Below are 144,179 nucleotides of genomic sequence, written 5' to 3' on the forward strand. Positions count from 1 at the left end.
AATCAGTTCAGCACTTCTGAATTGAGACCCCACTGATAAAGGCTAAAAGTACAATAGTTTTTTTGATTACTTTTTGTACTTTAATTCGAAAGTTTTTCATGATTGTATATCTGGACTCATAATTTCCTTTGCTACTCTATAGTTCCCATTCTCTATTCTTTAGCTGATCTTCCTCTCGCTATGACTGTAACACTACATTCTGCACCCTCTCCTTTCTTTCTCTGTGTACCATATGATTTGTCTGTATAGTTCAAAAAAGTAATACTTTTCACTGTATATCAACAGTGATAATAATAAATCAAATCAATTAAGAAGGTACCCTGACTTGTCTTTCACAGATTTAAAGTGAATGACCTCACATGTCCTCATGTAGAACAATTTATGCCATTGTTCACCCGTGCACTAAGTCTATCTTCTTTTGTAACTTCCTGCCCATTCTACCTCCCAATTAATGTCAGCTGCAAACTTGACGATACAACTCTCTACTCCTTCACCCATATCATTAACATGCATGGTGAAAGGCTGAGGCCCAGTACAAAATCCTGGGAAACACAACTCTCATATCCCATTAGCCAGAAAATTAATGCTTTATCTCTAGTCTCTGTCTCTTCCCTCCCAACCAATAAGCAATGATGTCACAATATCATCAATTCCATATGACTTAATTTGGTTAATAGTCTCTTGAGGATCTTGGGGACGACTCTCTCATCCTGCGTGGCTAATTTTTTAGCGCAGTGGGCCAGCTGAGTCGGCCAATCCGTGGGATTCCCATGAGTGTTTGTGCCGCATTTGCGTCTCCCAGGTTCGAATATCTGGTGGCATCTGCACAACGCCAGAAATAGGTTGGGAGCCAGGGCTAGCATTAAATATATTTAACATGCTATTTAAATGCTATTAGCGGGCCCGGGACTGAATTCTCTGGGCCTGCTAGCATCTCCCATCACACCAAGAGTATTTCAGTCCAGCGGGGTTCAGACTACCTCTCCAAGTGAAGGGGGAGGCAATCAGGTCCCACCATGGGGTGCTCCCTGGGCATGGGCATCCTGGCAGTGCCAGTCTGTGCCCTCAGCATTGCTCAATGGCCAAGTGCCCATACCCATGTGGCATATTGACATTGCTCATCAGGCATGGGTCAGTGCCAAGCAGGTGGGGCCTATTGGCCTAGGGGGCAGGGCCTGGGGGCATGACCTAAGGGGCAATCAGTGTGGGGGGGGGGGGGGGGGGTGTTCCTGATGCCACTCTGCTTTGGGACCAGCCAGGGCTGGAGGGGGCCGGCGATCAGGACAGGTTGGGGAGGGTTGTGGTCAGCTGAGGGTGGGGAGGAGGAGGCAGTAGGTCTGCCGAGGTGCGGGGAGGTTTATTTTCTGGGGGTGTGGGAAAGGGTCTGCCTGTGCGGTTCTGCTGGGGGGAGGTGGGGGATCATCACGGGGCTGGGGTGGGGGGGGGCACTGGGAGGAGATGGCTGGAGATTGGGTGGTCAGGGCTGACTCGAGAATGCTCGCGAGGGCCGCAATTGGGCTGCAGTGAGGTGGAGGGGCAGCATTGTAGGGGTCCCGGGCTTGCCAGCCAGTCGTGTTGGCCAGCAAACTACAGGCTGACAGTTTGAGGCCTCTGTGCATGCTAATTTCAGCTTCTCCAGTGTGAATAGGCCCTGCCCTTGAAATCTAATGATATTGACGTTGGCGGCCTCTGCAGCATAGAGTATGGGAGATTCTAGTATGAATTCCCACTGAAAAAAATCAGCGTGATTTACTCCAGTTTTCCCATGAATTCCACACTTAGAACTTTTTTGGGAGAATTACACCCCTTATGTTTACAAAAGGAGTTCTGATGGCCTATAAAGAGAATGAGCGGAATTCTCCCATCCCGCCTGTGGTATGTTTGGAGGCGGGCAGTAACAGAGAACCTTGTCGGAGCCAAAAAGTCAGAAAGTTGTCGGTGTAAAATCCTGTTGCAATTCTTTTTTGTTTCTGTCTTCACGGAGGAGGACGTGAATAATTTGCCGGGTGTTATTGATGGAAAGGCGGTAGGACTGGAGGGTCTTAATGACATTACTGTTACTAGAGAGGCGGTGCTCGACAGACTGGAGGGGCTGATTGTGGACAAGTCGCCAGGACCGGATGGAATGCATCCAAGGGTTCTGAAAGAAATGGCGGAGGTGATAGTGGATGCCTTGGTGGTTATTTTCCAGACGTCGCTGGATTCCGGGGAAGTGCTGGATGATTGGAAAACGGCTAATGTTACGCCGTTGTTTAAGAAGGGTGCCAGGCAAAAGGCGGGGAAATATAGGCCGGTTAGTTTAACGTCTGTGGTAGGTAAAATGTTAGAATCTGTCATTAAGGAGGAAATTGCGAGGCATCTTGAAGGGAATTGCTTGATAGAGCAGACGCAGCACGGTTTCATTAAAGGGAAGTCGTGTCTGACAAATTTACTGGAGTTCTATGAGGATGTGTCTAGGGCGGTGGATAGAGGAGAGCCGGTGGATGTGGTCTTTCTAGATTTTCAGAAGGCGTTTGACAAAGTACCTCACAAGAGGTTATTGCAGAAGGTCGAGGGACATGGAGTTGGGGGTAGGGTGTTAGCATGGATTGAGGATTGGTTGTCAAATAGGAGGCAGAGAGTGGGGGTCAATGGGTGCTATTCGGATTGGCGGATGGTGACTAGTGGAGTGCCCCAGGGGTCGGTGCTGGGGCCTCAGCTTTTTACCATTTATATAGATGATCTGGAGGAGGGAACCGAGTGTAGGGTGTCGAAATTTGCTGATGACACCAAGATTGGGGGAACGGCAAATTGTGCGGAGGGTGTGGAGAGTCTGCAGAAGGATCTAGATAGGCTGGGCGAATGGGCCAGGAAATGGCAAATGGAATTTAATGTTGGCAAGTGTGAGGTGGTCCACTTTGGTAGGAAGAATGGTAGGAAGGACTATTACTTACGTGGCGAAAAACTGCAGCAGGCGACGGTGCAGAGGGACCTCGGGGTCCTTGTGCATGAGTCGCAAAAACCCAGCTTGCAGGTGCAGCAGGTGGTCAGGAAGGCGAATGGGATGCTGGCCTTCATAGCGAGGGGGATTGAATATAAAAGTAGGGAGGTCTTGCTGCAGCTGTATAGGGCATTGGTGAGGCCGCAGCTGGAGTACTGTGTGCAGTTTTGGGCGCCGCACCTGCGCAAAGATATTTTGGCCTTGGAGGGAGTGCAGAGGAGGTTTGCTAGGCTGATACCGGAGTTGAGGGGGTTGAGCTATGAGGAGAGGCTGAATAAACTGGGCTTGTACTCGTTAGAGTTTAGAAGAATGAGGGGAGATCTCATTGAGACGTATAAGAGGATGAATGGGATGGATAGGATAGAGGTGGAGAGACTCTTCCCGCTCAAAAAAGACAGTAGGACTAGGGGGCACAGCCTCAAGGTAAAAGGGGGGCGGTTTAGAACGGAGTTGAGGAGGAACTTCTTCACTCAAAGGGTGGTGAATCTCTGGAATTCTCTGCCCGTTGAAGTGGCGGAGGCTGCCTCGCTAAATATTTTTAAGACGTGGGTTGATGGGTTTTTGATAAGAGAGAGGATTAAGGGTTATGGGGAGAGGGCGGGAAAGTGGAACTGAGCAGCGACAGATCAGCCATGATCTTATTGAATGGCGGGGCAGGCTCGAAGGGCTAGATGGCCTACTCCTGCTCCTATTTCTTATGTTCTTATGTTCTTCCAATGGCAGACTAATTACAAGTCCATCTCCGTGCTTACTCGTGATGTGAATTCAATTTGCATTTATTTGCATCTCATGAATGTTCATTAAAATACAGAAACATATAACCAAGAAGCAGGAGCAGTCCATTCAGCCCTTTGAGTCTGCTATGCCATTCATTTTGATCATGGCTGATTATCAAACTCAATATCCTGATCCCATCTTCTCCCCCATATCTTTTGATCCCTTTAGCCCCTATAACTATGTCTAATTTCTTCTTACACCTATCAGCTTCAGCAGTTCACAACTTTCCCAACAGGGTGGCCAGCCATCTGGCGCTGCTGACCCTCTCATTGGACCTCCTGTGTTGCTGTCCCACCTACACTGATAGGATGGATAAGGCTGGGGCAGCTTGCAAATTGTCCTGTTTATATGGAGAATTCCAAATGTCTAGTAATTGTGTGAAGATATCAGGGGCAATTCTCCCAGCCCGCTGTGCTACTTGAGCAGAGAGAAGGACGTCAGCGGAGGCCGGAATAGTTAGGGGCAGAATAGGAAGATTGGGACTGCCCAGTGGGGGGCTGAGGGGGGAGAGAAATGGAATTGGAGCTGGCTAGGGGAGGGGTCAGGGAGATGGCAGCGTGTCACGGCGGGGGGAGGACACTGGGCTGGCCCAGATCCGAGGCTAGTGATCTGGGAATGGGTGGTTCACAAGGCCAGCGATGGGGGGGGGGTTGCTAGCCAGAGCGGCTTTTGTCTATGTGCTGATCTTCACAACACATAAGACAGATAAACACATGCGCAGTAGCTCGCTCAGCACTATGTTACGGTCTCTCGGGTGGGAAAAGGCCCCGCTCCCAAATTTCCAGAATGAATTACACAAAGGCACTCTGATGCAGACAGTGTCAGAGATTCATTCTGGAAATCATGCTAAAAGAACCGGTGGAAATTACCCCCATTTTCCTGCATGTAGGGCACTTCCGAGTTTTATTGGGAGAAATTCGGCTATCCTTCCTGGCATTTAATGATTAATCACCTAATTGTCTATACTGAAGGGAATACAAGCCTAATCAATGCACCTGTCACCGTAATGTAATATTTTAGCACCGATATTTTCTGATGAATCCATGCTGCACCTCTCCACAATCAATATATCTTTCCTGAGGTATGATACTCTGTACTCAAGGTGAAGCCTAACCAGAATTTTATACAACTGTGGTGTAACTTTCGCCACTTTGCATTGCAGCCCAGCCTTTTAGATTATTTTTCGATCTGCCCCTTAGCTTTTATATGAGTTATATATATGGATTCTTCTTCCTCGTGTGGAGGAGTCTCTTGTTCCTCCTCAGTTTCTAAATTGTCAAGATCTGGAAAATCACCTGATCTATGCTTTTTAGCTCCAGTGATGGTCCTACACTAAATTTTACCTTTTCATTTAATCTACCAACATCCCTTTTCAACTTTATGCTCCACTATTTATTATGCCACAAACTTAAGTGTCATTAATAAGCTTAGATGTACAGATATCTATTCCTCCATCTATATCACTGATAAATACACTGAGAAGCGGAGGACCCACTGCAGATGCCTAGTGAATACCATAGGTCATATCCTGCTAAATTAGAGTACATACCTATTATCCCCACCCTATTTCCTAACCAATTGCCTACCCATTGTCAATCCGTTGGCTTGAATTCCTTGCATTCTCATTTTTGTGAATTTTCTTGTGCAACATGAATAACCAACCAGCTATACTTACCCGCAACACAAAATATTTTAGAGTTAAAATAATTAGGCAACAGTAAAATAAGAAATTAGTAACATATAGGCAATGTTCAATTTGCTCTTTAGAGGTTGCCATCTGATGCATATTACTGTTTTGTATGCGAGGGATAATTGTGTAATGCACCATATTAATTACATGACAAACAAGTGTGCTAGACAAAACATATTTGTGAGACATTTTAATTTCCTTAATACACCATAGACATTTACATTACCAACGAATACAAGGATCCTTTGAACATATAGTAAATATGTGACAAAAATGCTTCAAAGCACTGTAAGAATTACATTCTTCAACAATAGTACTAAATTCACTTCATCAGTTGTCAAGATACTAAGTTTGGAGGAGAATCTTAAAAATGCAATTGCTTAAAGACATTTTGGCCATAAAGTTAAAAATGTAGAAAAGATTATTTTGAATGTAAACAGTAAAATGTTTCATGCAACGTACAAGTTGCAACCAATTAATTTGTTGTACTGTTATTCTTTCAATATGCATTTATATATCCATGTACAATTATAACTGATCTTACTGCTAATGTTCTCATTAGTCTGTGACATGTGTGATAACTTTGCCAGTTTTACCATTAAAACTTCCCATCTATTCATTTTAAAAAATTCCCGGAATGATCACTTGTTTCCCCATTTTAAACAAAAATTATTTGCTGAGTTCATAGCACCATGTTAATTGGTTTCATTGTTAGTTGTAGTTGTTCTCACTTGCCCATCCCTACATCAAACACACTGAAGCTGCCATTGTACATGGGTTGTTTGTAATACCTGGTGGACTGGATAGATGACATTTTTGTCAAAATGTCATACTGACAAATTGGCTCAATAGCATTTTGGATTTAATCCAATTTCAATATATTTTTCCACTTTTCTTCTAATTTTATCAGTCTTCTCCTGCAAGCACTGACTCTTTTCTGATGTAAGGGACTAAAGGCTTTAGTTTCTTGACAATACTTTGTTCAAGTGCTTACCATTCAAGAGTTGGATTTTAAAACCCTCTTGGTAGCAGATGTTTAGAGGTACCCCCGAAATACTGTGGGTACCATGCCCACTGCCTACCCCTCCCTGCCACTGCCATAATTTTATCACTGATGGGGGTGGGGGAGGAGTTGGATGGCTCAACCTGCCCGTAGCCCCATTGAGGCCCTTAAGTGACCACTGAATGCCCACTTATGGACCTCATTTTGCTGCCACTGTCACTTAACCAGTAGCAGGGCATCCCATGTCAAACGTCTAGCTTGGCAACTTTTCCTGTGCAGATTGGTAGCAAGCAAGAGGTGCTTTCTTAATCCGTCCCCGGTGCCCATCAGAGGGCCCCACACAGGTCTTCCTCTTCCCAGCTCCCACCCTCATCATGGCCAGTTTAACCTGGCCTCCAACCTCCTCAGCCTGCCAGCTGACCCCAGTGAGAATCATCACCCCTGCCCCAGCCATTCCACACTCATCCTGGCTTCAGCACCTCAGTGTCACCGACTGGGGTGCAGTCCCAACAGTGATACTGATAGGAGAAGTGAGTTACCCTTCATTTGATTGGATGACAGCTCTCAGAAGCAGGGTGTACCATCCAGGTGGGGGCAAAAGGTTTGCTTCATGGCAATCAACATACCTTCTGGTGTTAAATATCAGTGACACAAGTCATCAGAGTCCATGAGCAACTTGGGATTGGGGATGGTGGGGGTCAATCTAGCATCCTGTTAAATCCAGCCCATGTGAGAGCTGGGACAGTAACTACTGACAAGCTACCTGAGCATGTTGCATGTCATAAGCCAGACCATCCACATCCCTGGGAAGAGGTGCATCTTTCCTAAATGAGAAATGGTGAGACCAATTGTAAAAAAGCATCCCAGGTGTAAAATGTTAAGTTTGAATCGTGACAGATTGAATCTGGGGAATTTCTGGTGCATATGATCCAGCTACTCCACTGCCATTAATAAACAGAATTTTCAAAAACTAATGAGTGCCAATTAAGTACACCTTACCTTAAAATACAGACTTGTGAGCACACAGTACGGGCTCATAAACATACTGATATAAAATTGATGCAAAATTCTTCATGTTTAGAAAGTAATTCTCAGTAATTACAAGGTAAAAAGTGATGTCAAATCTCCTTATGGTGCAAAATACATTTACAAATCCCAGCTGAGTATTTATCTCTGTTCCACAACAGGGGAATGTCTCTTTGCATTTCCTAATTTTCATCCAAGTCTAGATCAAGGTCGACTTCTGCGCTGAGTTTCAGATAAAAGAAACCATAAACAGCCACAAGTAAAATCACAATAGCTGCAATGATGAGTGTCACATCCTACAAAAGATAAAGAAAAATATAATAGTTGCAGTTCTCTGTGATTTTCTGAATTAAAGTTGTTTAAAACGAGTAAATACTTTTGAGAAACAAACAGAAATGTATTTTGCTTTCAGGTATTAAGAACTAAACTATATAGATTCTCTGAATTCATCTGTGCCAAACCACTTCCTCAAAGATACAACCATTGAGAAAAATGTATATACATCCAGACGGTCATTTTGAAAACAACTGTTTGAATTATTTTTGAAGATTAGTAAATGGAAAATCTCATCTATGAAACCCACATGTCTGTGTGACAGTGAATGAGTTGTTGTGCATGTTAGAGACAGGGAACTTTAATTATTGGCCTAATAAGATGGGAATTTATGGGTACATTTCCATTAGTATTCTGATATTTTTCCTGACGCAATTTATTTTACTTATTCAATACCTGTGTACTAAGATTTTAGGCAGTGCGCACTTTTATGTTTAAACCCTACACAATCAGTAATAATCTTATTCTGAAACAAATTAGTTTTCATTAACAAGGAAAAGTAATAGGTGTCACTTCTAAGGATAGTATCTGGATTATACTATAAGGAATAATTGCTGTTTATTCACTGCTGACAATAAAATGGTAGCAGCGCTGCACGGTTCTCACCATTTTAGCATCAAACATGTCCCTAACAGCATTAGTGAATTTGAATAGTTTGGTAATTAAGGCAATTATTAGGTGCTAAATAAAAAGTATATGAATAAATAAGAAAAGTAACATGCTTTTTCTTTTGGGTGGATGGCAACTTTAAAAACATGAAAATATGAACATTATTAAATTAATTAATAACAAATCTTGCCGCCAACACTTTTTTTCTAAATATGCATCTGCTGTACATTGTTTCAGCTATAGAGCTTCATTATCTTTCAGGTAAACTCTAGAGCAATTGACTTACTTTGAGCAATTTTATGTTTAACTAATGCAGAATAATAATAACAGAAATAATATTAATGGTTTCACTTTCTAAAATACGCAAATTATCTATTAGTATCAGATAAAGCAACATGTACATGTACATACCCTAGGAAAATTCCATTGTATTACTACAGTGGAATTTTACAGTATATTAGAGTAATGGTTACCAAGACTGTAAGGAACTACAAAGGGTCATGGATGGAGCCCAATCCATCACACAAACCAGCCTCCCATCCACTGACTCTGCCTATACTTCCCACTGCCTCAGCAAAGCAGCTGGCATAATTAAGTTCCCCATGCACCCAACATTCTCTCTTCCACCTTTTTCCATCAGAAAAAAGACACAAAAGTCTGAGGTCACGTACCAACTGACTCAAGAACAGCTGCTGTCAGACTTTTGAATGGACTTACCTTGCATTAAGTTGATCTTTCTCTACCCCCTAGCTATGACTGTAACACTACATTCTGCACTCTCTCATTGCCTTCTCTATGAATGGTATGCTTTGTGTGTGTAGTGTGCAAGAAACAATATTTTTCACTGTATATTAATAGATGTGACAATAATAAATCAAATCAATGCAAAGGCCTGAACTAACTAATATAGAAAATGCAAAATCAACTCCCACCATGCAGTTGGGAACACAAATTCAGTTTCTGAAAACAGTAAGTATCAATAATCAAGCTGTCCAATTATCAATAGCAAAGCAATTAATTCATTGATGTTCTTTACAGAACTAAATTTGCCATCTTGACCAGGCCTGGCCTAAACCAATGTAATTGACATAGCAAACACTGACATACTGACATAGCAAACACTCATTTGCATCAAACTATTAGAAAGCACATTATTTAAGTGGTGAGGCCACCATCACGTGTTCAGAGCAATCAGGGATGGATAATAAAGGTTGGTCATGTCAGCAACACCCACATTCAAACAGTACGTTTTTATGAAATTGTGCTGGAAACTGAACTTAAATATTGGGTCATTAAGAATGTGATATTTTTGTGTAGAGGACTTAGTGGGTCTTGTCCAAGTGTGTGCAAATATTTTTGCTCCTGATTAATCTTACATCTGCAGTACCATTGTATTGGTCAGCATGTTTTATTCTGAGCTGGTGAGAGTGGAAAAGAGGCTGCAAAGTGAAGTACAGCGAGTGAAGGGGAGCCATTGATGCACAAGTTCCACATAATGCACTATACAAATGGACCTGTAAATGAGCTCACAGTCCACCCATCTTTCTGTGGTGACAGGCTATTTAAACATGCAAATAGGGGTCCTACAACAACTACAGAACTCAGCAGCAATTCTTTTTTTAAGGTTCACATGTTAAAAGTACTCTATTCATTTACACCAAATATTGAGTGTCCTTACTAGAAGTCCTTATAGAAACCACTGCTGGTCACGTAAAGGTGGGTAAGGGAGTTTAAGTTTTTTATTTTTGACTGTTCCTCCTGAACCTACAACCTGGTTGCTTGAGAACAACTTTCCAGACTTTATCTATTCTCTCTAAGAACATAAGAAATAGGAGCAGGAGTAGGCCATCTAGCCCTTCGAGCCTGCCCCGCCATTCAATAAGATCATGGCTGATCTGTCGCTGCTCAGTTCCACTTTCCCGCCCTCTCCCCATAACCCTTAATCCCCCTGCCCATCAAAAACCCATCAACCCGCTTCTTAAAAACATTTAGCGAGGCAGCCTCCACCACCTCAACGGGCAGAGAATTCCAAAGATTCACCACCCTTTGAGTGAAGAAGTTCCTCCTCAACTCCGTTCTAAACCGCCCCCCCTTTATCTTGAGGCTGTGCCCCCTAGTCCTACTGTCTTTTTTGAGCGGGAAGAGTCTCTCCACCTCTATCCTATCCATCCCATTCATCATCTTATACGTCTCAATGAGATCTCCCCTCATTCTTCTAAACTCTAATGAGTACAAGCCCAGTTTATTCAGCCTCTCCTCATAGCTCAACCCCCTCAACTCCGGTATCAGCCTAGTAAACCTCCTCTGCACTCCCTCCAAGGCCAAAATATCTTTGCGCAGGTGCGGCGCCCAAAACTGCACACAGTACTCCAGCTGCGGCCTCACCAATGCCCTATACAGCTGCAGCAAGACCTCCCTACTTTTATATTAAATCCCCCTCGCTATGAAGGCCAGCATCCCATTCGCCTTCCTGACCACCTGCTGCACCTGCAAGCTGGGTTTTTGCGACTCATGCACAAGGACCCCGAGGTCCCTCTGCACCGTCGCCTGCTGCAGTTTTTCTCCACGTAAGTAATAGTATGACCTTATCTGCCAGCTGGCCTAGTCTAAGAGGAAATCAATCTCTTCCCCTCCCAGAACCTGCAAGCTGTAGCACAGCATCCATTTGGAAGCTCCAAAAATCAGATGGAACCTGAACTGAAGATGCTGTGGACTCCCCAACACCAACTTAGTGCAAGTGGTGTGGCTGCTCCACACAGTTTGTTACATCATAAAATAAGTTTCCTTATAAACACAAGAAACATTAAAACATATGTATAGTATACAAATATACTAGAATGCTTCATGAAATTAAATTTTCTTTGGAATACAATGACTGTTGTTATGTCAGCAAACACAGCCTGCACATTGCATCAATCATTCCCCCAAAACAACAGAGATATTTGGCTAGTTAAGGATTCTTTTTGCTGTATTAACCATGGGAAGACATTGGCAGGATGAATTACCAGCTCTATATCAAATAATGTCAGGAGATCTTTAAATTTACTTGAACAGGTAAATATAATGCCAATCAGTGGAAACAAGGTCACTGAAACTTTTTAAGGTTGAGTTGGATAGATTCTTAATTGACAAGTGAGCCAAGTGGTATGGGGGTAGACAGGAAAGTAAAGCTGAAGTCACAATCAGGTCAGCTACGATCTTATCAAATGGCAGAGCAGTCGGGAGGCTTAATGGCCTACTGTGCTTCTAAAACATTTGTTAATCTTTCACCAGAGCACCACTGTCAATATAGTACATCTTCAGTGCTTCACTGAATATCTGACCAGAGCACTCTCACAATCTTCTTTTGACGCAGAAATAAACATGTTACTGACTGAACTAAACAGATTAATTATTGAGCAAAGACGCATGGCTCATGTAACACTTGCAACAGAAAGTGCTACTGTAGAGTTGATGTAAAGCAGACTGTATGATAATGTGCATGCACTCAGTGCCTCTAAAACCAAGAACACTGCTGTGTCTATCTCTTAGTGAGAAGAAAGCAGTTTGGGGATGCTCAGTCCTCTGCCCTTCCACAGATGATCTTATAAGTTTCGTCCACTGAAAGCGTCTGCCAATCTCCTCTTCTCCTAGGATGTTCTGGCTATCATTCCAATTCTCTCTCCTCTGTTGAAGTCCTGTTCATTCTCTTTTTCAGGCATCGGCAACTTCAATGTGGAGGGATAATTTGTGAAAATATTAACTTGATTTTTAGCAGTTCATCTATGAAAATCTATCTTCATACAAACTATATTAGATATAAAATTACTTTCTATTCAAACTAATTGACCAACCATGGAAACCATAGAACCATAGAAAATTTACAGCTCAGAAACAGGCCTTTTGGCCCTTCTTGTCTGTGCCAAATCATTTTTTGCCTAGTCCCACTGACCTGCACTTGGACCATATTCCTCCACATCCCTCTCATCCATGTACCTGTTCAAGTTTCTCTTAAATGTTAAAAGTGACCCCGCATTTACCACTTTATCCGGCAGCTCATTCCACACTCCCACCACTCTCTGTGTGAAGAATCCCCCCCTAATATTCCCTTTAAACTTTTCTCCTTTCACCCTTAACCCATGCCCTCTGGTTTTTTTCTCCCCTAGCCTCAGTGGAAAAAGCCTGCTTGCATTCACTCTATCCACACCCATCAAAATCTTATACACTTCCATCAAATCTCCCCTCATTCTTCTACGCTCCAGGGAATAAAGTCCTAACCTATTCAATCTCTCTCTGTAACTCAGCTTCTCAAGTCCCAAAGAAACGAAACTACCTCCAAATGTTGTGGGGCAGCAGAGTTACCAAAGATTGCTTCCGTCCCGGAGAACTGTAGCTGAGTTGTGCAGAGAAGTGAGCTTCGATCATATTTGGAGAGCACATGATGTCAGTAGCTCACAAGGGCACCATGACCCTGAGTTTCCATGCCTTCGGCTCATTCCAGGATCCACTGGAGATGTAGAACATAGCACATAGAACACTACAGCACAAACAGGCCCTTCAGCCCACAAGTTGCGCCAATCATATCCATACTTACCAGGCCTATCTATAACTCTCAATCTCATTAAATCCCATGTATTCATCCAGAAGACGCTTAAAAGAGCCCAACGAGTTTGTCTCTACCACCACCGACAGCAGCCGATTCCACTCACTCACCACCCTCTGAGTGAAAAACTTACCCCTGACATCTCCTCTGTACCTGCTCCCCAGCACCTTAAACCTGTGTCCTCTCATAGCAACCATTTCAGCCTGGGAAACAGCCTCTGAGAACCCACCCTATTTATACCTCTCAACATCTTATAAACCTCTATCAGGTCGCCTCTCAACCTTTGTCTCTCCAGGGAGAAAAGACCTAGCTCCCTCAAACTATCCACATAAGGCATGCCTCCCAATCCAGGCAACATCCTTGTAAATCTCTTCTCTGCACCCTCTCAATACCTTCCACATCCTTCTTGTAGTGAGGCGACCAGAACTGCGCACAGTACTCCAAGTGGGGTCTGACAAGGGTCTTATAAAGTTGCAGCATTATCTCCCGACTCCTAAACGCAATCCCTCGATTAACGAAGGCGAGTACACCATGTGCCTTCTTGACCACATCCTCAACCTGCGAGGCTGATTTAAGAGTCCTATGGACACAGACTCCAAGGTCCTTCTGCTCCTCAACACTGCTAAGAGTCCTATCCTTGATATTGTACTCCTGAATCCCGTTGGACCTGCCAAAATGGACCACTATACATTTATCCGCGTTGAAGTCCATCTGCCACTTCTCAGTCCAGTCTTGCATCCTATCTATGTCACGCTGCAACTTCTGACATCCCTCCAAACTATCCACAACACCACCAACCTTCGTATCGTCATCGAACTTACTAACCCATCCCTCCACTCCCTCACCCAGGTCATTTATGAAAATGACAAACAGCAAGGGTCCTACAACAGATCCCTGGGGCACTCCACTGGTGACCGACCTCCATGCAGAAAAAGACCCATCCACAACCACTCGCTGCCTTCTGCAGGCAAGCCAGTTCTGAATCCACAAGGCAACAGCCCCTTGGATCCCATGACCTCTCAGTTTTTCAAGAAGTCTTGCACAGGGGACCTTATCAAACACCTTGCCGAAGTCCATATAAACCACATCCACCGCTCTTCGTCAATGTGTTCAGTCACATTTTCAAAGAACTCAACTAGGCTTGTAAGGCATGACCTGCCCTTGACAAAGCCATGCTGACTACTTCTGATCATACTATACTTCTCTAAATGTTCATAAATCCTGTCCGTCAGTTTCCTCTCGATCAACTTACCAACCACTGAGATCAGACTCACCAGTCGGTAATTTCCCGGGCTATTCCTGTTCCCTTTCTTGAAAATAGGAACCACATCCGCAATCCTTCAATCCTCCGGAACCTCTCCTGTCTCCATCGACGATGCAAAGGTCATCGCCAGGGACTCTGCAATCTCTCCCCTCACCTCCCAGAGTAACCTGGGGTACATCCCATCTGGTCCCGGCGACTTATCTATCTTGATAGAATTTAAAAGTTCCAACACATCCTCTTTCTTAACGTCCGTATACTCAATCTTTTCAGTCCACCACAAACCTGCAGTACAACCTCCCAGATCATTTTCCACCGTGAATACTGAGGCAAAGTACTCATTAAGCACCTCTGCCATTTCTTCTGGTTCCACACAGACTTTTCCTCCTTCACCTCTTATAGGTCCTATCCCTCCACATCTCATCCTTTTACTTTCACATATTTGTAGAACGCCTTGGGGTTCTCTTTATCTCACCCGCCTTGGGTGCACAGTGTTATGTGCACAGTGAATGAAATAATTTTATTTGGTATCCATATATAATCTTACCAGAATCAACGTGAATGATTCATCTGCAGCTCTATCCCTTTTTCTGTTTGTTTTATGTAACTTTGAACCTAACAATGCTTCTAAAGTCCATGGTCATTTTCTTTAATGGCCTGCATCTTCAGCAATACTGGAAATTCCATTAGTTTCTTTTCCATCAACAGTCCTGGAATTTCAACACACTGATGATGATTGGCAACCCAACAAAGTTCCCCTTTGTTTCAGCAAGTTCCCTTGCCAAAGGTTTGAATTTTCATCCCTGAAGAAGTTTCCTAGAATGCTGAAGAGTCTAACACTGAGAAAAATTCATTAATCGTTAATACATGTAGAAAGCTTCAGTAGCTTACTGCAGTTCTGGGGATTGGGTTTAGGGTGGGGAGGAATGTCAACAAGGGAGTCTAATAGTTTTCTGCAGGCAAAGCCCAAGCAAAATGTTCTATCCTATTCACACCTAAGTAAAAATAGCTTTTCTGAAACCGTAAGCTGTGGTGCCCAGCTCCTAGCCGAAAAAGCAAAGGGCTATAAATTCACGGAGGACCATTTTCAGGCAATCTGCCCCTGCTTGTTCCTGTTGAGGCAGTCTGCATGCAAACTTTATACATTCTCCTTATTTCTATGATTTCTGCATATAATCAAGTACAATCCATGCAGTCCAGTTTTTGAAGACGATCTCTCCCTCCTAAAGGAGAGCTGCACTGAATCGGAGGTTGCAGCTGACTGTCACTGCTGCAACTGGAGAGAATGAAATGACACAACAGAGACAGCCCACCACAGTTCACAAATGAGACACTGGATGTCTTAATCATGGAGGTGAATAGGAGGTGAGATGCCATGATTCTGGAGAGAACCAGGAGGCCCTCAAGGATCACTCTTCGCATGGATGGAAACAGGTGGCCAAGGAGGTCAACTCTCGGAGTCAGGCCCTGAGGACCTGGCAAAAGTAGTACCTCAATCGGGTGGTCAAGGTTAACAAATGCATCTTCGCGCGCAAATTTCATATGCCACCAGCATTTCACACTGTTCAATGTGCCAGACTCCATCAGGACTCAGGATTCAGTCCTAATATTCAGATTCTGTCCCGGCTAGGGCTGACAAATGGCAAGCAGCATTTCGGCTACACAAGTATCAAACAATGACCAACTCTAACAAGAGAGAATCTGACCATCACCCTATGATACTCAATGACATGACCACTGTCAAATCCCCCACTATCTACATCCTGAGGGTTAACATTAACCAGAACTTGCCATATAAATACTGCAGCTACAAGAACAAATTAGAGGCAATGAATCCTGTCGTGGGCAACTCACTTCCTGACTCCCCAAAGCCTATCCACCATCTACAGGCACAAGTCAGGATGGAATACTCCCCACTTGCCTGGATGAGTGCAGCTCCAAGAACACTCAAGAGGTTTGACATCATCATCCAGGACAAAGCAGCTGGCTTGATTGGCACACCATCCATAAACATTCACTCCCTCATCACCAATACAAGTGGCAACAATGTACCATCTACAAGATACTCTTCAGAAACTCAACAAGGCTCCTCAGACAGCAACTTGCAAACCCACGATTGCTACCATCTAGAAGGACAAGGGCATTAGGTACATGGAAACACCACCACCATCCTGACTTTGAAATACATTGCCATTTCTTTGCTAGCACTGACTCAAAATCCTGGCATTCCCTGTAACAGCATCAACAAGAATATCTGAAATGACACTATGTTACTGTTCTACATCCCTTCTCAACTCTCACTTCAGCAGATGGTGACACCACGGACTCCACCCCATTTCCTCAATCCAAACCTCCCCAGTCTGATGTTTTTGTTTCAAATACAGTCAAAATCCCATCATTCACAACCTCCCCCATCGCAAATTTGTTTACGCACACAAAATCACGGTTTGCAGCCCCAAAGCTTTGCTCATCCACAAGGTAGATGGTTACAAACACTTACCTTTCCCATACAGCCCCCGGACCATTGCCACGAATGCACCATTCGCGATTTCAGCCTTTGTGATATTTTGTGGAAATGGAACTTCCACAAACAATAAGAGTTCATGGTACTCAAACCTGCTGCATACCCAGCCACAGCAGATCCAGTAGAACAGGAAGAGAGAGGACTGCATGGACCTCTATGAAGAACACCATACTTTAGCTGATACTCAAAGCTACCATCTCAGTTATTGTCACTGCGGGCACTTTAGAGACCAATAATGGAGTCAGGATTTATATGCAGTGAGCCACCAGACACAAGTGGGCTGAAGTTAGGCAAGACGATAAGATTATCTCATCCACCAGCTCTCTAAATGGCAAGTTGCAGATGAGCTCTGCTACAGGAGACACAGATGAGTACTCAATGAGGTGACATAGAGAAGAATGTCGATTAACATGGATACTGAGATGCTTGAAATATTGGAACTGTTATTGCTGAAGAGCATGGCGGAATCTTCATTATCATCCCGCCCCCGCCCCAGATGCATCCTTGGACAAACTACTGGGAGATGTTGCTTTGGGTGTACAAAAGTTCAATCTCACTGTGACTTTTACAGTCATTGGCAGTGCTGTCCCCACTCTTGTGAGGCTCCAGGTTGTGCTGAAGGAGGTCCCACAATTCTGTGGCCACCACCTTGTTGAACTGAAATCACCTCAGGCACTGCTCCTAGGTTAAGCAGAGGAAAAAGAGAATCTTTAAAAACTCTTGCAGGTGGACGTTCTGTGGATCTTCTCTGGGTGGCATGGTGGGACAGTGGTTAGCACTGCTTCCTCACAGCACCAGGGACCTGGGTTCGAATCCCACTTGAGTCACTGTCTGTGTGGAGTTTGCACGTTCTCCATGTGCCTGCATGGGTTTCCTCCAGGTGCTCCGGTTTCCTCCCACAGTCTGAAAGACATGCTGGTTAGGTGCATTGACCCAAACAGGCATTAGAATGTGGCGACTAGGGAAATTTCATAGTAGCTTCATTGCAGTGTTTAGTATAAGCTTACTTGTGCCTAATAAATAAATTTTAAAAGTTTTCCCTCTCTGCAGTCTCGGCTCCATTCTCCAGTCATGTTGCAGACCAAGAGGCACTTATCCATAGCCTCCATATATGATGCAGTGTTGGGTTACCAAATCTTCTGGGATTTCTGAATGCATATGCAGCAACTCACCACAAAGACGCCAACCATAGCACTTTCACTAATTTGCAACAGTGGAAGCAAGATCAAAATCATGTACAAATCTGATGCCTGGCTCTTTAAATAACATAAGTTTGTGGCAGCTGAACCCCAGTTCAAATGAGAGCAACTGGCACAAGGTTTCAGTACATTATGCACAGACCAAGTTTCTGAAACTGTCATGAGATCAGCTAGATTGGCTAATTGACATCATGACAGGAGCTCTCCTCATGTTTCAGGTGTACAAAGACACACTCTTGATAATGCATTTTCTTGCACAGGGTGGCATGTGGCTTACACCATAAACAGCTTGAAGCATGACCTTTGCCAGTTGCAGGGAGTGCCAGCACCAGGGACACAAGATGACACAATTTTGTGGCCAATGATTCTGAATCACACCTGCGACTAACATTTGAACAAGTGTGCCATCTCTGGGAAGGTTTTGCCTCTTGTCAGTTGTATTACTCGCTGGAATGCTGCAGGGCAGTGGAATACTCAACTTGGAAAGGGACAAGGGCCTGGTTTTAAAAATAAGAAATGGCAGAAGAAATCCTATCCTGGCTGATTTTGAACTGGCACAGATGGCTGTCAGAAAAAAAACTGCAATCGGGAACATTGTATAGTGCCAGCAGAGGAATTGAGATCATAGAGGAGAGTAGGGAGCAGAAAATAATTACAAGATCTGAAGCATTTTTTGTCTTGCAGCATCACCAAAAATGATACTAGTTAAATTAATTCATGTAATCGCCATATAATTTTTAACTATTCGAATGCTTATGCCCATTTGTGGACAGTTTATCTATAACAGAAACATCTGCAGACAGTTTAAGAGGATTTTTTTTTGTTCTAATCGCAACATTCGTACATCTCAAGAGGCTAGGACTGTACAAGAGAGCTTCCATTTATTTTCCTGTATCCACAGCTGTGCTCACAGACCCATCTGGCCACACAGCTACTAATCTTAACAGGATGTAATAAACAAGTGACACACAACTGCAAGCTCCATCTGGTGAGGCCAGTGGACAGCAGGACTATTTGAAATAACCACTGCTGTTCCTAGCTGCATTAGTTTGGTCATATCCAACACTTCAGCCTTTTTTTCTAAGGAGGCTTTCTAAGATCATTATTGCCCAGTGTAAACTTTAATACTAAATGTTGACTATTTTTGATGGCAGGATGATAAAATCTTTAACATGGAAGGTAATGCATTTTTCTGCAACTATTATGCTATAAAAGTGTGTATTACTGCTTGGTTGTTGCTTTTGTCAACTTAACAAATGTTCCTATAACACCAAAATTAAACCACCATTCCTAAGGGAGTCTTAGGATATTGCTAACCTTTTTATCTGTGATCTACAAGCATAAGAATACATTTTGGGCAAATACATGGACTAAGGGTATTTATGATAGCTTCCCGCTGCAGCCAGATGGTCTGTAGAAATCATAGAATCATTGAATCCTACAGTGCAGAAGGAGGTCATTCGGCCCATCGAGTCTGCACTGATCACAATCCCACTCAGGCCCTATCCCCATAACTCCATGCATTTATCCTACCTAGTCCCCCTGACACTAAGGGGCAGCATAGCATGGCTAATCCACCTAACCCATACATCTTTGGAGTGTGGGTTGAAAGCAGAGCACCGAGAGAAGACCCATGTAGACACCGAGAGAATGTGCAAACTCCATACAGACAGTGACCCAAGCCAGGAACTGAACTCACGTTCCTGGCGCTATGAGACAGCAGTGCCAACCATTGCGTCACCGCGCCGCCCAGTTGACTTGTAACATTTTCTGGATCTAGTTGATTGATTTTTTTTGTTGAGGCAACATCGCGAGCCCTCGAATAAAAAAGATGCAATTGGCAATCAGCTGTCAAATCTGCTACTGGAACTAAATTCAGAGAGATATTCAACTTCCCATCCAGTTGTGACACTAGTGTTGTGAAACAGCTGTCCATTAGAAACATTACCTGATTTCACAGGTGATTTCTATAATGGGCAACTGATGCTATGCCAGTTTCACACCTCGTTAACAAGTTGATAGTCTAGCTCCTGGTCTCTAGAAATGTACAGGTTCAATAACGGCAAATTACTTTGATCATGAGCAGGAAGTGTTCACCATTCCTTAACAAATCCTAATAAAGATTGTCTACAGAATAGAAAGCATACAAATTACCTAAGCTCGAAGCACCACTGGAAGATCCAAAGAAGCAGCTTAATATTTCAAACAGAAGCTTCCTGAATGGGAACTTTTATACTCTGAATTACTATAGATTTATTGTCAAATCAGTTACTGGAATGACACCTTTCCATTGCCAGTGGTATGTCTTGGCTAATAATATGAGCTCCTTTACGTTGCATGGAAGCAGTCCAGGTTTCTTTGGCAACATCTCACAAACCCCAAACCTCCAACACCTAGAAACAAAAATTTAAAAAATGTACAAGAGCAAAAGCTGATTCTTGACTGAAAAAGGAAGGCCATTAAGACTGCCTCTTGAGGAACTACTATACTGAAATCTTGGGGCTGCAATGGTCAGCCTCTTACAAGCACGACCCATTACCTTTGTGTTTGTTACAATCCAGACTTTGGAGGGCTGTCCTTTGATTCCCCTTCCCCTACTAATCTCAGTTTTACAAGGGTTCCTTGGTGCTATGCTCATTCAAATGTTGTCCTGATTTTGAGGGCAGCTACACTCAATTTATGAAACTGCAAAATGTTGACTGACAACTGGGGCCAAAAGACTTATATTCCTAGCAATTCCTAGTTTATAAATCGGCCACATCCCCAACTAACAATCATCTGCTGTTTTAAACATGAACAGATTATATGGGAGTTAAAGCAGATTTAATCACGAATAATAGTATCTCTCCCCCAACAAGCCAGGTTTTAATTGAACATTTTTTAGAATGGATTGAGATAGCATTCCTGACACAAAGCAATGTTCATGTTTGAGCATGACAAATTGTAACAAAACAACATCAATGGTTAAATACAGTGGTTGGTACTGCTACCTCACAATGCCAGGGACACAGGTTCGATTCCCATCTTGGGTCACTGTGTGGACTCTACACATTCTCCTTCTGTCTGTGTGGGTTTCTCCTGGTACTCTGGTTCCTCCCACAGTCCAGAAGACGTGCTGGTTACATGCATTGACTATGCTAACTTCTCCCTCAATATAGCCGAACCGGTGCTGGAGAATGGCGGCGAGGGGATTTTCACAGTAATGTCATTGCAGTGTTAATGTAAACCTACTTGTGCCACTCATGAGTAAACTTGAAATAACGTTAGACCAGGCAAGACCAAAAGTGATGAAGTGATTGCACTGAACCAAAGTGGAAGACAGCAACCCAAATATATTGAGGGATTGACATTGTAGATTCTAGAGATTTTTTTTCACAAGATTGGTGCTGCTGGGCAGTAGATCCAGTAAGAAATCTCACAACACCAGGTTAGAGTCCAACCAGTTTATTTGATAGTAATCTTACAAGTTTTCCGAAATGGTGTTCCTTCGTTAGGTTTGTGGAAAGTTCTGATCAGAGAAGGGCATATAAAGTCACACACAGTTTACGGAATACTGATTAGAATGCAAGTCTTTACAGCTAAGACTTAGCTGCAATTAAATCCCTCCACCTATTACTCCCACAGAAAGAACCTGGTCACCCCCTCGCAAACCCCCAGACCTTCCTTATCCATCCCAATCATCCCATGATCCCTACTGCTCACTTTACCTCTGGATCCTGGCACTTACTTGCAGGCTGCTAACTGGCAGTGCTTCTTCGAGCCACTGCAGTGATGTCCCTGGAATGAATGGAGATCTGCGGACCAGATTAGTATTGTCTTCTTCTTCTTCTTAGGTATTCCTTCGGAATCAAATGCTTTCACTCCGGTTCAAAGGATTTTGAGTTGGTTGATAAATCCAATGCAGTATGTGCAGACTCTATCAAGTGCAGGACAGGCAGTGCTTGGAGGGTTGGGCAGATGAATTGTTGAGAAGTTAGTGTGCTCTCTCCGACACCTTGCTTTCACTTCTGCATGTTCCTGACAAAGTCTTTCAATGTGTTAAGAGCTTTCCCGAATGTACCTTTGCCATTTTGTTAGCTCACAAGCTAGGATTTCCCATGAGTCAGAGGAAATGTCTGATCTTTTCAGAGATGCTTTGAAAATGTCCCTGAATTACTTCCCTTGTGCTCCTCGATGTCTCCTACCAGGACCATGTTCCACAGAGGGAAGTCGCTTAGGGAATCTGGTCTCAGGCATTTGAACAATGCCAACAGGAATGGTTTTGAGTGATCAGCATCTCGAGGGTTGCTTTGGACTGCTTTCCTTGCCAACGGCTTTGAAGGATCTTACCAGGGCACCACTGATGATACATCCCAAGTGTTTGAAGCATATAGGAGCACGGAAAATCATTGCTACCTGGTAAAGTGTGACCCTAGGTTTGATTCGAGATCCTGGTCCCCAACTTCTCTTTTCCTCTGTCAGCTGAAGGCTGAGCAGGCACATTAGAGGCGATGATGAATTTCACCATCTTTGTCATTGCAAAAAACAGGCTCCACAAGACAAGGAAAATGGCCCAATTTCTCTGGCATCTCTCCGATGCATGTGCATTGCATTGTATTTTCTACCTGGCTGTGGCTGGACATGATAAGTGGTGGGTCTATTAAAATTCTTAGATGTCTTTCAAATTCATCCTTAGCTATTTCAGCGTCATTCATGAAATACTGTTTCCCATTTTTCTGTCAACATTTTACAGTTGTCTGCATTAAATTACAACTGTCACTGTCCTACATATTTTACATATTTCATCTATCTTTGCACCATCCTTTTTTTCTCTTTGACACACAGAGACTATGGGATGTAGACTTCATCAATGAAATGGATAGCAATCTGTGACCAGCTGTTGAGAGCACAATGTGACTGCAGTGAGCTATTCATGCCGTGTCTCTTCCCCGAAGAAAAAATAACCACCACATAATTGTGAGATAATCCATGGAAACTGACCAGATTTTTCTGTTTACAACATTTTTAAATGTGACTGCTGGTCAACAGAGTCGATGAAACAAAATGAAATTCATTTACTTTGTGTCTTATATATTTTAAACATAAACTGTAGATCTTTGCAATAAACCGAGTGACACGAGACCTCAAGACTGTAAGTCTGAAGGAGTTACAAAGTTCAGTGTCAATAAGCATTTATTTTTCCCTATTTCACCATTAAAATAATTTATTATACTTTATTTGCACCATATGTTGTGTAGAAATGTAATAGTGAACTAACAGCTGGACTTCAAATTATTTAATAGCTAAAAAAATTGTCAGTTGGAGATGGAAACCAAGGGTCGGAACTATTTTTGTGTTGCTGTCTTGCACTTGGGATGAAATCTGCAGAAATGTGTATATTTGACAAGAAAATTCAAGTTCTGAGAGACAGCCAAAAGTTACATGTCAGAAAATGAATACACAGAATCATGGAAAATTTATAGTGCAGAATCCTGTAGGACCATCGAATCTGCGCTGAACACAATCCCACCCAGGCCCTATTCTTGTAACCTTATATAGTTACCCGGCTAATCCCTGACACTATGGTCAATTCAGCATGGCCAATCAACCTAGCCCACAAATCTTTGGGCTTTGGGAGGAAATCGGAGCACCCGGAGGAAACGCATGCAGGCATGGGGAAAATGTGCAAACTCCACACAGACAGTGACCCAAGGGCGGAACTGAACCGGGGTCCCTGTCACTGTGAGGTAGCAGTGCTAACCACCATGCCACCATGCTGCCCATGACATAGGAGAGGTGGTAGCACAGTGGTATTGTCACTGAACTAGAAATCCAAAGATCCAGGGACCTGGGTTCAAATCTCACGATGTGGGAATGCCGGCGTTGGACTGGCGTAAACACAGTAAAAAGTCTGACAACACCAGGTTTTAGTCCAACCGATTTATTTGATAATACTCACAAGCTTTCGAGGGGACTGCCTCTTCGTCAGGTGAATGGAGAGTTCTGGCCTCAGACAGAGCATATAAAGCACAGACAGTTTAGAGATTACTGATTAGAATGCGAATCCTTACACCTAACCTGCTGTTCAAGACCTGAAGTGGCTGACAATGTGAGTGGAAGGAGCACTGATCACAGGTTACAGAGATGTGTACTGTCTCCAGACAGTACAGTAAGTGAGGTTTTGCAAACCCAGGCAAGTCACGGGGGTTACAGATAGTGCGACATGAACCCAAGATCCCTGTTGAGACCGTCCTCATGTGTGCGGAACTTGGCTATCAGTCTCTGTTCAGCGACTCTGCGCTGTCGTGTGTCGTGAAGGCCGCCTTGGAAGGTGGCCTTCACGGCCAACAGGGATCTTGGGTTCATGTCGCACTATCTGTAACCCCCGTGACTTGCCTGGGTTTGCAAAACCTCACTTACTGTACTGTCTGGAGACAATACACGTCTCTGTAACCTGTGATCAGTGCTCCTTCCACTCACATTGTCAGCCACTTCAGGTCTTGAACAGCAGGTTAGGTGTAAGGATTCGCATTTTAATCAATAATCTCTAAACTGTCTGTGCTTTATATGCTCTGTCTGAGGCCAGAACTCTCCATTCACCTGACAAAGAGGCAGTCCCCTCGAAAGCTTGTGAGTATTATCAAATAAATCGGTTGGACTAAAACTTGGTGTTGTCAGACTTTTTACTGTGTTCAAATCTCACCAGAGCAGAGGGTGAAATTTGAATCCAATAAAAGCCTGCCATCCTTACCAGGTATGGGCTACATGTGACTCTACGGGCCCTATTTTATCATTTGATTCTGAGTTCTGGATGACGTGAAACTGGGAGTGCTTCAGATCTGACTTTTAGACCCACTCCCAGGCATCCCCAAACGCACTCTGCCTGCAAAAACATCAGTCATTCCGAATTGCGCTGCACAAGCCTGTGGGCGAGGCTTAACACGCCAGAATTCTGTAGCTCCGATCGGCGCCTCCAATTGCGCATATGCAGAAAAAATAAATAGAATGCTTCTCCTCTGCCGCATCCCTCCCAGGCCGGCTAATACCTCTTCCTGGCCCCCACAGACATTGCCCTGGTCCACTTTGGTAGGAATAATGGTAGGAAGGACTATTACTTACGGGGCGAAAAACTGCAGCAGGCAACGGTGCAGAGGGACCTCGGGGTCCTTGTGCATGAGTCGCAAAAACCCAGCCTGCAGGTGCAGCAGGTGGTCAGGAAGGCGAATGGGATGCTGGCCTTCATAGCGAGGGGGATTGAATATAAAAGTAGGGAGGTCTTGCTGCGGCTGTATAAGGCATTGGTGAGGCCGCAGCTGGAGTACTGTGTGCAGTTTTGGTCGCCGTACTTACGCAAGGATATTTTGGCCTTGGAGGGAGTGCAGAGGAGGTTTACAAGGCTGATACCGGAGTTGAGGGGGTTGAGCTATGAGGAGAGGCTGAATAAACTAGGCTTGTACTCGTTAGAGTTTAGAAGAATGAGGGGAGATCTCATTGAGGCATATAAGATGATGAATGGGATGGACAGGATAGAGGTGGAGAGACTCTTCCCGCTCAGAAAGGACAGTAGGACTAGGGGGCACAGCCTCAAGATAAAGGGGGGGCGGTTTAGAGCGGAGTTGAGGAGGAACTTCTTCACTCAAAGGGTGGTGAATCTCTGGAATTCTCTGCCCGTTGAGGTGGTGGAGGCTGCCTCGCTAAATATTTTTAAGACGCGGGTTGATGGGTTTTTGATAAGCGAGGGGATTAAGGGTTATGGGGAGAGGGCGGGAATGTGGAACTGAGCCACGACAGATCAGCCATGATCTTATTGAATGGCGGGGCAGGCTCGAAGGTCTACTCCTGCTCCCATTTCTTATGTTCATATGTTCTTATGTTACAACATTACTGACCCACTTATCCCCTCCCCACCTCCGCCACCCAGACCGATAGCGGGCCCCTCCCCACTTCCCCCCCACTGATTTCAGGCAGTGGAATCCCCTTCCTCCCCACTGATCACAGGCACAGTGGGAGCCAACCCCCACTTCCCTCTCACTAATCTCAGGCAAAGTGGCAGCTGACTGCCCCTCCCCACTTCCTCCGCTCCCCCCACGGATCTCAAGCAGAGCGCCATCGGATGCTTGGCGCTTACCTCCTCACTAAGTGGAGCGCCCGAATCAGACTTTTGTGCAGCATGTCTGTTTCACGCTGAATCTGGATGGGCAAACGCGGTGGGAAAGGGAGAAGTGCCCCTCAGGTTGGGCAGCCCATTAAATCAATTTAAATGCATTGCCCATCTCCGGAACAGTTCCGATCGCCGCCATTTCTGGGCCTTGGTAAAGGGGGAACCGGCGCAGAGGCGGGCACAGATCACCCTATTTGTCTCATGCCCAACTTCACCAAGTTTTCGAGCCCAAAAATGGGTGCATTGCGATGGTAAAGTCAGGCCCTACGTGTTTAAATGGCCACTCAGTTCAAGGGTAGTGAATGTTGGCCCAGCCAGCAATGCCCAGTTGCCATGAATGAATAAAAAAATGCATGGTAACAGCATAAAGTAAGAAGGACAAGCCACACAGATAAGATGGAGTGAGATTATAGAACTGAAAGGAAATTAGTGTATAGGTTTGGAGAATGTGCTTATCGTGTATATACTGGAGCCAAGAAAATAATTCCGAGAGCAACAACAAAATTGCTGCTTTTCAGGCTATACGCATAGCAAAAAATTTAAATATAATGATACTAATAAAAGAATACCAAGAAGAAGGGTTGTGCAGTGAGAGCCACCCCTTTGCTGCTGATCCCCATGCCCAAGAACCCAATCCCTTCATCACTCACCTGTGTGCATCCACACGTGGGTTTTGTACTGGCAGCACTCACAGCCTCCTCAGTGATGCTGCTTTTGAATGGAGCTGCCGACCTCTGGTTTGCTCTCAGCTGGCGGGACCCCCACCCCCAGTGTCCTTGAGACTGGGAAAAGCCTGCCACTTCCCTGTCAGGTGCGTGAAGGGCACTCAATTTGGTGGGAATTCCCTGAAATAAGTCACGCTTTCTTGACAGTTTTCTACCAATGGGCTAGACCTGTCACCTCCATTAAATGCTGCCCATTAACTCTGACTCTCTCCATAATTGCTACCAGACTTAAGTAATTACCGCATTAATTTCAGGTTCCCAACATGTGCGGCATTTTACTTTTCTATCCTGTCAAGCCCTTTACGAATTGTATAAATTTCCATTTTACATTTCCCCACATTATACTTTGACAGGAATTCTCCAATGTTGTACGCCCTACCACCACTGCCAGTGGGATTGGAGAATTTGGCAATTAGCCAAATCTGTTCACAGCAGCTGGACTGAAGAATCCCAGCTCTAGGTGAGATTAGAGAATTCCAGCCTTCATCCGTCACCTTCTTGCCCAATCACTTAACTTGTCTATAATCCTTTGCAGCCAAAGTGGGATTTGCCCAGTTGTGTCCCTGCCCATAAAATGTTGGCCAAATCTAATCCAGCAAATCAGTATACTCTCAATCTTCAAAATGATGGAAGGCATTATCAACAGTGCTAACAAGCAACTTTCACTCACCAATAAGCTACTTATCAGTGCTCAGTTTGAGTTCCACCAAGGCCACTTGGTTCCAGGCCTTCTTACAGCCTTGATTGAAACATGAACAAAAGAGCTGAGTTTCAGAAGTGAGGTGAGAATGAGTGCCCTTGATATCAAGGCGGCATCTACTGAATATGGGATTAAGAAGATTTAGTAAAACAGAAGTCAGTGGGAATTAGGAAAAAGCTCATCACTGGCTAAAGTTATACGTAACACAAAGGAAAATAGATGTATTTGTTGGAAGCCCATCATCTCAGCCCCAGGACATTACCGAAGGAATTCATTCTGGTAGTCTTCAAGGATCTACCAATTTTCATCTGCTTAATGAATGATCAAAGCCCATCCTAGGATCAGAAATGGGAATGTTTGCTGATGATTGTGTAGTGTTCAGTCCAATTTGCATCATAGATCATGATGTATAAGGTGACCCCATTTTAGATCCCAAAAATCATGTTTTTGCATTTACTCAGTGTATAGTTGACCCTCCCCTTTTCAGCGATGATAAGTTTATATTCACTTAAGCAATCAGCCTCAACTTTTCATCCCACAAATGGTTGTTTTATTTAACTATACTTTATAATTGGGTGCAAGGAATCAAGCAGATGATACAGGATGTGTCCCAAAGATTTGTGACAGTTTAAGGCAAGCCCACACAAAGCTGCATGGTGAATGACAAAGATGATGACCACCCACATCTCTGGTTATTTTTATACTAAGCATTTAAGTCAATTCCCATTTTTGAGAGGATTTTTTGAGTTTCAAGGTTAACTTATATGCAGCTATCTCTGATAACCCCTCATATAATGAAACAGTCCATGACCACTTATAACATCCAGGATTGGGTTACTAAACGGCAAGTAGCAACGATGCCAAATGTCTGGGCAATAGCCATCTCTAACAAATGGAAATCTAACTATCTCCTCTTGACATTCAACAGCACAAGTATCATTGAATTCTCTGTCGTCAACATCCAGGCAGTCACCATTGACCAGAAACTGAACTGAACCAACCACATACATACTATTTTTTACCATATAAAAAAGGTGAGAGGCTAAGCATACCTTGGCAAGAAACTCACCTCCTGACTTCCCAAAGCTTTTCCAATGATAACAAAGCAACAGTCAGAAGTGTGATGGAATACTCTTCATTTTCCTGGATGAGTGCAGCTCCAACAACTCTCAAGAAGCTCAACACCATCTAAGACAAAGCAGCCCATTTGACTGGCAGCCCATTCACCATCTTAAAAATTAACTACTCTACCACCTATGCATTGTGTATAACTAGAAGGTACACTATAACAATTCTCCAAGATTTCTGCCATAGCACTTTCCAAACAGCCCCTATTGACAAGAACAAGGACAGCAACTACTAGTACCTGTAAGTTCTCTTTCAAGTCACCATCTTAATTTGGAATTATATTGCTGTTCCTTCATAATTCCAATATACAAAGGCTTCCAAATATAAAAGCATCATACTTTTATCAGAATTATACTTGGTTCAGGTATTCATTTATCTAGCCAAGACACTTCCAAATTAAACTCGTATCATAAGAGAAAAGCTATGCATTTAAAATGGTTGTTTGTTTTTTGGTATTAATTACACAGGAAGGTAGGAACTGCGGATTAAGAATTCCAACTAATAACACAAAGTACTATGCATTTAACTACAAGATACTACTTGAATAGCTGTATCAGCAGATGCAGAAAGTGAATATCACATTACCTAGAGTTTGTTTTATATTATATTTTGAATTTGAATCCCACAGAATATAATCAGATAGCCTCCTGCTTAGTTTTTGCTTTTACATTACAGAGCATTGAGGACTTATGATAATTTCCAGTTTTAAGTGCAGTACTGCATAAATATTTAGTTCCTAACATTCCACACAGATTCTGAAATGTCACAAACAATATCTCAAAGAAATGATCAATATTCAGTGCATCTCTCTTTAGGGAAAAGATACCTGACAGCCACTGAAATTTAATGAAGGTTATCAAACAACTACACGCACCCTTATTCCTGGTGCTGTTTTCTTAGCTTCTGCTTTCAATCTTGTTGCTTTTAAAACTGATTTGGTTTTCTTATAATCTTGTTTTCCTGGGGGTAATAAAACAATTGTTAGTGAAATGCACTATTTCCATATGAAAAGGACTTCTAAAGTATTTTTAAACACTACTCATAATGCAGAAAATATTGTCAAATTAAAACTAGATCACTGCAGGATATTCTATACTAAAAACTTAAAAATACGACTGTATTAAACTTAGAAATGATGCCGCTATAATATTCACATATGCAGTTCTAAAAAATGTTTGATTTATTTTGTTTCAAATTGACTGCCCAAAGCTGTCCAGTACCCTTCCACAAGTTAGGAGTGTAATGTAATACTCTCCACTTGCCTGGATGAGTGCAGTTCTGACAATATCCAAGAAGCTTGACACCATCTAGCACAAAGCAGTTGTTCCCCACCTCAAATGTTCATTCCCTATAGCACAGGTGCACAGTGGCAGCAGAGGCACTACTCTAGGGGTACATGTTCATAGCTCCTTGAAAGTGGAGTCACAGGTGGACAGGGTGGTGAAGAAGGCATTCGGCATGCTTGGTTTCATCGGTCAGAACAGTGAATACAGGAGTTGGGACGTCTTGTTGAAATTGTACAAAACATAGGTAAGGCCACGCTTGGAATACTACGTGCGATTCTGGTCACCCTATTACAGAAAGAATATTATTAAACTAGAAACAGTGCAGAAAAGATTTACTAGAATGCTACCGGGACTTGATGAATTGAGTTATAAGGAGAGGCTGGATAGACTGGGACTTTTTTTCCCCGGAGCATGGGAGGCTGAAGGATGAAGTCTATAAAACAATGAGGGGCGTCGACAAGATAGATAGTCAATATCTTTTCCCAAAGGTAGGAGAGTCTAAAACTAGAGGGCATAGGTTTAAGGTGAGAGGAGAGAGATACACAAAAAAGTGTCCAGAGGGGCAATTTTTTTCCACTTCTGAGTGCTGAGTGTCTGGAACAGGCTGCCAGGGTACAATTCTATCTTTTAAAAAGCATTTAGACACTTACGTGGATACGATGGGTATGGAGGGATATTGGCCAAATGCAGGCAACTGGGATTAGCTTAGGGGTTTTAATAAAATAGGGTGGCACGGACAAGTTGGGCTGAAGGGCCTGTTTCCATGTTTTAAACCTCAATGACTCTATAACTCACTGAAAGTCCTTTGACAGCACCTTACAAACCTACAATCTCTACCACCCAGAGGAACAAGGGCAGCAGATTCATGGAATACCAGCATCTCCTTTCTTTGTCACACATCATTTGATATGTTACTCATCCTCACTGTTGCTGTGTCAAAATACTGGAACTCTCATCTTGACAGCACTGAGGGTGTACCTATAGAGCTTCAAGCAGTTAGTACACCACCATTTTTACGGGGCAATTAAGAATGTGCAATAAATAAGGCCCTTGCTTGTGATGCTCACATCCATGGAGAAATAAAAACTGTTATGGAATTAGAAGATCACTAAAATACCAAAACTGCTTCTCAAATTAGATATCAGGTGATAAAATGTGAAGATATGTTTCACTGCTCAACCTTAGAATCACTGTAGAAATTGTGAAAATGATGTTCTTTATGCCACATCTAACATGAAGTGGGGCAAGAAATAGCCAAATGTTTCATTCCTGAACCAGATTCCTCTGCCCTGATCCCAACGCCCCAGTGGTGCTTGCAAGGAACCACCGCCTTATTTAAGTTGCCTCCTTTCCAAGAATGCTGGTAATTGTAGCACCCACTTGTCCATATGGTAAGGGTACAGGATTTCCCTTTTGCTCAGCTCTTGCAGCCACCCCAAATCCTGCCTACTGTTCTTATTTCATGGAAGTCTCTGGGTAGTTCAGCATTTATTGCCCATCCCTAATTGCTAGCGAGTGATGTTGGTGAGCCACCTTTTTGAACTGCTGCATTCCATGCAGTGTAAGTACACTGACAGTGCTGTGAGGAAAAGACTGCCAGGATTTTGACACAGGCACAATGAAGAAACGGCGATACAGTTCCATGTCAGGATGGTGAGTGATTTGGAGTGGAACCTGCAGGTGATAGCGTTCCTTACCCATCTGCTGCCTTGGTCCTTCTAGATTGAGGTCAGTGTGCAGTTTCTTTCAATTGGTGGACAAATAGGGGCTTGTAGTTACCTATAGAGTGAAGCACTCACTCATTTTGATGAAATGCCATACCAGAGACAGAAGTAAAAACACAAAATCCATAAGAATTTCTAAAAGTGAAATGAATAAGTATTTCAAATAGAAAGACATGTGAAAGAGTATGAGGACAGACGGGTGAATGGGACTAGCTCTTTAAAAGGACTTTCATTGGCAGGAAAGCTGATTGGCTTCTTGCTTTTCTGTAAGATGCCATTAATTCTGAGGTTTCAGATACATAATTTCATGAAGATACAAATTAAAGTAGGTAAAGCCAGAGATAGATTAAAACTTGAATTAGTATTTTGTAAGAGGGGTAAAGAGCAGGAGATTGCCATGAACTATGTCTGCCATTGTTACGAGTATCGAGTGCAGTTTTAGTGCCATATCTTTGGTGCCACTGGGGCAGCATGATAGCATAGTGGTTAGCATTGCTGCCTCACAGTGTCAGGGACCCGGTTTCAATTCCAGCCTCGGGTCACTGTCTGTGTAGAGTTTGCACATTCTCCCCATGTCTGTGTGGGTTTCCACCGGGTGCTCCCGTTTCCTCCCACAGTCCATAGATGTGTGGGTTAGGTCAAATGGCTCTGCTGAATTGTCCCTTAGTGTCAAGGCGATTAGCAGGGTAAATATGTGGGGTTACAGGGATAGGATTGGATTGTTGTCGGTGCAGGCTCAATGGGCCAAATGGCCTCCTTCCACACTGAGGGATTCCATGATAGCTTATGAAGATCATTAAAGCCACAGAAAGCAGTGCAAGTTCAAAAGGATTAACAGGAGATGAGTAATTGAAATGATAGCTTTGGATAATGTGGCAATTTCCCCTGGAACATTGAAGACTAAGGGATGATTTGATAGAAGCTTTTAAGATTTTGGAAAGTATTAATTGGGAGAATAAAAAATCAAAATTCCTGTGGTTGGGACATAAATCTGGAAGGTGTCAACAATTTAAAGTCACCGAATGTAAGAAAGGTTAGAAGAAATATCACATTGAGGGTTTTTGGAGCATGGAATGCTTTGTCACAGGAAGCAATAGTAGAGATCTTTAAATTTTGCAAGGGAAAAGTGGATAAACATCTAAAATAGCGGAAGACACAAAGCTATGCAGGAAAAGCAGTGATTCATTCAGATTTCTGTGGAGAGAAAGTAAAAGAAAAGCAGAAGATGGTGAGGTCAAGTCCTACACCAGGATATAAAAACAGAAATCAAGGCTAACACGCCAGCACAGTATTGAGAAAACCAATACAGTACCAGGAAAACCAGTATAGTACCGAGGAAGTGCTGCAGAATCTCTACGGCAGTTACAATGTTGTCTTTTAAAATGCGTTTAGACAGTTACATGGGGTAGGATGGAGCTACACGAGGGGCATGGGCCAAATGCAGGCCATTGGGGCTAACTTAGTGGTTAAAAAAAAAAGGGGTGGCATGGACAAGTCTGGCCGAAAGGCCTGTTTCCATGCTGCAAACCTCTGTGACGCTATGATGCTAATTAGATGTTAAACCAAAGCCTGTGAGCTATCTCTGGACAGGACCTTCTGGCCCTTCCTGCCGGCAGAATCTTCCAATCCTGTGGAAATCAACACCTCACAGTACGTCGCCTGGCAGCTGGGTGGGTCAGATGTGCAAACGTCCATGGGCTTTGGTGGGACCAGAAGACTCCACCTGGCCAATGGCTCGCCGCATCCACTGCAGAGCAGGGGGCTGTAAAATGCTGGCACCAATCTAAATATAAGGTCTCATGGCACTATCCCAAAAGACAGCAAAGTGGTCAATCCCAATGTCCTAACCAATATTTATCCCTCAATCAACATCACAAAAACAGATTATCTGGTCATTATTGCATTGGTCTTTGCCAGAATTTGCTGTGTGTAAGTTGGCTGACAGGTTTCCTACGTTGCAATACTGATTACAATGAAAAAAATTTCATTCACTGTAAGGCACATTGAGTCATCATGTGGTCATGAAAGGTGTTATATAAAGGCATATCTTTCTTGCCTCTGATATGAGGATAAAGGTATCAGTCCTTAAACCAAGACATTTTTACTGAAACAGTCCAAGGAACTCTGCAAACTACACAGGCACAGAAATTATCGTTAAATCACTTCAACTGTTCTGTGGTGTGGTTGGGGGATGAGGAGGGATCTGCAGCTGGTACAGTTTAAGGTCAGGCTGCTGAAACAGACTTGGCTCTTGAATTAGAGACTTTAATTAATATATTAAAAGACACAATCTATCAAATATCTGATTTTCATGGCCTGAAGTTTACGTTTGGGGCACACCTAAAGTTGGCACGGGTGGGAGCGGATGTGAAACCTTTGGCGCAATTTCATACACTTCCAAGTCAGGCACATGCCCACCTGTAAAATTCTAGCCCATCTCTTTATTGTGCTTAAGAACCTATTTTGGATACTAAACATCTCAATGTAAAACAGTGAGCAAAAGGATTTGCTAATTTCTGAGTAACTTGATTTGTTAACATTGTGTTCTAACAAATTCCAGTATGCGAGTGAATTCCAATGAATAATGCATATTATTCAATCAACTACAAGAAATTTGCTTGGCGGAATAAATTTGTTACTCTCAACTTCAAAAAAAACTGATTAACTTTGCAAATTACTTAGCATAATTTTACAAATTATTAAATTCTGGGTGGAGAAAAACAATAGACCAGAGATGAGTAGAAAAATGCTAAAAATAGACTAAATGAAAAAGGTGCAACAGTATGTGAATGTTACAGTATGTGAACAGTATGTGAAGCATGCATTCTAAAATTTTAAGAAATTGCAGGAGATCTTGAGTAGGAATATTCACAATGAATCAAAGATTTGAAAACAGACATATAAGGTCAGCGGTACTTATTACCAGAGATATTCATCAGCCCTGAAGGGGCCCTAGGGAAAGCTCTAATGAATCTCATATTAATTGTGTGGAGACTCAAAAATATTACCATTTTATAAAGGGTACTCCAGGATCTAGGAGTATTCCGTGAGATGCTCCAGAGTTCAAGGAGCATAGGGCACGAGATGTTCTAGTTATTTTTCATTCATTCAAGGGATACGGACTTCACTGGCTAGGACAGCATTCATTGCCCATCCCTAATGGGAGAGTATTCCATCACATGCCTGACTTTTGCCTTGTAGATTGTGAAAGGCATCGAGGAGTCAAGAGGTGAGTTACTCACCACGGAATTTTTAGCCTCTAACTTGCTCTTGTAGTCATAGTATTTAATGGCTAGTCCAGCTCAGTTTTTCATCAATGGTAATTCCCAGGGTGTTGATAGTGAGGGATTTGGTAATAGTAATGCCATTGAATGTCAAGGGTGATGGTTAGATTCACCCTTGCTGGAGATGATCATTGCTTGGCACTTGTGTGACACGAATGCCTGGATACTGTATTTGGATGTGGACTGTTTCATTATCTGAGGAGTTGTGAATTGTGAACATTATGCAATCAGGGAACATCCCCACTTCTGACTTCTTAATGGAAGGATGACATTGATGAAGCAGTTGAAGATGGTTAGGCTTAGGAACTCCTGCAGTGATATCCCGCAGCTAAGGTAGGATTACTAAATGAAGAATCCTGGAATCTGAGGACATTGGATGAGGTTTTGAGAGTCTGAAAACTTAGGGTAGTTCTGGGAAAAGGGTAGACCGCAAATGCAATCAAATGCTTTATGAACAAAGAGACTCCAGCGGTTCAGGAGGCTTTCGGAGAAGGGAGCCTTGTGGGAGAAGACAGCTCAAGAGAATGAGCAAAGTACTGAGACATGGAGGAGCAAGAAATTTTACAGCATTTGTTTAGAGAATTTATTTGGTGGATGGTAGTGTCTGGGCTAAAATATGCACATAAATTCTGGCCAAAGGCAATGTAGGTTGTAATAGTTGCAAATGGTGTGACATGGGTAAGCGTGGCTTTGTGGGAGGTATTAAGAGTCTGGTAGCTATTTCAGAGGGCATAGGAACAAGGATCATTGAACAAGGATGTCTTGGGAGGTAGAGAGCCTGCAACGTGTTAACAGTGGGGACAGTTCTGAGGTACAAGAGCAGTGGAGAGGGAAATTCTGAAAGCATTAAAGATAGAGAAGGCATGGAAGTATTGTGGGAATTAAGGTCTGACAGTAACAAGAGCATTTTTAATAGCATTGAGGAAGAAAATGGTCTAATTTGCCTCTGATCTCTGAAGTGTCACTAATTTTATTGTGCAATTTGAGCAGTTTTGTATTTATCCATGGGACATAGACATCGGTGGTTAGGCCAATATTTATTTCCCATCTCTAATTGCCCTCAAGATGGTGGTGCTGAGCTGCCTTCTGGAAACACTGAAATCCATACGTTGTGGGTTGACCCACAGTGCCGTTATGGGGGGAAATCCAGGATTTTGACCCAGCGACTGCAAAGGATCGGTGATATATTTCTAAGTTAGGATGGTGAGTGGCTTGGAGGGGAACTTGCAGGTGGTGGTATTCCCTTGTATCTGCTGCTCTTGTCCTTCTAGATGGAAGTGGTCATGACTTTGGAAGCAGCTGGTGATTTGCTGCAGTGCATCTTGTAGATACTACACACTGCTGCTACTGAGCATCGGAGATGGAAGGAGTTCATGTTTGTGGATGGGGTGCCAACCAAGTGGGATTTTAGACAAATACAGGTGTATGCAATTAGCCAGAATCTGTTGACTTGAAAAGTTTGAAAGTTCAATTAAAAGGAAACAACTTTAAAATGATTTTTCATAAACAATAAATGCAGAAAAGATGACATTTAATAACTAACGGATCTCATGTAGCGACCATGCAGTGAATTACATGTTTTAGAAAAAAAAAGTCCAGAGGTAGGATGGAGCTGTGAAATTGGCACACCAGCTGGCAGGGCTAATTATAAGCCCTACCCAACCAGTCAGCTGTTGAAAATCCAGGTCATGGACTCCAGGCCCATTTTAAGCTGCTTCATATTAGCCCATTGACTGATCTTCCTATTTCTGAATTATTCTTTGGTGCTATTCATGTCTGCCAGCCCTTTGTACACCTTGCTTTTCCTTTCCAACTTTTCACCCTAGTGCTCATCGTCCTGTTAAATTAGTTTTAAGCTCTCCCCCAGCAGCTATGGTTAACCTCCCTGTGAGTGAAAAAGCATCATAATATCTTCCTGAGCAGACTCTAGTCCCAAAACTGGCTCCACAGCTCCCAGGAATCCGAAGCTCTCCTTCCTGCACCATTTCTTTGTTTACTTGTTTTATCCAATACTCCTAAAATTACCAGCTCAAAGGACTGGGAGTAATCCAGAGATTAAGAGCTTTGAGGCCCTGATATTGTAACTTCCTTCCTAGCTCCTGAAACTCTGACTGCAAGATCTTAAACCCGTTGCCTACCTGAGCCTTTGGTTCCTGACTTCTAATTGTTCTGCAAAAACGTTCTGCAGTTGTTGAAGAAAGACCAACTTCAAAGAAAATCCCAAATGACTCTCGATTCCTGGTGAATGCTTAACATAACTACTTAATCTAGTAGAATGATTATTATTTCAGCAGAATAAAGGTCAAGTACCCAGCTCAGAGAAACAGAATTCAAGCTCCCATTCCTTTGCTCTCTGATCTGTAGCAATGTTTTAGTATTCATTCTCCCCAGATACTGTAAACAAATGACGCTCAAGAATTCCACCTTCACCTGAACTTGCTCCAACTCCACTCTTTCTTTTAAATGATATAAACTCGAGGGTACTAAAAATTTAAATGTGACACAGACAGAAATAGCTAAGGTAAACACCAAAACTAGAAATTCAAACATTCATTGATACTGCTGACCAGGTTCATTAACATGTGAATGTCTCTAAATTATTTGATGAACACTTATATCTCAGTGGCTCAGAGCTTTATTCCCTGCAGATTTTAAAATTCTAGTTTCATTATCATCCTGCAGCAGTACTATGCCTCATATGCATTTTATGCTTGAAAAATTAATGCAGCGCTATTTCTGAATACTACATAAGCTGCTTATGACTGCATTATACTATCAGTGGACAGTTGCACAGAAGCTCAGTAAACTGTTCTTTCAACAAACACACAGCTGGTACAGCATCAAAGGAGTATCCATCTTTTCACCTGCAAATGGACTCTCAGCTGTGTCTAGTTCTACTTTTGTTTTAATTTTTAACTGCAAATACTTAATTGCTTTTGATTAGGGAAAAAAAAATCAAAGCTTTAATCTTGCAAATATATTCCACAATAGATCATATAATACTGCACAATATAATCACAGAGCATGAACAATCGTTTGATCTTTGCAAGGATGCTTTAGAAATTTAATCTCCTGTGCCTCAGGTGGCCCAGCGAGTTTGTCCAGTGAGTGGTTGAGCCACATCAGGGAAGTGTCAGTTTTAGTGGCAACAGTGAGGGATACTACAACTAGACTAAGTATAATTGGAAAGAATGTGGGGGGTGGGAAATTGGGTGGAGGAGAGGGGTGGGGGGGAAACATGACTGACAGAGTTCACACGGCTGACTGCCATTCAGTTGAAAGTACGTATGTAATTGGAAGCACACATGTAAGGTGGCAGACAAGAAAAGAATCAGAGCCAGCTTCAATGCTCTCTGTGATTGAACAGCATGCCAACGTTCACCATTTAGGCTCACAAGTGCAAAATCGCAACTTGGTGAGTCAATGCCTACAGCAGAGGGAAAGGAGTAAAGATAAACAGTATTGTAACAGAACACATGGAATGCTGTTAATGGCACAGTGGTTAACACTGCTGCCTCAGGGTTTGATTCCTGGCTTGGGTCACTGTGTGCAGTTTGCACATTCTTCCCAGGTCTGCATGGGTTTCCTCCGGTTGTGCCGGTTTTCTCCCACAGTCTGAAAGACGCGCTGGTTAGATGCATTGACCTGAACAGGTGTGGAGAGTCAATGGAGAATTTCATAGTATCTCCACTGCGGTATTAATGTAAGCCTTACTTGTGACTAATAAATAAACTTTAATTTTAAAGGAAGAAGTCACAGACTAAAACATTGAAAAAGCAAGCCCTGGAGATCAGCGTGCTCAGCTTACTGTGATTCTGGTTTTCTCAAGTGGCAATCACAGGAATATCAAAGTCCAAGAATTGGGTATATTCAGCTCCAAACCAGGTTTTCTAATTACTGTTTAGTTGAGTGAGGCTCTGTGATGAGAGCCTTGACCCCAAAATTGATTTTACAATCTATTGATAGAATGGGTTTGATTTTCAAAGGACCAAAAGATAGGGGTCTGATGCAGGCAAGATCTAAAAACTGAGGTTATCTTAGTATCCCAATGGCTCTGGAACAGTTTACAATCTTCATATGGCCACTGGGTAGGATGGGGAGGTGGACAGAACAGGAAACACAGTTGCTGCCAAGTAATAAACCCTTTTGTAAGTTTCTTTGAAGTTTGTTCAGTTAACTCTCTGGTTAAGGGTGCCCCTACCCAGGAAATTGCTGGCAAGGGATTTGGTGAGGCGAATGACCTCCAATTATAAAGGGAAGATGTTTAGGTGCTTTCTTGTTGGCGAAACTCATTGACTGGCAATGGCATGAATGTTACTTGCCACTTATTCACCAAAGTTGTCGAGGTCTTGATACACAAGGCATGGACTGATTCAATACCTTATGAGTTGCAGTTGGGGGCTGCTGCTACCTTGCTAATTAGAGCAGGCAGCTCAGCAAATAGCCACAAGTTTGAATGTGGCAGAAATGACCATGGAGGACAAGATACGGAGCTACGCTTATGCCAGTGCTAGTTATAGAGTCATATAGAGAAGTTTACAGCACAGAAACGGGTCATTTGGCCCAACTTGTCCATGCCGCCCTTTTTTTTTAACCACAATGCTAGTCCCAATTATCCACATTTGGCCCATAACCCATCATGTCAATGTAGCTGTCTAAATGGTATTTAAAAGATAAAATTGTACCTGCCTCTTGTTCCAGACACTCACCACCCTCTGAGTGAAAAAAATTGCCCCTCTGGACTCTTTTGTATCTCTCCCCTCTCAACTTAAACCTATGCCTTCGAGTTTTAGACTTCCCTACCTTTGGGAAAAGGTGTTGACTATCTAGCTGAGCTATGTCCCTCATTATTTTATAGACCTCTATAAGATCATCCCTAAATCTGCTACGCTCCAGGGAAAAAACTCCCTGTCTATCCAGCCTCTCCTTATAACTCAAGCCATCAAGTCTCAGTAGCATCCTAGTAAACCTTTTCTGCACTCTTTCTAGTTTAATAGTATCCTTTCTATAATAAGGTGACCAGAACTGCACAATATTGCAAGTGTGACCTTACTAATATCTTGTACAACTTCAATAAGCCATCCCAACTCCTGTATTCAATGTCCTAATCAATGAAACCAAGCATGCCGGGCACCTTTTTCACCATCTTGTCCACCTGTGACTGCACTTTCAATGAGCTATGGACCTGTCCTCCTGGATCTCCCCAGTGCCCTACCATTAACTGAGTAAGTCCTGCCCCAATTCAATCTACCAAAATGCATCACCTCACATGGCTCTAAATTAAACTCCATCTGCTATTCATCAGCCTACTAGCCAATTGATCAAGTCCCACTGCAATCCTAGATAACCTTATTCACTGCCCACAATGCCTCCAATCTTGGTGTTATCTGGAAACTTGCTAACCATGTCTCCCAAATTCTCATTTAAACCATTAATATAGATAACAAATAACTGTGGACCCAGCACCGATCCCTGAGACATAGCGCTGGTGACAGGCCTCCAGTTTGAAAAACAACACTCTACAATCATCCTCCGTCTTCTGTGGGCATGCCAATTTTGTATCCAATTGGCTACCTCACCCTGGATCCCGGGAGATTTAATCTTTTGCAACAACCTACTATGCGGTATCTTGTCAAAAGCCTTGTTAATGTCCATGTAGACAACATTGATTATACTATCCTCAACTACCTTCTTCGTTATCCCTTCAAAAAACTCAATCAAATTCATGAGACATGATTTTCCACCATCAAAAGCCATGCTGACTCTTCCTAATCAGTCCTTGCCTCTCTAAATGCCTTTAGGTCCTCTCTCTCAGAATACCTTCTAACAACTTACCATCACAGACACTAGGTTCACCGGTCTGTAGTTCCCAGGCTTTTTCCTGCAGTCCTTCTTAAACAAAGAAAAAACATTTGTTACCCTCTAATCTTCAGGCACTTCACCTGTGGCTGTTGATGATTTATATAACTCTGCTAGGGGACCTGCAATTTTTTCCCTAGCCTCCCACAATGTCCAGGAATACATTTCACCAGATCCCAGGTATCTATCTACATTGATACGCTTTAAGACTTCCAGTTCCTTGCAGCACCCCGTACATTTGAATAAATATCAACTCCAAAGGGGCTCCTAGAGCAAGTCAAGAGATATTCTCTGTCCATGTTTCCCTGTTCTCGTCACCTTGTGACTCCACCATATCAATTAGGCACAATTCAGGAGTGCGATGGAATACTTTCCACTTGCCTGGATGAGTGAAGCGTCTGACAGGCAGCTCCAGCCTCCTGGAGGAATTCAGCACCTTTAATTGGGGACTGAGTTCACGTCTGGCCAATTAGGCTATTTGCATTTTTTGCAGCTGAGGTGCCGCGTTGGTACTCAGAATTCATCTGGGTACTGGATCCTGAAACTGCTTTGAAAATCCAGTACAACATGTGTGAAATTCTTTCTCAATAAAATAAATTTTTTGTATAATTCCTTCTATACAAAATGCAGATTTTTATTTTTTTATTATTTAATCATGGGATGTGGGCCTCACTGGCAAGGTCAGTATTTATTTCCGTGTTCACAGTGCCTTTGCAGCCACCTCTTGAACAGCCACACGGCTGTTACTTTATGAGCTTAAGATGAAACTGAGCACAGTGCAATTGTCAGCGAACTTTCCCCCCTCTCACTTTATGACAGATGGGAGATCGTTGATGAAGCAGCAGTGAGTGGTCGGATCTAGGCCACTACCCTGAGGAACTCCTGTAGTGATATCCTGGGGTTGAGATGATTGGTCTCCAACCACCACAACCATCTTCCTTTCTGTTAGATATGACTGCACCCAGTAGTGAATTTTTCCCCAATTCCCACTGACATTAATTTACTAGAGCTTCTCGATGTGGTCAAAAAACTCTAGCAAATTAATGTTAATGGTCAAATTTGCTTTGATATCAACTACTTTCACCTCACCTCTGGAATTCAACACCTTATTCCATATTTGGACCAATGATGTAATGATGTCTGGGGCCAAGTGTTCCAGATGAAGGCCAGACTGAGCATTAATGAGCAGGCCATTGGTGATCATATGCCACTTGGTCACACTGTAAATTAAAGTTTTCATCATTTTTCTCACGGTTGAGTTTTTTTGGGGGGTCGGACAGACTGATGGTTTGATAATTGGCTGGATAGGATTTGTCCAGTTTTTTGAGGACAGGTCTTACCTGGGCCATTTTTCATTATGATATGTTGATACCATTGCTGGAGATGTACTGCAATAGTTTTGCTAGAGATATAGTTGGTTCTACAGCACAATTTTTCACACTTAATAAACCCAGCAGTGATATCGTAACAGTTCCCACTAATGCCTCAACCTGTACTGCACAGAAACTCCTTTGCTCCAAACTGCTGCCCAACTTGCCCTGAATTTTGCTATTTAACAATGAACAATCAAATTCAAGTAGTACGTAAAAATAAGGATAGAATATGATCTTAAATGGGAAATGAATGATATCTTTGAGCCCTGGTCCACCTGCCCTTGTTCTCTTCACTTGAAAACCGCAGTTATTTTGATTCCCATGTACACACAAGATCAGTTGTTATTTTAATGTAAACAGGATCAACATTGAGAGCTAGAGCTTTGCAAGTTACTCTAGTTCTATATTCTACTAATGGCTTAGCGATGATATAAACAAGCAAGGGCAAATCACTGATATAAACTGTACTCGTGTTACATAATTTCTAAATGAACTCAGTTAATACCTTGCATTGCTAGCCCTATGTTATGGACATTTTGATTATTCTTTTTCTACATCATTGCTTTTAATAATCTGTGCATGTAGGGTAATGGTAAGAGAAACTGCCAACTTTTATTCCCATTCCATCAATATCTACACATTGCAACTGGAGTAATTCAGCCACTCCATTACACCATGGCTGATTTGTGCCTCAACTCCACTTCTCACGTTATTCCACACCATTTGAAAGCCTTATCGAATGCAAGTCCAATCAATTGTCAGCTTAAGAGTGAAAACTGACCTACAATCACAGCACTTGGGGCAATCTGTTCCAGATTTCCATTACTCTTTGCTTCTTGATTTAGAATCATAGAAGCCCTACAATGCAGAAGGAGACCATTCAGCCCATCAAGTCTGCAACAACAACAATCCCTCCCAGCCCCTATCCCCATAACTCCACATATTTACCCCTCTAATCTACATGTCTCAAAACACTAAGGGGCAATTTAGCATGGCCAATGCACCTAACCTGTATATCTTTCATCACCCAAATTTTTAGACTATGCCCTCTTGTTCTGGATGCACCAAAGAAAATGGGTCCTCTGGGTAGAATTTTTCCATTTCAGAGTAAGTACAGTGGTGGGCAGCTCAGACAGGCCTGTCCTGCACCCAGAGTAGCAGGACTCTGCACAAGATTGTGTGCTTGGAACCTCATTAATTACGCACAGGTAACTTCCTGTCTGAATCTCCTGGCCGATTGGCAACTGATTCTTCTGCCTATCGGCAGCTGACGGGTTCGCAAGTCCCAGCGTCATATTTAAATACCAGTCTGACATACTCATATCACACTGTCAATCACAGCCTTGCCCTGCACTGTCTCTGATTCATTGGTAGAAAAGAGATTTGTGAACGATAGACCCTTGGTGTAGCCAGTCATCTCTGCAGTCTTCGTCTCTGCTCCTCAGCCTCCTGTTCATGCTCATGCTGCCCCTGGTCTTGTTCCACATACAGTACCTGCTGCTGGAGTTGCACACTCAATTCACACTTTCTGTCCCTCACCTCCAGCCTCGAATGAGGATTCATGTAACTCTCCCTCCCTTACTGTCCGCATGCCTCCAATTTACCTGAAACCTCATGAAGTGCAGGTAGAGATGAAACCTGTTGTTCTCCAGCCTCCCCCACCAACACAGGATCCTGTTATCGTGGTGGTGGAATTGATGCACAACCACCACCACCCCCACACCGTCCCGTCGAGCAAAGCGCTTATGCCTCACGTGGACCTGTCGCTACCTCATTGGCAGGATCTGTGCTCCGTCACTTACTGGCTCCTCCTACTCTCACTCCACCCAGCCCCACATCCATGATAGCTTTATATTCCCCTCATGTATTATGTGCTCCCTACTTACAGGCTGCAGGCGACCATCACCATGCCCTCTGCAGCACAATATAGCACCCCTCATGTCCAGGGACAGACTGTGGGACTGCCCTGCACAGCAAGCTGTGCATTTTTCCTGTGGAATACACAGCCCTTGCCTCTCCCTGCAGCTGGGGTAGACCGCTCCCAGTGATTGCTCCTGCTGCATGGCTGCTGTGCTACTGTGCTGTGTCCTTTCTCTGACTTCATACCTGACTAGCCGCTGGACTCCTTTTACTTATGACTCCTTTCTATTTCGCAGCAAGAATGTCTGCACTCTTTGATTCAGTCCAACAGTAAGAAGTCTCACAACACCAGGTTAAAGTCCAACAGGTTTATTTGGCAACACAAGCTTTCAGAGCACTGTCCCTTCATCAGGTGAGTGGGAGTTGTGTTCACAAACAGGGCATATTTATGGACACAAACTCAAACTCAACACTGCTCGACAATCATCAGGCAAGAGTGTTCCCTTCCAGTCGGGGAACACTTCAGCAGTCATGGGCATTTGACCCCTGAACTTTGGGTAAGCGTTCTCCAAGGCGGCCTTCATGACACATGACAACACAGAGTCACTGAGCAGAGACTGATAGCCAAGTTCTGCACACATGAGGACGGCCTCAACCGGGATCTTGGGTTCATGTCCCAGTACGTGTTACCCCTACGACTTGCCTGGGCTTGCAAAATCTCATCAACTGTCTTGGCTGAACACAATACGTATCTCTTTACCTTGTGCTTGGCCCTCTCTTCACTCACACTGTCTCTACCTTTAAGACTTGATTACCTGTAAAGATACGCATTCCAACCATTATCACGTAAATTGATTTTGTGTCCATATATGCCCCGTTTGTGAACACAACTCCTCACTCACCTGATAAAGGGGCAGTGCTCTGAAAACTTGTGCTGCCAAATAAACCTGTTAGACTTTAACCTGGTGTTGTGAGACTTCTTACCAAGCTTACCCCAGTCCAATGCGGCATCTCAACATCATCGGTCTAACCGCCCCTGAACTTTGATGGGAGCCCTGAGGAAGTTCCTGTTTCCAAAGAAGACCACAGACGACAGTGACCTTCACAAAGCACTACAGCCCGACTTTTAGTGATGGTACAAACCATCCCCAGTGAGCCACACTATCAGGCACTTACCCCACAATCTGCAGTCTGTGTGCATTCCCTTCCAGTAGTACACGCTGGCCTTTTAACCCCTTTGTCATGAGCTTGTCATGCTTTTTTCCCCTCAGTTTTCCCTCTGCTTTCCATTGTTCATCTTCATATATCTCCTTGCTGTCAGCCTGCTTTTGTGAGACCTCACCCTTCACCCACTCCCTCCTTGCACAGCCCTCCGTCCACATCGCCCTCTTGTTTTTGCCCTACCCCCACTCCCTTTCTTGCACAGCCCTACTTCTACCTTGCCCCGCCTTGGTCTGCGTCTGTACACCCCCACCACCCTCACCTCGCATTACATTCCCAGTTGAACTTCGGAACTTTGTTGCAGGTGTTGCTTAGACACTAGTGCGTGGCACTGGGGTTGGGCGTGGGGAAGGTGGGGCGGTGGTGCTGGGAGGACATCCCCGACTCTAAATGCAGTAATATCAGAGTTGGCGACATAGGAGGGTCCATAAAACATCAGCTTGGAATGCAGATGGAGGGGGGGAGCCAGAATGCCCGGCAGGCAGGTGTACAGCATTTCAGTAGCAGCGCAGCATTACGGTAGGTAGGCTGTGCATGCTGCCGTCACCTCAAAATCTCTGGCGAATGGAGGGCCTTCTTGTGCACGCCAGCCTTTATCAATCGAGGTTGGTGCTGGCATGATTTTCCGCTGGAGTGGTGCAAGTTGGAATGCCTGATGGGATTCCGATGACCAGCTGTTTTTAATGAGCGTTCACAAGATGGAAACAAGTGCAAATGGTGTTTATGCTGCCAGCTGCCAGCAGGAAGAGTGACTCATCATTAACTTGCTATTGGGAGAATTGCAACATGATTTTACACCGACAGGTTTCTGACTTTTTGCTTTTCATCAGATTCTCTGCGCTCACCCACCACCAAACTCGCCATGAGCGAGTTGGGAGAATTTGGCCTGCTGTATCTATCCTATCAAATACTTTCATCATTTTAAATGTCTTAATTAGATCACTCCTTAATGTTCCAAATTCAAGGACATTCAAGCCACTTTTACGCATCTACCTTCATACACTAATTCTTCAAGCACTAGAGGCATTCTGTTGCATCTACAGAATGTTCCTTCTTAAAAGTCACTGGGTGGGACTGTCCACGCCTCACGCGCCCACTCCCAACAACGGGTTTTACGGCAGAGGAGAGGGCCCACCATTTGCCAGCAGTGGGATCAGAACATCCCGCCACAGACAACAGGGTCTCCCATTGTATGCAATCCCCCCCACTGCCACAGGGAAACCCATGACAGGAGTTCACTGTCAGTAGGACTGTAAAGTCCCACTGGCAAGAACAGCCAGAAAATTCTGATCAATATATCTATCCTGAAGTTCAATGTCCAAATTGAACAAAATACTCTTGTTAGGGCTTGGTCTACCGTCAGTTGTCCACTTTTGAATCCCAACCCCCTTGATGTAAAGGCAAAAAATTCCTTGGCCTTTAGATTACTTTTTTGTACAAGTTTTCAGTAATCTCTGTGCATCAATACTTATTTATTTTCTTCACCACAGCTCCTGGTTAATCATCATTAAGAAAATATTCTGATTTATCCTTCTTGAATCCAAAGTAAGTGACATAATATTATTCTATATTGAATTCCATCTACCATAGCTTTTCCCACTAATTTAGTCAGTATATGCTCTTTGAAATTTTTCTCTCCCATTTACACAATTTACTGTTCCGATCCCGCACAATTTTGCGTCTCCTTAATGTCATCTATGAACTTGAATAGACGACTCTCCATTTCTTCACAAGTTATTAATAATTATGCTGAAAAACAGAGGCCAGTGCACAGAACTCTGGGGAACCATAAGATGTAGAAGCAGAAGTAAGCTATTTTCCTACAGAGTCTGAGCTGCCATTCAGTGAAATCAAGACTTGATCTGAAACAATCTTCAACTCCACTTTTCCGCCTTATTCTCATTGCTAATTTTAAGGTTGTGCTTTCTTATTCTGCGCTCCCCCACAGAGGAAATAGTTTCCTTCTATTTAATCTCCTTTACACAACTCAGTTAGATTACAGACGCACCTGACATTGTAAACATAGAAAATAGGAGCAAGGACAGGCCATTCAGCTCTTCAAGTCTGCTCTACTATTCAATATAATATTGGCTGATTCTCTATCTCATAGCCATTACTCCTGCACACTCCCCTACCCCTTGATGCCTTTAGAGTCCAGAAATCATAATGATAAACATAACACACATTCATGATTGTGAGACATTTACAAGAATATTACCTTCAGTGTGTAAAGCTAAGGAAACATTCTTTGACCAAACAGTTTATTAAGATGTTTCCTTGCATATGGAGGAAAATCTAATTCTTAATGAAAAGTCAAGAGGGAAATAGTTAATGGCAGCTTTAATCACTTTTTTTTTAATGAGTTTGCTGCTTTTAGCTTTCCCGAAGATTCAAATAAAATTTCTGTTCAATCAGTGCATAATTTGTGAATATAGCACGTAAACCGTATTCAGCTAAAAACAATGAAACTCACTTAGCATTCTCTTTCTCTAGGGTAAATTTATTTCTGAGATGCCGCACACCTTTCCAAAAGATTAGGGTATTTTTGCATAATGCAATGACTCAAGTGGAAAGATACAAGGTCATAATCTTTCTTTGCTCTGGACAGAAGCATAGAAAATACAAAATCTCAGAAGAAAATTATCACATCTGCATATAAGATGGAATATAAATGCGATAATGCTACACTATTTTTGCAGTTCAAGCTCAAGTCATTGCAACTTTCAATAATAAAATTCTGTATGAGCAACAGCTTGTCAAGTGAAACAAAGAGGAAGGCTCTTTAGATATTTTAATTGATTTCAATTTGAATTAATATGAATTAGCAAACAAATTGTACACACACTATGAATTAATTCATGTTAATGACATAAGTAATAGTGGATTCTGTTAAATAACGACTTTTAAAAATTAAAATCCACAGTAATGTAGCACAAACTTCTTGTTGCAACCATAGAAAAGTTACAGCACAGAAGGAGGCCTTTCAGCCTATACTATCCCTGCCAGTGCGAGGAAACCCAGATGCCCTTTCTAATCCCACCTTCCTGCACCCGACAGGAATATACATTATATATTTGGTTAATCTTGTTCCATTACTCACAAAATATACCTATATAAAATTAATAAAGGCACAACTGTGTTATAAATCATAATGCAAGAGCCAGATGATCAGATTCTAATTCTTAGATTCACTGCACAAATCAACCTTCTCAACATCTAATTCATCAGTTTAATTCATGCAGCCGACATTAAATAACCTAAGAGCAAATTATGTAATCCGATCACGGCAATGATGGTGGTGGCTGTAATTGGTTTCAGTGTCCCATGCCTGAAAGAAAACTAGCCAATGTTCTAGCTCCTGACTGCTACTCAGTGGCGCCTGCTGGATTGTGTGTGCTTGGATGTTGCACTAGGAAAGGACCAGGCTCTGCGGCAATACCTCCTATGGAATAGCCTGTTGGCACTCACTCTCTAAACTCACGTCAGAAGAATACCAACTTGGATGATCACCAGAAAACTGCCGGTGCTAATGGAACCGTATAATGCCATTAGTCACCACCTGCAGGGCTGGAGGAGAGAAAATTAGAGGGGTTGGGAGAGGTGGGGGCAATGGGATTAAATATCCAATCATGCCTTTATGTTTATGTTTCTACATGTGTCCACTTTGTAAACAAAGAACAATTATTAAATTGCAGAGGTAAGCAAATCTAGTTATTGCTGCTTTGCAGGAGCTGAAGTAGAATTTGTTTTCTTTGGAGGAGGAGCTACGGAGCCAAATTTCCTTCCCTCTGGTGTACACACTGGCTGGCTAATATCAGCTGCGTATATCCATTGTTGCATAATATCATTTAGCATTGTATACTTTCACTGAAAGATTCATGTCCTAATGGAAGTGTACAAAACCTAACCAGACAGCAAACACTTCACTTAAAATTACTTCCCCTCTGCACAGAAGGGGTTAGATTAGTTGGAAAACTGCAGTTTGTGGAATAGAATAAAGAAGCATCTTTTAAATGTGTGCAGTTTGGTAGAGTGGATATATCAGGTTTTTCAACAGTGGGAATTTGGAAGGGGAGGTATATATTTTAAAATAAGTATCAGTCACTCAAGCTGAATCAGTGATTGGGACTATCCTAAAACAGAGTAACTATTATTGAGTATTTAGATCGGAGGTAGAAATGTCGCAATGAAACAAGATAAAGCTCTTTTAAAAATGGAGAATGGCTAGAGGAAATAGTAATGAAACAGACTCCTCTAAAATATCAGAATGAAAAATCTATCTTATAGAAAATGAGAAGGAGCTTAACATGGCTGACTGGAAACAAGGAAAGCCAAGAAAATGTTGTATCATTTGTCAGTTGCTAGTTGGTCAGTTAGTTGCAGGGAATTATTTTGAAGTTAGCAAAGGATACATTTGTAGGATCACTTTACTTTGAATTTGATGCACACTTGTTTTGGTGAAGGGTGATCATAATCCTCCAGAATTAGACTCCTTAAAGGAATAACTCACTCTGAAGGAAACATTGCAAGTCGACATTTAAAGTGCAACTGCACATAAATACAGTGTGAGTGAGGATAAGGGGTTCTTTTTCAGGTTGGCAACCTGTAACCAGTGGAGTTGCAGAGGGATCAAAGTTGGGATCACAAGTGTTTAAAATATACATTAATGACTTGGAGGAAGGAAGTAAATGCACTGTAGCCACTGTAATAAGCATGGAAGCCTGACTGAAAAGGAACATCGTTTATTCACAGAATGCAATATAAAACCACCACTGTGGTATACACACACTAGTCCATGCCTGAGACAAGTCATTCTGCAGGCCCAATCCTGGGTCTGTTTTATAAAAGGCTTTGGTAAGGAGTTCCAGCTGGGTAAGCCATTGCCTATTACCAAGGAAACTCATACTCACCGTGTCCCACAGAGAGATCAATCAGTGATTCTCCGTGAATCCCGTGGGGGGGGCGGTATCACACTCACATTTGCAGACGACACAAAAATGGGTGGAAAGGCAAATTTCGAGAGGGATACAAACAGTTTACAAAGTGATATTGATAGGTTAACTAAGTTTGCAAGAAGTTGGCAAATGGAGTATTAATGGGAAAATGTGAAGTTGTTCATTTTGGAAGGGAGAGCAAAAGGATACTATTATTTAAATGGAACAAAATTGCAGAAAGCTGCAACTCAAAGGGAACTGGGAACTTGTGCACCAAACACAGAAAGTTAGCACGCAGGTGAGACTGTTAATCAGGAAGGCAAATGGAATGTTGGCCCTTATTTTGAAGGGTTTGGAGTGTAAGAGCAGGTAAGTCTCGCTGCAACTGTACAAGGTATTGGTGAGACCACACCTAGAGTTCTGCAAGCAATTTTGATCATCTCATTTAAGGAAAGATATTTTATTAGAGGCAGTCGAGAGAAGGTTCAGCTGGGGGACTTGAGGTTGTTTTCGTTAGAGAGAAGAAAGTTAAGAGGTGACCTAATTGAGGCATACAAGATGATCAGAAGATTAGTTAGGGTGGACAGTGGGAGCCTTTTTCCTCGGATGGTGATGGCTAACACGAGGGGACATAGCTTTAAATTGAGGGGTGATAATTATAGGACGGATGTCAGAGGTAGGTTCTTTACTCAGAGGGTAGTAAGGGCATGGAATGCCCTGCCTGCAGCAGTTGTGGACTCTCCAACTTTAAGGGCATTCAAATGGTCATTGGATAGGCATATGGATAATATTGGAATAGTTTAGGTTAGAGGGTCATTAGATTGGTTCCACTGGTCAGCGCAACATCGAGGGCCGAAGGGCCTGAACTGCGCTGTAATGTTCTATGTTCTAATGTTCTATGTTCTAGGATGATCCCTGTATGGAAGGATTGTCTTATGAGGAATGATTAAATAGGTTGGGAGTCTACTCGTGGTAATTTAGAAGAATGAGGGGTGATCTCACTAAAACATATAGGATTCTTAAGGGGCTTGACAGGGTAAATGCTGAGAGAATGTTTCCCCTCATGGAAGAGTTTAGAACCAGAGGGTGTAGTGTCAGAATTTTAAGACTTAGTCGAGGGCAATTTCTTCTCTAAGGATTGAAAATCTTTGGAATTTCTTGCTGCAGAGGACTGTGGGGACAGAGTGCCTGTGTACATTTAAGGTTGAGATAGATATATTCCTGATCAGTAAGGAATCAAAGGTTATGGGGAAAGGGCAGGAAAATGCAAGCGAGGAATGTCAGGTCAGCCATGATCCTACTGAATGGCTGAGCAGGCTCGAGGGGCCGAACAGCCTACGCCATATTTCTTATGGTCTTACGAAAAGAAGGAAAACAATCAAACACAAGAGAAAACTGAAAACTAGATTTTAAAAAACGAAGCAATCTAAATAGCAATGTGATTATACATTTTGCACATTGAAATTTCTTAAGAATTGGTCGTTGCCTATTTGCTTTATCATTGATCTGCAGGAAAGGATACTGCAGATCTTGGCATTTGGAGATACCAAATCGTATGGAAGGACTCAGGGGCCCATAACATTGTAAATTAGATGTATAGATTAGCAAATGGCACTGAAGTAGTCAAATGTAAAGTAATGCACATCAGTATTTCAAAACCATGGAATTATCAGATTTACTTGTGGGTTGAAGGAGTTCCAGAAGGTTACTTTGAATCTTTGTTAGTATTAATTCTGAATGCAATATGGATGCCAGTGCACTTCATATTCCTTAGAACATGGAATTCTGATCGCTCTACGTGCATGTCCATTTCACCAGTCTATGTCCCCCTGAAGTTTGCTGTCTCTCTTTTCACTTTTTACTGTTTCCAAGTTTTGTATTGTGCACTAAATTGCAACATAATTCCAAATTGTACTCCCTGTACCCAAGTCAAATATATATACATATATTATATACACACAAACATTGTTGATGCTGTCCTTCTAATAGCATCTGCATCTATGTTCATATATGGCATGTCGTGCTTTATCATATACCTTTTGAAATTTCATAAATACAACTTGCTCGGCATTGTTCCCACCAACCCTCTCTGTTACTTCATCAAAGAACTCAATCACGTTAGTCAGGCACAATTTGTCCTTAATAAAACCATGCTGGCTGTTTCTTATTAACCCATTCTTCTCCCAGTGAGAATTAATTTTGTCCGTGACAATGGTCTCTGGTAGTTTTCCCAACATTAATGTTAGACTGATTGGACTGTATTTATCAGACTCATTTGTTATTCTAAATGAGTAAACACAATCATTTAGGTGACGGAGATCATTTAAGTTTGTTATGCACGCTCTGCATAGCTCCAGTTACTGTGATAAACTATAGCATTAGAACAGCAAAATGTAATAGGAAGAAAATATGACAGGCGTATTAACAGTATATTCATTATTTTATATGTTTTAGTGAGAATTGCTTCTGGTTAATTTTGTTACAGTAAATTAGTTATCAGTTATGTGACATGCAGTAACAAAAGTAAACAGCTGTCATTCAGCCCAGGTGCAAAAAAGGAAGAAGTTACACAACAGGGTTATCAGGAAAAAAGTTATGATTATAGTTTCATTCACATTTTACACCTGAAGTACATAAGAGCATAAGAAATAGGAGTAGGAGTGGGCCTGTCAGCCCTTCAAACCACTCCACCATTTAACGAGATGATGGCTGACCTACTTCAACATAATTTTCCTGCACTATCTGTGTATCCCCTGATGTTTTTAAAAGGTAGAATTCTGTCAATCTCAGTTTTGAACGTACTCAATCAGAGCCTTCATAGTCCTCTGGGGCTGAGAATTCCAAATGTTCATCTCAGTATTAAATGACCTGCCCCTTATTCTGAGATTGTGCCCCGGTTCTAGAACGCCCCCAGCCGGAGGAAAACTTCCTTCCTGCATCTACCCTGTCTAGACCTGTGAGAATTTTGTACATTTGAATGAGATCACCTCTCATTCTTTAAAACTCCAGAGAATAAAAGCTATTTAGTTGTTCCTCATTGAACAATCCCTCCCTCCCCTGGAATTCATTTAGCAAACCTTTGTTGCACTCCCTGGAGAAAGAAGAGCTTTCCTTAGGTGGCACAGTGGCTAGCACTGCTGCCTCACAGCGCCAGGGACCCGGTTTCAATCCCCGGCTTGGTAACTGTCTGTGCAGAGTCTGCACATTTTCCCTGTGTCTGCATGAGTTTCTCCTGGTTTCCTCCCACAGTCTGAAAGACATGATGATTAAGTGCATTGGCCATCTCCCTCAGTGTACCCGAATAGCATCGGAGTTTGGCGACCAGGGGATTTTCACAGTAATTTCATTGCAGTGTCAACGTAAGCCTACTTGTGACACTAACAGCTAAACTTTAAAACAATACTCTTGAGGTCTTACCAAGACCTTCTTTAACTGTAGTAAGACATTTCTACTCCTGTACTCAAATACTCTTGTAATAAAGGCCAACACACCATGTGCCTTCTCAATCGCTTGCTGTACCTCCATGTCAGCTTTTGGTGACCCATAAGTGAGGACATGTTTGAAGTTCTACACTTTCCAGCCTCTCACCATTTAAAAAAAAACCCTGTCTTTCTTTCCTCCTACAAGGGTGGATAACCTCACATTTCTCCACATTGTAATCCATCTTCCAAATTTTTGGCCAATCGCTTCGCCTCTCCAAATCGCCTTGAAGCATCTATTCAGTCTCCTCACACTCGTACTTAATTTTGTGTCATCTGCAGACTTGGAAATATTACCTGTAATCCCTGTATTCAAATCATTGATACAGACTTTGAATAGCTGAGGCCCAAGCACTGATTCTTGCAGTGCTCCACCAGTCACAGACTGAAAATGATCCATTTATTCCTCTTCTCTGTTTTCTGTCTGTAACCAATTCTCAATCCATGCCAGTAAACTACTCGTAGTATGTCAGCATAGCAGATGATGTGCTGAAACAATATTGTTTGCTGTATGAGCACTCACAAATACTAAAAATATACAAATGGACATAATATCAACAAAAGTAAACAAATGGAGATATGAAACATTGTTCTACAACCATAAATGGTGCAGGTTTAATCCTCCATAAGCATCTATGTTCACAATCTGAGAAGCAGAGAATGAGGACAAGGATTTAAACTCAGTTCTGTCAGGAGATTTGGAGGCAATATAGGTTTGTAGGGGAGAGATGGGTGGAATGGGTAGGAGTTGTATTAGGAACAAGCTGAAATTCAGGCAAGGTATTAGTTGAAATGTCGGAAAGGAAGAAATGCTGGGAAATCAAGCTGTGTTTAAGTATATCCAAGCTAAACTATTGAGAAATTCATATGAGTGAAGTCTCTGTTCGCCAGATGTGAAGTGCACATTCTCTCACTGTAGGGTCACTTCCGACATCCCAAGCTCAGATACTCTTAAATACAGGTAATCAAAAGCCAAGTTTTAGAAATCCCAAGGATAATGCTGGAATTGAACCAGATGAAAGGTCATAGTTTACCAGTATGAAGAATTATGAGTTTTCCAGTGCTAATCTAGCTACGTCAACTCCATCTGCGTAGAGATTTAAACCAAGTTGGAAAAACCCCAGATTCATTGGAAAATCAACTAACGGGGAGTCAGGGAGGGCATAATGTAGGATAGGATATAGGTGGCAGAGAGTTCCCACTTACGAAGGAAGACAGTTATTAATTGAGAACCATAGGCTTCACTAAAGAAACAGCAGCATGATGATCTGCACAAGTTGCATTCAATGCCAGTAATTATAGTATGACTACATACGATCCACCATATGGCAATGCCACTCAGTAGTGAAGCCAAGCATTTGGAAAAATTGCTCCCTTCTTCACAACACAATAAGGCACAAAAACTTGGTCATAGAAGAATGTGGTCTCAGCCTCCACAGAATGCCTTTCAATGAGGCACTTTAAATCCTTCTGGACTCAACACTGAATTCAACAATTTCACAAACACACGGCTGCATTTTTTGTTGGAAGGCAGCTGTTGATGGCAGTCGTGTTTTTCCCATTTACACCTCCTCTTGACATCTCTTCTGTTTCTTTGTTTGTTCCATTACCATCTCTTTCTGCTTCTCAATGTTATCTATTCGTCCTACCTTCCATCCAATCACAGGTCTTTTTATCCTTTCCTCCAATTGCCTCTTGTGAGTTTCTGCCTTGCTTAAAAACCATTACATCTATTAGCATTCTCAGTTCTAATGAAGAGTCACTGACCTCAAATGTTAGACCACTTTTTGAAACAGTTGCAAAAGTGGAACCACAATTTCCCATCACTGGCTGACATGCCAGCTTGCCTGCGTGGCCCCACTTTGGGGCTATTTTCGAAGGTCATTGGCTATGAAAAAGCCACAAGCTATTAAGGCAATTAAAGCTCCCATGAAAGCCAAAATTCTGAATCTCACCCTACAAAAAATATGGCTTCAGAAGACCGGGGTGCTGGGGATAAAATATAGAGAGACACCATAGATTACCCTCAGATATACAACCTCTGGTTCTAAGGGAAAGAAACATGCCCAATTCTGTCCTCATCCCAATGGTCATCTTTGTGGCATGGTTACATCAAGCTCTGTATGGACCTTTGGTACTCCAAATACCAAATGTCAATATGTGCCGAGGTTCTATCTGCCCTGTTGCAAAGGATATCTCTGGCCATGTTACCGCACAATGCTGCAGCCAGTTGAATCATATCGTACTACCTCTCTCATGGAAAAGGTTGACGACAAGGCCATCAGACAATGGCCCACACAAAGCCCTAAGAGGAAAGGAGATGGCATATCCTGTCACATGTTTTGCTGAGCTTTCAAACAAGCACCACAACGTGGTTTGGCTGGTGATGAGATCAGGTCCTCATGGAGTTTCAACACATCCACATGCTGCCTCTGAGGCATTTAAAAAGAGAACATGCCTTTGCAAAGAAGATCTGGAAAGAGATTTTTTTTATATTTGTTTATCGGAATAGGCCAGCAACTACTTCCTATCCCTAACTGACTCTGCTCAGAAGGCATTTAAGAGCCAACCACATTGCTTTGGGTCTAGAGTCACATTAGCGAACTAGATGAGTTTATGCAACAACTGGCGATTGTTTCATGGTCAGAATTACTGGGTCTACTTTTTACTTCCCTTTTCATTCATTAATTGAATCTAAATTCCATCTGCTGTCATGGTGGAATCTGAAACAATGGCCGGAATTTTCTGGCCGCTTACACTCTTCTGCCACTGCAAACGAGGACAGAGAATTTAGTGCTCAGCCAAGCCTCCATTCGTTGCAGCGGAATCAGGGATGGAGAATCCCGCCTCATGTCTTCAGTCACGGCGTTTAGTCCAGCAACATTATCACAATGCCATTGCCTACCCCAGTGAGGAAACTAAACTGTAAAGTGACTATTCCAAATGAAGTCTAGTCTAAAGTCTTAAGCTGTTGTAAATAATGTTTAAAATAAATCTGCGTAATTTTTTAAATTAATTCTCAAGAATGCCTGGACTATTCCTTCTGCAAAATGTTGTTTTTATAAAATGAATACAGTTATAACTTGCATAATTATTTCACAATCTGCAATAAGATATAACATTTAAAGGGTTAAAAGTGATACCTATTTGTTTCCGGTAGTGATCGATTGGGATTTTTGAAGTGCTGGCATCTTTCCTTCCCATTTTCAATGTTGTAACAGAATGTCTACAAATAAAGAATGCGGCGATCAGGAGTTATTTCCAAAAACATACTTCAAATGTTTGAATCATGAATATAAATATTGAGCATGTTCACTTACAACTGTGTTGAGCGAATTGGTGGATGATAATCTCTTTGCATGGGAACCTGAGGATGCTCATTTCTGTGCTTTGTAATAATCTAGGATGACACCCAATTCTTCCTTTTAAGCATTTGTGATTGATCCCTGGGACGGAGGTGCTGCTAACAAGGCCAGCATTTAAGGCCCATCCATAATTGTCCCAAAGAAGGTTGTGGTGTGCAGCTTCCTTTGGCTGCTGCAGTCCACATTAACGTGCTCCAATGGAGCTGTTAGGTAGGGAAGTAACGATTAAGGAACTTGGAAGCAGTGGTACTTCTAAATGCCTGATTCCTCGCCCTTTTGAGGTAGAGGTTACTGATTTGGGAAGTGCTGCTAAAGAAGCCTTAGAGAGTTGTTACAGTGTATCTGGTGGTGGATACACACTGCAGCCATTGCTTTCTGATGTGGAAGGGCTGATGCTTGTAGGAGTGGATTGGTCGCTAATCCAGCTGGCTGCTTTATCCTGGATTATGTTGAACTTTCTGAATGTTGCATCTGGGTAATTGGAGACTGTTCCATTACACATCCAATTTGTGCCTTGTTGGAGGTAGAAAGACTTTGAGTAGGTTTCTCATGACAGAAATTGCAACCTGTGATCTACTCTTGTAGCCACAGTAGTTATATGGATGCAACAGTCAAATATCTGTTCAGTAATGGTGGTAGTGAATTCAATTATAGTAATGCCACTAAATGTGAAGGGGAGATGGTTAGATTCTCTCTTGTTGGAAATGGTCATGGTCTTACACATGTATGATACAAAAGATACTCACCACTTCTCCAAGCTGAAGCTTGGTTGGTGCCCTAGGCTTGCTGCATATGGGGATGGATCATTTCATTTCCTGATGTTCAGATCTCTCTCACCTTCACCGGCTCTGATTTGTCACACTGCTTATCTGACATCCAATACTGAATTGGTAAAAGAATGCCTCCAATATTGGGTTGCAGGTTTGCAGAGATGGCAAGGCCACGGAGAGATTTGAAAACAAGCATAAGAATTTTACAAGTTGAGATGTTATCGGGTGGGTAGTCAATACAGGTTAGTGAGCACAGAGTGATCAGTCAATGGATATGGTATAAATTATGATGGGGCAATACACGTTTGGATGAGTTCAAATTTATAGAGGGTGAAGGCGGGGCTATTGTCCATAGTTACCAATACAAACTCCATTCCTTAGTCACTGATTAGGCTGAGGCTGAATCAGATATTTGGCAACCTTGGTGTCATATCTGATGTATTTCTGACATCACATAAACTGCCTGCTTCCACCTCCATCTCCGCCTGAACTCATGTGCTGCTGAAACTTTCATCTTTGCTTTTATTAAAATTGGAGTTGACTATCCGAATACTCTCCTGGTGGCCTCCTATTTTACACTCAGTGTAAGCTCACCTAAAACTGTGCTACTCACACCAAGTCCTACTCACCCGCTGACCAACATTGGCACTACTGATTTAAAAATACTCCGCCTTGTTCTCAAATTCCTCCATAACTCTGTCACCTTAAGAAGATCACTGCACCCCTCCAAATCCATGCTCTTGTCAAGCTCTGATTTTAGTTACTCCATTATTGGTAACTGTGCTTACAGTTGCCTAGGGCCCTACGGACATCCCAAAGCCATTTATAGCCTTTGTAGAATTGAAGTACTTGTGAAGGTTTACACTGTTGTAATGAAGGGAAACACGGCTAACCATTTACATAAAGTAACATTCCCCTGTACAGCAATGGAATGATAACCAGATAATCTGTTTTTATGTGATGTTTAATGGATAACTATTGACCAAGACTCAGAGCACAGTAATTCCTTGCTTAAAGACTTTGTTATGTTCCTGCAAAGTGCAACTTTAAGTGAAATATTTTAAGCAAATCAGATTTTCCCATTCCATCAATGTGAGATCTTTAGTAAAGTTCTATATTAACTTTCTCAACAGGAAAAATATTACAGCAAAGTACCCTGTAAGTTGAAAATACTGAACATTCCTGTATTCATCAATTAAATAACTTCTAAAATGTAATTCTGAAAATAAGAAATATGCTAACTTTTTATTTATTGCCTGCAGGCCAATTTTCTCTTGCTCGATGGCTCTTGCTTGCACTCCACTCCCCCACCTGACCTTCCCTCCTATGTGCCAATTTCCCTCCCTGACCCTCTTACTCACCGCTACCCTGCCTGACTCTCCCAAGTGCCAATCCCCCTGCATGGCACCCTCTCCCCCCTTCCCCCTCCCCCACCCGACCTAGCTCGCCACTCCCCTTCCCGACCCTCCCATTCACCACTCCCTGTGCCCGACCCTCCCACTCAAAACTTCCCTTTCCTGACCTTCCCGCTCACCATTTATCCTTCCTGGCACCCTGCACACTCCCTCCCACCGCCACCCCAACCCCCCCACCCCTCCCCACTCACTCGCTTGAAGCCTTCCTGTGAGCAAGGAATTCGGAGCGGGTTGGCACAAGTGAGGAAGGGAAGGAGAGAGAAGCTGTGAATGGGAGGGTCAGGAAGGGAAGTGCTGACTACAAAGAACAAAGAACAACGCAGCACAGGAAACAGGCCCTTTGGCCCAACAAGCCTGCGCCGCCATTTTAACATTCAGCGAGTGCCTCATCTACCTTCTTCTACCTATGACTTTTGTCTACGCCAGATTAAGGGAGGTTTGTAATTTTTATTAATGATCTGGATGAGGGTATAGTTGGGTGGATTAGTAAGTTTGCTGATGACACCAAAGTCGGAGGTGTGGTAGATAGTGATGAAGGGTGTCATAGTTTGCAGGAAGACTTAGACAGGTTGCAGAGCTGGGCCGAGAGGTGGCGGATGGAGTTTAATGCGGAGAAGTGTGAGGTAATTCACTTTGGTAGGAATAACAGATGCGTCGAGTGTAGGGCTAACGGGAGGACTTTGAATAGTGTGGATGAGCAGAGGGATCTAGGTGTATGTGTACATAGATCCCTGAAAGTTGGGAGTCAAGTAGATAAGGTTGTTAAGAAGGCATACGGCGTCTTGGCGTTTATTGGTAGGGGGATTGAATTTAGGAGTCGCAGCGTCATGTTGCAACTGTACACAACTCTGGTGCGGCCGCACTTGGAGTACTGTGTGCAGTTCTGGTCCCCACATTACAGGAAGGATGTGGAGGCTTTGGAGAGGGTGCAGAGGAGGTTTACCAGGATGTTGCCTGGTATGGAGGGGAGGTCCTATGAGGAGAGGCTGAGGGATTTGGGGTTGTTTTCGCTGGAAAGAAGGCGGCTAAGAGGGGATCTTATTGAAACATATAAGATGATTAGAGGTTTAGATAGGGTGGATAGTAATAGCCTTTTTCCTCTGATGGAGAAATCTAGCACGAGGGGGCATGGCTTTAAATTAAGGGGTGGTAGTTATAGGACGGATGTCAGGGGTAGGTTCTTTACCCAGAGGGTGGTGAGGGATTGGAATGCCCTGCCTGCTGCAGTTGTAAATGCGCCTAGTTTGGGGGCGTTTAAGAGATCCGTGGATAGGTTTATGGACGAGAAGGGATTGGTTTAGGTTAGTGGGTCATTGTTTTGTAACTGGTCGGCGCAACATCGTGGGCCGAAGGGCCTGTTCTGCGCTGTAATGTTCTATGTTCTATGTCTAATTTAGGGACAATTTGTTAACACCAATCAGCCTAAGAAAACCGGAGCACCCAGAGAAAACCCACGCAAGCACGGGGAGAATGTGCAAACTCCCACAGTCACCAACCCAGATCCATGTATCTGCACAGCAAACAGTGACAGTCACTGAACTGTCGTGTTGCCCATCAGTTGGTCCAGTTTAAGCATACACTAACGACGTGAAGCACTAGGCAACTCTCGAAGCAACATCCAAGAGCAGCCCTCGCACGACCCACCGCGTGTATGCCCCTTGTTGGCCAACAAGGCGGACCGAATCACCTGTGGATTCTCTACCAGTGGAACAGTGTCTCGGAGAGGGGGAGAAAGAATCAAGGAGGGGGAGAGAGCATTGGGTGGGGGTGGTGAGACAGACTGCTCCAAAATGGTGCCAGTCAGGTCACACACCTTTCAACAGCCCTGGTGTGAAATCAAGTTAAAGCAAAAGTCCCAATGCTAAGTGCGCACACTAGTCCTATTACACCTGTGACGCTACAGTGAAGCAAAGCAGAATTAGGCAACTTAAAATGGGAACTTACTGTATACAATGAGATTTTGTTTACATCCACATGAACAGGCAGATAGGTTTGATGTCCCCTGCAAAACACAACACTTCACAATAACAATGAGGGAATGCTACACTGTTTTAGGTGCCTGTAGCAATAACTCGCATTTACACCATACCTTCAACGCAGCAAAATATCCTAAGATGCTGTACAAGAACATCAATAAATAAAGCTTGATATAACCACATGAGACAATACAGAAGGTCACTAAAATCCTGGCTACAGGTTTTAAAGAGTGTCTCAAAGAGGCGTGTGAGAGATGGGACTGAAGAGATTTAGGGAGGGAGTTCTAGTGCAATAGTAAACATGAAAACACAAATAGCTAAACTAACAACTAAAAATTCCAATTCCTACCTTTAAAAAAATTTAAATATTTCTATATTCAAAAAAATATAGTTGCATATCCTTGCAAATTCAAATTATAACAACTGAAATTCAATTGTAATCATTATAAGGCTTTAAATTTAAAAGCTAATTTGACTCAATTTTGTTTTTGATACCTTACCAGTTAAATCTGGTAAAATTAAGATGACACTGGATAAAACATAAGTGATACTACATTACTAGCCCAAAATATTAGTTAAAAAAATGACTAAACACCCAAAATCATGACATAGTACATGTCCATGGTTATTAAATGTTAATATTGCCTCAAAAAAATAAAAATCACATCTCTGATCAATATACCAGAGGCTTCACACTTAACAAGACCTTGTTATGTATGATAAGAAAGCCTTAAATTACATGGGAAGGGATTTTGTGCTCTGCCAAGATGCCAGGGAGCACTATAAACACTGCAGTTAGAAAAGAGTAACTGAAAACACTTTGCTTTAAAGTTGCCTGCAGTTGTCAATCAGAAGGAGGATGTTTATAAAAATTGCAGTTAGGAACAAATGTAGAGGTGGGGGGGGGGGGGATACTTCAGACCCATTCAACTGTGTAGGGAAAGATAAATAAACCAAACTGAAGCATGTTATGTAAAACCATTAAGCTATCAAAGGCTCATTAAAGATACTGAACTGCAAAATTGAATGAAAACAAAGGTTTTCAAAGGATTTCAAAGGTTTTTAGCTTTCCAGGAAGGTTCAGAGACTTTCAAAATGCATTGTTATAAGAATGGGGCTGAATGACCAGCTTTGGAGAAGGGAATCCTCCCAGTGAAACCGACTTCTCCTGTCACTTCAAAGGGGTCTTCTCATACTTGTAGCTTCTGAGAGAGAAAAGGGAATCCTTCTGCAGAATGAAGTGGTCAGGTACAGTATTTGAAGTAGTTTGATCTGCTGCCCAACAACAATACTGAGCAAGATTCTCTGGCCACATGTTTATCGGTGGCAGGAGGTGGTGCGCCGCTTGCTGAGTTTTCTGGTCCCGCCACTGTCAATGGGATTGCCTAATGATTCCACTCTACACCACAGGGAAATGCACGACAGGGGTGCGCCAGGACCGGAAGATCCCACCGGCGTGAATGGTTGGAGAATTTCAGCCACTATCAGTATGCTATATCAGAAATTTATCCATTTCACAGGAGGTGTGTTTACATTGAGGCACATAGCACAAAAGCCCTTCTCATATTTAAGTTGTTTCACCGGAAGGGAAACAAAGGGACAGATTTATAATAAAAGCACAATTTGTCAAAATGGTAATGTACACAAATTTATTCCAGTCATTGTAATTTTAAAAACATTTTGTTCAGAACATTTTTTTTGCATTTTGATTCCGACTCTCTGGTTATTTCAAAACTCACAGATGTGTGGGGAGAGCCACAATGAAGGATTTAGTAATGACTACGTACGTGCAAAGAAAACGAAAGGGACCATGTATTTTCCATCCGGCTGTACCTAAACAAAGCATTGAGGACAACCTACATTATTAATTCCTTACAGTAGTCATTACCTAATCATGCCTACATGCTGTTCTGTCAGCCTGCCAGTATCAGGCAAGAATCTAACATAAATGTGAATGGGTGATGTGGGCCAGCCAAACATCTGTCACTCTTCTTCAGGTTAAAATCAAGCCACAAAATAAAATGTTTAATTTCCCATGACTGTCTACCAAATACATTCTAAATGTATTGTGATCAGCCTGATTCTCCATATACACACACACATATATAAATATATATATATATAAACATAAAGCACCATATAAAAAAAGCATTGTTTTTATTTTAACAATTTTCACACATCGCTTTTCTTTTCCGTCCAGCAAGATGGGCCAGCCCTCTGCACAATGGTTCAAACTTTCACCTGACCTGAGTGGTTCTGTATAAAGTGAATTTACCGTCCTGGAAAGTAGTATAATTATGACAAGTAAATATCATGCATAAAAATTGTAGTATTCCTAAGCACCCTAGGAGCAGTATCAGAGCATGCAGTGCCTTTTGCTTTTCAGTAAAGGCCTGCATTTTATTCACTTAAATGAACCCTGGATCGTACAAAATAAAATGTACTTCTACGACAACTCATAGATCATTTCTCGCAGATCAAAAAACACAAAGACACAAGAGCAAGGAAAAGATTATTCAACCTAAACAGGCTATTTATTTAGATCCACATACAGAACCCTGTCAAACTATTTTCACCTTCCTCTAGCCTTGGTACTAGGTTTGTCTACCTTTACAATTTGTTGAATCATGTTAACTTATTTTCAAACTTCACCATCACACCCCTGGATGTTATTTTTAAACCAATTTAGGTCATTAGTAGTTGCATTATTTTACATTGAGTCTGCAATTAATGCAATCATATAATTTTACACAGAGACTAATTGGGCCATTACTCCTTTGCCAGCACTTTGATAGAGCTATCTTCTAAGTCCCATTTCCCTGCCCTTTCTGTAGACCCTTTAAAGCCTTTTTTTTCAATACTTATCCATTCCTTTTGAAAAAAATGTTACTCTGGACTCTTTTTGGATAGAGCCTCCTATGACCTATAAATCCTTAAAATACATCCTCTAAAACTCTCCTATCATTCTGCTTATATTGAGTTTTGTAACTTCAAAATGTGGAAGGACATTTCACTCTGAAGGCATTCAGGCATTTCTAACTTCATGACTTAGCAGCACGGCAACACATCTCCAATCCCTTTTTAATCAAGTACTTCTGTCAGTGTGTCAATAGAAGGTTGCACTCACCAAGCAAAAGTATACCCCACCGCAGTTAACTATAGGTATGAATTAGTCCTAAAGTGCTAATTATTTAAAGGTAATCTTAATTTATAATCCTGTCTCCTAATTCAACATAGATAACTATATGAGCTGACATATATTTAAAATTCTTTTCATTATGGATGAGGAAGTGGAGGGATGGGTAAGTAAGTTCGCTGATGACACGAAGGTCGGTGGTGTTGTGGATGATCTGGAAGGATGGCAAAAGTTGCAGCAGGACATAGATAGGATGCAGGACTGGGCGGAGAAGTGGCAGATGGACTTCAACGCGGATAAATGTGTTGTCGTCCATTTTGGCAGAACCAACGGGATGAACGAGTACACTATTAAGGGCAGAAGTCTGAGTAGTGTTGAGGAGCAGAAGGATCTTGGGGTCCGGGTCCACAGGACTCTTAAATCGGCCTCGCAGGTGGAGGAGGTGGTCAAGAAGGCGTATGGTGTACTGGCCTTCATTAATCGAGGGATTGAGTTTAGGAGTCGGGAGGTAATGCTGGAACTTTATAAGACCCTTGTCAGGCCTCATTTGGAGTATTGTGCGCAGTTCTGGTCGCCTCACTATAGGAAAGATGTAGAAGCTATTGAAAGGGTGCAGAGGAGATTTACAAGGATGTTGCCTGGACTGGGAGGCATGCCTTATGAAGTTAGGTTGAGGGAGCTGGGACTCTTTTCCCTGGAGAGACGAAGGTTGAGAGGCGACCTGATAGAAGTTTACAAAATGTTGAGAGGGATAGATAGGGTGGACTCTCAGAGGCTATTTCCCCGGTTTGAAATGGTCGCTACGAGAGGACACAGATTTAAGGTGCGGGGAGGGAGGTTCAGAAGTGATGTTAGGGGTAAGTTTTTCACTCAGAGGGTGGTGAGTGAATGGAATCGGCTGCCGTCAGTGGTGGTGGAGGCGAACTCGCTGGGGTCTTTTAAAAGACTTCTGGATGAGTATATGGGGTTTAATGAGATTGAGGGTTATAGATAGGTCTGTAGGTTGGTAGGTGATGTGGTCGGCGCAACTTGTGGGCCGAAGGGCCTGTTTGTGCTGTAGTGTTCTATGTTCTATGTTCTATGTTCTATTATTTAAAATAAGTGGATCATTCTTCTCATTGGTTTTCTTTGCAATAAACAAATTCAGCTGTCTTGTCCAGCAGTCTTTGCAGTTCATTTACTTAAGCCTAGGATATCTCTTATCGCCTTTCCAACGAACAAGATAGATTTGGGAGAAACAAACTGGTCCCAACTTTTCCACATGTCAACCATTACAGCAGAAGTCTGTTCTTTAAATTAATTCAATATCCTTTCTTGCTCTTAATAACCTCACATAAAGGTATAGACTGGAATTCTCCAGTCTCACGTGCCCTGCTACTGCTGCCACCAAGAATGGAGAATTTGGTGCTCAGCCAAATCGCCATTCACTGCAGCAGTACTGGAGAAACCCAGCTGCAGGTGAGGTTGGAGAACTTCAGCCATAGTTCCTGCTATCGATTTTAGCTTCACCTTTCACAAACATTGGGATCAGTCACTCCCTGTGACAAAGAATTTTATGTTCAAGTAGCCTATTCGCTCAAGATATTTTTCTTAATTCCTCTTCTGATTCTCTCATTTACCTAGAAGAAATACTCCCTTTATACCACAACAAGAATTATATAGCATTAAATACCTCCGTTAAATATCTCCATGGCCTTCTGCATCAGTGGGAATAATCTTAATGTTTTATCTCTTCCTTAGTTTGCTAACCCCTTCATTGTTTCATCCATGACATCAGCTTACTCAATTTACATTATATACTCTCGGTCAATCAATAAATACCTTTTTCCACTGTATCTTGATTTCTGAAGTTTTATGCTTTCTATTCTACAGCCAATTACTAAATTGTCATTAAATAAAGCTTCGCTTTCCCCTTATTTTTAATTAACCTAAATTTGTAAAGAGACCACTTTGTCAATGGCCTTTACTGGCCAGTGCTGGTCACTACTCTCAAAACATAATCTATCAATGCTTGACAGAATGGATTTATATTTGATCACTTACACAACTTTAAGCTCTATTCCCTGTTATGCAATGTTATTGTATAATTGGAATTTTTAAGCAATCTACATTAGTTCATTAAAAAATGGTACTAATATCTTACTTGTGCTTAAAGTCAAGGCACACTGAAAATATTGCATTCTGGTCTACTGTATATTTCTAATTATAAGAGGTATAATACGGTGAGCTAGCTATCCTCTTTCAAAGCTACACAGTAATCTTCGTTCTCTCACACTGCTTTGATGGTTAGTAAACAAAACTCTACAGAAATCCTGGGAGACATCAGCAGACGCTGCCACAGTGTCTAATCAGATAGCCATTTGCATAAAGTATCAAGTGTAATTTAAAATGTGTTGCTGTAGATGTGGAAAGGGAATAATAGATCTATATTGGTATGTTTGAAATGAAGGTTGTTATCAAAAACACATTCCTTTGGGACTGTAACTCATCACCCACTGCACTCTCATAAAGACTAGTTTATACCTCAGAAGGCCAAACTACATTGATATTCTTACACGATTGCTAAAACACTCTAGGAAAGCAGCCCACTGCAGTCTGAAAAAAAAATTAAGATTTCTTGCTAAATTACTTGTGGGTATGCAAAAGTTATTTGAACATTAATATAACCTTGACCAAATTAAATTGCTGTGGTTCAAACATTAACAAAGTATTTTATCAACCATTCTGCCAATTAGCTTCACTATGCAGGGAATTTGAGCTGAAAAGCTTTCGGAAATAGCATTTCAAAGTTATTTTGATCCCAGATATGAAACTTACTGCTTGAATTAAAGGCATATTTTCAAAATGGAGTTTCATATCTACAAGTTTGTTGTGAAAAAGCAGGATGCTTGTGAATAGTTGGGCAGCTAAACACATTGTGTATAAAGGCAGGGATATTCCTGATTCAATCTATGGTTTGAATTATGGTACATCATCTTAACCTGGCCAACAACAGCAACATTGCAATATCTGAGAGTCTGGGGAGTAGTGAGAAGAGGGGGAAAAAAAATCAGTCATCGCTTTGAGTCCATTCTGAAGAAATTAGGGCTTAGAGATATTCAGGGCAATTTTCCCATCCCACTGTGCTAATGTTTTAGCACAGTGGGCTGGGAGATTCAAGCAGCACCCGATGCAAGGGATGCGAGTCCACTGCGCACGTGCTGATCTCAGCACTGACAGATCACCACATGCACAGTGGCCGACTCAGCACTATATTACCGGCCTCTTAGGTGGGAATAGACCCCAGCATATGAATTTGAGCATGATTCATGTTGAGGGCACTCTGCAGTGCACAGTGTGGGAGATGCTTCGTAAAACTCCTGCTGTGAGTTACTCCAGTTTTCACACAAATTCAACACTTTGGATTTTTTTGAGAGAATCCCGGCCATTGTTCTTGGTAACATTGTTTTTGGAAGCTACTCGTGATAATACGGATCCAAAACTTTGTTTGCTACATGCACACACATTTTTAACATGAAATTTGCCAGGCGCCAGCTTAGTGAAGGCAATCACATGCATATAGTTAGTGTCCACTGGAAGTATCATGAGTAGCCAGATCATGATGTAACTCAACAGGTAACATGGCTCCTATGACACTTTGGAGTCTCTGCTCCAGAGAATACTTTCCTTTAAACTTGCACAAAAATACAAGAATTAGGAACAGGAGTAGGCCATTCAGCCCCTTAAGCCAGCTCCACCATTCAATATGATCATGACTGATGTGAATGTGCCCATAACTGCACTTTCCTGTCTGCTGCCCCCTAATCCTTGAATCCCTTGTTGTTCAAAAATCTATCTCAATCTTGAATAAATTCAATGACTGAGCCTCCTGTCAGGAAAAAGAAGTAGCTTTGTGTAATCTATATTTGTATTATCTGACATTTGAAATAAGGTATAGATTTATGTAAGGTCAATTATGTATTTCTGTGTAAGAAAGAGGTGAAACCTCAGTTAGTTCATGTTAAACAATGGTGTTTGCATGTATAAGGGCTTTGGTTTCATTTTAAACTGTGCCTGCATTGTGTTTAAAGGGTTTATGATATGAAAACAAACAAGCATTAAAGAAAGGCTAGGCTGTTGCTTAGCAACCATGAGGCCATTTTAGGTTAGAAAGATTTTTTGAATTGAGTTTTAAACTGAACCTAGTGGCAGTTGGAACTAGGTAGCTGAGAAGAAGCAGCTCTCACAGAAACTGCCAGAACAGAAGCAGCACATGGAGTCAGGGCAAGAAAGCAAATACCAGAAGCTAAAAAAACAGATAGTTCTAGAAATTAGGTGATGAAAAGGAAGTCTCAGGGAGACGTAAATCAGAAGAGACAAAAAGAACCAGGTAATCGAACAGAGTATTGTTCACTGAAGTTAAAGAAACAGGCAGAGAGAAGCTCCCAGACAGAGCTGAAAGATGCAGACCTGGTTATGTTCACCAGCGAGGAGGCAGATATCTGAAGTAATCGTAATATTGGTGATATCTTAATACAATCTGTGAAGCATTGGTGTTCCACTGGCATGGCTAACCTGAGAGATTGTGTGGAAGCTTGAATGTACATGGCAATCCAAGGCAAAGCAATACTGAAAAGAGATACTGAAATCCTGGAAATGGATCCACGGTGAAGGCACCTTATATAAAGCATTGTATGGGAGAAGATTCCAAGGTGTGTTTTTTCAAAAGTGAAGTTTGGAAACAGTTGTGTGGAAACAAGAGTTCCCATGAGACCAATTGGCTCACGTTGTGATAATTACCTGGAGAAATTTGATGAGAAATCCGCAGAATTTGTATCGGGTGGCGTCCGCCACCTGGCTTCTGACTCAGGTGTGTCTGAGCACAGTTCGCCTGTTGGTTTACAGGGATTGTTTACGTAAGGGGAACAACATTCAATAAATTTTGTAACTTGTGTTAGCCTTACAAATCTATGTACATTTATGAACTTATAAGTGGGATAAAGGAGTATTGCATCATAGTCAATCTTTTCATGTTAATAAATACATTATTCTTTTGTTCAATGTTAGTTGACAGTATTATGGCTGTTCATCATGTTTCTGGAAAAAAATAAAAGTTACAGGTCCCCTAATTCAAGACTCCCCCATAAGAGGAAACAGCCTCTCAGCATCTAGTCTGGCAAGTCCCCTCAGGATCTTCAAGTTTTAATGGAATCATTCCAATGAGCATAGGCCTAACTTGCTCAACCTTTCCTCATAAGACAACCACTTTATCCCAGGAGTCAGTTGAGTGAACTTCATCTGAACTGCTTTGAAAGCAATTATATCCTTTCCTAAGTAAGGAGAGCAAACTGTATACAGTGCTCCAGTTGAGGTCTCACCAAGACCTGTACAGCTGGAACAACACTGAGTTACTTTTATATTCCATTCCCCTTGCAATAAACACTAACATTCTTTTTGCCCTCCTACTCATTTGCTGCATCGGTATACTAACTTTTGGTGATTCATATACCAGGATATCTAGATCCCCGTGTACCAGATGGCTCTGTGGTTTCTCTCCACTTAAATAATAATAAATATTCTTCCCGCCAAAGTGGATTGGTTCAATATTCTCACATTATACTCCATCTGTCAAAATTTTGACCACTCACTTAACCTGTGTAAATCCCTTTGTAAACTCTTTATGACCCCATAACAACTTACTTAGTAGCTATGTTTGTGCCATCAGCAAATTTAGTAACCACACATCTGGTCCCTTCATCAAACTTATTGATATAGATTGCTAAATTGTTGAGGACCCAGCAGTGATGGCTGTGGCACTCCACTCATTACAGCTTGCCAATCTAAAAATTACTCATCTATCTCTACTCTCTCCTTCCTATTAGCAAACTGATCCTCTATCCACGCTAATTCTTTTATTCGTTCATGGGATATCAGTCTCACTGGCTGGGCAGCATTTATTGCCCTTAAGAATGTGGCGGTCAGTTGACTTCTTGAACTTTGATAGTCCAAGTATTGTAGGAACTCCCGCATTGCTGTTAATATGTTACCTTTTACACAGTGAGCTTTTATATTGTATAGTAATCCCTGATGTGGCACTTTATCGAATGCCTCATGGAAATTTTAAGTACACCACATCCACAGATTTCCCTTTAGCCACCTTGCTTGTTGCTTCCATAAAGACTTTCAAGGTGCCATTCAATTATTCTCGGACATGAACGCACAGGTAAGTGCAGTCTCTTGGAACTGAGCGTGACTAGGAGAATGAACAGAGGCCAGAGTGAGGCAAGCTGCTGGAAGAGGAAGGACTGGAAAAGGATTCTTAGTTAGAGGCCACATTCAATCAGGGTGTCCAGTGAGCAATTCTTCTAAAGGAGTCTCAGTAATAACCGATGTTTGAGACATCTTCGCTTCAACAACAAGGTCCATACTGAAATTTTCCAAATGCTGCAACCCAACCTCAGAGCAGAGAAAAAAAATCATCTTGCCAGTGGCTATGATGGTGACCACAGAAACACAGAAACTAAGCCCTTCGAGCCCGCTCTGCCATTCACTTTGATCATGGCTGATCATCAAAATCAATATTCTGATACCCCGTTTCCCCCTATCCATTAATCTCTTTAGCCCCAAGAATTACATCTAATTTCTTCTTGAAATCAGATAACGTTTTGGCCTCAACTACATTCTGTGGTAACGATTTCCACATATTCAACACCCTATGGGTGAAGAAATTTCTCTTCACCTCAGTTCTAAAAGATTTACTCCTTATCCTTAAACTATGACCCCTAGTTCTGGATTCCCTCACCACTGGGAAGATTCTTTTTGCATTTACCCAGTCTTAACCCTGTTAGAATTTATAAGTTTCGATGAGATCCCCTCTCACTCGTCTAAACTCCAGTGAATGTAATCCTAAGTGATTTAGTCTCTCCTCATATGACAGACCTGCCAAAACAGCAATCAGCCTGGCAAATCTTTGCTGTTCTCCCTTTATAGCAAGGACATCCTTCCTCAGATATGGACACCAAAACTGCACACAATATTCCAGGTGTGACTTCACCAATGCCCTATACAATTGCAGCAAAACATCCCTTTTCCTGTACTCATATCCTCTTGCTATGAAGGCCAACTCGACCTGTTTGACTGAAAGGTTTCATGGCCTTTTTTTCCTGCTGGTCGTCTCAAGTTACCACATTAATTGAATTTGATTTTATAATCTACTAATATGCAATTTGAACTGCTTTCTTTGTGAACTGGAGTCACGAGTCATATTGTTATCGATAGTCTGTTTTGCTCAGTAACCACTCTTTGATTTGTTGTAATAACTGAAATAGAGCAAGCACTGCATCTCGCCACCCACATACTGGGCATTGAACAGCATGATGCACTGCCTATAGTCACATGCTAACTGGACATAAATCCCTTTCAGTTCTAGTACATGGAAAAATTGAGGTATGGTACTCATAAAACAATGTACATGTAACCAATGGCTGGAAAATAAGTTCCCTGTACCATGGGAAAGTCAACAAATCTTGTAAATCGTTATGCTCACTATGCCTGAAATGGAGTCATCCCTCTTTAAGGTCTCAAGAACCTCCTTTACGTAACCGTGAACTAGAAACTGTGAGCTGTTGTCAATATTTCCAACATCAGCCTGTAAAGAGCCACTTTGTGAAGGAATATAGTCACAGTCCTGGTTTTAGTGAGGAGCTGAAGGAAATCAGCATTCGTAGAGAAATGGTTTTAGGGAAATTGATGGGATTGAAGGTGGATAAATCTCCAGGTCCTGGTAATCTGCACCTCAGAGTACTTAAAGAAATGACCCTGGAAACAGTAGATCCATTAGTGGTTATTTTCTAAAACTCTTTGGATTCTGGTGTGGTTCCCACAGACTGTGGATAGCTAATGTAAGCCCGCTATTCAAAAAGGGAGATAGAGACAAAACAGGGAATTATAGACCACTGAGCTTAATGTTGGTACTGGGCAAGTTGCTAGACTCCACTATCAAGGATTTCATAACTCAGCATTTGGAAGGCAGTGGTATAATCAGACAAAGTCAACATGGATTTACAAAAGGGAAATCATGCTTGACCAATCAATTGGAATTCTTTGAGGACGTAACTAATAGACTTGACTGAGGAGAACCAGTGGATGTGGTTTACTTAGAATTGCAGAAGATTTTCGACAAAGTCTCACATAACAGACTACTATGTAAAGTTAAAGCACATGCGATTGCAGGTAACATCTTAAAATGGATAGAAAGCTGGCTAGCAAATAGGAAGCAATGGGTTTGCATAAATGAGTATTTTTCTGATTGGCAATCAGTGACTAGTGGGGTTCCAAAAGGATCTGTGCTAGGACCCCATTTGTTTACAGTATATGTTAATGATTTGGAAGAGGGAACTGAATCTGCAGACGATACAAAGTTGGGTGGGAGGGTGAGCTGTGAGGAGAGATACTTTAGCACAATTTGGACAGGCTGTGTTTGTGAGCATATGCACGATAGATGCAGTACAATGTCGATAAATGTGAGGTTATCCACTTCAGCAGCAAAAATAAGAAGGCAGACTATTATTTGAATAGGTTAAATTGAGAGAGGTGGATACTCACAGTCACTGAAAGTAAGTGCGCAGGTACAGCAGGCAATGAAGAAGTCTTCACAGCAAGAGGATTTGAGTAGTGGAATAGGGATGTTTTAGTGCAATTGTGTAGAGCGTTGGTGGGGCCACATCTGGTGCATTGTGTGCAGTTTATCTGAGGAAGGGTATCTTTGCTATAGAGGGAGTGCAGTGAAGGTTTACCAGGCTGACTGCTGTTTTGGCAGGTCTGTCATATGAGGAGAGACTAAGATTAGGATTGAATGCATTTCAGTTTAGAAGACTGAGAGAGGATCGCATAGAAATTTATAAAATTCTAACAGGATTAGACAGGGTAGATAGAAAGAATGTTCCCGATGGTGGGGGATTCAAGAGCTAGGGGTCATAATTTAAGGATAAGAGGTAAACCTTTTAGAACTGAAATGAGGAGAAACTTCTTCACACAGAGAATGGTGAATATATGTAATTCACTACCACAGAAAATATTTGAAGCCAAAACATTGAGTGGTTTCAAGAACTTAGATATAGCTCTTGGGGCTAAAGGGACCAAGGGATATGGGAGGAAGGCAGAATCAGGATATTGATTTTGATGATCAGCTATGATCAAAATGAATGGTGGAGCAGGCTCGAAGGGCTGAATGGCCCCTACTCCCGCTCGTATTTTCTATGTTTCTTTGTATGTTTCTACGTAGAATGGGAACTTTTCATTCCTATCCAGGCTAGCGTATAGGTGACTCCAAGCCACATCACATGAAGCCACCTGACAAGCTACTCAGTTATGCAAGCTATTGATGCCTATCCTGCTTTCACCACTATTGATGATAGGCAGTAAATGCAGCCTTGCTAATGCATCCAAGTCCCAAAAACAATATAAATTTATAAATACATACAAAAAGGAGAACAAGTTAGGAACTGTTAAAATGGGCATTAATTGGAGAGCCTGACATTGCAGGGAGGATTCTGGCTGTAGGTACAAGATGAATATCAGCAAGTTATAGAATTAATGTTAGCTACAGGTAAAACATTGGGACATTACAATTGCTGATAGTTACAAAGAGATTGTAAGTAAGTTATGTATCACTTTCCTTACGTGGGGAATCGAAGTGCAGTTGGCTTTTCATATTTGTTGTCAATGCAATTTCAGTGTGTGACAACTGGTGAATTAGAAATCGCTCTCATCTTTGAATCCCTGACCAAAATTTGGTATCTCTCTTCTACACACTCGATTTCCCTTCATTGTGGCCTTTTTCTCAGAACTTCTTGCACAACAGCTGCTGGGACTAAATCGTGAACAAACATACTCAAAACAGGGGGTCCAGCACTTTTTTTTTAGGTAATAACATTTGGTTAATGTAGTCAAACACCACCGATGTTTGTGTACTGTGTACCATCTACAAGACGCTCTGCAAAATTCACCAAAGATCCTTAGACAGCACCTTTCAAACCCACAACCATTTCCATCTCGAAGGACGAGAGCAGCAGATCCACGGAAACACGACCACCTGCAAGTTCCCTTCCAAGTCACTCATCATCCTGACTTGGAAATGTATCGCCTTCACAGTCACTGGGTCCAAATCCTGGAATTTCCTCCCTAGCGGCATTCCGGGTCAACCCACAGAACATGGACTGCAGCGATTCAAGAAGGCAGCTCACCACCACCTTCTCAAGGGCAACTAGGGATTGGCCATAAATGCTGGCCAGCCAGTGATGCCCATGTCTCCCAAATGAATTTAGAAAAAGCCTCTTCTGAACTTAAGGCACCTCACACATCCACCAAGTGTAAATATTATAACTGTAATCATAGGTCATACCAGAGAAAGATCAGAGGCTCAAACTTCTGGACCATCTGAGATGTCATTAAATAATATCTTTATGTTAATTTATAATAGCTGAATATTACTGAAACATGAGTACATTACCAAAAATATTAACATAGAATTGGGACTAAGTCACAACTTTGCAGGTGTAAAATGTAATTTGCAATAGAAAATTTTATACATCTGTGCAAATTGGCAGGAATCTAAATAATGAAAGTAATGTTAATTTCAGAAATGAAGTTGCCTATCAGCTAAGAAACATGATTCACATAATTTAGATGCTTCCACCATTTTCCTTTTTCTTTATTTGAATCTTGTCCTGATGTGTAACCTCCTTACTTTCTTAGTTTTCAAGGCAGAATATTCTGGGATATGGACTTAATTAAAAAACACTAGACTATTTTATAAAAGTATAGGAATGTACAAGGCCATTATGATCCATCTGGTCAGTTCCAGTTTATGCCAAAAGAACTATGTCTATAGGTCAGTAATTGTCATGCCACTCTGTAATTATCAATTATAAATTTAATCTTTTCCTACAAGGACTGAACTCTCCATATCTCACTGTTCACCTAACAGCCCAGCTGAGTGGTGAATTTACATTTTACACATTGTTAAACATCTTGCAAAGACTACAAATTGCTTTGTAAATTATCAGCTTTCCAAAGCTTTAATATGCGTTTGCAGCATTAAGTGGCAATATCAAAATGCATGAACTTCCCTTACCAAATACCGATTTGTCACTGGTGAAACAGTTGGTAGCACTCTCACCTCTGGGTCAGAAGGTTCTGGGTTCAAGTCCCATGTCCAGGACTTGAACACAAAAATCAAGGCTGACACTCCAATGCAGTGCTGAGGAACTGATGCATGGTCAGAAGTGCCTCAACTTCATTCATTTATTAGTGTCACAAGTAGGCTTGCATTAACACTGCAATGAAGTTACTGTGAAAATCCCTCAGTCATTACACTCCGGCGCATGTTTGGGTACACTGAGGGAGAATTTAGTGTGGCCAATGCACTTAACCAGCTCATCTTTCCGATTATGAGTGGGAGGTGAGGGAAGTGATTGCAGAGCCCCTGGCGATGATCTTTGCGTCGTCGATGGAGAAGGGAGAGGTTCCGGAGGATTGAAGGATTGCAGATGTGGTTCCTATTTTCAAGAAAGGGAACAGGGATAGCCTGGGAAATTACCGACCGGTGAGTCTGACCTCAGTGGTTGGTAAGTTGATGGAGAGGATTCTAAGGGTCAAGATTTATGCACATTTACAGAAGTTTAGAATGATCAGGAATAGTCAGCACGGCATTGTCAAGGGCAGATCGTCCTTACGAGCCTAGTTGAGTTCTTTGAAAATGTGACTGAACACACTGACGAAGGAAGAGCAGTGGATGTGGTTTACATGGACTTCAGCAAGGCGTTTGATAAGGTCCCCCATGCAAGACTTCTTGAGAAGGTGAGAGGGCATGGGATCCAAGGGGCTTTGGCCTTGTGGATCCAGAACTGGCTTGCCTGCAGAAGGCAGAAAGTGGTTGTGGATGGGTCTTTTTCTGCATGGAGGTCGGTCACCAGTGGAGTGCCCCAGGGATCTGACCCTTGCTGTTTGTCATTTTCATAAATGACCTAGATAAGGAAGTGGAGGGATGGGTTAGTAAGTTCGCCGACGATACGAAGGTTGGTGGTGTTGTGGATAGTCTGGAGGGATGTCAGAAGTTGCAGCATGACATAGATAGGATGCAAGACTGGGCAGAGAAGTGGCAGATGGACTTCAACGCGGATAAATGTGCAGTGGTCCATTTTGGCAGGACCAACGGGATGCAGGAGTACAATATCAAGGGTAGGAGTCTTAGCTGGGTTGAAGAGCAGAAGGATCTTGGGGTCCGGGTCCAGAGGACTCTTAAATCGGCCTCGCAGGTGGAGGATGTGGTCAAGAAGACGTATGGTGTACTGGCCTTCACTAATCGAGGGATTGAGTTTAGGAGTCAGGAGGTAATGCTGCAACTTTATAGGACCCTTGTCAGACCCCACTTGGAGTACTGTGCGCCGTTCTGGTCGCCTCACTACAGGAAGGATGTGGAAGCTATTGAGAGGGCGCAGAGGAGATTTACAAGGATGTTGTCTGGATTTGGAGGCATGCCTTATGAAGATAGGTTAAGGGAGCTAGGTCTCTTCTCCCTGGAGAGATGAAGGTTGAGAGGCGACCTGATAGAGGTTTATAAAATGTTGAGAGGAATAGATAGGGTGGATTCTCGGAGGCTATTTCCCAGGGCTAAAATGGTCGCTATGAAAGGACACAGGTTTAAGGTGCTGGGAAGCAAGTACAGAGGAGATGTTAGGGCTAAGTTTTTCACTCAGAGGGTGGTGAGTGAGTGGAATCGGCTGCCGTCGGTGGTGGTAGAGGCGAACTCGCTGGGGTCTTTTAAAAGACTTCGGGATGAGTATATGGGATCTAATGGCATTGGAAGTTACAGATAGTTCTACGGCTTGGTAGGTATAGATGTAATCGGTGCAACTTGAGGGCTGAAGGGCCTGTTTGTGCTGTAGTGTTCTATGAAACCAGAGCACTCAGAGGAAACCCACGCAGACATGGGGAGAACATGCAGACTCAGCATGGACAGTGACTCAAGTCGGGAATCGAACCCAGGTCCCTGGTGCTATGCAGCTGCAGTGCTAACCACTGTGCCACCCTGCCTCTCAGGTGGATGCAAAAGATCCTATTTCGAAGAAGAGTGGGAAAGTTACCAATTGTCTTGGCAATATTTATCCCCCAATCAGTATCACAAAAACAGATCATCTGGTCATCATCACATTTTCTTGGAGCTTGCTGTGTACAAACTGGCTGTTACATTTCCACAACACCAAGTTAAAGTCCAACAGGTTTATCTGGTACATAAGCCACTAGCTTTCGGAGCACTGCCCCTTCGTCAGGTGAGCCGGAGTTCTTGTGCTACCAAATAAATCTGATGGACTTTAACCTGGTGTTGTGAGACTTCTTGCTGTGTTTACCCCAGTCCAACGCTGGCATCTCCACATCATGTTACATTTCCTACATTACATAAGTGACTACACTTCACAAGTCACAGGCTGAAAAATGCTCACATTGTCAGCCATGCAACCCTGCCACCCCTCCCCCCTCCCCCGCCACACCATGGCCTGATTGCTGGCCCCCCCGAACATGCCCGACACAACCTCAACCACCACACCCCCCCCCCACCTCAGCCCTGATCTCCTCCACTCCCCGCTGCCCCAACCCTCCTCATCCCCACTGCAGTCTAGATGCCCTGCAGCAGGCTGACCCTACCCCCCGCCCCCATCCAATAGCCAGCCCCAATCACTTGCCTCCCTTTCTCTGTCACTCAGCCCAATTGCAGAGTGGCAGCGGGAACTCTCAGCCCATTGATCACCCTCCAGAGGCCCCACCTCAACAGGCCCCACTCTCCTGCCACTACCCCATGCCTCTTGGGCAGTGTCAATATGCCCCCGGGCAGTGCTAGGAGTCCAGATTGGCACTGGCAATGTGGCAATGCCCAGGGGGCAGCCCCCAGCGCCCAACCCTCTGAGAAGCCTCGAATGACCCCTCCCCCTTCACTCCAGTGGGGTCGGGCCACCAGCTCGCCACACGTGGGGAGCAATACTAAACACTGTGGGAACGAACCATTCCTGGTGGGGAGGAGGGGGTGAGGCTAGCGGGCCTGGAGACTTTAGTCCCGGAAATTGGCACGGAGCTGATGGCACAAGAAATCTGGCTGCCGGAGATGCGCGGAGGCCATGGCACCCAGCGGGGAGCCTGCAAAAGCAGCACAGTGGGACGGGAGAGTCAGTCCCACAGTGTTTAATGGAAATTAGCTAATTGAGGTTCCAATCTGTCCTGACCACTAGAATATCATTGGTTGCTTGGAAACAGTATTTCAAGACATTTTGCAAGAAGGCTTTAGATATGTTACCAAAAGGTTTTGTTCCACAATGAGCCATGTGTTATGGCATCAAGGGCTCAAGCCCATCTTCTGAGTGGTGGAGAACAAATGCCAGGATACCCTCTCATGAGCAGAGCGGACCAGTAGGATAATCTTTTTGTTGAGGGACATAATCCCAACCAGTGCCCTGTTTGGCTCTGTTGGTAGCACGTATGCCCCTGGTTCTGTACATGAGTGGGTAGCACTAGATCAGGTAGAGTGCACAGATAAACAACAGCAAGTCATGGTGAAGAGATGATGAAACTATTGGCCAGATGGCCCAGGGGCTGGCATTACAATGCTTTGCATTCTTGAAAACCATGATACCCTGGGAAAGTTATTTTCCCGGTCACTCCTTTCCACAAGGAAAGTGATGAACTTGTTGTGCCTTGCAAACAAGGAGACCTCTGTCACTCGCTTGATACATCTGTGTACATCTTTTCTAGCATATGTTGCTAGTTTTTTCATGGAAAGATGCTGTGGCACAAATGTTTAATGTAAAGTGATCTGGCGCAGGTTGTCTGCAAGTCTGCCTCCAAAAATGGCACACTACGAGGTGAATGTGGTAACGAAGGGCCCCTCCTCTGAGGTACTCAAGAAGGATCATCTGGAGAGTGAACGAGAGTCCTGAGATAAGGGCAGGTGTGCAAATACTGCACTAGGAACAGTCAATCTTGCCTGTCTTGTGCATGAAGAACTTCCCCCAAAACTAGCACCAACTGAGTTTCCTTCATGATTGTTGTAAGAGTTTGGAAACTAAATCTCAAAATATCAGGCTTAAATAGCAACAAAAATTTAATGCAGTAATTAAAATGTTGATAAATAGGAAAATTAGGAGAAACAGTTTGCTTTCTGTCAGCAGCACAACTAACTGCTTTGGCCACATCATTTGCTTTTGTTTTTTTTGCCCTATCACTATTTCCTTTGGCCTTGGAAAGATTAACTGTTCTGTCATTCAACATCGCCTTGTTTTCACCCTGTCATAGACCTTCCTTTTGTCCTTGTCTCACCCACTGCATGCTCAAAACCCATTAAATTTCTAAGTCTGATAAAAGGTCACAGAATGACTCTATGTGAAACATGCATTATTTCTCACTCCACAGATGATGACTGATCTTCTATGCATTTTCTACTTTATTTCAGGAAAACCTTTTTTCAGTAGAAACTTGTTTACTCAAAAAGCAGTAAGAATGTGGAGCTTGCTACCTTAAGGAAAAGCTGGGCAAACAGCATAGGTGCATTTAGTGGAAAGCTGGGTAAGCACAAGCTAAGGATGCCAACATACCCAGAATGGCCAGAAAACCCTCAAAATTGGTTTCAATTCGCAGCAATTGCATTTTGGGAGCATTTCAGCTCCCAGCAACAGCAGCAGGACTGTCCACCAGCCTGCCTCAGCCCAGGCTCAGGCACCACCTGACATTCCCCATGTCAGGGACAGGCCACAAGCCAAACATAGCCTGTGTTTTTGTACTATTTGACCTTCCTATATAGGAACATCCTCCCTCACCTACAGAAACACCCAACTTAGCTTCAGCGGAGGGCACTTAAGAGAACTATGTGAATGGCCTACAGCGGACATGATCTGTGTTCCAAACAGTTGAGGCAATGTCCACTCGGGCTGCACAGCTGGTGGAAAGGAGCTAAGATTAGGCTCGGTCAGATGCTGGTATATTGATTAATTAGTGTTATTAATGTTATAAGCATTGGATTGAGTTTGTGATAACTGGGCAGACTTTGGTGTGCAATGGACAGGGGAAGGAACTGTTCTGACCGAGTAGTGGAATTTAGTGGAGACGGGTTCATTCTCTCTCATTCAGTGTCACAAGCCTTTTCTCTAGATTCACCCATTTGCACCACACTGTCAGCTTCCCATTACGTCACTCCTGCTGCCATCTTCTGGAATGAGCCCAGTGAGAGTTGACAACACTAACATGACGGAGAAAGGACCAGCAGGATATGCTGAAAGAATTAGAAGGGATGTAGGAGGACATTTTTGTGAAACACAAACACCAGCGTAGACCAGTCATAGAATCCCTACAGCACAGAAAGAAGCCATTTGGCCCATCGAGTCTGCACTGATCATGATCCCACCCAGGTCCTATCCCCATAACCCAACTTATTTACACTATTAACCTCTAACATCAGCGGGCAATTTAGCATGGCCAATCAACCTAACCAGCACATCTTTGTACTGTCGGAGGAAACCGGAGCACCTGGAGGAAACCCATGCAGACACAGAGAGAACATGCAAACTCCACACAGAAAGTGACCAAAGTCGGGAATCAAACCTGGGCTCCGGCACTGTGAGGTAGCAACCTCTGTGCCACCATGCCGCCCCAAAGTCAGGTTGGAAGGTCTGTTCCTATGCTGTTGGCTCAGTGTAATTTTACCAATATGCTTACTAATAAAGTTATTTCAGCAGTTACAATATCAACCACTTAATAAAGGAACAGCAACTTATCCAACAACTTTTCTGATATGACATGTCAGCAGTTCACAAAACTGTCAGAATGGACAGAATGTGCTGCAGGAAAAGGGGATTCCTGATACTCCTGATCATCACTATTGACTGAACTAATAATTTAATACTTGGCAATCCATTTGCAATTGACTCTTCTTTCAGAAGTCCCTTGGAATTGAGGATGACTTGCTTCCTCTCTGGCTCAATGGGTTGAAATGGCTGATGAGTTCATTGCGCAATTTGTAGACTCTGTCACATGTGGAGCAAATGGTGTTTGAAGGATTGGGTAGATAGGTTGTTTGGAGGTTTATGTGCTCCCTTCAATACCTTTACTTCCTAACCAAATCTCTTAATACGTTGTCACAAATGAACTTTCTCCATTTGGTCTCCCATGTTTGAGCTCTTCAGGACTGCTATGTGGACACGCCTAAAGCATTTTCACTGTCTTCCTGGGAGCTGCCTGCCACGATCAAGTTCAGAGTAGAACAATTGCTTCGGGAGCTTGGTGTCAGGATGGATAGGGAGGTATATGAGTTGTAATGGCTGAGGCAAGGGGAGTGGGTCGGGGGTGATGGGATGCAAGGGCTAAAGGGCCTTATGTTTTACAAAACAACTGGGACAAAGTCCCCAAGGTGGGCTTTTAAACAACTTGGTTCAGCACTAGACAGACTCTGCAGCCATTTCTGATCTGAATCCTGGGGGCAGTGGCCCTGACTCTACCCGACATCCATCTCCCCAGAATGAAAATCTGGTCTGACAAGGGCACTTTTATCTGAGGTGGATGCATCAAGCCAGCAAATTCCCTGACTTGTGCATTTGCCTCGGGAACAAAAATCCAGACTAGAGTTGAGAGTTCTACTACTCAACCAAGTTTGACCCTTGATTTTCCATTAGCTTAATCTATCTCATTTTATTCAATATTAAATACTTTATAACGCCACTGTGCAGTTGCTAATCCTGTGAATGCCTATAATGCTCTAATCCTTGTAATTTGAAAAACGAAACAGAAAGACCTACAAAACCAGATCTCAAGCTAAACATAAAATAGTTCCACAGATTAGTCTGTGATTTTAGAGATGACCTTCAACCTGTTAATTTATTTTTATATATCTCCTTATCAGTCATCAATGAACAAACTGAGAACCGACCCAGACCTCAATGTCTATGCTGTTCCTGAACTTAATATGCAGCAGCAGATCCGGATAGTGAAATGACTGAAAAGATGGCAGATAATAATAGATTGCTGAAACCTGTCACAATTCTTCTTATCATTCGCAGCAGACAAATATTCTTCCCGTTTCCTGCCACAATCATGAATATTACTGGGTGAGAACTCACTCATTACAAAACAAAGAATAATAGGTCATACTGAATAATAGGTCAGTCGAGTGTACAAAAGTGATCTTGGTGAATCCAACTTTTGACCTTTTCCTCCACCAATGCCCGAAAACAGCCAAGATTTCCTTTCAGCTTGTCTCTTGAGCGAAAGGTACAATACCATTCAAATGTATCAAATAAACAAATGGTTGAGTCATTGCCTGAGAAATGTGGCTGCATACTTTTAATTATACCACTCTGTAAAGCCAAATAAAAAATTATATGTACCTCTCACTCTTGCCTACATATCCAAGAGGTTACAAAAATGCACCCTTTGAAAACTGTGACATTCTGCTTAAAGGCTTCGAATAGAATCATACAGTGCAGAAGGAGATCATTTGGCCTATCGAGCCTGCACCAACAACAATCCCACCCAGGCTCTAACCTCTTGACCCCACGTATTTAAGAACATAAGAACATAAGAAATAGGAGCAGGAGTAGGCCATCTAGCCCCTCGAGCCTGCCCCGCCATTCAATAAGATCATGGCTGATCTGAAGTGGCTCAGTTCCACTTTCCCGCTTTTTCCCCATAACCCTTAATTCCCTTGCCTACCAAAAACCTATCTACCCGCATCTTAAATATATTTAGCGAGGTAGCCTCCACCACTTCATCGGGCAGAGAATTCCAGAGATTCACCACCCTCCGTTCTAAACTGCCCCCCCCCCCTTATCTTGAGGCTGCGCCCTCTAGTCCTGCTGTCCCTTCTGAGCAGGAAGAACCTCTCCACCTCTACCCTATCCATCCCCTTCATCATCTTATATGTCTCAATAAGATCCCCCCTCATCCTTCTAAACTCCAACGAGTACAAGCCCAGTCTATTCAGCCTCTCTTCATAGTTCAACCCCCTCAACTCCGGTATCAGCCTAGTGAACCTCCTCTGCACTCCCTCCAAGGCCAAAATATCCTTGCACAGGTGCGGCGACCAAAACTGCACACAGTACTCCAGCTGCGGCCTCACCAGTGCCCTGTACAGTTGCAGCAAGACCTCCCTACTTTTATATTGAATCCCCCTCGGTATGAAGGCCAGCATCCCATTTGCCTTCCTGACCACCTGCTGCACCTGTAGGCTGGGTTTTTGCGACTCATGCACAAGGACCCCCAGGTCCCTCTGCACTGTAGCATGCTGCAGCTTTTCGCCCTGTAAGTAGTAGTCCTTCCTACTATTATTCCTGCCAAAGTGGATAATCTCACACTTGCCAACATTGTATTCCATCTGCCAAGTCCTCGCCCACTCGCTCAGCCTATCTAGATCCCTCTGCAGACTTTCCACACCCTCCGCACAATTTGCTTTTCCACTTATCTTTGTGTCATCAGCAAATTTCGACACCTTACACTCGGTTCCCTCCTCCAGATCATCTATATAAATGGTAAATAACTGAGGCCCCAGCACCGATCCCTGGGGCACTCCACTAGTCACCAACCGCCAATCCGAATAGCACCCATTGACACCTACTCTCTGCCTCCTATTTGACAGCCAATCCTCTATCCACGCTAACACCTTACCCCCAACTCCATGCCCCCTAACCTTCTGTAACAACCTTATCAAACGCCTTCTGAAAATCGAGAAACACCACATCCACCAGTTCCCCTCCGTCCACCGCACAAGACACATCCTCATAGAATTCCAATAAATTCGTCAGACACGACTTCCCCTTAACGAATCCGTGCTGCATCTGCTCTATCAAACAATTCTTCTCAAGATGCCTCGCTATTTCTTCTTTGATGACGGATTCAAGCATTTTCCTACAACAGATGTTAAACTAACCGGCCTATAATTCCCTGCCTTTTGCCTGCTACCCTTTTCAAACAGCGGCGTAACATTAGCCATTTTCCAATCTTCCGGCACTTCCCTGGAATCCAGCAAGGTTTGGAAAATAATCACTAAGGCATCTACTATCACCTCCGCCATTTCCTTCAGAACCCTGGGATACATTCCATCCGGTCCTGGGGACTTGTCCACCATCAGTCCCACTAGTCTGTCGAGCATTACCTCTCTAGTGACAATGATCTCATTCAGGCCCTCAACTCCTACCATCTTTCCATCATTAATACCCAGCAAACTATTCGCGTCCTCTTCCGTGAAGACCAAAGCAAAAAAAAAGCTTATTCAAGGCCTCAGCCATTTCCTCATCCCCCACCACTAAATCCCCCCTCTCATTCTCTAAGGGTCCAACATTTACCCTGCCAGCCCCCAGACATTAAGAAACAATTTAGCAAGGGCAATGAACCTAAACTGCACACCTTTGGAGTGTGGAAGGAAACTGGAGCAGCCAGAGGAAACCCATGCAAACACAGGGAGAATGTGCAAACTCCACACAGACAGTGACCCTGTCTACTTCACGATGGATAATTCTGGATCAATGTAAGTGAAATGTGGGATTATCTATAATCAGATTACCAAATAAACTATCACTTCGCTAAAAACTACTTAAATATTCAGTTATCCCAATCACTTCACAGGTCCTTGATTTGCCCCTCAATGTTACTTAGTTATCAGGATTGGCATGCATCTGACTAGTTCAGGTTACAGTTTGCAGTCAATGTTAGCGAAAACCAATGAGAAAGAGCAGCGCTAGTTAATAACAGCAGCCAAGAACAGAATGTATACATGTCAATCCATAATGCTAGAAAATGACGATCGCTAGCCTGCAAGAACTGTTCATTCCGGTCCCCAGTTCACAATGGCATTCCTCCTCCTGCTCACTCAATTCACACCAGCAATCCACCAGCAAGGGATTCTTCCGAGTGCTCCGGTTTCCTCCTACACTCCAAAAGATGTTTGAGTTAGATTGACTGGCCATGCCCCTTAGCATCAGGGGGATTAGCAGAGTACATACATAGGGTTAAGGGGATAGGGCCTGGGAGGGATTGTTGTTGGTGCAGGCTCAAAGTGCCGCAAGGCCTTCTTCTGCACTGTAGGGATTTTATGATTCTATGTATCCTCTTCCCCTCCCATTTATTAGCGCTGGACCCCACTGTCCTTACTGGCATACTCCAACCTTTCCACAGTTTATGCTAGTACCTTCATCTTCTTAATTAATTCTTTCCTTCCTTGTTCACAATGGGACTTTTCCTCTCAGTGCTACACACGATGTCTAACTGCTACCGAGTAAGAAATGTCACATTTACACATTTGCAGCCAGGTTCCATCCATTGAAGTAACAGCAGCAGATCAGAACAGACACATCTATTCCAGGAGATTTATAAGTGTTAACAATTGCACTAGATTAAGCTTAGGTGCACAGTACTACCAACCCAACTTGAACATGTACAACTCTGTTCCTCCTCTGCTACTAGGTTAAAATCTAAAAGCTCCCTAGTTAATAGCACTGTGGAACTACCACAAATGCCTTCACCGCATAAACTGCAACAGTTCAAGGCGGCCATCACCACCTTCTCAAGGGAAATTTGGGATGATCAATAAATGTCCTTGTGAGCAGCGTCCTGATCCAAAGAACCAAGTTTTTTAAATGGCCTATGCCAAACAGTGCAGTTCCCAGCTGTACTGTTCATGTACCAACTTCAAGAAGCTTGGTCATATTGTAATAATCATAAGCTAATTTAGTCATTTGCTGTGTTGATTGAAATTTGGCAGAGCTAAATTTGAAATTTGGCTATCACTGTAAGATAATTCAACAAGTTATGTGGTTGGGAGGCACGTTCTGGAACTGAAAGATCCATTGCACAGAAGTAGGGTAAGACTATTGTTTGCAATCATAGATCACATCATAGAATCCCTACAGTACAAAAGGAAGCCACTCAGCTCATAGAGCCTGCACTGACAGAATCCCGCACATGCCCTATCTCTGTAATCCTACATAGTTACCCTGCGAATCCCCCGACACTAAGGAGCAATTTAGCATGGCCAATCAACCTAATTCACACATCTTTGGACTGTGGGAGGAAGTCAGAGCACCCGGAGGAAACCCGCGTAGATGCAGCAAGAATGTGCAAACTCCACACAGACAATGACCCAAGGCCAGAATTGAACCTGGGTCCCTGGAGCTGTGAGGCAGCAGTGCTAACCATTGTGCCAGCGTGCACGGTAGTTTGCATCTAGTTGCAGTTTTAAATCTAGCATGTCATTAATTGCCAAGCCAGTTCATGATTCTGATCCAACGATTATTATTAATGTAACTAATTCACATTAATGGATGGACTACTGAATATTTTATTGGACAAATTAAGTGTTGAACAATTGCTTGAAAAATATATCTGATGAAGAATTTAGTCATTTCAAATGACATGACGAGGTCAACCCTCAAGCTTCAACTTAACTAAATGTGTATTTCTCATAGACTAATCTGTCCTAATGGCTTTGCACATATTTGTATTAAATTGCAACAGCTCTCTCAAAACACAGAAGGGATAAAGCTGCGCTATAAAGAACAGGTTCACGTTCTAAACACGATTACAACAATTACTATACCTACGTTTCTCTAGGTTGAGAAGCGTAACATTCCAAGAACAAGCAGTCATCTCCAAGCTTGCTTTGATTACCCAGCTGAACAGTAAATTGAACAGATCGAGCATGCAGGGTAGCATGGTGGCACTCAGGTTAGCACTGCTGCCTCACAGCACCAGGGACCCAGATTCAAGAGAAGCCTCGAATCACTGTCTGCGTGGCGTTTGTATGTTCTCCCCATGCCTGCACAGGTTTTCTCCAGATGCTCCGGTTTCCTCCCACAGTCCAGGTTAGGTTGATTGGCTACGGTAAATTGTCCCTTAGTCTCAGGGAGATAAGCAAGGTAAATACATGGCGTGACAGGGATAGGGCCTGATTGGGATTGTTGTTAGTGCAGGTTTGATGGGCCAAATGGCCTCTTCCTGCACTGTGATTCTATGATTCTGTGATTCAGCACGGTTTCCTTTCAGAGCATATATGCCCTGAAGATAAGGTTATAAACAGTTCAGTAAGTTTGTACGTTATAACTTTGATTCGAGGCCAGGACTGATCATCTTATTTACTTGCATCTTTCAAGCACACAGACCATCCACATCATCAAAAGACGCTGTGAGCCATTTTTCCATACACCTTCCAACTTGGAAACGTTGTGAAAAAGCTGTTCAATTTAGCCTCCTTAACTTCACTGCAGGCCTCTCTCACTGCATCTCTTCGTTCACGACCGTGGTTCTTCGTTGCATACAGAACTCTCTTTTGATGCTTGCTCTCCCATCAGCAATGCTTATTCTGATGCAATATCAAGCTTTTCTGCACTTAAGACTCAAGCTGCCTTTAAGCACACTCACTCACTTACTCACTCTCCTGCCCTCAGCCTGAGTTGTCTCTCCACTTGGTGATTTGGGACACGGACAATCTTTGTTCCTCAAGTTTCCAGTCCCTGGCATTTAGGAAAAGGCTGAAAACAACTGAAAGACAGGACCTGTACCCAGCAGAACCAATCAAACCAGCTCAGAGGCAAAACTGGAAACTGTTAGAATCAGACATTACCTTCCTGCGCAGCTGTTTGCTTGTGAATCTGAGGTAGTAGAATATTATGTTGGGGTAATGGCTTCTGACAGCTTTGATTGTGTTCAGTGTTTATCCACAAAAAAGTGACTAGGAGAGAGAAAATATATAAAAACTCTTACATCCACATCAATTTCCGGTCTGTTTTTTTAAAATTGATTAACTTCTCTATTTCACATTTATAATAAAAAGAACAGCATAAACCTGACCTTCTGATTGTAAATCTAGTCCCCAAGTTCCCAAGACTCTTTCCAAGTATTTACTGAAAGTTTACTTCAACTACTTCAGCTCAGCGTCATATACTAAAATGTTAAACTCTGTTTCTCTCTCCACAGATGCTGCCAGATCTGCTCAGTCTTTCCCGTATTTTCTGTCTTTATTTTAGATTTACAGAGTCTGCAGGATTTTGCTTTTATTTTAGATTCATTTCACTTTGCTGTGAGCAAGAGCAAGCACTGTGCACCTCTCCAAGGAAACAGCACCTGCTAGGGTTGTCAAACATGCTGGATTGTCCAGGAGTCTTCAGGAATCAATCTTTGATCTCCACGGCACTGCTGTAGTGGTGACCAGAGATAAAGGCTCCTTACCTTTGCTTTCAGCCAATGAGCAGTATATTCACAAGCCGCTACCAGTCAACCAGCTTGCCACACTTGCAATGAAATTATGATGTTGGTAGAGGAAGAGGCAACTGGAAATTTTTAAGAGAGTTAGCAATAACCTGAGCCAGGAATGCCTGTAGGATAGGGAAAAATCATTGACACATAGCCAGTCAAAAGGGAGTCTTTTGGATTATCTTTAACTTGAGGAATTACGTGAACTACTTACATTTTCTCTTTTCCAAAAGCAAAAAACTGTAGATGCTGAATTCAAAAATAAAAGAACAAAAAAATACTGCAAGTGTTCAGAAGATGTGTGGAGAGAAACATTTCAACAGAGTTAATGCTGATTTTTCATTAGAACCCATTCTGGCCTCTCATTTTGCTATTACAGTCTAGCCCTTTCTATCCAGTTATCTCCAACCTCTTCGCTTTAAAGTGAACTCTCCCTGAAAACAAATTATTCTATTGTATCTTTCATTTTCCAATCTATTTTTTATTGTTAAATTTAGACCATAACACCATACAAAATAGAAACAGGAGTAGGCCACTGAGCCTCTCAAGCGGGCTCTGCCATTCAATAGGATCATGGCTGACTGAATATTCCTCACATCCACTTTCCTGCCCTTTCCTCATAACCCATGATTCCCTTACTGATTAAGAATATATCTATCTTGACCTTAAGCATTCACAAGGAGTCTGCCCCTACACCTCTCTGTGGCAAGGAGTTTCAAAGATTCACAACCCTCTGAGAGAAGAAATTCCTCTTTATCCATAAGGGAGACAATGGCCTAGTGGTACTATCATGAGACGATTAATCCAGAAACTCAGCTAATGTTTTGGGGACCTGGGTTTTGAATCCCACCACAGCAGATGGTTGGATTTAAATTCAATTTTAAAAAAATCTGAAATTACGAGTCTACTGATGACCATGACACCATTGTTGATTGTCCGCAAAACCCATCTGGTTCACTAGTGTCCTTTAGGGAAGGAAATCTGCTGTCCTTACCTGGTCTGGTCTGACTCCAGAGCCATAGCAATGTGGTTGCCTCTTAACCTCCCTTGAGCAATTAGGGATGGGCAATAAATATTGGCCAACCAGCGATGCCCATGTCCCATGAATGCAATACAAAAAATGTCTTAAATTGGCATCCCTCTGTTCTGAGAGTATGCCCTCTGGTTCTAGACTCTCCCATGAGGGGAAACATCCTCTCAGCATTTACCCTGTTAAGCCTCTTAAGAATCCTATATATATGATCACCTCCCATTCTTCTAAATGCCAATGATTAGAGTCCCAACCTTTTAAACTTTGCTGATTTGCTCTTGAACAATCCGTTCATACCATGGATCACCCTAGTGAACCTTCTCTGAACTGCCTCCAATGGAATAAATAAGGGAACCAAAACTGTTTACACAGCTTCAAATATGGTCTCACAGTACCTTGCACAGTTGCAGGAAGACTTCCCTACTCTTATACTCTAACCCCCTTGAAATAAGAGCCAACATGCCATTAGTCTTCCTGATTACCTGTTGCACCTATGTGCTAGCTTTCTGTGTTTCATGCACAAATATCCCCAAATGCCTTTGATTTGCAGCTTTGTGGCTATAGTACCTAAGAAAAACCAAGCAGCATGCCTTAATGACTATCAGCCTGTGGCTCTGACATCCATCATTACGAAGTGCTTCGAAAGATTAGTCATGACACAAATCAATTCCAGCCTCCCAGCGTACCTGGATCCACTGTAGTTTGCCTACCACCACAACAGATCCACAACAGACACCATTTTCCCAGCCTTGCACTCAACTCTGGAACACCGAGATAACAAGGACACCTATGTCAGACTCCTATTTATTGACTACAACTCAGCCTTCAACACTATTATTCCCATGAAACTCATCTCCAAACTCCATGGCCTGGCCTCAGCACCTCCCTCTGCACCTGGATCCTGAACTTCCTAACTCACAGACCACAATATGTAAGGATAGGCAACAACACCTCCTCCACAATCATCCTCAAAACTGTTATCCCACAAGGCTGTGTTCTCAGCCCCCTACTATACTCCTTATACAGCTGTGCAGCCAAATTCCCCTGCAATTCAATATTCAAGTTTGCTGACGACGTCACCGTAGTGGGTCGTATCTCAAACAATGATGAGACAAAGTACAGGAATGAGATAGAGAATCTGGTGAACTGGTGCGGCAACAATAATCTCTCCCTCAATGTCAACAAAACGAAGGAGATTGTCATCGACTTCAGTAAAGGAGAACACGTCTCTATCTACATCAACTGGGACAAAGTAGGAAGGGTCGAGAGCTTCAAGTTTTTAGGTGTCCAGATCACCAACAACCTGTCCTGGTCTCCCTATGTTGACACTATAGTTAAGAAAGCCCATCAACGCCTCTACTTTCTCAGAAAACTAAGGAAATTTGATATGTCAGCTATGACTCTCACCAACTTTTACAGATGCATCATAGAAAGCATTCTTTCTGGTTGTATCACAGCTTGGTATGGCTCCTGCTCTGCCCAAGACCACAAGGAACAACAAAAGGTCGTGAATGTAGCCCAATCCATCAAGCAAACCAGCCTCCCAATCATTCACTCTGTCTACACTTTCTGCTGCCTCAGCAAAGCCGCCAGCATAATTAAGGACCGCACACACCCCAGACATTTTCTTTCCACCTTCTTCCTTCAGGAAAAATATACAAAAGTCTGACGTCACGTACCAACCAACTCAAGAACAGCTTCTTCCCTGCTGCTGCTCAGACTTTTGAATGGATTTACCTTGCATTAACTTGATCCTTCTATGGCTATGACATCCATAGCTATGACTGTAATAGTATATTCTTCACTCTCTCATTTCCTCTCTATGGATGGCAAGTATTGTCTGTATAGCGCGCAAGAAAGAGTACTTTTCATTGTATGTTAATACATGTGACAATAATAAATCAAATCAAACACTGATGGACCAGAGGGTTTTTACCTGGCAAATATTGTTCATAAGTTTGTTTTAACTCAACTGTTGTTCTCACATTTTGAATAACTCAAATTTGGTGGCATTAATAGATTTTTTATTTATTATTGTCACAAGAAGGCTTACATTAACACTGCAATGAAGTTAGTGTGAAGGTCTCCTAGTCACCACACTCCAGTGCCTGTTCAGGTACACTGAGGGAGAATTTAGCATGGCCAATGCACCTAACCAGCTTTCAGAAATATTTTTAAGACGCGGGTTGATAGGTTTTTGATAAGCAAGGGGATTAAGGGTTATGGGGAGAGGGCAGGAATGTGGAACTGAGCCACGACAGATCAGCCATGATCTTATTGAATGGCGGGGCAGGCTCGAAGGGCTAGATGGCCTACTCCTGCTCCTATTTCTTATGTTCCTATGTTCTTACAAACTGGAGCACCCAAAGGAAAACAAAGCAGAAACAGGAAGAACGTGCAAACTCCACACAGGCAGTCCCCCCAAGCCAGGAATAAAACCCAGGTCCCTGGCACTGTGGGGCAGAAGTATTAACCACTGGGTCACTGTGCCCTGTAGATAAATGAATTTTAAATTATTGATGCATAAGTTGGAGCATGAGTTAGCCTATTGCCAGTGGTGACTGCAGTGGGAGGGTGGATTTTTTTTTAACAAGTGTGGAAATAACAGATAAGATTTTTAGAAAGTTTTTATAAAGCATTTCAGATGCAGTAATATAGTTTTTACAAGGAGTTTGACCTTTCAGAGATTAATGAAACTTTAATGTGTTTGCAAACTAATTCTCACTCCATATTATCTTTTGAAAAATAGCAACGTATGATATTTATACTACATCTCATGATTTTTGATGCAACGAGGGTGGCATAGCTGTTGGTCAGTGGTCTCCTCGGATGGGCTACTGATCTCTTGAGTACTGTTGCTGTCAACCCTGGAGATAAACATGTTTGCAAGTTCAATTCAAACCTGAAGACCTGGACTCTTATTCCGTCCAGTACCATCCTGGTTTTCTGCAAAATACTCGAGGTACTGCCCATATCTGAATTTCAGCCAATCATAGAATATCCTGTGATCACACTTAAAGCAGTTACAATACCAATGTGATTTGAGTATCTCCCGGTCAAACCCTGAAGTGTGTGTTGGGCCAAAGTTGGCAAAGTTTTGCATTTTAAAGTAATGAATTGTGGAAAATACTTGGATACATATGATAGGGCAACTGTTAAATGCAAGATATTTCGCCTTTGATTTGGCAAGAATACAGCAGTTCGGATTAGAAGTATATAGTGTACCTGCCCAATTTGAAACCAAAAGATCTGCGAAAGAATCACTGCACATTTTATACTGTACCCCCTCACCGTCCTGAAACACAAGAATTAAATACCTCAGTGCCAACGTAATACACTTGGTGAGCTCCACTCATAAAGACAACGCAAGAAAATTGCCAACGTTGCTTCCGAGTCAGCCAGCCCAAATTGACGTTAGAGCCAACCAATCGAAGTGGTCAGGCTGTCCAATTAACAGCGTGGAGGGGAGTGTTCAGTGTTCTCACTGATCCACACCCCCTTAGGATTGATGTGAACAAGTGGGAATGCTGATGTCGGGGACGGTGTAGACGTTGAGGATTTGACTGCTGCATGAAGAAGCTGAAGTCCCTCAGTCAGTACCTGCTGCACAGAGCGCCTGCTCCGTCCCCCAGCGCCGCAGGTGCTGCAGAGAACCCTGGCCCAGACCCGCCCCACGCTGCAGAACCCTGGCCCAGATCCGCCTGCGCTGCAGAACCCTGGCCCAGACCCGCCTCGCGCTCCCACTTCCGCTCTCAGTACTGATAGTGCTCCGCAAAGGGCGGCGAGCACAGGCCAATTACAGCGTCCCTGACAAAGCCTGCAGACGCAAAAGCTGGAAAATCTCGGCATTTTCGGCACAGATGCACTTCACCAGCACATCATTTCAACAGCTGAACCATTCGCTCGCTTGACAACCAGAACCCAATAGCAGCAGTATGTACCATCTACAAGATGTGCTGCAGAAACTCACCAAGACTCCTTGACCTTCACCACTCAGAAGAACCAGACACATTTGGATGCCACCCACCACCTACAAAATCTCCTCCAAATTACACACACCATCCTAACTTGAAATATTTTCCTTCCCAGTCACCAAGTCAAAAGTCCTTCCTCCCAGCACTGTGCTCTGTACACCAGATGGGCAGTAGTGGCTCAGGAAGGTGGCTTATTCTCAAGAGCAAATAAGGACTGGGTAACAAAAATGCCACCCTTATGCCAGTGAGGCTCAGACCCCAAAAATGAAGGATAAAGCACAGCTGAAATTAAGATAAAGATAGAATACAATGCTGGAACATGAGCAGTGGTTATGATGAGAAGAATGTTCCAAAGATGCTATCAGACCTGCTGAGATTTTCCAGCATTTTGCATTACTATTTCACATTCCAGCATCCGCAGTATTTTGCCTTTAGCTTAAAGTCTGCAAACAACCGGTTTCAGCTCACCTGAGTGCAACTGATTTTAAAACCTCTTACCCTCACCTTCAAAGACAATTCATGAACACAAAATCATGAGAGGCCCAAAGTGCAATTTACACCTGCTGCAGTAACAGGAATCCTGATGTTCAATGTTGGAAAGCCCATTACAATAAACATACATTGAGACAAATTATTGTGAATGTTGGAATCTGAAACAAGAACATCAAATGTTGGAAAATCTCTGCAGTCTGACATTATCTGTGGAGAGAGAACAGAGCTAACATTTCAAATCTGTATGACACTTTGTCAGAGCTGAATAAACTTACAACTCATCATCAGATCACTATACCACCCCTCCACTCACCGTGACATAATCCATTCACGTCGTCATGTTGGACTACAATAGGTCTTGAAACCGTCAAAGGATTCGAGTGAGTGTATCGCTCAGTGGAGAGAATGGGTCGTGCCTGTGCATTGCCTTGGCAGTACTAAGGGGCAGTGCCAGAGGGGTATCCTGTGGGGCAGGTGGTGTTCAGGGGTGTTTTATTTGGGCGATCTGCTCTTTTGAAACTTAATTTGCTGGCAGGAGCCTGTCCCACCAACATTACATTGTGGGACCCACTGCTTTATGTTTCAGGCTGTCACCCAAACCATACAGCGAAGAAAGCAACTGCTGAGGCTAGCATCTTCCATGTTGTTCTTCACTCTGCTAAAAATAATAGGAAAATTCCACCCATTATCTATGTTGCCTATAATTAGTCACCCACAGTCTCATATTTAAAATTGTTATCTCTATCTTCAAATCTCTCAAATATTCCACCTAATTTCAGCCAATCTTTGTAACTGCTACCCCTGGGGTATTGTAAGAGGATAGGCTTACAGACCATGTAGGCACAACCAAGCAGAAGCTTTAGTAGAAAGGTATTTACAGGCTGTTAGGATAAACTGCCCGTTTGCCCTCCCAAACAGCCAATGACATCATCAATATATCACATAATTAGACTTCTATATTCCAACCAGGAACAAAAGTGAATACACAACACTTTTCTCTCCCTTTACATCAGTGGTTCCTGCAATGAAATACAGAAACACGTTAACAATCAAAATTCTCAATATGAACAATTAACCAACACAACAGTCAATAAGTAAGACATTTCATAGGTCATTGATTTCTGGTGGTTGTCAGTGAACCTCAGGCATCTCCTTCCTCTGGGGACAATTTCACCAAAAAAATTCTAAGTGCCAAAAGGGCATGAAAACGGGAGGGAATCATACCCATTTTTTGGTCAAGCTCCCAGACGAATCTTATGCCACTTCATACAAAAATAGAAGCAAAGTGTGATTCTTGCCAGCTAGGGGAGTGGATAGAGTCAATTTGTGCTGGGGTGCTGGCTGATGACTGCTAGAGGGCACAGTTGCGCAAGTGCCCATCTCTCAATGCAATAATTGTTTACAAGAGTACACAATTAATGCACTGGGAGATATCTCACTGCCCCCCACCCTCCTGGAATCACACTCCCCTCCTCCACCCTGATTGCACCCCCCGCCACACCTGATGGCTTCCCCAATTGTGGTATTTTCATCCTGGGCTCACTAATAATATTTAAATTCTGATTTAAATATTATAATCAGCCTCAGGCCCTTTCTGATCACGTCGGCTTCACTGTGCCAATAGTATTGCGAGAGCCAAGAAACCAGGCACAAACTCAGTTTTTCACCTCTCTTGAGATCTTAACGGCTTGGAACCTCAAGCAACCAGGGGGTTGAGCCGATAGAATCATACTTCCCCGCCTCATGTCTTTGGTTGAGTTTGGACAACATCCATAGTTTTCTCAATTAGGTAGGATTTGGAGGTTGACTTGGTGTTGAAGTGTCCTCAGCTGAGGTACAGTCAGGTTCTCAAGAATGTCTAGATCTTCACTTGGCATAGTTTGTTACAGACTCTCTGTTGACTGTCTCTGGTAAACTCGCTCTAATTGATAAAAGTTGATTAGTCTGTCTTCTTAACATCATCCTAAGTCTGAGCGGTGTAGGAACCAGTCCTGGCTGTGCTAATATAATGTCAGGTATCCACTTCTCATTGGTAGTATAGTTCCTTGCCAATACTTCCTGACCTATCTGAAAACATGGCGTTTAGTCCTGATCTTATGCCACAAAACCTGACTTTTCTGTTTCCTCTCAACAAATTGATCTTATCTTAGGCAGCTTCAATAAATAAAATGCTATGTGTAACTGATGTCTTATCATGAGTAATGCCAGAGAACTTCAGGTTGTCAAATGTGTTGTGTTCCTGTATGTCATCAGAGATTGGCTTAGTAATTTAGACAATGATCCTTGCTCTCAAGTTACCTTCAATGAATGCAGCATTGTCTGAACAAACCTTTCAGCCAGCCCATTTCTGGCGGGATGATAAGGAGCAGGTTCCATTCTCCTTTAGATAATTTCTGAAATCTTGTGAAATGAACTGTGGCCCATTGTCACCAACAAGATGTTTAGGGTAACTCAACCTTGCAAAAACACGTTCCCTCTGAGGACATTGTCTTCATAATGGTGACTTCAGGCCATTTCTACAAAGCATTTACCATAATGAAAAATATTTGTTATTTGAATGGTCTAGCCTAATCTATGTGAACATAAGAAAAAAAACATAAGAACATAAGAAATAGGAGCATTCAACTCTTTGCCATGGCCCTTCTGCCCATTCCCATGGGGTGTAATGATGCTAATGACAGCAGGTTTTGAACTTCTGCACAAGCCAAACACGTATCTAACTTCTCCTTGATTTTGCCATCAAGCCCTGGCCATCAACAATAACTTTGGGATGTCTTTTTCATCCTTACTGTCCCACAATGACTTTCATGAGGTTAGGTTAGGATATGGTTCCTTAACAATAGTTAAATGATGACCCTTGTTCCCGAGATGAGGCAACCAGTTTGTACAAATAGTTTGAATTTTCGGGTAACATGTGACTTCAACTCTGAGTTTGTTCCCGTGGTCTTGCCACAAAGTACCATATCTTAACTTCTAACAGTAGTGGATTATTCCTGGTATACTTATCCTGCAGTTACAGGAGTGTTATTGATTCCTTCAAAATAGAAAATATTACTACTCGAACTATTCATTGATGACTCATTAGGTAAAGGTAATCAGGATTCCCATGGAGACTTGAAAGACAATATTTTATCATGTATGTGTGTGCTAACATAGCTATTTCTGCTTGCTGCTATAGATGGAATGCCAGTGTGCAGCCTGAACATCATTGTTAGTGGTCGGTGATCCTTCAGTAAAGTAAATTTCCTTCCATATAGGTATCGGTAAGAACAATTGATCCCAAAAATTATGCATATCCTTCTCTAAATGTGCATGGTTCATTTCTGCTTTGTTGAAGGATCTTGGTGTAAACTATTGGCTCCTCTTCATCATTGGGCATTATGTAAGAAACCACTTCCAGATTTGCAATCCTACCACCCAAACTCTTCCTTTAATTTCATCCTCTTGCCCATTCCTTCTTTTTAGTTCCCGCATTGGCAACCCTGCTTTCAGCCGCCTGAATTGCCTCCTTTAGTGCTGACCACCCCTCTAATTCTCACCCCTTTTAAAAACAGCCCTTTAAAGCCATCTCTTTCACCTTTCTTTTGGTCACTCTTCCTTCTTTCACTCAGGAGGGGTTCTACTCATACCTCTACAAAGCAGTTTGGATTCCTTTTGATATCAAAGGACGTATTGCTGTTTAATATTTACGATTCTGCAATTACACGGCGTAACACTCACAAAAGCAGAAGAACCATGAGGGAACTATTAGTTGTAATGTTTATGATTGCCAACATAGCCCCAGATTAAAAACTCATATGGACATTTAAAGTTGTATTTCTTCATACATAAATGTAAGTCACATTTAAAAAAAAAGAATTGGTGATCATTAATTCTAATGAATGCTATTTGACAAGTAAGAGAACAATATAAATAAGAATCAATCGACAGTTCCAGACATTAATTTCAGTGCATTTATTACCAAGAGGATAGAAACTCAATATTATTCCATTTTCATGTTTGTGTGTCAGCTACTAATTGTTTACATGCTTCATTGGATCGTTTTATAACACATTTTTGAATTACAAGATTATAACACAAAGTCACAATCCGTGCCCAAGATAGTAAATTATTTAAGTGCAATTTAATTCTTTAAAAAGGCTTAAAATTCAGTAAGATTCTGAGAGTTCTGCATTGGGAGAAAAATATTTGTGAGCCACCAAAAATCATTGCAAACCATCTGCACCAAGAAAATTTAAATCCACTGTTGTTCTTGGAATAACTTGAAATAGTGAAAATGAATAATGCATAACTGTAGTGTCCTGACTATGTTAGGAGTTGTGGGTTTCAAACGAAAATAAAAAAATGGGGTTTGCACACATAGGGCCCGATTTTACCATTTTGATTCTAAGCGCTCAATCTGGGAGTGATCCAGATCTGACTTTTAGACCCATTCTCTGGTGCCCCCATACACACTCTGCCTGAAGAAAAAGGCAGCAATTCTGAATCACACTGCAGAAGCCTGTGGGCGGGGCTTATTGTGCCCGAAACGCTGCTGCTTTAAGTGCACACGCGCAGTAAAAAAAATTTGAAAAACTCTCCCCTGCCATATCGCTTCTGGGCCAGATAATGCCTCCCCCTTAGCCCCCGTAGACATTGTCCCACCCCCACAACATAAATCCCCCTTATCCACCCACGCACCCCCCCCCCGCTACCCAGACCGATTGCAGTTCCCTGCCCCACTTGCCCCCCACCGATTGCATGCAGAATGGCAGCAGAACCCTCTTTGCCCCCCACCAGAGATTCATCTGACCCGCCTCCCTCTCCCCCATCACCAGAGAGTGATCAGGCCCACATCCCTTATCCTTGATTTGATTTGATTTGATTTATTATCATCACACGTATTAACATACAGTGAAAAGTAATGTTTCTTGCGCGCTGTACAGACAAAACATACCATTCATAGAGGAGGAAACGAGAGTGCAGCATGTTGTGTTACAGTCATAGCTAGGATGTAGAGAAAGATCAACTTAATGCAAGGTAAATCCATTCAGAAGTCTGACAGCAGCAGGGAAGAAGTTGTTTTTGGTATGTGACCTCAGGCTTTTGTGCCTTTTTCTCAAAGTTAAGAAGGTGGAAGAGAGAATGTGCGGGGTGTGTGGGATCCTTAATTATGTTTTGCCAAGGCAGCGGGAAGTGTATACAGAGTCAATGGATTAGAGGCTGGTTTGCATGATGGATTGGGCTACATTCACAACCTTTTGTAGTTTCTTGTGGTTTTGGGCAGTGCAGGAGACATACTAAGCTGTGATACAACCAGAAAGAATGCTTTCTATGGTGCACCTGTAAAGTTGGTGAGAGTCGTAGTTGATATGCCAACTTTTGTTGGTCTTCTGAGAAAGTAGAGGTATTGATGAGATTTCTTAACTATAATGTCAGCATGGGGGGACCAGGACAGGTTGTTAGTGAACTGGACACCTAAAACCTTGAAGCGCTTGATTCTTTCTACTTTGTCCCCATTGATGTAGATAGGGGCATGTTCTCCTTTACGCTTCCTGAAGTCAATGACAATCTCCTTCGTTTTGTTGACATTGAGGGAGAAATTATTCTTGCTGTATCAGTTCACCAGATTCTCTATGTCATTCCTGTACTCTGTCTTGTCATTGTTTGAAATCCGACTCACTACAGTGATGTCGTCAGCCAACTTGAAAATCGAACTGGGGGAAATTTGACCGCAAAGTCATAGGTGTATATGGAGTATAGTAGGGGGCTGAGAATACAGCCTTGTGGGGCACCGGTGTTGAGGATGATTGTGGAGGAGGTGTTGTTGCCTATCCTTACTGATTGTGGTCTGTGAGTTAGGAAGTTCAGGATCCAGTTGCAGAGGGAGGTGCTGAGGCACAGGATACAGAGTTTGGAAGTAAGTTTCCTGTTCCCCCCCCCACCAGAGATCCATCTGGCCCACCTCCCTCCCACCACTGATATAAGTTAGAGAGCCACTGGAAGCTTTGAAATTACCTCTTCAGAAGCTGGAGTGCCCAAAATAGACTTTTGCGGACCATGTCTGTTTCATGCTGAATCTGGACAGGCGAACGAAGTGGTAAAGGGAGAAATGAAGCTAAGTGTAGGTGTGCAGCCCATTAAATCAATTAAATTGCATTTAAATTAATGTTGTGCCAGTTTTGGGAGTGGTGTCAATCATGGCCATTTTAGGCACTTAGTAAAAGGGAAGCGGGCATGGTGTGGACACAGATCACGCTACTCCCCTTACACCCGATTTTACCAATTTTTCGTACCCGAAAACGAGTGCAACATGTTGGTAAAATCAGGCCTGTAGATTCAAAGTAAACACACCATGGCTTAATGCAGGCACTGTCATCTTTACAGAATAGAAAATGAAACTAAGCAGAAGCCTGAGAAACACCCCAGTGATATCACCATTAAATCATGGACCAACGCTTAAAGCAGTCATGCAACTACTTAAATATATAACAGTAATGCTTATTGGAAATGATAAATTTTGAGGTTTTTGCCCAATGTGCTTGGACATCTGCAGTTCTTGAAAACTATGTATTAATACTAGTATGGAGCCCAAAGACAATACATAGCAGTACACAAAGCAGTCTATCTTTTAATAGATTAATGGCTCAGAAATAAGCAGAGTAGAAAATCTTAGGAATGGTTAGAGAACAATTAATTGGCAGAACGGGCCTGAGTTTAGGTGGCATAGGAACATCTCTATTCATGCAGAACAGAACAAAAAGTCATAGCGCTACTTTGAACTACAATCACTGAATTACCTCCTCAGTCTAAATCTTAGAATCATAAGGCACAAGGAGGCTATTCGCACATTAAGTCTACATTAACTCTCTGAAAGAGCACCTTACCCAGGCCCATCTATTCCACCCTCTCCCCCCCACCCCCACCCCGGCCCCAACCACTCTATCCCCATAAACCCATGCATTTACCATGGCTAATCCACCTAATCTATACATCTTTGGACACCAAGGGGCAATTTAGTATGGCCAATCCGCCAAACTTGCACATCTTTGGACTATAGGAGGAAACCAGAGTACCCGGAGGAAACCCATGCAAACACGGGGAGAATGTGCAAACTCTACACAGGCAGTCACCCAAGGCCAGAACCGAGCCCAAGCATTGTGAGGCAGCAGTGCCAACTACTATGCTGCCATGCCACCACCATTGTGCCAGTGTGAACAATGATGTGTTTTCTACCAAAAGTGGTAAAAGAAAAAATTAAAAACAAATTATAAAGGTCCACTGGAAGCTTTGATGGGGGTTTAAACTGATCCAGTGATTTTAAAAAGAATTTACCCCTTTTAAATTTTGGTTTCTTTGTAAGGGTCTCTCTTTTCCTTTCCAGGGTGTTTGATTGAATTCCCAGGGTACAAAAGATGACTGCACAAAGGAATTGAACTAGAATTTGTTGATCAATCTTTTCAAGCAAGTGTCAACAAGTAAAATATAATGTTTGTGTTGGAACATTTTAAATTGTTAATTCTGACGCAAATTATGAGTTAAATGTAGTTCTAACCTAATGAGGCGTAGGGAGAATGAATGTGTACTGTTTAAGATATAGTCTAATTAATATTTTATCACAAAGTTTGAAAAAACAATTGTCATTTACGAGCAGTAATCAAAATTCTACTGGCAGATAATAATAAAATCAAAGGACAAACAAATAACTGTTACTTCGTAATAGAAAATTCCAGAAGCTAACAAACACCACAAAGAAAAGCAAGGGTGCAACAAATTCAAGATTCATGAAAACCTATTGAGTTATTGCTACAAAAATAAAATAATTTTGTTTCCTGACTGAGGATAGCTAAAAAATATTGGATAAATCTCTGTAGATTAGCTAACTTCATAAAAAAACACATGGATCTTCAGTTATTAAACTGGAATGGAATGTGTTGTATATTTTATTCTGACCACGTAGGTTCCATTGCAAGACAAAAAGTGGATTTCTGGAATAAAATATTTCCAAATTAAAGTTAACTAAATTATTTGAACTAACACTAATTACAGTAACAATGTTTTTGTTATTATTAGTCACATGCAATTAAATGAAGAAAATAGCTGCCATGATTTTGGGAACTAGGACAGGGTCAACACTTCATTGGCTATAGAAGACTTTGGGACATCCTAAAGCTGGGAAAGGTTTTACACAGAGGAATGTTCTTTCTTTAAGAAAATGGATCAAACTTAGTTTTAGCACATCGCAATGTGCAATCTGTCTACAAAGCTATTCGAGGATCATGCTGGGGGCAAGTGGAGCAGTGTTGGAAGAATGTCCAGAGATGGTTTGTGTTTGAATGGAGTTTCTTTGGAATAGAAATAGTGGAATAAAACTATATATAAAATGACTGGGTGGCACAGTTGCATAGACAGAGCATTGCCTTTAATTTTGGAGTCTAGATTTAATCCAGGTCAGATTTTTGATTTATTCATTTGTGGGACATGGACGTCACTAGCTGGCCAGCGTCTAGTGACCATCCTGAGTTGAGAATCAACCACATTGCTGTGGCTCTGCACTCAAGTGTAGACCAGGTAAGGGTAACAGATTTTATTCCCTAAAGGAGATTAGTGAACCAGAGGGGTTTTCCAAACAATTGACAATGGTTTTGTAGTCATCTGTAGATTTTTAATCCAGTTTTTTTTATTGAAGGTGTCATCAACAGAGTTACCAAGCGGCAGTTACTCAGCAATAACCTGCTCATTGATACTCAGTTTGGATACTGCTGGGGCCACTCAGCTGCAGAATCCATCTTAGCCATGGACAAAAGAGCTGAATCCCAGAGGTGATGTGAGCGTAACTGCCTATGACATCAAAACAGCATTTGACCAAGTGTGGCATCAAGATGCCTTAGTGAATTTGAAGTCAATAGGAACCAGGTAAAACCCTTCACTGATTGGTGTCATACCTCGCACAAAGGAAGATGGTTATGGTTGTTGGAGGTCACTCATCTCAGCTCCAGGACATCACTGCAGATGTTTCTCAGGGTAGTGTCCTAGGCCCAACTTTCTTCAGATGCTTCATCAATGACCTCCCTTCCAACAGAAGTGGGCATGTTTGTTGCTGGTTGCACAATTTGAAACAATCCATGCGTGTATGCAGCAAAAGCTGGACAACATTCAGGCTTGAGCTGGTAAGTGGCAAGTAACATTGGCACCACACAATTACCAGGTAACAACTATTTCTAACAAGAAATAGCTGTGGATAATGAAGGAGATAAAGAGAGTATTAAATTAAAAGCTGATGCGTTTAGAGTGGCTAAGAGTAGTGGGCGAGAAGAGGATTGGGAGAGGTTTAAATATCAACAAAGAATGACGAAGAAGTTGATAAAGGAAGGATAAACTATGAAGCTAGGCTAGCGCTAAATATAAAAATGGATAGTAAGAGTTTTTATAAATATATAAAAAGGAGAAGGCTGGCTAGGGTGAATGTTGGACCCTTAGAGGATGAGAGGGGGGATTTAGTGGTGGGGGATGAGGAAATGGCCGAGGCCTTGAATAACTTTTTTGCTTCAGTCTTCATGGAGGAGGACACGAATAGTTTGCCGGGTGTTAACGATGGAAAGATGGTAAGAGTGGAGGGCCTGAATGAGATCATTGTTACTAGAGAGGCAGTGCTCGACAGACTAGAGGGACTGATGGTGGACAATTCCCCAGGACTGGTTGGAATGCACCCAAGGGTTCTGAAGGAAATGGCGGATGTGATAGTGGATGCCTTGGTGATTATTTTCCAAACTTCGCTGGATTCCGGGGAAGTGCCGGAAGATTGGAAAATGGCTAATGTTACGCCGCTGTTTAAAAAGGGTAGCAGGCAAAAGGCGGGGAATTATAGGCCGGTTAGTTTAAGGTCTGTTGTGGGAAAAATGCTTGAATCCGTAATCAAGGAGAAAATAGCGAGGCATCTTGAGAAGAATTGTTTGATAGAGCAGACGCATCATGGTTTCGTTAAGGGGAAGTCGTGTCTGACAAATTTATTGCAATTCTATGAGGATGTGTCTAGTGCAGTGGATAGAGGGGAAACGGTGGATGTGGTGTTTCTCGATTTTCAGAAGGTGTTTGATAAGGTGCCGCACAAAAGGTTGTTACAGAAGGTTAGGGGGCATGGAGTTGGGGGTAGGGTGTTAGCGTGGATAGGGGATTGGCTGTCAAATAGGAGGCAGAGAGTGGGTGTCAATGGGTGCTATTCGGATTGGCGGTTGGTGACTGGTGAATCGGGATCGGTGCTGGGGCCTCAGCTATTCACCATTTATATAGATGATCTGGAGGAGGGAACTGAGTGTAAGGTGTCGAAATTTGCTGATGACACAAAGATAAGTGGAAAAGCAAATTGTGCGGAGGGTGTGTAAAGGCTGCAGAGGGATCTAGATAGGCTGAGCGAGCGGGCGAGGACCTGGCAGATGGAATACAATGTGGGCAAGTGTGAGGTTATCCACTTTGGCAGGAATAATGGTAGGAAGGACTACTACTTACAGGGTGAAAAGCTGCAGCATGCTACGGTGCAAAGGGACCTGGGGGTCCTTGTGCATGAGTCGCAAAACCCAGCCTACAGGTGCAGCAGGTGGTCAGGAAGGCTAATGGGATGCTGGCCTTCATAGCAAGGGGAGGTCTTGCTGCAACTGTACAGGGCACTGGTGAGGCCACAGCTGGAGTACTGTGTGCAGTTTTGGTTGTCACACCTGCGCAAGGATATTTTAGCCTTGGAGGGAGTGCAGAGGAGGTTCACTAGGCTGATACCGGAGTTGAGGGGGTTGAGCTATGAGGAGAGGCTGAATAGACTGGGCTTGTACTCATTAGAGTTTAGAAGGATGAGGGGAGATCTCATTGAGACGTATAAGATGATGAAATGGATGGATAGGGTAGAGGTGGAGAGGTTCTTCCCGCTCAGAAGGGACAGCAGGACTAGAGGGCACAGCCTCAAGATAAGGGGGGGGTGCAGTTTAGAATGGAGTTGAGGAGGAACTTCTTCACTCAAAGGGTGGTGAATCTCTGGAATTCTCTGCCCGTTGAAGTGGTTGAAGCTACCTCGCTAAATACATTTAAGACACGGATAGATAGGTTTTTGGTAGGCAAGAGGATTAAGGGTTATGGGGAGAAAGCAGGAAAGTGGAACTGATCCACTTCAGATCAGCCATGATCTTGTTGAATGGCAGGGCAGGCTCGAAGGGCTAGATGGCCTACTCCTGCTCCTATTTCTTATGTTCTTATGTTCTTAAGAGCAAATCTAATCATTGCCCCATGACATTCAATGGCTGAATCCTAATCATCAACCTCCAGGTACCTTTAATCAGAAACTGAACTGGGCCATCAATATAAATACTTTAGTCCAAGCTGAGAAGAACAAAATTAATTTAGGTAGTGCCTCTATAAAGGCTTACCTGGCTTTTCTTGAGATTGAAGGTACAACTGGCGGCAATCTATACAGCATCTCTGGTGATTTTCAGATGTGTGTTCCCTATGTGAGCCCAAGCACATTGAATTGACGTAGTCCTGGCATTACAGAGCTCCACCTGCTATTGTTATTCCAGCACCCCGAATTTGGACATCAGAGGTCCTGAGAATGGCTGTATTGTTTGGTAATAATGAAAAGCACATGAAAAGGCCCTTCAGTAACATCAGTTGAAGCATCAGGCATCCTGCTTGCAGTTAATTTACTGTTTTGTAATGTTTTCTATTGCAAAGTGTTTGAAATTATTCTGGAGCGATTGGAGGTGCTTTGGTGTGTTGCTGCATTTGCCAGAGATGCATCTTCATTGGAATGACACAGGAGCAGGAAACCTTTGCACACAAAGTTTACAACATCTGTGAGGGCAGCAGTGGCAATGCCTCTAGGTATGCCGCACAACAGGGAGATTGAGTTCAAGATGCAGAGAGGGAAAGCTTTGCCAAGCTGAAGTCAGACTCCTGCATGCTCCTTAATAGTATCAGATGGCAACCAGATAGGCTAATCAATGCACCCAAAATCTCATTATGGATGTCTCTTCAGCATTCCCCAGTATTATGATCTTCGTCTGATTTCCCTGCAGCCATCTTACCTTTCCTGTGAATTGCAAATGAACCATCCTTTCAGCCTGACCTCATTGCAGCCCACTTACACATCATGATTCTCCATGGTTAATCCCAACTTTATACTCTATAAGATAAATTCACAAGGGATACACGGTAATTTGATAAAGTGGATTCAGAATTGGCTCAGTTGTAGGAGACGGAGAGTGATGACAGAAGGCTGCTTTAATGACTGGAAGCCAGTGTCCAGTGGTGTACCATAGGGATCTTTATTGAGCCCCCGCTTCATCATTTATATAAATGACATTGATGACTATGTGGGGGATTAGGAAGTTTGTGGATGACACAAAGATTGGACAGGTGGTTAACAGTGAGGTGGAGTACCTTGGGCTACATGAAGATATAGACAGAATGGTAATGGGCAGATAGAATTTAACTCTGAAAAGTGTGAGGTGATACACTTTGGAAGGAGTAATTTGACAAGAAAGTATTCAATGAATGGTAGGACACTAGGAAGTTCTGTGGAACAAAGGGACCTTGGCATGTTTGTCCACAGATCTCTGAAAGCAGAAGGGCACATTAGTAAGGTGGTGAAAAATGCATGTGGGGCATCTGCCTTTATCAAACGATGAGGTGGAGATGTCTTGGACTGGGGTGGGCATGCTAATCGAGGCATAGATTACAAAACAGAGAAATCATGATGGAGTTATATAGAACTTTGGTGATGTCACAGCTAGAGTACTGTGTGCAGTTCTAGTCGCCACGTTATCGGAAGAATGTGATTACACTGAAGATTATCAGGGTGCCGCCGGGATGGAGCATGTAAATTATGAAGAAAGATTGGATAGACTTGGGTTGTTTTTGTTGGAGCAGTGAAAACTGAGGGGCAACCTGATTGAGTGTACAAACAAGATTATTGGAGACATGGACAGAGTGGAAAAGAAGCAGCTGTTCCTCTTAGATGAAGGATCAGTCACCAGGGGACATAGGTTCAAGGTGAGGAGTAGGAGGTTTAGGGAGGATGTGAGGGAAACCTTTTTTACCCAGAGAGTGCTGGCGATCTGGAATGTTCTGCCTGGAAGGGTAGTGGAGGCAGGTTGCTCCACAAAGTATCTGGATGAGCACGTGGCACATCATAACATTCAGGGCTATGGACCAAGTGTTGGCAGATGAAATTAGGTGGGAGTTCAGTTGTTTCTAACGTGTGGACTCGATGGGCCAAAGGGCCTCATCTGCACTGTATGGTTCTATGACTAGCCGCAAGATAATTGCAAGATCCATGTTGAGCTGGTGGCTGTGACTATCAAATCAATAGAACAATGTTCAACAGGGAATGGCACCAATCAGTATTGGCTCCATTAACAATTCCTTTCTGGGCATTACTGAAGAGCAGATGTTGAAATAATGTCACAAGAGTCAGTGCAAGAAACTGGGGATGTTGCTACAAATATACATGAATGCTATTATTAGTTCTTTTCCCAGTTTACTACCTTTTTAGCACCAGCTTCTTTGTACCATTTATCTTACATAAGAACAACAATTACGTGTAAAAGTAACTCATTGTGAGGCACTTCTGAGAGCTATAATACAGATTTTCAAAAACTGCTCATAAAGGAAGTCTTTAAATTGATTTTTTTTAAAATAGGAAATAATTTGAAAAATAACTTTTCTCTTTCTCATTAGTCAGGAACAGCATTTGTCTACATGCTTTATAAAATGTTACGCTTCTAATATTTCAGCATTTCCTTTACACTACCATTTCAAATATTCATTGGACACAATTCAATTCTTCACTTCAATTCATTTATGAAACCTGTGCATAATTGAATTGTCCCAAATACAGGCAGATCTGTAAACATTTTAATCTATTTTTGAGAGTGTGGCAATAATGATATTTATGGGCATGCTTTCCATTCCATTGAATGTGTGGTAATAGTGTGGCTTTGCTGGAGGACTGGGTAATGATGTTCTGCTCTCTATATAATACCTTTAAGCAGGAAACTTTCAGAAAAGACACCACCGTGAGTAGTGCATTTATTTTGTTGCTTGAATATATAGTTGGTTCCTCTGGGGACTTGGTGATTGTGTACATTGAATAGCTGAGCCATATAGATCAGGAATTTGGCAAGCTGATTGCTAATCTATGCTGAGTTAGCTAATTGTAGCTGAAACAGCAGTAAAGGCACTATAATTAGTCTCAGTACTGGAGGTGAGGAAGAGGATAATCGAGCAAGCTTGCTGCTCCTGTGCACCATTCAATGACCCCTGCTGAAATTGCATGTGTGAATATCAGGTGATGACAGAATCGTATTTGGCTCTGAAGCCTTCTGTAATTGAACAGCCTCTAATGCTTACTGTCAAAGTTCATACATGAATAATGGACGCTTGCATGCAATAGCAATGAAAAACAAATAGACACAGGTCTGCAACCAGCTAAAAGTTGAGAAGGGAAGGAAGAAAATTAGCATGAATGAATAAATAATAACTTGACATAATCAGTTTCTATGTAGTTATTAAATCTGTTTATTGTAGCAACATATATAAACTGGTTCATTATTGCCATCTTACTGCTCCTTGTAAAACTTTATACTGCAGTGTTTATGGACAATTGTCCAGCAGCAAGCGATCAGAAACATGCATAACACCTAGGCTACATTTCTCACATTCTGTAGTTGTGTTTGGTCAGACCACATAATACATAAGAATGTGGTAAATTTTCAAGGAATTCGACTATTTGTAGTAAGGAGGCTGGCCAAATTTCCAAATATGAAATAAATGTACATGGTGAAAGCAGGCAATTTTAAATCATGGAATTTTAATAGCTGTCACAAAATTGAAACAGCCAACTGTAAATGCATCTGCCATAATTATTCTGAAATGTTTCTCAAGCAGCTAACTAGATCACAGACAATGTGAACACAGTGCCCACCGTTGTGAGGAACACAGGAGATGCAGAGGAAGTTACATGCCTGTAAACAAAAGACTATAAAGGTAAGTTGGTAATGTTCCATAAAATGGAAGTGTAAAACAAAAAAATGGAGAGGAAAAAGGTTGTACTTGCTAAAGATATATGCAAAACATTTTATTCACAAAGAGAGGTGTTAGCAAACTTTTAGCAGGTGAAATTCGCAGGTTATACTAATTATATTTTACATGCCAGAAGGGAGAAAATTGTGTATTTTCTCCTGTTCCCAACCCAGCAGGTCCTGCCTGTATAGGAACATTGGACGAGAATAATTTTGTTCTTGCCGGCATTCATGAATGTCTTGGGCAGAACCCACCATTCAAGCTCACACATGAAGACCAGTGACTTAGATAAAATAAAAGAGGCTTAGCAGCAATCTCTGTGAGTCACTGTCTTTACATGAGGAGGAAAAAACAGTGAAAATGCAAACAAAAAATACACATTTTCTGCTTTGAGGCCTGAAGACAAAAGCTTACACTGGAATCACTGCATCATTGTATAACTCTAAAGAGAATAATTGTACAACTTTAGTAACTTCTGTACCTACAGTTTATCTCCAGCCTCTGAAAAATGATCTTCATGTCTTGCATTTCCTCCCATCATTCGTTAACACTACCTAAAACATTATGACATTTTTCTGTGCACCCATATTCACCACAGCCACATTACTGGATCAAAATCCTAGTACTTCCTTCCCTAACAGCACCGTGTGTATACCTATATCACATGGAATGCAGCAGTTCCAAAAGGTGACTCATCACCACCTTCTCAAGGGAAACTATGAATGACAATTCAATGCTGTCTTTGCCAGTAGTGTTCACGTTTCAAGAAATTAAAAAGCCCGTCTTTGATCTGTGAATGGTTACTTTATATTTCAAACATTGCATTAAACGGTCAGTAAAAATGACCAGCTGCTGTTGAGTAACTCTTTTCAGTCTCCCGATCATTTGAAGCAGGCATTATCTGTGGTAAATGATGAAAAAATAGACAAGCTGCCTCATTAATAGGGTCTGAGCCATTTGCTCACCATGCAAGCTTGATGCTGAAATAAGGTCATCAAAGCTCCCTTGTGGAATAATAGCTACCCTGATCTGACCTTTGCACATCTGTGTACCATACATAGTCATAAATGGGCTTAGGGCCACCTGTTTGGAACTGAAAAGTACTCAGTTTACCTCAAATTATCCTGGAACGATAAACCTTTTCAAAAAATTGATCAACAGGTGAAGCTAGCTGTTTCATACTGCTACTATGCAGTTGCAACACAAACAGTATTTTCCACTAACAGATTGCAAACATCAAGCCAAAAAGCTGCTCTCACTACCACACAAGTGAGTAAATGAGGAATGCAATTTTTGAATTTCAATGTTGGTGCAATGCCAGGTACGTAGGCCCGTACATCCCAATGAACAGTGGATCATAGCAAATAAACCTCCCATTTGAGATTCCCAGTCCAGCCAGCAGTGCACTTCTTGCCATGGGTTTCTCAGCGGCATCTATAATGACTTGCTACATCAGAGCTGTCCAGATTATTAAAGTTTCACCAATTTAGTGAAGATTGTAGAAAAATAGAAAGATTCAGTTGAGTGAAGAAATGAGCAATATGACTCAGTGTTCAGTCAGAACCTAACTGGAAGAAGTTACACTTAAGGTGCACAAAATCATTCTGCTACTTCGACTGGATCATGCAGTAGTCTATCATTCACCTCCAAGCTACTGCCAATCTCAACCGTTTATTCTATTTTTACATAATCGCTCACATGTTGAAATCAGACATGGTAATCCTCTTTTTTGCATTTTCTTTTGCATCACTTCTAGTTCACATTCATTTAAAGGTAGCAATCTTCTTTCCATTTTGGCCATTGCCATTTTCTTCAGCCTTTTCTAACTGCAGTGTTGTTATTTGGTACCTACATTTCAGATTAGTCAAAAAAAAACAATTAGTTTCCCTTTAAGGCAGAGTTGCAGCTCTGTAGGTTTGGTGCTCTACTGGATAACTCCCCCTGCAGCTAACACATTCTCTACATGGTATCTAATTCATGTAAGGAACATATAACTATTATCATAATGGCCGACAGCAGGGTCTACTCCTTAGAATGATAGCACAAGCTGTGCACTGTTGCAAAGTAGACATTTGGTCTTCCCCTTTCAAATCCAGACCAAACTGAAATCAACATTTTCTGTAAAGCTGAAAGGACATGTATGTAGCTTTAAAGTAGAAATGAATATAAATCAAAAGTAACTGTCATTGATCTCAATTGCCCTGAAATTGTGATTAGAAGATACTGGGGCTAAAGCCCCTTCAATCAATAAGCTTGTCAAAATATCGGCACCATGAAAACAAGGTATTGTCATTTCATACCGCGTGGGAGTACAAACAGCGCACAAGCCTTATTGATCCAAAAACATTTTCTTGATTTGGTTTGATTTTAATTTGATTTGTTATTGTCACACATATTAGCATACAGTGAAAAGTATTGTTTCTTGCGCTATATAGACAAAGCATACCGTTCATAGAGAAGGAAACAAGAGAGTGCAGTATGTAGTGTTCCAGTTATAGCTAGGCACAATAACTAGTCTCACAGCACCAAGTTAAAGTCCAACAGGTTTATTTGATAGCACAAGCTTTTGGAGGGTTGTCCCTTCATCAAGTGAGTGGCACTCATCTGACGAAGGAGCAGCGCTCCGAAAGTTTCTGCTACTAAATAAACCTGTTCAACTTTGTGAGATTACTTACTGTGCCTAGCCCAGTCCAATGCCAGCAACTCAACATCACAGTTATAGCCAGGGTATAGAGAAAGATCAACTTAATGCATGGTAGGTTCATTCAAAAGTCTGATGGCAGCAGGGAAGAAACTGTTCTTGTATCGGTTGGTACATGACCTGAGACCTTTGTATCCTTTTCCTGACGGAGGAAGGTGGAAGAGAGAATGCCCAGAGTGTGTGGGGTCCTTAAGTATGCTGGCTGCTTTGCCGAGGCAGCGAGAAGTGTAAGCAGAGTCAATGGATGGAAGGCTGGTTTGCGTGATGGATTGATCTACATTCATGACCTTTTGTAGTTTCTTGTGGTCTTGGGCAGATCAAGGGCCATACCAAGCTGTGATACAACCAGAAAGAACGTAGTTCAAAGGGCAGTTTCCAGTGATGCCTACATTCCATGAATGAATGGATAATTTTTAAAACTACTCACATTGTTTTGTTCTGCTAAAATTATCAACATTAAGAATTTCATTCCACTAGTTTTGCATCTGGTCATTATTTATACCGATGAGCATTTGTATCTCTCACTGGGTGACATCAACTGGAAGTGTATTTCATTTCTCATTGCTAACATCCTACAGTTTGATAAGCACAATAATTCACCAGATTTATAATTAAAATGAAGTTTAATTCAATTGCATTACAAAAATTGACTAAATTTCACAAATACTTCACTGGCTGTAAAAATGTTTTGGGATATTCCAAGATTGCAAAAGGTGCGATATGAATATTAATTGTGCTTTTTACATTCATTCCACAAGCAAATTGCATGTGTGTGTCCATGTACATGGATCAATGTGGAATGCAATCCGGCACAGACATAGAGAATAGCAATATAAAATAAATTGATTACTGCTAATCAACAAGAATTCCCCATTATCATCATGTGTACTACAGGTATTGAATGCTATTTAGCTACGTGTCGTGTTAGTTTCATGCCCTGTATTTTGCCTACTATATTTTTAATACCAGTTTGTATGGCATTCTATGTGGATTTTCTGTTTCAAATGGAAAAATAAATAATTAGTTGAAGTAGAATAGAACAGGAAATATGTTCACATTTATTACAAAGTCTTAATGAACTTGTGTAAATTCATGTAGGGTTCTGAAACATCTGTAAATACATGTAGAGTCTGATCTGCTTTATGTACTGGTCAGAACTTCTGACAAGCAAAGAAGGAAGAAGATGACACATTAGTTGGTGAAGTATTCAGAGTTATTATGAGAGTTTTATGAAACTAAAGAACTCAGTCTTATTTTACTTCAAGGACTCCAAGTGAAATTGTGGTTACTTGAAGCAGCAGTTTTGTCAGGAGGCCACTGTGGTAAGAGTCAGTTTTTGAAACTAGCAAGTCGAAATGTTAGTGGATTGTGTCAATTTGAGAAGTTTTGCTTTCAAAGTTTGAAAGACGTTTACTTCTAAATTGTTTTTATCAGAAATAATGTGCAATGTACAACATACTTAAACATATTTGGATTGAAATAAAACAAAATAAAATTGCACAACTTCAGAATGATGAATAAATGTACAGTAGTCCATAGTATTCGGTTTTTGTAATCACATCCTGTTAGACTGATGCCCTGGAGCAGTGTGTGGATTATAAAGGGTAAGTTGCTTCTGATTTAAGCTTATTGAAGTTTAAAATGATTTTCAATTTTCCATAGATTTTCTGCAGATTTATTTTTGATACACAGCATACATGGTGCACAGCGGTAACTAATAGATGTAATCTGGTTATAATGTATTGATGTAATATGCTACCGTCTTGCTGTAAAATGCATGTAGAGCTTTTTTAGTCAGTTTTTAACATATAAACAAACTGTAAATTACTTGTGATGGGTTGATGCTTCACTAATAGAAAAATGTGCTATCCTGGAGTTTCACTGATTTACTTTTGCAGTGATGATAAAGTGCAACAGAAAATATTACTTTCAGCAGATCTCTTGCAGCGAACCATAACTACAATCAAGGAACAACATCCAACCACACAATAAGAGACATGTTTTCAACATCAATGCTACAATGTAAAGTAACTTGATAGAATAATACCTTTGACATAATAATACAGTTCTGTGGAATGATGGCAATCCTGTAGGAACATAGAAATATTGGAACAGGAGAAGGCCATTCAGTCCCTCAAATCCAATCACCATTCAGTTAAATCATGGACTATCTAAATTCAATTTGCCTGCGTTAATTTCATGTTCTCTGATACCCCACCCCTATACTCCTAAAATATATTGACCTCATTTTTGAAACCTCCATTTGTCTCAGAAAGCACAGACTTTTCGGAGAATGAATTCCAGGTTTCTGCTACTCTGATGATAGAAACCGAAAATAAGAGCAGGTGATCGAGCCTGCTGTACCATTCAGTAAGATCATGGCTGATCACCCAACTCAGTTGACTGATTCCACCTTCCCCCGATATCCACTGATTCCTTTCATCCAAGAGCTATATCCAACTTGAAAATATACATTGAATAGTTTTCAGCTAAATATGAGGATTCACACTGGGCGTGAAGTATATCGAGATTCAGCTGACCCGCCCCGCTGGCCCCGATCTGGTTGCCACCCATAGACGGTGGCAATCCGATAATTGTGCAAACCCGCCGAATATAATACAATAAGTTATCTGCAAAAGAGGAACTGAAACCCCTTTTAAAGAAACCACAGCTGTCAATCAAGCTTAGAAACTATGTAAACATTGTGGTTAGGAACAATGGAAGTACTTGAGATGCATTCAAACATGAAGGGAACTGTAAATAAATACAGCTTACTGGGGGCTGAGTAGATAACCTTTAAGCAGTCAATGAATGCCTGTTTCAAAGCAATGCACAATAAAATCGAAAAATATCCAAGGTCTTTAAAGGGATGGAGAGAGGTTCAGAAGTTTCAGTCTTCCAGGAAAATTCAGAGACTTCAAATAAAAGTCATGTGAATAAATAGGAGCTGAGTGAATAGCTGGAGATTAAAGAGCCACAGCCCACCTTGCACCCTACACCTACGCCCCCACCCCGTGAAACTGGCACCTTCTGTCTGTCGAAGGAGCTCAAAGGGATGTGTTCACACCTGCAGCTTCTGACTGAGAGAAAAGGAAATCTCTGCTGCAAAATTTAGTGCTGCTGTGATTTAAAATCCTGCCAGGTGACTGGGATGCATAGGGATTGAAATGACATGGCCACTTCAAATTTTCACAGCTGACAGGCCGAAATGAAGATTTTGATCACAGAACTATCTAAAAACACCATGCCAGCGATGATCTTCAGGTCTGCCAGGGTTAGAAGGGGCCGCTCAGTCACAAGACCCCCATGGAAGGGGAGAAGGGGAGAATGATGAGATCAACACTTGCCCCCTGCATGAGCCCTCTCAACCCTATGATCTCTGGAAGGCCCTGGCTGTGGCACATTTGCACTGGACTTACCAGCTTGACTCTACTCAGAGCCTAAGATACCAGACAGGATGTCAATACCAGTGTGTCAGCGGCAGTGCACTGCTAACACTGTCAACCTACATGGCTTGAAGGTGGGCATGAGTGAGTATCTGAGGGGGGGGGTGGTGAGAGGGTCTGAGGGAGGAGGAGGCTTGAATAGGGGTCTGAGGGGAGACGGGAGCTGGAGAAATCTGAGGGGGTAGCAAGGCTGAGTGGAGGTTTGAAGGGGGAGGGGTACTAAGGGGATGGCCTGAGGAAGTTTAGGTTAGGTTAACCTCATGATTGCACAGTATGGAGTGGGGATGACCCATTATAGAACAAAGAACAACCCAGCACGGGAAACAGGCCCTTCGGCCCAACGAGCCCGCGCCGCCGCATCATCCTACACCTATTCTACCCTGCGTGTCTACGCATGGAACCCCTAACTTAGCCAGATTCAGGGGAGAATAGTGTCAATTTGGTAAACCAATCAGCCTAAGAGCACATCTTTGGGGTGTGGGAGGAAACCAGAGCGCCCGGAGGAAACCCACGCAACCACAGGGAGAATGCGCAAACTCCCACAGACACAGGCCCAAATCCATGTATCTGCACAGCTAGCAGTGCTAGTCACCGAGCTGTTGCGGCGCCCGTCTACCGGTCCAGGATCAAGCACACACGCCGACACGAAGTACTAGGCCACTCCCGGAACCTCCAAGAGCAGCCCACGCACGACCCACCGTGTGCATGCCCCTCGTTTGACAACAAGGTGGACCTCCACCTACGGAATAAAAAGACAAAAACGTCAACTTATAAGTCTGCATTTCCGGTGTCTCCCGAGGCTCTGACTTTATTTAATAGCCCCTACTATAACCCTCCATCCTCGTTTCGCTCATGTGTCTGTCTAATTGAACTTTAAACGAGTCCAACGTGCCTGCCTCCACCACCCTACTCGGTAGCGCGTTCCATACCCCCACGACCCTCTGCGTAAAGAACCTTCCTCTCACATCCAAATTATACCTCTCCCCCCTCACCCTTAAATCATGACCTCTCGTATTTGTACCCAGTCTAGGGAGCAGCCTATCACTATTGATGCTATCTATTCCCTTCAGTATCTTATATACCTCTATCATGTCCCCCCTCAATCTCCATCTTTCCAAAGAGAAAAGTCCCAGTTTCTCCAACCTTTCCTCATAACCCAGTCCCTCCATGCCAGGCAACATCCTGGTAAACCTCCTCTGCACCCTCTCCAGAGACTCCACGTCCTTCCGGTAGTAAGGTGACCAGAACTGGACGCAGTACTCCAAATGCGGTCTAACCAACGTTCTGTACAACTGAAGCATTAGACGGCAGCTCTTATACTCTATACCCCTTCCTATAAAGGCTAGCATTCCATAAGCCTTCCTAACAACCTTCTCCACCTGTGTCACAACCTTCATAGACTTGTGAACCTGCACTCCCAGGTCCCTCTGTATTTCTATACTCCTAATCGGTCTACCTTTTATCATGTAGCTCCTCTCTGCATTATTCCTTCCAAAATGCATCACCTCGCATTTGTCAGGATTAAATTCCATCTGCCACCTATCTGCCCAATGCACCAACCTATCTATATCCTGTTGTATCACCTGACATTCCCCTTCAGTATCCGCCAACCCTGCCATCTTGGTGTCATCCGCAAACTTGCTGATCACACCACTTACGCTCTCTTCCAAGTCGTTTATGTATACTACAAAGAGGAGAGGTCCCAGTACTGAGCCCTGCGGCACACCACTGGTCACTGGCCTCCAGCCCAAAAAGGTCTCCTCCGCAGTGGTTGGTTATTTCAGTGGTTGGTGGGAGGAAGCCTTTTCTTTGGTCTAGGATTGGTGGTGCTCCCATGGTCAGCAGGGGTTGGGAAGTGGATGTGCAGAGGGTACCAATTCAGTTTTTTGGGGTGAGGGGAAGCTATCCATAAACGTGGAGTTTGGGTTGCCCTTTAAATAGAAAGCACTGATCTCTGAAAAGCTGGGCTGCCTGGCTGGCGGGTTTCTCAAGATGCATTGATTTGCATCTTTCTGGTGGGTGAATCTCACCTGACAGACGCTGCCAATTTGACTGAATTGAGCTCAATGTTTAGGCCTCAATGGCTTTCTGTGGTAGAAAATTCTATAGGCTCGCCACTGTCTGGGTGAAGAAATTTCTCCTCATCTTAGTCCTGAAAAGTTTACCGTATATCCTTAGACAATGAGCCCTGGTTCTGGGCTCCCCCAGCATCGGGAACATCTTTCCTGCATCTACCCTGTCTAGTCCTATTAGAACTTTATAGATTTCTATAAGATCTCCTCCTCATTTTTCTGAACTCCAGTGAATATATTCCTAACCGACTCAATGTCTCCTCATACATCAGTCCCACCATACCAGGAACCAGTCTGATAAATCTCCACTGCACTCAGTCTATAGCAAAAGAATTCTTCCTCAGGTAAGGAGACCAAAACTGTACACAAAATCCAAGAGTGGCCTCATCAAGACCCTGTATAGTTGCAATCAGATATTCCTGCTCCCGTTTTCAAATCCCCTCACTTTGAACGCCAACATATCATTTGATTCTTTACCACCTGCTGCATCTGAATGCTTACCTTCAGCGACACCCAGGTCTCGTTGCACATTCCTGCCTCTCAAATTATAACCATTCAGATAATAATCTGCCCTCCTGTTTTTGCTACCAAAGTGGATAGCCTCACATTTATAAATAACACCAGTAAGTTCTCCCCACCTTACAATCTGCCGGGTGTAGAATCTCAAATCTTAGCATGCCATTTGAGAAGAGATAAAAGATGGACCAGAAGTGTCTTTCCCATGACAGAGAGGAAATAAGCCTGAATCAACTCCAATCCACTCAAGCTCCATAACCATCAGCCACCCCCATTCCCAATCACCTCCCACGCCACACATCCCGCCAGCCAGTTCCAGAGGAGTATCAATACGAGCTTAGACAGGACAAGCTTCTGCACAGTCAATAGGTTGCCAACAATACTGGAATTGTGCAAAAAATCGATGATGATCCAAATACAGGAAGCAAGACAATATTTTATATGTAACATTTTCCCTTCTAACCCTGATCAGCCCTCCATAGATTTCATTTTGAATCTTTGGCTCTGTACTTGTTTTTATATTTTCAGAGTCTGTGCTTTCTGCCTTGATGCCACACTAAGTTTTGATCACAGAATGCACCTTTTTTGATGGCACCAAACATCCAGTGTTGATCTGAATGCGGCCTTTCAACTTCTCATCAGTTTGGGACTGAAAATGACGGTGGGGAAATGAAAATTCTGTGGCGCAGAGACTAACTGCCAACATCTGGAGGAGATTACCAGCAGCACAGTAAGTCTGGGATTGAGACAAAGCTGAAGCAAGGATCTCGCGGCTGGGGAATGGGAGGGGAATATGGGGGCGGTGGGACTTTCTTTGCAGGGCCTGAAGAAACATAACTGCTCTTGCTGGCCTCACGAAGGCAGGTTTTTGAATTTATGTTTGTGGGACTTGTTGGCTTCCTGACAACTTTGTTTTATGAGGGAGCGCTGGTGGACGCACTGCTCAGAAGCATTTCCAAATGCCATTGGCACCCCTTATACCACAAAGACCCCAACTTGCATTTTACTGTTAAAATTCTGTCTGAATCTGAGGGAGCCTCATCCACCACCAAAGCAACTGACATTAAGATAGTAAATTGACAGGAATGGAGTGAGAAATGGAGTCGCTGTGTAACCATGTGGCCATGAGGCTACCCAACTGTAATTCTATGTCTGGCAATAACACTCTAACCCTCGGCAGATTGCTACATTTGTTAAGCACAACCCGAAATATTAGTATTCTGACTCCAGGCTCAGAATTTCCTCTACAAAGACCCAAAAGGCTGACTAGTTTCCAGATGATGTTTTGTAATGGAAAAAGAAACATTCCAGTGCAGATACAGAATGGTATTCGTCTGCAGGCACAAGAATCATATTAGGGCGATTTTGTTGCTTTGTGTTGATGGTGACACAATTGACCTTATGGAACAATTATAAATGTAATGAACAGTTTTCACTTTACTCTTCAAACCAGGGCTGGGATTTCCAGCTGGAGCCAGATGTTCCATTTGTGAAGTGTACATTGTTTTTTTTGACAGACTTCATTTTGGTAGAAATGAACTTAGTGCAGGCTATGAAAGCTCAATGAGGATACCATGATTAATGAGGCAGGCATTAATGTCAGTAAATTCAGAAGACAAAATCAAATTACATTCAATTGCATCCCAAACACTAGGGTCATATTAGCAAGCAATTGGAATAAATTGATAAAATTTAAAATGGTCATCTAATTCCAAGGCACTTATAATTCAGCATGAGATATTGTGCTGTCAAGAAATATATTGCAGCTTTCAAATCACTTAATGAATTTATTCTCTGCAAGAATTCTAAACTATTAGCAAGTAATATGTTTAACTGAACTTATTCATATGGACTATTATAAACATGAGCTTGATCTCAGCAGTGAATGTCTAAAAGGCATTCGTATGACTTAAACGCAGTCACATTATAATTATTTTTATTATTGAATAAAGGCAGTTATCATAGGGACCACACTTTGCTTGTTCAAATTACAAATATGAATCAGAGACTCTACTGTTAAGACTGAGCTGGTATTAGTGGAAGAGATTCTTGTGAACTACAATATCTCTGAGGTATACTAAGTATGCAAACACACTGCCAAGTAAATGGAGACATTTACTTCTTTTCATATTAGTAGGGATGGTAATTGGCACTGAGTGCTTTACAGATGTTTGTTTTTGTCCAACAGTTACAGAGAGATCAACTGATTTTATTGATGCTAGACAAAGGAGTTGTATTGCTTCCATTTAAAGATGGAAAAACACTAGGCAGTCTTGATTCCTCTGATGAAAGACTGAAGATTAAGCACACTCACTCCTCCACCAACTCCACGCTACATGTCTGATACTACAAGGATATCGTTCCAGTGACAGAAGGTAAAACCTTACAATGGCAGCATCTGAATTTGAGTTTAGTTTAGACTGAATAAATAAACCTGGAACATAAAACTAGTAATGGTGACCATGAAGTTATTAAATTGTCATCAAAACCTACCTGGTTCTGTTGCACTGGAAAAGCTGACGCAACTGAAATTGGCGCTGTAAGGCAGCAAAGCTAATCACTGTGTCACCGTGCCGCCAAGGACAATGGCGCACTGGTTAGCACTGCTGCCTCATAGTGCCAGGGTCCTGGTTTCAATTCTGAATTTGGGTGACTGTCTGCATGACTTCTGGGTGCTCCAGTTTCCTCCCAGAGTCCAAAGATGTGCAAGTTGGATTGGGCATGCTAAATTTCCCCTCAGTGCCCCAAGGTGTACATATTAGGTGGATTAGCCATGGTAAATGTGTACAGTTACATGGATGGGTGGTGGGAGCGGGGTTGGGTCTGGATAAAGATGCTCTTTCAGAGAGTTGGTGCAAACTTGATGGGCTGAATGGCCTCCTTCTGCACTCTTTTTGGTTTGTAAAGGAATTGAGAAAAAGGGGGCACAAATTTAAAATGATTTGCGAAAAAAACAAATGTGATATGAGAAAAATCATTTTCGTATGAGTGGTTCAGGTCTAGGAGCACGACTTGGAAGTGTGATGGAGACAGGTTCAAACAAGGCATTCAAGAAGACATTAGATGATTATTTGAGTAGAAACAATGTGAAGGAGTACGGGGAAAATACAAGGGAATGGCATAAACTCATGATGTTCAGTGAGAGAGCCAATGCAGGCATGATGGGCCAAATGGCCTCATTCTGCACCATTACAATTCTGTAATTCTGTATTCAACATGAAAGCAGTGGAAAAAGAGAATTTAAAAAAATACCCAGATGCCAGAACAACATCTAAATCAACAGAGTATACCTGCAACAACAGAGGCAACCATTCCTCCGCCAGTAATGCAAATGAGATGTGGAAGGGTTATAAAGCCTCCAGACTACCCAAACCTGTGAACTCAGAGACTTGAAGGAGGGAAATGGGGTAGTAATAGCAATGCAAATTCATGGTGGAAACTGGAATAACTTGAAACACATTGGATAAAGACTTGGGTAGAGGTGTAGCATAACAGTCTTGCACATGTAGGGTTAACATGGGACCGAGTATAGTACCATCCATACAATGATGTAAGACAACACATGATGCACACTTAGCGATTAGTCTAGTGTTGGACAGACCTGTGTGCACAAGCAACCATGAAGACAGCTCTTGGCTTGAACTCTTTGCATATGTACATGGTTCTAAATGCATATGGTTGAACTACTTAAGACTAAAACTCTTTATTAAGACTTACAAAATAGAACATAGAGCATTACAGCGCTGTACAAGCCCTTCAGCCCTCGATGTTGCACTGACCTATGAAACCAATCTAAAGCCCATCTAACTTACACTATTCTGATATCATGCACATGTTTATCCAATGACCATTTAAATGCCCTAATGTTGGCAATCAACCACTGTTGCAAGCAGGACATTCCACACCTTTACTACTCTCTGACTAAAGAACCTACCTCTGACATCTGTCCTATATCTATCACCCCTCAATTTAAAGCTATGTCCCTCGCGATAGCCATCACCATCCGAGGAAAAAGGCTCTCAATGTCTACTCTATCTAAGCCTCTGATCATCTTATATGCCTCTATTAAGTCACCTCAACCTTCTTCTAATGAAAACAGCCTCAAGTCCCTCAGCCTTTCCTCATAAGCCCTTCCCACCATACCAGGCAACATCCTGGTAAAGCTCCTCTGCTCCCTTTCCAATGCTTCCATATCCTTCCTATAATGCGGCGGCCAGAACTGTACGCAATACTCCAAGTGCAGCCACACCAGAGTTTTGTATAGCTGCAGCATGACCTCATGGCTCCAAAACTCAATCGCTCTACCAATAAATGCTAACACACCATATGCCTTCTTAACAACCCTATCAAAAAGGGTGCCAACTTTCAGGGATCTATTCACATAGACACTGAGATTTCTCTGCTCATCCACACTACCAAGTAACTTACCATTAGCTCAGTACTCTGTATTCCTGTTACTCTTTCCAAAGTGAATCATTTTATACTTTTCCACATTAAACACCATTTGCCGCCTCTCAGCCCAGCTCTGCAGCTCATCTATGTTCCTCTGTAACCTGCAACATCCTTCCGCACTGCCCACAACTGCACTGACTTTAGTGTCATCCGCAAATTTACTAAAGCATCTTTCTACACCCTCATCCAGGCCATTTATGAATATGACAAACAGCAGTGGCCCCAAAACAGATCCTTGTGGTAGACCACTAGTAACTGAACTCCAGGATGAACCTTTCCCATCAACCATCACCCTCTGTCTTCTTACAGCTGGCTAATTTCTGATCCAAACCACCAAATCACCTTCAATCCTATGCCTCAGTATCTTCTGCAATAGCTTACCATGGGGAACATTATCAAACACTTTACTGAAATTCATATACACCACATCAACTGTTATATCCTCATCCACCTTCTTTGGTCACCTTCTCAAAGAACTCAGTAAAGTTTGTGAGGCATGACCTACCCTTCACAAAATAGCAACTTGCAATACCTTTATCTTTTGAAGTGTGCAACTCATTATCACAGAGATGTCCATGCATTCAGCCATCCAGTATTCCCAGTTGAAGGTAGTTTAGGAAATCAAAAGGGAAAATCTCAGCAGGTCTGGCAGCTGTAAGGGGAGAAAAGACCTGACCTTTCAAGCCCAGATGACCCTTTGTCAAATCTAAAAAGCATAGAAAGTGTGATATATTTATACTGCAGTGTGAGGGAATGAAAAATGAGTCATAGCCATAAAAACAAGAGAAAAGACTGCAAATGGCAGCCCATAGAGAACAGAAGGTGAAAATGGCCAAACAGCAGAGAAGCTGAAATCAGAGGGTAAACTGTGACTGATGAAGATGTGGGGGGAGGGGGGAGATGGGTGAGAGAGAGGTAAATTGAGAAAAAGGGGGAAAGGGGAAGAAAAGGTAAGGAAAGGGGAATAAAATAAGAGGAAGGAGTGGGGAGAAATAAAGAAAGACAATAAAGGAATGAAAGGTAGAGAACAGTTAAAAATCAAATAAAACAAAAATAAAGGAGTTGAGATGGGGTGGAGCGAATCACCTGAAGTTGTTGAATTCGATATTGAGACCAGAAGGCTGCAAAGTGCCTAGCTGGAGGATGAAGTGCTATTCCTCCTGTTTGCATTGGAACATTGCAGAAGGCCCAGGACAGACATGTGGGCATGGGAGCAGGATCATGTGTTCATAGAATCATAGTATCCCCACAGTGCAGAAGGACACCATTTGGCCCATCGAGTCTGCACTGATAACAATCTCACTCAGGCCCTATTCCTGTAACTCCAAACATTACCCATCCAATCCCCCTGACACTGGGGTGAATTTAGCATGGCCAATCAACCTAATCGGCACATTTTTGGACTGTAGGAGGAAACCGGAGCCCCCAGAGGAAACCCATGCAGGCATGGGGAGAATGTGCAAACTCCACACAGACAGTCACCCAAGGCCGGAATTGAACCCGAGTTCCTGCCGCTATGAGGCTGCAGTGCTAATCAATGTGCCACCATGTCGTGAAAAGCCCTGACGGTCCTGATTGCGCACAGACCAAAAGTGCTTAGCAAAACTTTTATCTGTAGTTTAGGAAATATCTTTTCTGGGCAGAAATTGCTTACTGGCTAACCACTAATCTTTACTTCTTGTGGCTTAAAAATCATTTGACTTTCACCTATCTGGACATTGTACTAATTGGAAGACAATGCTCATATAGAGGCATAGAGGTTTACATCATGGAAACAGGCCCATCGGCCCAATTTGTCCATGCCACTTTTTTTTAAACCTCTAAGCTAATCCCGATTGCCCACATTTGGCCCATATCCCTCCAAACCCATCGTACCCAAATAACTATCTAAATGCTTTTTAAAAGACAAAATTGTACCCGCCTCTACTACTACCTCTGACAGCTTGTTCTAGATGCTCATCACCCTCTGTGTGAAAAAATTGCCCTTCTGGACACTTTTGTACTCTCCCTTCTCACCTTAAAACTCTGCCCTCTAGTTTTAGATTTCCCTATCTTTGGGATAAGATATTGACTATCCAGCTGATCTGTTCCCCTCATTATTTTATACACCTCTATGAGATTACCCCTCAGCCTCCTACGCTCCAGAGAAAAAAGTCCCGGTCTATCCAGCCTCTTCTTATAACTCAAACCATCAAGTCCCGGTGCAATGTTTTTATGTTGTAAAATGGCGTGACGCAGCTATGCCTTTGGAGGTAAGTGTAATCCCTCAGGAACTTTGGGAATGAATTTTACCTCCCCGTCCACTGCAGGAATCGTAGCAGATGGGACAGAAAATTTGGTGGACCATTTAAAGGTCCATTGGCTTCGGACAGGAAAATCTGTATTGGTGGTGCATGTGGCCAGAAAATCCCCATCTTTATATTGATGTACTGATAATTATAAGTAGAATTGATGACTAAGCAACAGAAGAGAACCTTCTATATTGTATTAAAGATATTAAAAATAAGAATGCGCCAATATATTAAAGCTCTTAATCAATCTAATTAATCAATCTACAATGATATTCCCTGATTATATTTGTGATTTGTCCATTCTTGACCTGTGAGAATTGTCCAATGATATCTGGAACGGTCTAAAGCTAGGCATAAATTTGGCATAGGTTCATATTGCAAAAATTAAGTGTCCCAAATTATAGATGCATATCAATGTTAAAAATTACTATTGGACAGCCATATTTTTACTTTCTAAAGTGAAGATCTATTAAAAGAACAAGTGATCCAAACCTGGGTCACATCCTTCACTCACCTGCTTATCCTGCCTTTGGCATGATAATGTATGTGCATATTTAAATGCAAAGCCTTCTGATCTTCTGAGCACTTTATGCTCCAACTCAATTGATGGGATTGACAGTACCCTCATGAGATGCTTCAGCAGGTGATGGGTTTCAACACATCACTTTCACATTGTACCATTAACTTGGAGTTCTGAGCTACAGTTTGAGCCTGGGGCTTTCTCGAAGCTGCAAAGGTGCGAAAAAAAACAAAAGTCGATGATCAAAGCATAGCAGAAAATGTATTCAAATAGTAATGATCGACTCTACTTGCAATGTACCAGGAAAATACATTAGAAACTGATTAGAGTATAAAATCTAATGTTGACATCCTTTATACGCATGAAGGAGATTGTCCGTTATTATACGAGTATCTATTTTGCTTGTAAGACAGCAGCCAGTGTAACATGTAACAATAGAATGGTTCCTGTATCTCCATGGCAGGCAGTTTTCAATGCTGCCAATCCCTGTGGGATTCCAGGCACTGATTCTGACATTCCCTTCTAAAGTCATAACTCCATTCCACCATTTTACTGCACGGAAGCATTTCTCTCTCAGGTAGTATGATGACAAGACTAGTGAAAGTAGAGTGATTTGAAAACCATAGGGAGAAAAAGATAGTAGAAACAGATACATGAATTTTTTATTAAAATTGAGAACAAGCTTTACACCAAAGAACCGCAGATAGTTCATTATTATTGTTTGCATGTGTAGGATAATCTTCAGGGACTTGCCTCATACCTCAAGCTGTTATAATTACAATCGTGCATACAGTTGGCATATTGATTCATAACACAACACATTTAATACATTTTACAGGTATAGAAGATGTGTTCAAATATGTTGCCATCAAAGTATTCTTTGAAAGAAATAAAGATGGCATTGAAACAAATAATGTTTTTTCTTAATATTTCACAAAATGTTTGGAGAATCTTAACAGCCAACTGAGAAAAAAATATTCTGTTGATGAGAGGCCTGTGGCATAACTTAATAGTCATCAAGAAATAAATGCTCTCCTATCTCTCTGGCAGATATGTGTTCTTTAATTGAAGTCTAATAAGATTCTATGCAATGAAGCCTCCAGGGCACTGTAGCTAAATGGCACTGACACCTGTGACGAGACATGCAGATGAAATTGTGTCAATAAAATGTTCACAAATGTACTGCTTTAGTCGAGGCTGATTAATTTTAAAACTGCATGTGCTCATATCAGCTAGCCCAGTGAATGCCTCAGACTATGTTTTGTGATTTATTTTCATCATCTTCCAGAGTTTAGGAGAGAAGCGCAGTGACTCCTAATAGCTTAGCTTAAAGAATTTCTCTGCTCAGCGCTCTGTGTGCCTGTCATTGCAGCTGGAGCTGTACTTGCTTGGAAATCCATTTTTTGTTTACACAGGTGCAGGCATTTCCAAGGAAAAGCTCATATTCACTAAACACATCTGCACAACGTTTATATTGGCAAGCTTGTTTTATACCACAAAAAAAATGAGCTCTAGTTACATCAATGTAAGCTGTATTTATGCACACAGCCAGGATGACTCCTCTCACAGGGAAGAGATTGATCATACAATGATTCCAGATACAGAGATGAAAATTCCAATCAGTCCCACTGGAATGTGCACCAGGGCTCTTGTCTCAGAAGGCCTTGATCCTATTTTAAATTAACTTATTTAGCACTTACCTACAAAGTGTTTGGTTAAATATTACAATGTGTAGAAAGATTGACCACATATACAGTGTTGACAATGCAATTCCTCTGCACTCTGTCGCAGGATTTATAAACCAATCTTTTATGAGCTAATATGCAGGACACAATTATTTTGATTTTTCTCATTTTAATTTTCCTGCTGTTTGTGAGTATATATTTTTACTCTTTAGACCATTACAATTGTGATAGCATTGAAACCCCATCGCGTGGAGTATTATCAACAAAATGGGTTTCCTCCGGGTGTTCCGGTTTCCTCTCGCAGTCCAAAGATGTGTGGGCTAGGTTGATTGCCCATGCTAAACATTGCCCCTTAGTGTCCTGGAATACTTAGGTTAGAGGGAGGAGCAGGGTAAATATATGGGGTTTCGGGGGAGGGGGGTAGGGCCTGGGTAGTGCAAACTCGATGGCCTGAATAGCCACCTTCTATACTCTAGGGATTCCATGATATTTTTTGATAAAACACAGAATGGTTCTTTCATTGCTTGTGTTGGGAGAGGATCAAATTCAAATAATATGTTTCAGGTGGAAACAAAGGTCACCAGATTTATTTTGTGTTCTACGCAATCATCTCTAAATACTGTGCTCAAATCCAACCCACCAGAAAAGATGAAAATCTTCCCATTCCATGATGGATGGAAACATTTCAAATCAAATAAGTTTTGATAGTTTCAATGCAATTCTGAGAGGAAATACACAAGACCATAAGATGTAGAAGCAGACATGGGCCATTTGGCCCATTGAGTCTTCTCTGCCATGCAATAAAATCATGACTGATCTGATATAATCCTCAACTCCACTTTTCTACCTGATCCCCATAACTCTTGATTCCCTTACAAATTAAAGATCTGTCTATCTTAGCCTTGAACATACTTAATGGTGTGGAAATGCCAGCATTGGACTGGGGTAAAACAGAAAGAAATCCCACAACACCAGCTTAAAGTTGAACAAGTTTATTTGTAGCAAACACCCCAAGCTTTCGGAACAGATTGTCCCTTCATCAGGTGGCTGGAACTCCCACAAATTTACCATATCATATTCTATCTGCAAAGTTTTGGCCCACTCACCTAACCTGACTATTTCTCTCTGTAGATTCTTTGGCTGGAATTCTCCCATCCCACCCGCACTGCAATTCCAGTGCGTGGGGGCGGACCATGTAAAGGTCTATTGAAGTTGCAGTTTTCAGGCGAGCGTGGCTGAAGATTTCCACCCTTTGTGTCATCTTCACCACTTGCCTTCCCACCTATTTTTGTGTCATCCACAAACTTGCCAGTAGTAAATTCACTTCCCTTGTGAATATATATTGTGAATACTTGTGGCTCGAGCACTGATCCTGTGGCACTTCACTCGATACAGGTTGCCATCCTGGAAATGCCCCTTTTATCCTAACTCTCTGTTTTCTATTAGTTAGCCAATTCTCTGTCCATGCCAATATATTATCCCCAACATCATGGGCTCTTATCTTATTAAGTAGCCTTTTGCACAGTACCTTATTAAACGCTTTTTTGAAAATCCTAGCATAGTACAGCTACTGGTTCCTCTTTATCTATCCTGCTCATTACCACCTCAAAGAATTCTAACCAATTTGTTGGCCATGATTTCCCCTCCATGAAGCCATGCTGATTCTGCTTGATTATATTATGCATTCCTAAATGCTCTGCTATTATATCACTTATAATAGACTCTAACATTTCCCAATGACAGAAATTCAGCTGACTGGTGTATGTTTGTTATACGTTTTTTGTCTCCTTTCCTTTATGAATATGGGTGTTGCATTGGGAGTTTTCCAATCCTCTGGGACCTTTCCAGAATTTAAGGATTCTTGGAAGATTACTACCAATGTATCCACTATCTCTATTGCTACTTCCTTTAATATCCTGGAATGCAACCCACCAGATCCAGGAGACTTATTGGCTTTTATCCCTATTAGTTTCCCTAGTACTTTTTCTGTAGTAATAGTTACTGTATTTATTTCCTCCCCACTTCTGTCCCTTGATTCTGCAGTACTTTTGGAACATTATTAGTGTCTTCCACTATGAACACTGACGCACCACTCATTTGCCATTCCCTAGTTACCCATTATTATTTCCCCATTCTCTAAGGAGCCTATGTTTACTTCAGCTTCCCTCTTCCATTTTATGTATTTGAAGAAGTTCTTGCTGTCTGCTTTCATATAACTTGAAAGTTTACCCTCATAGTTTATCTTTCCTATCTTTATTTTTTTTGGTCATCTATTGTTGGCTTTTAAAACATTTCCATCCTCTGGCTTACCATGAATACTTGCCACATTATAAGGGTAATTTTCTGGCCTGGTACACCAAGGGACATAAATTCGGTTAGTGCCAGAAACTGTCATGAGAGAGCCACAACGGAATTTGTGCTAGAAGATCTCAGAATGAGATCTTCCCCTCCCACTATTGGTGACATCATCAACGGGCATGAACCTGATTATCTTTTATTTATTTGTATTTATTTACTTATTAATGTCACAAGTGGCCTTACATTAACACTACAATGAAGTTACTGTGAAAATGCCCTAGTCACCACACTCTGGCTACTGTTCGGGTACACTGAGGCACCTAACCAGCATGTCTTTCAGATTGTGGGAGGAAACCGGAATACCCGGAGGAAACCCACACAGTCATGGGGAGAATGTGCAGACTCCGCACAGACAGTGACCCAAGCCAGGAAACAAAACTGGGTCCCTGCACTGCGAGACAGCACTGCTAACCACGGTGCCATATCATGGACTAACATAGATTTAAATATTCAAGAAAGCTTTACGCTGTTGCTTTCCGGTTCGCTCCTGTTCCCCTCCTGCTGGCCTGATGTCACATACGGAAACCAGTCATGATGACCGTGCCAGGGGGACAGAGGCTAATATGGGTACCAGTAATCAGGGAAAAGACAGGTCAGTATCCTGGCATTGTCCTTGGCACCCTGATATTGTCAACCTGACAGGGGAACGGCCTTTTGGGAGTGGGGCCTAAAACCTAAGGGATAGGGTCTAAAGTGGTGGGACCTAAGGCAACTCCACAGCAAGGGTTCACTTCTCACGACACCTCAACCTTTGTGAGCTGGCCTTGCCACCATCTTTTGACCCTGTCTCTGACAATGATGGTGGCACTGTGGCACAGTGATTAGCACTGCTGCCTCACAGCGCCAGGAACCCGGCTTTAATTCCCAGCTTGGGTCATTGCCTGTGCGGAGTTTGCATGTTTTCCCTGTGTCTGTGTGGGTTTCCTCCAGGTACTCTTGGCAGTGTCACCTTGAATCAGGACTTGACCACATCATCTAAGCTTCACAGTTTGGAGCTGTACTAAGAGTGTATCGCATTTTTGGAAGCGCTGCCTTCCAGATGAAATGTTAAATTGACCTGCTCCTGCAATGGATTTAATATATATTAGGTTTGTATTGTGCGCTTTACAAGAAAAACTGAATCATGAGGGGAATTTGCTTGATAGAGCAGACGCAGCATGGTTTCGTTAGGGGGAAGTCGTGTCTGACAAATTTATTGGAGTTCTATGAGGATGTGTCTAGGGCGGTGGATAGAGGAGAGCCGGTGGATGTGGTCTTTCTTGATTTTCAGAAGGCGTTTGACAAGGTACCTCACAAGAGGTTATTGCAGAAGGTAAGGGGGCATGGAGTTGGGGGTAGGGTGTTAGCGTGGATAGAGGATTGGTTGTCAAATAGGAGGCAGAGAGTGGGGGTTAATGGGTGCTATTCGGATTGGCGGTTGGTGACTAGTGGAGTGCCCCAGGGGTCGGTGCTGGGGCCTCAGCTATTTACCATTTATATAGATGATCTGGAGGAGGGAACCGAGTGTATGGTGTCGAAATTTGCTGATGACACCAAGACTGGTGGAACGGCAAATTGCGCGGAGGGTGTGGAGAGTCTGCAGAAGGATCTAGATAGGCTGGGCGAATGGGCCAGGAACTGGCAAATGGAATTTAATGTTGGCAAGTGCGAGGTGGTCCACTTTGGTAGGAATAATGGTAGGAAGGACTATTACTTACGTGGCGAAAAACTGCAGCAGGCGACGGTGCAGAGGGACCTCGGGGTCCTTGTGCAAGAGTCACAAAAACCCAGCCTGCGGGTGCAGCAGGTGGCCAGGAAGGCTAATGGGATGCTGGCCTTCATAGTGAGGGGGATTGAATATAAAAGTAGGGAGGTCTTGCTGCAGCTGTATAGGGCATTGGTCAGGCCGCAGCTGTGTGCAGTTTTGGTTGCCGCACTTACGCAAGGATATTTTGGCCTTGGAGGGAGTGCAGAGGAGGTTTACTAGGCTGATACCGGAGTTGAGGGGGTTGAGCTATGAGGAGAGGCTGAATAGACTAGGCTTGTACTCGTTAGAGTTTAGAAGAATAAGGGGAGATCTCATTGAGACATATAAGATGATGAATGGGATGGATACGATAGAGGTGGAGAGACTCTTCCCGCTCAGAAAGGACAGTAGGACTAGGGGGCACAGCCTCAAGATAAAGGGGGGGGCGGTTTAGAACGGAGTTGAGGAGGAACTTCTTCACTCAAAGGGTGGTGAATCTCTGGAATTCTCTGCCCGTTGAAGTGGTGGAGGCTGCCTCGCCAAATATTTTTAAGACGTGGGTTGATGGGTTTTTGATAAGCGAGGGGATTAAGGGCTATGGGGAGAGGGCGGGAATGTGGAACTGAGCCACGACAGATCAGCCATGATCTTATTGAATGGCGGGGCAGGCTCGAAGGGCTGGATGGCCTACTCCTGCTCCTATTTCTTATGTTCTTATGTTCTTATGCTCAGGTTTCCTCCCCACAGTCTGAAAGACATGCCAGTTAGGTGCATTGACCCAAACAGGCACCGTAATGTGGCGACCGGGGGAATTTCACAGTAACTTCATTGCAGTGTTAATGTAAGCCTTACTTGTGACTAATAAATAAACTTTAAACTTTAAAACCAAAACATGCCCCCTTGCTTTAAAATGGCAGTGTCAGAAGACCTTGAGAGTAAACTGGTCTATTTCTCTGGGGCAATCATATAGATTTTCATTCAGAGACTGACACTTTGCCATCTTTTGGGAAAATTCAGTTTAGTACAATCCTTAACTTCCTTGGTTAACCATGGTTGATTTATCCCCTTCCTAGAATCCTTCTTCCTCACTGGATATATCTTTGTTGTGAGTAATGAACTATTTTTGTGTCCGCCATTGCTAACCAAATGTCTTTCCTGCTAAACAGCTTTCCCAGTTCACTCCAGACCAGACAACTCAGCCCTCATTCCTTTATAATTACCCTTATTTAAGTGTAGCACAGTTGTTTCTGACCCAAGCTTTTCACTCTCAAATTGAATGCTAAATTTTACAATGTTCTCGTCACTGTTTCCTTGGGGGATCTTTTACTCTGAGATTGTTCATTAAACCAGCCTCATTACGCATTATCAGATCCAAAGTAGATAGATCCTTGGTTCAATCCACAACAGTTTGTTGTAGGAAACTGTTCCAAATACACTCTATGAATTCATCCTCATGCTACCTCTACTAATGATTAAAATACTGTCTTTTTTATATGTTCACATTATTTCCTGATTTATTTTCTGTCCTACAGTATAGTTACTGTTAGGGGGCTAATGGATTTTTCCCACCAGTGTCTTCTTCCCCTTGTTATTTCTTATCTCCACCCATATGGATTCTATATCTTCCAATCCAAGATTATTTCTTGCTATGATAAAAATAAGTTACTTTGGATGTGGAATCCGAAACAGAAACAAGAAATGCTGGAAAATCTCAATAAATCTGACAGTGTCTAACTGCAGAGTAAGAACAGAACCAACATTTCAAGTCTGGGTGAGCCTTCGTCAGTTCTGATGAAAGGTCCATTCAGACTCAAAATGTTAGATTTGACCTCTCTTCACAGATGCTGTCAGGCCTGCTGAGATTTTCCAGCATTTTGTTCTTCTTTCATATCTTGCTCTTTCAGTTTGCTCTTTCAGTGCTCTTTCAGTACTCTATCTTGCTCTTTCAGTACTCTTTCCATCTCATATGAACAAAGTTACCCCACCACCCTTTCCTTCCTGCTTGTCCTTATGAAAAGTCACATACCCCTAAATATTTACTTCCCAGTTTTAATCTCTTTGTAATGACATCTCTGTAATGGTTATAAAATCATGTACATAAACCTCAATTTGTGCTGTTAATTCATTTACTTTGTGCCAAATACACCTTGCATTTAGGTAAAGACTCATTAATATTTCCTTGTTACCATTTTTTCCCCTTTTGACTCTATTTGTTGCTGTTTTTCATGTTTGTACACTTTGTACCTTTCTGCCACACTCTGAATATCATTATCTAAATGGCTGCCCTGTAATGCTGCCATATCCTTTTGCTTCGTAAGCATAAGCACATAAGAACATAAGAAATAGGAGCAGGAGTAGGCCATCTAGCCCTTCAAGCCTGCCCCGCCATTCAATAAGATCATGGCTGATCTGAAGTGGATCAGCTCCACTTTCCTACTTTCTCCCCATAACCCTTAATTCCCCTGTCAGTCAGAAACCTATCTACCCGTGACTTAAATATATTCAGCAAGGTAACCTCCACCACTTCAACGGGCAGAGAATTCCAGAGATTCACCACCCTTTGAGTGAAGAAGTTCCTCCTCAACTCCGATCTAAACTGCCCCCTCCTTATCTTGAGGCTGTGCCCTCTAGTCCTACTGTCCTTTCTAAGCAGGAAGAATCTCTCTACCTCTACCCTATCTATTCCCTTCATTATCTTATACATCTCTATAAGATCTCCCCTCAACCTTCTAAACTCTAACGAGTACAGACCCAGTCTATTCAGCCTCTCTTCATAGGCTACCCCCCTCATCTCCGGTATCAGCCTACTGAACCTTCCCTGCACTCCCTCCAAGGCCAATATATCCTTCCTCAAGTGCGGCGACCAAAACTGCACACAGTACTCCAGCTGTGGCCTCCCCAGTACCCTGTACAGTTGCAGCAAGACCTCCCTGCTTTTATATTCTATCCCCCTTGCTATAAAGGCCAACATTCCATTCACCTTCTTGATCACCTGCTGCACCTGCAGACTGGGTTTTTGTGATTCATGCACAAGGACCCCCAGGTCCCTCTGCACCATAGTATGCTGCAGCTTTTTGCCTTTTAAATAATAATCCCTCCTACTATTATTTCTACCAAAGTGGATAACCTCGCACTTGCTAACATTATACTCCATCTGCCAGGTCCTCGCCCACTGGCTCAGCCCATCCAGATCCCTCTGCAGACTTTCCACACCCTCCACGCAATTTGCTTTTCCACTCATCTTTGTGTCATCAGCAAATTTCATCACCCTACACTCAGCCCCCTCCTCCAGATCATCTAGGTAAATAGTAAAGAGTTGAGGCCCCAGCACCAATCCCTGCGGCACTCCACTGGTCACCAACTACATATCCTACGTAGCCTATATATCCCGTCTCCAAAACCAACCCCCTCTATTTAGTTTAAAGCCTTCACTAGTTCCTTAGTTATGCAGTTTGCAAAAACACTTGTCCCAACACGTGTAGGCCATCAAATGTAGTCAAATGTAGGCCATCCCAGCAGTGTAGCCCCCAGTTTCCCAGTACTGATACCAGTGCCCCACAAACTGAAACCCACTTCTCCCACACCAATCTTTGAGGCACATATTCATCTTTCTAATTTTATGTACCCAATGCCAATTTGTACACAATTCAGGTAATAATCCAGAGATTATAATGTTTAATTTAGTGCTTAACTCCTCAAACTCTCTATGCAGAACATGTTTCCTCATTCTATCTGTATCACTGGTACCCAGATAGACCATGACAAAGGGATCCTCCCCTCCTTCTGCAAGTTCCTCTCCAGCCCGGACCAGATGCCCTGAACCTTGGCACAGGGCAAGCAACACAGCCATCTGGACTCTCACTTCCTGCTCCAGAGAACTGTGTCAATCCCTCTCACTAATGCTATCCCTTACCACCACTAACTTCTTATGTGCTCCCCCCACTTGAATGGCTTCCTGTACCACAGTGCCATGTTCAGTCAGCGCATCCATCCTGAAGCCCCACCCTCATCCAAACAGACTGAAATAACCTGAAACCTATTGGACATTTGCAGAGGGTGATACTTCTGCCCTCTGGGTGCCCTTACCTGCCTCAGCTGTTGTCACACCCTCCTGTCTCTGACCAATTTCCAAACTGGAAGATTTTGTCCTAACAGATGTGACTGCATCCTGAAACAAAGCATCCACGCAGCCCTCTTCCTCCTTGATGTGTTGCAGTGTCTGCAGCTCAGACTTCATCTCAATGACGCTGAGCTGAAGCCCTTCAAGCCACATTCACGCAAATGACTGGTATAGAAACTGGAAACTCCTATTCTGCTTAGCAACACTCCTCGGAGGTTGTAGTTGCTTAGATGCATTTCTGGGACACGGTAAGGGGGCACAGTCTTCAGATGGTTCACAAGTTATTTGACCTGAATGCCAATAACTTGAAAAACTATGGTCTATTTTTCAGTATTGACAATCTTTGATCTCATGAGCATAGACCTTCACTGCTAAAAAACAGTTAGTTTTGGGAATAAAATAGATTTGCTCAGATTGGCTGAACATTAGTGGAATATTACTTGGAAATGGAGTGTAGAACATTTCGTGACTGATATACATTTTCATGCCTAAGTCAATTCTAAATGGTTTTGAGTGAATAATCAATTGCAAATCACCCTCAATTCTCCAATTTAAACTTGTTTGAATAATTAGTCACAAATTCAGGTGCAAACTCAGGTGGACTGTGGAAGGAAACCGAAGCACCTGGAGGTAACCCATGCAGACATGGCGAGAATGTGCAAACTCCGCACAGGCAGTGACCCAAGCCGGGAATTGAACCTGGGTCCTTGTTAACCACTGTGCCACTGTATATTACAGCATGTTTTGGAGAGATGGAGCTGTTTATATAATTGTCCTGAGAGAGAGGGCTGGGTTAAAAGATTATTGGTGGAGGACTGGTGCAAAAGGCGAGGGAGAATAAATAAAATAATAGGTTCTCCTCCACAACAGTATGTTTGACGGCAGCCACTCGCTGCTGGTGGACTTTATGGTCCCACCGTTGGCAACAGCCTTTCCTGTTGAACACACCCCTCATCAGTGGGAAACCCGCTACGGTGTATGACATTGACAGGCCCGTAAAAACCCACCAGTGCTAATACCAGAAAGAATTTGGCAAATATCAAGAAAGGTCCCTACATGGTCCAAAATTGGACATTTAAATCACATTTTAAACAACTCTCCACCTTAGAAGTACTCTCTGAGGTATCCATCATTTAATGGGGGGAATTTTACGGACCTCCCGCCGGCGGGATTTTCTGGTTCCGCTGAAGTCAATGGACTTTTGAACAACTCGCTGCATTTTCCAGCCCTGCCCCCTCCATGACAGGGCTGGAAAATTCTACGTTCTTTTGGATGACATGTTAAACCAAGGTCTTGACTGCTCCTTCAGATGGCAGTAAATGATTACCATTCGCACCATTCAAAGAAGAGAAGCCAATGTTAATCTTTAAATTAAATTAAAATCATCATTCAACCAGAACCTGGGATCTGTACATTGGGTCCAGCAGCACCATTACTCTTCCTGGGCTTGCAGGTAGGAATTGGGGTGGAGGCTGGGCTGGAATTAATAGACAGCTTTGCATCTACATTGGTCAGACTCTAATACTTGCTCAGCTCATTTCTGACCTTCAGGCCTTTGCGCATATGTAAATTCACCTTCTAGTCTGTCTCTGACGTCAAAAATACAGCTAGGACAGCAGGGCATCTTTAGCTTGCCCACAAATCACACCTAACCTGAAATGCGCCTCAATCGAGATGGAGTTGAGAGGCAGGAGGACTGGGAGTCAGAAAACCCTGACACGCATGTCAGAATCAGGGGTTTGAGACTGATTTGTACCACGTCCTTTCTTCCACTTAATTGGGGTTTAGGTAGCAATCCCATCAGTCATAGCTGAGACGCAATCTCAGCTCCGTTAGAAGGTTGTGTTTAAACCCCATCACAGAGATTTGAACTCAAACATCTGGACTGACATCTCTGTGGTGTGTTGCACTGTTGGATTGTGCGTTTTTGAATGAAATATTGAACCAAGACCTCATCTGCTGTCTCACGTAAGTGTAACATACTCCATGGCACTATTCATAGGGGAGTTTCTCTAGTGTCCTGGCCAATATTTATTCCTTAATCCACATCACTAAAAAGCAGATTATCTGGTCATTATCACATTGCTGTTTATAGAGGCTTGTTGTGTGCAAATTGGCTGCTGTGTTTCCTACATTACAATAGGGATTACGCCGCACATGGACATAATTGACAAGAAAGAACTTTCGGACATCCAGGGATTGTGAAATTTTGGATCAAACGTTACACTGCTGTGAAGGAGTAATTGACTGGGGCGGCAATGTGGCACAGTGGTTAGCATGACTGCCTCACAGTGCCAGGGACCAATGTTCAATTCTGGCCTCAGGTCACTGGCTGTGCAGAGTTTGCACTTTCTCCCTGTGTCTGCATGGGTTTCCTCCAGTTTCCTCCCACAGTCCAAAGATGTGCCATATAAATGCAGTCATTCTTTTTTACCATATCCCTCCCAAATTTCTGCACTCCTTAGAATCTTAGAATCCCTAGAGTACAAAAAGAGGTCATTCGGCCCATTGAGTCCATACCGACCACAATCGCACCCAGGCCCTATTTCTGTAACCCCACACGTATACCCTGCTAATCCCCTTGACACTCGGATCAATTTCCCATGGCCAATGAATCTAACCTGCACATCTCTGGATTGTGGGAGAAAACCAGAGCACCTGGAGGAAACCCATGCAGACATGGAGTGAATGTGCAAACCCTGCAGAGACAGTGACCCGAGGCCAGAATTGAATCTTAGTACCTGGCATTGTGAAGCAGCAGTGCTAACCACTGTGCCATGTGCCGCCCCAGTCAACCCCTTCTTCACAGCAGTGTAAATTTTGATTCAGAGTGAGCAACATCATTGAAAATCTGCTGGGATGATATAAAAATTTAGGAGCTGAGAATTGACAGGCTGGAAACGATGCAATAGCACCATAACAGAGAGATTCATTACGAGAATGTGTGTATATTCTAAAAAGAAATCATGAAAAATGCTGAACATATGCTTTGAAAACACCAAAGTGAGTTTCAGATTTCCTGTCAACTTTCCCATCAAATTAGGACAGATCTTTATGCGGTTTCATTACTGAGGTGAGCCAACTATAAAAAAACACTTGGCAAGACTCAGCAATGACAGGAAAAATGAAGTTGGCTCCAAGCTATTGAAATAACTAGAATCAGAGATGGCCAAATTTCAGGTTGATCAAAACCGTACCAATTGCAGAGATCCAAATTGGTACAAATCCGATGAATGCATAGCTCTGAAAATGAAGAACGTACTCTTGTTTAACTTTCAAGGCACAGTCAATGTTTATTCCCTCAAGAGGGAAACAAATCCAGAGTTCTCTATGTAGCAGCCTGTGACTGCTTGAATAGGGTGGGATCTTTGGGGAGAGGCCAGCTGTGGGCGAGCATCAGGCCCAGGGGTGCAGGCAGAGCAAAAAGACATTGAGACTGACATCAACATTGGCCTAAAAGCAAGGTATGCTGAGATTATCTCAGTTCAAAACAGTCTGCCTGGTGACAGTCCCTTTGCAAGATTCAAGCTTAGACAATTGAAAACCAATGATGTACTAGGACACATTAGCATGTGCAAAAGGACATTTATACATTTCCTCAGAAATAAATCACCACGATATAGATGGGACAGATATGCATCAGTAAAACAAGAGACTTGATGCATATTAGAAACTGAAACTAGTATGTAAGTGTGTAGCACACAAACACAAAGGGTCCACCATTGAAACTCATTAACGCCCATTGAAACCCATCAACTATGATGTGAAACTAATCAGACCTAAGCACTGATAGGCCAAATCTTTGCAAGATTCCGGAAGGTAGCCAGACAGGTGTAAGAAACATATGCTAGCAGCATTTGAGAGAGTCCACCTCTCCAGCTTTGCCCAGAAATACATCAGGACACAGCAGTGACAAGAGCATTTTGCCTCAGGCCAGAGAGAGAGAGAGAGAGAGAGAGACTTGAGAGTACAATGTACTGATGGAATCACAAGGATCTGGGGTAGCATATGAATTTTTAAATGATCAATTAGCTAGAGAGAAAGAATTGTTAAAGTTGTAAAACTTAAGATTTATACTGTTTGGAATAAAGTTGCAACATGGTTATTTACTATTGGTTTGTGTGCGTAGTTCTTTTGCCTGATATGTGCAGAGGTGTTTGAGTAAATCCATTGTACACAATGCTGGTTGAGTGAGTCTGCAGGATATTAGAAATACACTGGACAATACCTGGATGGCAAAAGCAAAAGAGATTAAGATGAAGAAGTAAAAGTATGCTAATGATGGGTGTCAGGTGGCCAATACAATGGAAAACCAGGCTGAATATAAAAGGTTCAGAGGGGAGGTGAAAAAGCAAATAAGAGAAGCAAAGAGAAATGATGAAAAGGGACTGGCAGCTAAGATAAAATAAATTAGTTTAGAGTTGAGTTTAGTTTAGAGGAGATGTGCGAGGAAAGTTTTTTACGTAGAGGGTGGTGACGCACTGCCTGGGGAGGTGGTGGGAGCGGATATGATATTGGCATTAAAGGAGCAACATTTAAGGGGCAACTAGTCGAATACATGAATAGGATGGGAATGAAAGGATACGGACTCTGTAAGTGCATACGGTTTTAGCTTAGGCAGGCATCATGATCGGTGCAGACTTGGAGGGCTGAAGGGCCTGTTCGTGTGCTGTACTTTTCTTTGTTCTTTGTTCCTTGTTCTTTGAAATCCCAAAGCCTCCTAATGGTATATAAATAGTTAAATGGAGAAATGGGACCAATTAGGGACCAAAAAGGGGATTTTCATACGGAGATAGGGGGAACATCAAATTAATTTTGTATCTGCCTTTACCAAGGAAGATGCTACCCAGGCCATGGTGAAAGATAATTAATAAACAGAAGACTTTTAAATTGATAAAAAGGAAATATGAGATAGACTGTAATTGAAAAAAAAAGATAAAGCCCCAGAAATAGATGGAATGAATCCAAGGATATTGAGGGACGTTAGAGTAGAAATTCTGTGGCACTAACAATCATGTTTTGGTCTTCCTTAGATAGTTCCAGAAGGCTGCAGAATTGCAAATGTTACACCTTTGTTCAAACAAGGGTGTAAGGATGAGACCAGCAATCACAGGCCAATCAGTTTAACCTCAGTGACAGGAAGCTTTTAGAAAATTGGGACAAAACTATTAGTCACTTGGGCAAATGTGGATTTTGGGGATGTCTGAAAGTCGGATCTGAAACACTCCCAGTTTCAAGTCTGCCCAGCACTTAGACTCAAAATGGTAAAATTGGGCCCTCTATCTCATTCCTGTACTCTGTCTTGTCATTGTTTGAGATCTGATCCATTACGGTGGTTTCATAAGCAAATTTGAAAATCAAATTGGAGAGGAATTTGGCCATAGGTATATAGGGGGCTGAGAATACAGCCTTGTGCGGCACCGGTGTTAAGGATGATTGTGGAGGAGGTGTTGTTGCCTATCCTTACTGATTGTGGTCTGTGGACCAGGAAGTTCAGGATCCAGTCATAGAGGGAGGAGCCGAGCCCTGGGCCATAGAGTTTGAAGATGAGTTTCGTAGAACTCTAAGGCAGAAGCTGCCAGTGCTGCCCATGGCTTCAATGCCACTTTTCCTGCCCACTGCTGGTCTTTGCTGATTACTGAGAAAAACCCTCCCACTACTTCAGCAATAGCTGGAGTATTGTATTCAGATCTGGTCACCACACTTTGGAAGCATGCGAAGGCTTCGGAGAGAGCAGAAAAGATTTATGAGAGTAACTCCAGGGATGAGGAACTTCAGTTACGGAGATGGATTGGAGAAGCTGGGATTGTTTTCCTTGTAGAAGAGAAGGCTGAGAGGCGATTTGATCGAGATATTCAAAATCATGAGGGGCCAGGACAAAGTAGATAGGGAGAAACCTTTCCCACTGGTAAAAGAGTCAGGAATGAGAAGCCCCAAATTTAAGGTTATTGACAAAAGAAGCAAAAGCGAGAAAAAGATTTAACACACAGTAAGAAATTGGGATCGCTAATGTACTGAGAGCGTGGTGAATGCTAGGTTCAATCAAGGCATTCAAAAGGAAAATAGCCTGTTATCTGAAAAGGAAGAATGTACAGGGTTATGGGGAGAAGGCAGGGGAATGGCATAGAGTGAATTGCAGACACAATGGACTAAATGGCCTCCTTCTGCACTGTTACAATTCTATGATACTATAAACAATTTCAATATACATCTGAATACCATTAATATTAAAGATGACGCACAAACCTGAACATCAACTTCACAAAGCTTGCAGTTTTGTCCTTCAGTCAAGCTGCCTATCCTCTACTGGAACCTATTACATTTCTGCTTGTCCAATATTGCTTTAAATTCTGTAGTGATAAGCTTCTCTCCATGTCTCCCATTTTCCCAACACTGCTCTACTTTCCCAGAGGTTAATACTGATGGCAACTGGATTGATAATACAAATACTTAACTAATGCTACATTAACATAAATCAATTTCATAGCTTAATCATAGAAGTAATAAGAGGAGAGCAATCACAGAGAAATTCTTTGAATGTAAATCTTAAATTGTGGCCGGATCCAATGTTGCTATGTGGCTAATTTTAAAGGTCAATTCAAAGATCTAAGTGCTCATTGAAAATCTGTCCTGATGAGGAAAACACAACTGGACTACATACTAAGGTATAACTGAAACAGCAATATTTTAAGATTAAAAAGTTTCTCACAGGTCTCAGAAAATATTCTCTGATCAGTCTATACTCAATCACAATGCCCAATAAACTCCTGACCCATTCTCCCTGCTTGACCTAACTTGACCATCCGCCCTGCCCTGTCTCAGAAAAATATGTGAATCTTAGCTCTTAATATTGAGCATGTCAGAATTGCAGAATTCTGAGACCCTTATTGTACGCACCATGAATGTAACCTCTAATGCAAACGTTTTATTTTGTGGGCTGCTTGAGTTCCAATCATAAAGACTTGAAGATCATGCACAAAGGTTAAATCATTGTTCCCAATTATCCATGTGCATTTTAGGTGATATTTAACCGCAGGTCTTGATATTCTGATGTGCCAGTTATGATTGTTCATAGAGCATTTTCACTTCTGAGTCAAAGGTTTGTGGATTCAACATCCACTCCAACACTAGAGCACAAATCCATTCTGACAGTCCATTTTAGCATTGAGAGAGTGCTGCATTTTCAGAGGCACCTTTCTTCAGATGTGACGTTGAAATATGTCTGCTGTCTCAGGTTTTTTATTGGATTAGGCCAGTGTTTTTTATTCTCCGTTTCTAATCGACCTTGGGAAGGTGATGATGAGCTGCCTTCTTGAGCAGCCAGAATCCATTTAGTGTAGGCACACTCACTATGCAGTTAGGGAGGGAGCTTCAGGATTTTGACCAAATGACAATAATGGTACAGCAATATGGTTCCAAGTTGGGATGATGTGTGGCTTGGATAGGAACTTGCAGCTGGTGGCCTTCCTGTGCATTTGCTGCCCTTGTCCTTTGAGGTGGTAGAGGTTGGGGACTTGGAAGGTGCTGTTGAAGGAACCTTGTGAGTTTCTCGTTTGTGTGCAAATTGACTGTTATGTTTGCTATTTTACAATTACATTGTGTTGCTAATGCCTCAAAGACATTTTATAATTGCAAATTTGTTTAATCATTCAAGAAAATAGTGATAAGAGTCCATACCAAACCTCCAGGCCCATGATGTTCAAATAAAAAGAAACACAAGTAAGAAATTTGTGAGCAAATAACACTGGATTTCCAAGGACAATGTGCCACGTAGAAATACTAGTTAATAAAATGTAGCCTCATGGAATAGGAGGGTCAGTGTCAGCTTGGATAACAAATTAGCTTCATGATAGAAAACAACAACTATTATTATTGTCACAAGTAGGCTTACATTAACACTGCAATGAAGTCACTGTGAAAATCCCCTAGTCGCCACACTCTGGCTCTCCGTTCAGTTACACTGAGGGAGAATTTAGCATGGCCAATGCACCTAACTAGCATGTCTTTGGACTGTGGGAGGAAATCAGAGCCCCCGGAGGAAACCCACTCAGACACGGGGAGACTGTGCATATGCAGCACAGAGAGTGACCCAAGGCAGGAATCAAACCTGTGTTCCTGGCACTGTGATCAACAGTGCTAACCACCGTGCCACCGTGCTACCCCTGATACAGGGCTGACAGGAGAACGGACACACTCAAAAGAGTCTGCTTGACCTCAGGTTTACTAAGGGTAGAATGCAAAAAACCAACCAGAAGTGCATTGGAATAGTAAAGTCATTTTATAATAAAGTCTTTTTATTCTTTCATAGGATGCAGGGATCGCTGGTAAGGCCAGCATTTGTTGTCTCTTCCCTAATTGTCCTTGAGAAAGTGGTGATGAGATTTATAGAAGTGTAAAAGATTATGGCAAGTTGAGATAAGATGGACAAGGAAAAGTGGTTTTCATTAGCTGATGGCACAAGGATTAGATGACACCAATTTAAAATTTTGGTAAGAGCACAGGGGAAGTGAGGAGGAACTTTCATATGCAGCAGATGTGCACCTGGAATTCACTACTTTCAACAGTGGTGGGAGCAGAGATGATGAATGATTTCAAAAGGAACTTGCACAGCCACTCGGGGGGGAATAAAGATGAAGAACTATAGATAGAAAACTGGGAATGAGACTGATTGGATTGCTCTGCAGACAACTGGCATGTGATCAATGGGCCAAATGGCCTCCTTTAGTGCCATTATGACTTTATGACCATGAACTAGTGGACTAGATAGCCAGGCCTGTTGGGCTACATGTAAACGTAATAACCTTCATTTTGACATCCTGTTGCAATGTGTAATAATTCAAGAAACTGCATATTTTACTGTAAGAAGTCTCACAACACCAGGTTAAAGTCAAACAGGTTTAATTGGTAGCACAAGCTTTCGGAGTGCTGCAGATGGTGAAGGAATAGTGCTCCAAAATTTTGTGCTACCAAATAAACCTGTTGGACTTTAACCTGACATTGTGAGACTTCTTACTGTGCCCACCCCAGTCCAACACCAGCATCTCCACACCATGGCAAATTTTACTGAAATCAATTAATACTTAAATCTCATCACAAGCAGTGGCAGATTTTTACTGCTTAGTTTTTTCAATGCGAAT

The 144,179-nt window shown here is 42.5% G+C and overlaps 1 protein-coding gene across 5 annotated transcripts; it reads right to left on the reverse strand.

Moving 5' to 3' along the window:
• Window positions 1–5,629: 5,629 nt before the first annotated feature.
• triqk (triple QxxK/R motif containing) lies at window positions 5,630–93,280 on the reverse strand. Of its 5 annotated transcripts, XM_080194959.1 has the most exons (7): window positions 92,962–93,188; window positions 87,986–88,093; window positions 63,011–63,056; window positions 61,192–61,249; window positions 56,841–56,923; window positions 29,552–29,637; window positions 5,630–7,772 (listed from the first exon to the last, which is right to left on the reverse strand). In XM_080194959.1, the coding sequence occupies exons 5-7, from the start codon at window positions 56,899–56,901 to the stop codon at window positions 7,659–7,661; spliced, it is 261 nt and encodes an 86-aa protein (XP_080051085.1). In that variant the 5' UTR covers window positions 56,902–56,923; window positions 61,192–61,249; window positions 63,011–63,056; window positions 87,986–88,093; window positions 92,962–93,188; the 3' UTR covers window positions 5,630–7,658. The 5 variants fall into 5 exon arrangements, with proteins under 5 accessions (XP_080051085.1, XP_080051086.1, XP_080051087.1 ...); XM_080194960.1 differs by lacking the exons at window positions 63,011–63,056; window positions 92,962–93,188 and adding an exon at window positions 93,245–93,280; XM_080194961.1 differs by lacking the exon at window positions 87,986–88,093.
• Window positions 93,281–144,179: the final 50,899 nt, after the last annotated feature.

The sequence above is a fragment of the Carcharhinus amblyrhynchos genome, chromosome 8, assembly GCF_965287045.1.
Source record: "Carcharhinus amblyrhynchos chromosome 8, sCarAmb.v2.hapA, whole genome shotgun sequence".
Classification (NCBI taxonomy): Eukaryota; Metazoa; Chordata; class Chondrichthyes; order Carcharhiniformes; family Carcharhinidae; genus Carcharhinus; species Carcharhinus amblyrhynchos.

What these genes read in the sequence shown, in the direction of transcription:
- triqk (XM_080194960.1), bottom strand. Translation starts at nt 56,901, where the DNA reads ATGGGAAGGAAAGATGCCAGCACTTCAAAAATCCCAATCGATCACTAC. An exon ending in TCACTACCGGAAACAAATAG is followed by an intron (nt 29,638 to 56,840) that starts GTATCACTTTTA and finishes TATTACCCCCAG; the next exon opens with GAAAACAAGATTATAAGAAA. An exon ending in AAACAGCACCAGGAATAAGG is followed by an intron (nt 7,773 to 29,551) that starts GTGCGTGTAGTT and finishes TATCTTTTGTAG; the next exon opens with GATGTGACACTCATCATTGC.